The sequence below is a fragment of the Ovis aries genome, chromosome 2 (assembly GCF_016772045.2).
Source record: "Ovis aries strain OAR_USU_Benz2616 breed Rambouillet chromosome 2, ARS-UI_Ramb_v3.0, whole genome shotgun sequence".
In the NCBI taxonomy this organism is placed as follows: domain Eukaryota; kingdom Metazoa; phylum Chordata; class Mammalia; order Artiodactyla; family Bovidae; genus Ovis; species Ovis aries.
In genome coordinates this window covers 225,890,931-226,035,092 of record NC_056055.1, presented here as the reverse complement: position 1 = coordinate 226,035,092, position 144,162 = coordinate 225,890,931, and the positions used below count along the sequence as shown (strand labels likewise).

Sequence of the window (144,162 nt, the reverse complement as noted above, 5' to 3'; positions counted from 1 at the left end):
AGAGGGTAAATATTGATTCATGTGTTTATTTATTTATTCACTTATTCAAATATCTTCTTCACATATTTAGTTTCTGGCATCGTTTTAAGAAAACACTAGGAATATAGCAATGGATTTTATATCACACGATGACAGAATGAGAGAAATCATTAGCTGAAGTTTTGGTTGTCCAGGGACTATTGATAATCTATCTGGATCTTAATTAAAATTACAGGGTCTTTGAGTGATACACAGAGTTTAACAAGAAGGAAAAGTCCATCTTCCAGGGAAGCTTCCATTAATTGGAGATGACTCCTTAGTTAGTATTGATACAGGAACACTGAATAGGATATGAAGATGGTTAGCAAAGGACTCCTTAGATTGGTTAGTAAAAGAGCCCTACAGGATAAAACTATAGATCTATATCTAGATATACAACTTTAATAAAGTCATTCTCTAGAAAAAAAGAGAAAACTGAGTAGGAAGTTGTGCAGAAGCCACTGCATACTAAGGATTTTTAAAACATGCATCAGTTCAGTTCAGTCACTCAGTCGTGTCCAACAGTTTGGGACTCCATGGACTGCAGCATGTCGGGCTTCCCTGTCCATCACCAACTCCTGGAGCTTGCTCAAACTCACGTCCATCAAATAGGTGATGCCATCCAACCATCTCATCCTCTGCCATCCCCTTCTCCTGTCTTCAATCTTGCACAGCATCAGAGTCTTTTCCAATGAGTCAGCTCTTCGCATCAGGTGGCCAAAGTATTGGAGTTTCAGCTTAAGCATCAGTCCTTCCAGTAAATATTCAGGACTGATTTCCTTTAGGATGGACTGGTTGGATCTCCTTGCTGTCCAAGAGACTCTTAAGAGCCTTCTCCCACACCACAATTTAAAAGCATGCATTCTTCAGTGCTCAGTTTTCTTTATGGTCCAACTCTCAGATCCATACATGACTATTGGAAAAACCATAGCTCTGGCTAGACTACCTTTGTTGGCAAAATATTGTCTCTGCTTTTAAATATGCTGTCTAGGTTGGTCATAGGTTTTCTTCCAAGGAGCAAGCGTCTTTTAATTTCATGGCTGCAGTCACCATCTACAGTGATTTTGAAGCCCAAGAAAATAAAGTCTGTCACTGTTTCCATTGTTTCCCCATCAATTTGCCATGAAGTGATGGAACCGGCAGATGATGATTGCAGCCATGAAATCAAAAGATGCTTACTCCTTTGAAAGAAAGCTATGACCAATCTAGACAGCATATTAAAAAGCAGAGAGATTACTTTGTCAACAAAGATCCATCTAGTCAAGGCTATGGTTTTTCCAGTGGTCATGTATGGATGTGAAAGTTGGACTATAAAGAAAGCTGAGCGCCGAAGAATTGATGCTTTTGAACTGTGGTGTTGGAGAAGACTCTTGAGAGTCCCTTGGACTACAAGGAGATCCAACCAGTCTATCCTAAAGGAGTTCTGGGTGTTCATTGGAAGGACTGATGCTGAAGCTGACTTTGGCCACCTAATGCGAAAAGCTGACTCACTGGAAAAGACCCTGACACTGGGAAAGACTGAGGGCAAGAGGAGAAGGGGACAACAGAGGATGAGATGTTTGAATGGCATCACAGGCTCAATGGATACGAGTTTGAGCAAACTCCAGGAAATAGTGAAAACAGGGAAGCCTGTAGTACTGCAGTCCATGGGGTCTCAAAGAGTCCGTCACAACTTAATGACTGAGCAACCAGCTATGCTAAAATAATAAAAAAAAAAGGTAAAGTAGGCATAGGATTGAATTGCATTTTGTTTTTGAATCCAGTGCTTGTGTTTTAGCATGGATGTGTGTGGGTGTGTGTGCTCAGTCGTGTCCAACTCTTTGCAACCCAATGAACTGTAACCTGCTAGTTCCTCTGTCCATGGAATCTTCCAGGCAAGAATACTGTAGTGGGTTGCCATTCCAGGGGATCTTCCCAGCCCAGGGATCAAACCCACATCTCTTGTGACTCATGCATTGGCAAGGAGATTCTTTACCACTGCGCCACCTTGGAAGACCTTTCAGTATGAGAACATTAGTCACTCAGTGGTGTCTGATTCTTTGCAACCTCATGGACTGTAGCCCACCAGGCTGTGGGGCTGGCCCAACTCTGACAACATATAACATCTCAGAACTCTGTGTTTTGTTATTTGTTGCTTTATTTGTTATTTGTTGCTTTTTTGTTGTTATTATTGCATGTGTGATTTTCTCTGTTGAATTTCTGGCAGTTCTTTAAAAATTTGAGTTTTCCTGGTGGTACAGAGATGAGGACTCAGTATGTTCCTAGCAATGGCCCTGGGTTCGCTCCCTGGTCAAGGAACTAAGATCACAAAATCTGAGTGGTGTGGCCAAAACAAAAAAATTCGAATCAGAACTTAACTAATTTCTCTACTGAAAACATATTTACTAGCTTGCGATTATTTATTTTATTTCTTTAGTTGTGCTGAGTCTTCGTTGAGGTTCAGGGGCTTAGTTGTCCAGCAGCATGAGGGATCTTAGTTCCAAGAAAGAAAGTGAAAGAAAGTGAAGTCACTCAGTCATGTCCGACTCTTCGTGACCCGATGGACTGTAGCCTACCAGGCTCCTCAGTCCATGGAATTTTCCAGGCAAGAGTACTGGAGTGAGTCACCATTTCCTTCTCCAGGGGATCTTCCCAACCCAGGGATCGAACCCGGGTCTCCTGCACTACAGGCAGATACTTTACCGTCTGAGACCAGGGATCAAACCCATGTCCCCTGCATCAGAAGGCAGATTCTCAACCACTGTGCCACCAGGAAAGTCCCAGCACATGATTTTAAATTGTATTCATTTGAAACCCTGTCTGGATATAAAGTTACATGTTTACACCACCTACTTTTTTTTTTCTTTTCTTTTCTTTTCTTTTTTTTTTTTTTTAACCACCACACTGCTCCTTTATCTTCCAAATGGCCTGGCATTACTGCTTCTCTTGTGTGAGGTCCAGTTTTTGTTCACCTGTTGTCCAGAGGAGTTAGAGGAGGAAAATAATGGAAGAGGAAGGGTAGTGGAGCTTATTCTTTTTAAATCTTGGTGCTAAATTCTTCATTTGGGTTTTTTCATTTAACCCTTTAAAGAACCCTTTGTGGTAGGAACTATTTTTATTCCTATTTTGCAAATAAATAAATGGTCCTTAAATACTGTTTTGTTTTGTTTTCCTACCCAAACGTTGATTCTGGCATCCTAGAGGAAGCCCAGGGGAAGTGCTAATAAGCACCTTCAAAGATAGCATGGAGTAGAAAGAGCATGGACTTTGGTCCCAGACTTATCTGGGATTGAATTCCAGCACTGCTGTTCACTGGCTAGGTTAACCCTGGCAAGTTATGCAAACATCCTGGCCATTCATTGCTTTCATTACCTGTAGAATCAGTACAATAATATTGTATATGTAAAAGCATAAAGTTTTTAAAATAGCTAGCCTAGCATTCGTACTAGATATTAGTTTCTCTCTCCTCTTTCCCTTCACTAGAAGTGATGGAGTTAAAGTGGAGATTGAACCTGCTTTAGGGAGGCTGATGGGGGATAGAGGGGTATGTGAGACACGTTCCCTGAGGCCAGGCTCAGTTTAGGGTGGAGAGTTAAGGTGTGCGACCTGATGGCATCCTGAATTCCTGGTTCACAGCCTAAAAAGAACACCGGGTGCTTTAACAAAATGCCTATAATGGGCAGGGAACGCAGGTGTTCCTTAGCCCAGGCCCAGGGGTACTTGTTATCAGTTAAAGAAAAATAAACATAAATCTGAGTGAGCAAGACTGGGAATTATGGGTGAGGTCGCTTCTCCAAAGGTAGCCACGAGTTTTCTGTAGTCATGAAGGGAAAACACCTTCCATGGGCCGGAAATTGGCCTGCTGGCCAAGAAGCCCATAGAGGCCAGAAAGGAAAGGAAGGGGCTGGGAGAATCTGGAATCTAGGAACACTGCTCAGTGGGATCTTGAATCTTGAAGTGAGTTGCATTTTGATTCAAACATTCACTCAACATTGATTCACTCAACATGTATTCATTAATGCAGCTCTGCAGCCACTCTGCAGAGCTGTGGGGGTTCAGAGTACTGGGGGGTGACCAAGACCATGGGTTGTGGAGCTGACTGCCTGGACTTGAGGTTCGCTTAGGAGCTGTGTGGTCTCAAACTGGTTATTTAACCTCTGGCTTAAGAGTTCTTTACCCATGTGGTGGGGACAGTAATTGCCTGCAGAGGCTCTGGTAGTGAAGGTGAAATGAGTTAAAATATGCAAAATGTTCTGAACATTGCCTGCCACATCCAATGCCTAATAAACCTGAACTTTTCTGATGCACCAGCCTGGGCCAGAAGATTAGAAATTCGAAGAATAATAATGTATCTCAGAGGACTGCAAAACACTCAGAGGCCCCTCGTGCCCAGCAGATGGAGTCTGGGAGTCCTTATCCAGGGAGAGAGAGTGTCAAGCAGGTCCTCCACCCAGTTCCCAGCCCTGCTTGATGAGACGGTGTTTGAAGAGTCCAACGTGCTTCCCATGGTTTCATGTCTGAGTCTTTCTTCCCTGGCTCCCGACTGGCCTTCTGTACTCAGGTCTTCTTTTTGGGGAACAGGGACCACAGTGTTCCCAAACACGGACAGCCAGGCTCGGGGAGTGCCATATATTTGGACACGTTGCAGTGGGGACTCTTTCAGGCCTGGGAATTTGGGTGGAAGTCTTGAAAGTTACGAGTTGAACACAGCAAAGAAGAGCCTACAAGAGCACCGAATCCAATCGCCTAGCTCCTTCTTGACCCTGAGGCCGGGTGAAGCTCAGTGACTTAACAACCTAAGGCAAAGGCAAGACTAGAACCCAGATCTCCAGTCGTCATCACAGGCTCCTGAAAGTTTAGAGTTGAAATGGCCGCTGGATAGTACATGGACCAAATGTGCTATGTTTACCAACGGTAACACCACGTCTCATCAAGGCTGAAAGACAGCTCATTACTGACCCGACTTCTTGTTTTTCCCCTGCAGATCCATTTATTTTATTAATGTTTTTTATTGTAAAAGTCACATAATGTAATACATACTATTTTAACCATATTTACCATACATTTCAGTGGCACGAAGTACATTCACATTGTTGTGAAACTCTCACCATCATCTATCTCCTGAACTTTTCACTTTCTGAACTGAAATTCTGTCCTCATTAAACACTGACTCCTCGCTTCCCACCCCATCCCCAGCCCTTGGCATCTACTAATGTTCTTTCTGACTCTATGAATTTGACTATTCTAGGTACCGTCTATGGGCTTCCCAGGTGGCTCTGGTAGTAAAGAATCTGCCTGCCAATACAGGATGTAAGAGGTGCGGCTTCAATCCCTGGGTTGGGAAAATCCCTTGGAGGAGAACATGGCAATCCACTCCAGTATTCTTGCATGGAGAATCCCATAGATAGAGTAGCCTGACAGGCCACAGTCCAGAGGGTCACAAAGAGCTGGACATGACTGAAACAACTTAGAACGTAGGCCAATGCAGGAGATGTAAGAGACACAGGTTTGATCCCTGGGTTGGGAAGTTCCCCTGGAAGAAGGCATGTCAGTCCATCCAGTATTCTTGCCTAGAGAATCCCGTGGACAGAGGAGCCTGGTGGGCTATAGTCCATAGGGTTGCAAAGTGTCAGATACAACTGAAGCAACTTGGCAGGCATGCATGCAGGTAACTTATGTAAGTGGACTCAAACAGTACTTGTCTGCACCTAATTGGAATGCATTTTTAAGGCTAACTTCCTATTTCTTAGTGACACTGAATCTGAGCTGACTTTCTTGTTTATCAAGTTGTATTTGGAAATGTGGCAACTAATTACAGAAAAAAAAATAAACTTCTTAAGAATGGCTCTGGTGCATAAAGGACATTTTTACACTTAACTCCTATAATTTTCTTTTTTTAAATGTGAAATGTCACTTATTTTTATTAATAAATAAATGGACTCTTTTCTCATATAGGTTATCACAGAATATTAGGTAGAGTTGCCAGGACTAGACAGTAGGCCCCCATCAGTCATCTGTCATATATGGTAGTGAAATTGTGTTCATTCCAAGCTCCTGACTTATTCTTTCTGTTTCTAATCAGGGGAAAACCAGGTTCATGCCAGTAGCTATTACTCCAACTGAACACACGGGGTCTCTCCTGCCATATTTTGGCTGAAATCAGCTCACTCTTGCGGTCTTCTTTGAAAGCTATGCTAACACCTAACTCTCCTAAGACTGTTAGAATCTAGTCTTTAAATCCAGCAGAGACAGAAAAGATTATTTATTCCTCTGAGAGCTTCATTTTACCAAAAATCAGTTCAGTTCAGTTCAGTTAAATTGCTCAGTCGTGTCCGACTCTTTGTGACCCCATGAATAGCAGCACACCAGGCCTCCCTGTCCATCACCAACTCCCAGAGTTCACCCAAACTCACGTCCATTGAGTTGGTGATGCCATCCAGCCATCTCATCCTCTGTCGTCCCCTTCTTCTCCTGCCCCCAATCCCTCCCAGCATCAGAGTCTTTTCCAATGAGTCAACTCTTCACATGAGATGGCCAAAGTATTGGAGTTTCAGCTTCAGCAACAGTCCTTCCAATGAACACCCAGGACTGATCTCCTTTAGGTTGGACTGGTTGGATCTCCTTGCAGTCCAAGGGACTCTCAAGAGTCTTCTCCAACACCACAGTTCAAAAGCATCAATTCTTCAGTGCTCAGCTTTCTTCACAGTCCAACTCTCTCATCCATACATGACCACTGGAAAAACCATAGCCTTGACTAGACGGACCTTTGTTGGCAAAGTAATGTCTCTGCTTTTCAATATGCTATCTAGGTTGGTCATAACTTTCCTTCCAAGGAGTAAACAAGCTCTGAGCTAATATGCATACTCCTCTTTTTGCCCAGAAGTGTAGTTTAATGCAGGAGAACTATGTGGGCAAATGTTCAGTAATTACATATGGGAGTGATGGTAAATGTGGAAAACTCCCTATTCCAAGAAAAGTGATTTCCTGTGTTGCTTATGGGGGGCTCAGATAAGCAAATAACTCCACTACCAAGGGCTGAGACAGGTGACACAATCTATAAAAGGATTCAGAGAGGGGAGACAGGAGTAGGGGACAAACATTCTATTCATGAATTTGCTAGTCATTGGAACTAATGAGATTTGGGTGCCATTTTGTTTTAAATTTTTAAAAATTTTTGGTTGCCCTCTGCGGCAGGTAGGGTCTTAGTTCACCGACCAGAAATCGAACCCTTTCCCCTGCATTGGAAGCACGGAGTCTTAATCACTGGACTGCGGGGAGAAGTCTCTGCATTTGTCTCTTCTTGTTGTTCAGTTGCCAAGCCATGCCTGATTCTTTGCGACCCCATGGACTGCAGCATGCCTGGCCTCCCTGTGCCTCACCATCTCCCGGAGTTTGCCCAAGTTCATGTCCATTGCACTTATGATGCCATCCAGTCATCTCATCTTCGTTGCCCTCTTCTCCTTCTGCCTTCAATCTTTTCCAGCATCAGGGTCTTTTCCAATGAGCTGACTCTTTACATCAGGTGGCCAAAGTATTGGAGTTTCAGCTTCAGTATCAGTCCTTCCAATGAGTATTCAGGGTCGATTTCTGTTAAGATTGACTGTTTTCATCTCCTTGCTGTCTGGGGGACTCTCAAGAGTCTTCTCCAGCACCACAGCTCTAGAGTATCAATTCTTTGGCATTCTGCCTTCTTTATAGTCCAGCTGTCTCAACCACATGTGACTGGAAAGACCATAACCTAAACTACACGCGCTTGGTGAGCAAAGTGATCTCTTTGCTTTTTAACACATTGCCCAGGTTTGTCATAGCTTTCCTTCTGGCTGCAATCACCATCTGAAGTGATTTTAGAGCCCAAGAAGAGGGAAACTGTCACTGCTTCCACATTTTCCCTTTCAATAGAAAGCCATGAAGTGATGGGATTGAATGCCCATGATCTTAGCTTTTTTAACATTTAGTTTTAAGCTGGCATTTTTCACTCTCCTCCTTCACCTTTATCAATAGGTTCTTTAATTCCTGTTTGCTTTCTGCCATTAGAGTGGTATCATTTGCATATCTGAGGTTGTTGATATTTCTCCTGGTAATCTTGATTCCAGCTTGTAACTCATCCAGCCCAGCATTTCTCATGATGTGCTCTGCATATAAGTTAAATAAACAGGGTGTCAGTAAACAGCCTTGTTGTACTCCTTTCTCAGTTCTGAACCAGTCAGTTGTTCCATACAAGGTTCTGACTATTGTTTCTTGACCCGCATACAGGTTGCTCAGGAGACAGGTAACCTAGTCTGTTATCCCCATCTGTTTAAGAGTTTTCCACAGCTTGTTATGATCCACACAGTCCAGCTCTTGGCCCAGGCACCCCTGACTAGGTCCCAGACCAACTGTTGCTTGCCCAAGGCACCACGAACATGCTCATGAACGTCATGCTCAACTGCCAGCAAGCCAGATCGTGCCCCGTCAGGGGCAGTACCTGCCTCCCACTTCGTGGGGTACACCATACAGCCAGACTCTATGCCCATCACCCCGGTGCCCCGTTCCTGGATGGGGTGCAGATGGGCCACCAGCAGATCCGGGCTCCTTTCCCTCACAAACAGCAAACAGAAGATGCACCCAGTGGTGCCCGTTTAACACAGAGTGTGACCAGGGTCCTGGACCAGAAAGAGGCAATCGGGAACTACGGGGTTGGGAAGGATTCGAGCCTGGAAGTCTGTACTCGTCGGTGTTGTTTATGGCACGGCTCTGTCAGATGGCTTCATTTTCACCCAAACTGTATGAAAACATCTTTCTCCAAATGAGTGTTTCTAGATATGTTTAGGGCTTCTCTGGTAACTCAGCTGGTAAAGAATCTGCCTGCAATGCAGGAGATACCGGTTTATTCGTGGGTTGGGAAGCTCCCCTGGAGAAGGGATAGGCTGCCCTCTCCAGTATTCTTGGACTTTCCTGGTGGCTCAGATGATAAAGAATCTGCCTGCAATGTGGAAGACCTGGGTTCGATCCCTGGGTTGGAAAGATCCCCTGGAGGAAGGCAAGACAACCCACTCTAATATTCTTGCCTGGAGAATCACCATGGACAGAGGTTTCTGGTGGGCTACAGTCCATGGGGTCACAAAGAGTTGGACACGACTGAGTGACTAAGCACAGCACAACACACAGTCAAAGGCTTTAGCATAGTCAGTGAAATAGAGGTAGATGCTTTTCTGGAATTCCCTTGTTTTCTCTATGATCCAGCGTGTTGGCAATTTGATCTCTGGTTCCTCTGTGTTTTCCAAACCTAGATTGGATTTCTGGAAGTTCTTGGTTCACATAGTGCTGTAGCCTAGAATGCAGAGTTTTGAGCATGACCTTAGGAGCATGGAAGATGAATGCGATCGTCTGGTGGTTTGGATATTCTTTAAATACTGCCCTTCTTGCGAACTGAGGTGGGGACTGACTTTTTCCAGTCCTGTGGCCACTGCTGGGTTTTCCAAATTTGCTCACCTATTGAGTGTAGCACTTTGATAGGGTCATCTTTTAGGATTTTATATAGCTCTGCTGGAATTCCATTGTCTAAGGCCCATTTTGTTTAGAAAGGTAAAAGAAGTAAGGTTTTTTAAAAAATAAAATTCTAGCTCTACTAGAGTCCTTAATGCCTGCCTCACTTGGGACCAAGATATTCTCCAACTGATTTTGGACACACGCAGCAGCAAATGTCAGTGAGCAGTAGCAGGGAGCATGATCTTAGTTTCCAGACCAGGAATCCTAAACCATTAGACCTCAGAGGCCAGCAGCTAGGGCCTGGATCCCTAGTCCATGCCTACCTTGTCAAGAAAGAATTCAGGCGAGGAGGCAGAAGGTAAGGAGAAAAGGAAGAAGTATATTGGTAAAGTACATGCAGAAAGACCTACAGGCGAACTCAGAGAAAGAGTTACGCCTTTGGGAAGTTTAAATCTTTTATATTGTTCTGTCGCTAAATCATGTCCAACTCTGCAACCCCAAGGATTGAAACTCGCCAGGCTCCTCTGTCCTCCATTATCTCCCAGAGTTCGCTCAAATGCATGTGCATTGAGCTGGTGAGGCTATCTAACCATCTCATCCTTTGCAACCCCTTCTCTTTTTGCCTTCAGTCTTTCTCAGTATCAGGTTATTTCCCAATGAGTCAGCTCTTTGCATCAGGTGGTCAAAGTATTAGAGCTTCAATTTCAGCAACAGTCCCTCCAATGAATACTCAGAGTTGATTTCTTTTAGGATGGACTGGTTTGATCTCTTTGCAGTCCAAGGGACTCTCAAGAGTTTTCTCCAACACCACAGTTTAAAAGCATCAATCCTTTGGCACTCAGCCTTCTTTATTTCCCAACTCTCACACTCGTACATGATTACTGGAAAACCATAGCTACATGGACCTTTGTTGGCAAAGTTTCTGCTTTTTAATATGCTGCCTAGGTTTGTCATAACTTTCCTTCCAAGAAGTAAGCATCTTTTAATTTCATGGCTACAGTATATGGGGACAATTCCTTGGGTCTTTGTCTTCCTTTAGGCCAATCATCTTGTTTTGTCCCCCTCTGGCTAATTTGTCTCAAGATCTTCTCCTGAGCAGAGCACTCACTCCTCAGCCAAGACGGATCTTGACAGGAAGGCCTCTGGGAGGAGCAAGCCTGGCATTATTCTGAGTTTTGACCCCAAAGAGCCTTTCTAGCATGTGTAGTGTCTCCCTTGCCCCAAGAAGTGGGGGAAGGGAGAGTGGCAATCCCTTAATCCTTTACTCAAACAGGGTTTTACCCCTCTTTGTTCTTGCCTTGACTGTTATCTTAAGGTGTTTACAAGAGACAAAGACTGTCTACCCTGTTTCGGTTGTCATTTCCATTTTGAGATGCAAACAGGAGGCTGATGATAAATACCTTACCTGGAGCCCTCCTATCTCCCCTCTCAGGAAAAGCAAACAGGAGACTAGTTGTAAATATTCAGCCTGAAGCTCAGGTCTCAGTGCCCCATGAGATGCAAACAGGAGGCCAGTTGTAAAAGCAGAACCTGGTGGATCTCCTGCCCCACAAATGCTCTGCTCCCTGGTGTGCTCCAGCTCCACCTGCCTTCCTTCAGTCCCTCCAAGCATGCATCTGTTCTCTCCCTTCTCCTTTACCTGGCAGGTCCCCTTTCAGCCCTCAGGTTAAATGTCTCTTCATCAGAGAGTCTCTCCCTTTATTCCCCTTCTAAGTAGATTCCCCATTACACTGTTGTCTCTGATTTTATCCATCATAGAACTTATCACAATTTCCAGTGACAGTGTTTTTGCTGGTATACTGGTTACTTTCCATTCTCCACTAGATTATGATACACTGGGATGATGTATCATCCAATGGGGCTTATGCACCAAACTCAGTGCCTGGCACATAGTAGGGACAAAATACAGAATAGTGAAATTGGGCTTAGCAAAGAAAGGAATGGTGGCATGTTGATGTGGTGCTTGTGAATAAGGAAGTGACTCTGGGGTCTTCACAAGCTGTGAGGTCTCTATCATTTATGTTAGAAAGTGAGGGGTAGCTTCTGCCTTGCCTTTGGAGTGCTCTTGGGGAGAGCTTCCTACTGGGGACCGTTCCAGACAGAAGTGAACTGAAAAATAATTGCCTTTGTGTGTGGATGCCAGGACAGAGGGAAAACTCAGAACTCCAAATTCTCTACTGGTCTTGGGGGACAGAAAGTTTGAGTGAGATCTTTGTTTTTGCCTAAGAAAAAAATCATAAACTTTTGCTATCAACAAGAACTGCTATTATTATTATTTTTTTAATTTATTGGCTGCACTGCACAGCCTGTGGGATCTTAGCTTCTTGAACAAGGATCCAACCTGCTCTGCCTGCATTGGCAGCATGAAGTATTAGCCACTGGATGCTCAGTCATGTCTGACTCTTTGTGACTCCATGGACTTGTAGCCTGCTGGGCTCCTCTGTCCATGAGGATTCTCCAGGATTTCCATGCCCACCTCCAGGAGATTTTCCCAACCTAAGGATGGAACTCAGGTCTCATGCATTGCAGGAGGATTTTTTACCATCTGAGCCACCAGGTAAGCCCAGGGAAGTCCCCAAAACAGTTAATTTTTTTGAAGCACCCTGATGCTGGGAAAGATTGAGGGCAGGAGGAGAAGGGGACGACAGAGGATGAGATGGTTGGATGGCATCACTGATTCAATGAACATGGGTTTGGGTAGACTCCAGCAGTTGGTGAGGGACAGGGAGGCCTGGCATGCTGCGGTCCCTGGGGTTGCAAAGAGTCAGACACGACTGAGTGACTGAACTGAACTGAACTGAATTATGTACCAGGGGCTTCCCAGGTGGCTCAGTGGTAAAGAATTACCTGCCAGTGCAGAAGACACAGGAGACTTGGGTTCAGTCCCTGGGACAGGAAGATCCCCTGGAGGAGGAAATGGCAATCCCACTCCAGTATTCTCTACCGTCTGAACCACCAGGGAAGCAGTCAATCCTAAAGGAAATCAACCCTGAATATTCATTGGAAAGACTACTGCTAAAGCTGAAGCACCAATACTTTGGCCACCTGATGTGATGAGCCAGCTCTCTGGAAAAGACCCTGATTCTGGGAAAGAGGGCAGGAGGAGAAGAGGGCAACAGAGGATGAGATGGTTAGATAACATCACTGACTGAATGGACATGAATTTGAGCAATTTCCGGGAGAGAGTGAAGGACAGGGAAGCCTGGTGTGCTGTAGTTCGTGGGGTCGCAAAGAGTCACAATTTAGTGACTGAACAACAACTGGTATTCTTGCCTGGAAAATTCCATGGATAGGTGAACCTGGTGTGCCAAAGTTCATGGGGTCCCTGAGAGTCGGACATGACTTAGTGATTGAAACAGCACCAACTATGTACCAGGCACCACACTAGATATTTTTTCAGATATGATTATTGTGCTTCATGGTCAAAGCAAAACTGAACTGTATGTTGATGTTATATCTACATTTACAGATGAGGAAACCGAGGCACAGAGAAGCTAGGCAGTCAGTCCAAGGTGGCAGAGCTAGTGCGTGGTGAGACCAGGACTGAAATCAAAGCCTGTTCTAGAATCTGAGCCCTCACTCTAAGCCCTGGAACAGAGATCCTGAGTCTGCGTTTCTCTAGGCAGGGGGGAATTAGCATGGGCTCTCCTCACTTCTTCTGTGCCACCAAAATTTGGAGTTCAGTGGCTCTAGTGAGTGGGGCCAGAGTTCTCACAGCTTCCCACTGCAGGACCTTTCTCGTGGGTTTGAGTTCACCCTGCCCATCCTTGGGACTCTAACCCATGTCTAAGGTCGTGGCTGCATACCTCAGGCTGAAGAAGGGTATGAACAATGTGTGTAGGACTGGGAGGCCTCTTCAGAATTGTGGTTGACGGCTTCCCCAATGGTCCAGCGGTTAAGACTCTGAGTTTTCAACACAAGGGGTGCAGGTTCGACCCCTGGTTGGGGAACTAAGATCCCACGTGCCATGCGGCGTGGCAAAACAAAACACAGCAATTGTCCTCTAACACAGTGGAAGGTTTGGAGTTCGGAATGAAGGGGACAAGACTAAAGGAAGGCTCAAGTCTGGATAAAACACGTGCTGGGGGCTGAAAGATCACCTTAGTGGAAAGATGACGGACTTGGAAGCCACAGTTACCCAAATCTGAAGCGTGGATCTATCTGCACTTTACCACTGAGGTGATGTTGACAATTTTTCATCATTCTGAGCCTCAGTTTCCTCATGTACAAAGGAGAGATAACAACATACACAATATCTGGAGCAATCTCAGTACTTTTCAAATTGTGTGACCAGGGTGGAAACAAAATGAAACAAGTGTGACCAGAGGGGAAATGAGTAGCCAAAGCGGAAAAGCATGTGGTTTAAGAAAATAGATAAAGAAGGGACTGAGCCTGCGTAGAAAACCTCACACTGAATGAATTCTGGCTAGTTGTTTGCTTCACCCAAGTCTTAAAATCTTAGATCAAAAGGGCAGTATGTTTGTATTAAGGACAAAATTAACAGCCATTATCTAGCACCTACTAACATTATTTTTAGAGTACTGACCAGTAATAGAAAAAAGCCAAGGGACGGACAAGGGCCTAATTTCCAAAATGTACAAACAGTTCACACAAATCAACAAGAGCAGCAACAACAACAAAAACATCCCAATTAAGAAATGAGCAAAAGACTTGAATAGACATTTCTCCAAAGAAGACATACGTTGGCCAATAGGCAGGTGAAAAGACGCTCAACTTTGCTAACTATTAGAGAAATATAAATAAAAACTACAATGAGGTATCACCTCACATCATTCAGAATGGTTATCACTAAAAACCTACAAATAATAAATGTTAGAGAAGGTATGGAGAAAAAGGAACCTTCCTATATTGTTGGTGGGGGTGTAAATTGGTGCAGCCACTATGTAAAACAAAATCTAAATGTACAATCCTGAAATCCCATTTCTGGGCATATATCTAGAGGAAACTCTTATTCAAAAAGATACATGTACCCCAGTGTTTATTGAAGCACTATTTACAATAGCCAAGACATGGAAGCAACCTAAATGTTAATCAACAGATGAATGGATAAAGAAGATGTTGTATACATAAACAATGGAATACTACACAGCCATAAAAAAGAACAAAATAATGCCATTTGCAGCAACATGGATGGACTTAGAGATTATCATACTAAGTGAAGTAAGTCAGACAAAGACAAATATCACATGATATCACTTTTACGTGGAATCTAAAATGTGATACAAATGAACTTATTTGCAAAATGGAAATAGACTCACGAACATAGAAAACACACTATGAGAAAGCAGTGGAGGGATAAACTAGGAATTTGTAACGAACAGATACACACCAGTATATATAAAATAGTTAAACAACAAGGTCCTACTATATAGCACAGAGAACTACGTTCAATATCCTGTAACAAGCCATAATGGAAAAGAATATGAGAAACGTAAATTCCCTGGTGGTCCAGTGGTTAGGACTCTGTGCTTTTACTGCTGAAAGCCTGGGTTCAATCCCCGGTCAGGGAACACAAGCTGTGAGGCACTGCCAAAAATGAAAAAGAAAATATATATATATACACACACACACACACACACACAATGAATCACTTTGCTGTACACCAGAAACTAACACAACATTGTAAATCAATTATACTTCAATAAAAATACAGTTATAAACATATAACCCATATCAATGGAAACTGTATTAGATAAGGCAATACATTTAAAGCCTTCCACTGAAATCACAGTAAGCAGTTAGTAAATGTTAATTATTATTATTAAAAAAAGCCAGCATGTAATTAAGTATTTTGATGGCATAACATTATAAGGACAGAAATTAGAAGGCAGAGAACCTGATCTCTTTCAGCAAAGGAGTGAAAGCATTCTGTCACAAGTTCCTGAATACAAGACAGTGAGCTGACATTTCCTTAAGTGACCATCTCCCCTACACATTGACATCACTGATCCTGAGCACTCTGGAGACCATGTGATCACCCAAGTCCTGCTTGTGTGTACAGATTGTTACCCTTCTTATTACTTGAGTTTTGTGTGAAAGTCAAGTGTGGCTTGCAGTGCTGGGGACAAGCTGGCTGGAGACACGGAGCTACCATGCCACCCCACTCAGCTCTCTCCATAGCTTTGAAATATGCTTAAAAAAATTTTTTTTTTCCTGTGAAACATGCTTTTAAGAAGGCACATCAGACTTGGGAAAAGGTGTTTTGATCAATGAGGAAATAAGACAGCTTTTAAATAAAGTTAATGCTGGACTTCCCTGGTGGTACACTGGTTGAGGGGCTTCCCCATTGCTCAGCAATAAAGAATCGCCTGCAATGCAGGAGATGCAGGGAAGGAGACTTGGATTTGCTCCCTAGGTTGGGAAGATCCCCTGGAGGAGGGCGTGGCAACCTGCTCCAGTATTCTTGCCAGGAAAAGCTCATGGACAGAGGAGCCTGGTGGGCTATGGTCCATGGGGTCACAAAGAGTTGAACACAACTAAAGTGACTGAGCATGCACGCACAGTGGTTGAGAGTCTGCCTGCAAGTGCAGGGGACATGAGTTTGATTCCCTGGTCTAGGAGGATTCTACATGCCCTGGGGCAATTAAGCCCATGAGCAACAACTACTGCAGCCTGCATTCTAGAACCTGTGCTCCAGAACAAGAGAAGACACTGCAATGAGAAACCTAGGCAGCAACAAAGACTCAGCCCAGCCAGAAATGAAAAATAAATAAATACATTTTTAAAAAGATAAAGTTAACACTAATTAAATTTACTACTACTAGTAGCAGCAACTGTAATTATTGAGTGTGGACTTTTAATCCTATGCTCAGTCACTCAGTTGTGTCCAGCTCTTTGCCACCCCATGGTCTATAGCCAGTGTCTTTAGTGAAAGTGAAAATCACTCATTCGTGTCCGATTTTTTGTGACTCAATGGACCATAGCCTGTCAGGCTCCTCTGTTCATGGAATTCTCCAGGCAAGAATACTGGAGTGGGTATGCATTCCCTTTGCTCCAGGGGATATTCCCAACCCAGGGATTGAACCCAGGTCTCCTGCATTGCAGATGGATTCTTTACCATCTGAGCCACCAGGGAATCCTAATTCCCTATGAATCCCTTTAGGAGGCACGACAATGATTATCTCCATTTTGGAGATGAGGAAATAGAGTTGCAATGAGGTTTAGCATCTTGCCCAAATTCACCTGGTGGGTCAGAAGAGAGACCAGACCTGCACTCTCTTTCCTCGTCCCTACTCACTTGAGGACTACGTGATTCTGACTCTTCATCACTCTTCCCACTCCCTGCCTTGGATTTTGAAATCATTGGCTTTGAGGTTCAATCCCTTGCCCAACATACACATGGATCTAATGACTCTGTAGGCATACTCATCCTACACATGACCACAGGATTACCTGGGGAGTTGGACTAAATCTACAAAACCAAAGGTTGTTGCTTATCAGGAACATCAGGACTAAGGATTCTCCGGTTGATATGAAATTTAAATATCAACCATGGAGTCCAGTATGTTTCACAGGAGACTGGCGATGATGATGAGCTTCCCTGTTAGGTCAGATGGTAAAGAATCCACCTGCAATGCAGGAGACCTGGTTTCAATCCCTGGGTCTGGAAGATCCTCTGAAGGGAACGGCAACCAAATCCAATATTCTTGCCTGGAGAATTCCATGGACAGAGGAGCCTGGTGAACTACAATCCATGGGGTTGCAAAGATTCGGACATGACTGAGTGACTAACACTTTCACTTGGCAGTGATGACACCACTGTGGCAGTAAGCTTCAGGGAAGGCCCCTCCTCCCCAGTTATAAGTCTGGCCCCAAACATCATATCTATGCCTTAGGCAACTCATCAGCATCACCACTGGATATCGTGAGTGGCCACAAGAGCTTCCTGGAGCATGACAATTGTTTGAGTATTCAGAATTCCAAAGCAGGGTGGAAATAAGTAAGGAGAAAATGGTGGCATGACTCAGACAGAAGTGCAGTGCTGTTGTCAGGAATAATGCCAGCGCTTTGAAACCAAGGCAAGTCTCTGGACATGACTGGAGGATCAAAGGCCAGCTCTCAAGGAACTGTTTCAAAGGCTCTTGAGCTTAGTTGGCATCCATTACCCTGATACATTCTGCACTTTTAATGGTAATCGTAACTGCTAGCCAATGTCAAGTTGTATCCACATTCTGTTTTCTTTTCTCCTTCAGTGAAGCAGTGATAACCATCAGCCCACTTTAGTTGAAGTATCTTGTATTTGACCAGATTAACAAGATGAGAAACCCAGGAACTACTCCTCCCATTCCATTTATTTTTACTTTAGTTAGCCTTTAACCAAATTACCATTATGATCAGAAAAAAAGAATAACCTTATTCATTTCCTGACAAATCTTCTTTGATGACATTAGTAAGTCATTATTCACAGACTCCAAAGATTACTTTTAAGAATTCAATACCATCAGGAAGCATTTTGCTTAATCACACACACACACACACACACACACAAATGCATACTTTGTACCTTTTTTCTTTTCTAAAGACAATCTGGGAAGTTACAGTGTGATAAAGAAACATTTAAATCGTATTAATCAATACATATTAATATATCATTTGGTTAAGCACCATTAAACCTCTAAGGCAGACATGCAGGTAACCACAGGGATATTTGCCTCATTCTTTAATGATTTCACATTCTCAGGGATTTGCAATGTCTGCACGAATCCTTCAGTATGTCAAGATGGGATGTTAGAGCAGCCCACTCTTAGTGATATGCACGTAGCTATGCTTTCAAAGCCCATTTGTGGTCTCTAGAGAAAATAGATGTAATTAATTTATGGAGGGACCAATAGGGCTTGGCAGTCCAGGACATTCCTTGAAGAGGGAGCAGCCTACTCAAAGTATCCCCACCAAGAACTTGTAGTGAACCTACAGCGTCTGACTTGCTGGCTTTCCCATCTTCCTCAAGGATCTGTCCCAACCTCACCACAGCGCTGGCTCTGGAGTTTACACCCTCTTTCATAAATCCTTACTGCATGAAAAACATGTTGGAAACACACTTATACAGAGATGAAAACAACTTGAAAGTTTGTGTACTGCTTTCTAAGTAAACAATAAAAGACATTACCTGAAGGAACTGCTTGTGAAAATTTTGTTTTCATTGGAATATGTGTGTGTGTATGCACATGTGTGTTAATTCACATGCATGTCAGTAAATTAAATCACATTCATACACTGAATTTCTTGGCCAAGTTACTAGTTTCTCTTCAGATCTCAAAAAAGACACTTACGGTCCTACTTGATTGGGCATCCAGTTTGAACAACTCCTTCTGGCAGCATGTCCTTATGCCTTGCAGCCAAATACCTTTTTAAGTTTATGTCTTTCAAGGACAGCTTTGTTTCAGCCACATGCTGCTAGACTTTTCCACTGCACCCCCTCCTTGCCTCTGCTATAAAAACATCAATAGATTCTTGTTTAAAACTGAAACAGGAATTATTTGACTGACATTGTGCTGTGCTGTGCTTAGTCGTGTCTGACTCTTTGCAACCCCATGGACTGTAGCTTGCCAGGCTCCTCTGTCGTGGGTATTCTCCAGGCAAGAATGCTGGAGTGGGTTGCCATGCCCTCCTCCAGGAGATCTTGCCAACCAAGGGATCGAATCCAGGTCTCCTGCACTGCAGACAGATTCTTTACCAGCTGAGCTACCAGGGAAGCCCTTGACTGATGTTAGTGCCCTTCAAAAATTGGTGCAAAACCACACTAGTGGCTTTGAAACACTGTCTTAACTCACGCAACATCTCAGCTAAACTTGGAAGTGAGCGTGAAGATGAGAGAGGTCCAGACACTGACTTGGGTAAGTTAATGCTGTTTGCTCAGTAGTGTCTGACTGTTTGTGATCCCATGGACTGTAGCCTGCCAAGCTCCTCCGTCCATGGGATTCTCCAGGCAAGAATATTGGAGTGGGTTGCCATTCCCTTCAGGGGATCTTCCTGACTCAGGGATTGAAACTGTGTCTCTTAACTCTCCTGCATTGGCAGGTGAGTTCTTTACCACTAGCATCACCTGGGAAGCCCCAACCTTGTTTAAACTGAACTTTTATTTTATTTATCTATTTATTTATTTTAGACTGCTTGGGATCTTGGTTGCTGCAAGTAGGCTTTCTCTAGTTGCAGAGAATGGGGGCTACTCTGTAGTTGTGATGTGCGAGAGCTTTTCATTGCAGTGGCTTCTCTTATTGCAGAGCAGGGGCTCTAGAGTGAGAGCTTCAATGGTTGTGGCGCAACGGGTTAGTGGCCCTTCAGCACATGGGATCTTCTTGAACCAGGACTGTGTTCGCCACATTGACAGGTGGATTCTTAACCACTGGACCACCAGGAAAGTTCTGAAATTTATTCTTAATTCAAGAGTTACCTGGGTTGTTTTTTACTGGTGGGAATGTAGATCAGTATAAACTGGGACACTCTTTCTTGATGGATATATAGACAGAGGCTTCAAAAGGTTTATTCTTTCGAACAGTAGTTTGAATTTTATGAATTTATCCTGATGTAACCAGAAACTTGAAGAAAAAATTTATGTACAAGGTTTCCATTGTAATATTCACAACATAAGAAGTGGAAACAATCCCAGTATTTAGTTATAAGGACTTAGATTTCTAGAATTTCATGATGGGTTTCTTATAAAGGACTAGAACATGAATAGCTCAAGAATGGCCTATTAAGTATTATGTATTTTTCATTAATTTTTTTTTTTTTTTTTTTGGCCCTGTCTTGTGGCATGTAGGATCTAAGTTCCCAGACCAGGGATCCAACCCACGCTCCCTGCAGCAGAAAGGCAGAGTCCTAATCGCTGGACCAGCAGAGAATTCCCTGTGCATGTGTGTGTCTAACTAGAAATTGATATTGAGAGATTCTCACAAAATAATATTACATAAAAATGTATTACCAAGCTTCCTGGTTGAAGCGTGTATCATCTCTCACTTGAAACATTGCAAAAATCACTTAAGTCTCTGAATCCTCTTGTCTGCCGTGCATTCAGCTGTCCAAACCACAGCAAATCGGGTGTTAGTGAACATCTTTAAACCACAGTTTTGGCCCTTCTCTACTTGCAAGCCGTCAATGGCTTCTCACTTCTGGATCTCATATGTTGCATCTTTGAGCCCTCCTCCAAGGCCCTGCGTGTACTCAAGCTTCCTGTCCAGTGCTCTGAAGCTCCATCGGCCCCAGGCCCCTGTGCCCGCTGTTTCTCCCCTTCAGCACTTTCCTCACGCTGGCTCCTGCTCCAGGCCTCAGGCCTCATCTTATGCCTCCCTTCCTCAGAGAAACCTTACCTGACCCATTTATGCCCTGAACCATCTTACCCAGCCAAACTGTGACAACCAAACTGGTTCAGGTAACTGCAAAATGCAGGCTTGATCTAGGACTCAAAAAGTGTCATGAGGACCTGATTATCTTCTTGACTCTTGGCCCCCATTTCTTTGATGAGGGCTTCAAAGAGATGTGCACTCTTCATGGTGCTAAGATGGCTGCAACGGCTCCAGCTTCCTCCTTTAACTTCAAACCTGGTGGGAAGAGTGGATATACTTCTCCAAGAGGATTCCAATTAATACCCCAGAAATCAGTCTTGATGGCTTGGGTTACTTAACTCCAAGCATATACCTGTTTCAGGACCAACCACTGTCTCTGCTGGGAAGCAACACTTTGATCTGCCAGGACGCTGTCAGGCCATGTGCTACTCCTGAAGCGAAGAGTTATGTGTATGTTGGGTCTCCAAACCGAAACTGGGATTTCAGGCAGCAGATAGAATGGATCCTGGAGAAGAAAGTAAATGTCTGTCAGGATTTCTGACATGTTTGCATAGCACTCTTTCTTTTTGATAATTATGTACTAATGCATGTTATTTAAAAAAACTGTCTTCCCTGTAGCACTGCATACTCATCTTGAGAGGGACCATTCATATCCTTCCCCCTGCCTCACTGTTCTATGCCCAAGGGCCAACACAGTTCTTGGCACAAAGCAGATGCTCAATTAATATTTGTTCAGTAACTGTTACCCTCACTCCCCAAAAAAGCTCCAAACAAGAAAACAATCAGTAGAATATAAAACAGTACATATGGTAGGATTCCCGTTTTTGTTTTAAAAACTAAATTTTGCTCTTGTCCTCTATGCCTGTAAAATACAAATCTAAAAGAAAATACACCAACTATAACCGTGGTTATTTCTTTTTTTAAAAAAATTAATTAATTAATGCATTTTACATTTGGCTGTGCTGGGTCGTTGTTGCTCAAGGGCTTTCTCTAGTTGCAGTGAGCAGTGGCTATTCTCTAGTTGTGAATTTCTCATTGCAGTGGCTTTTCTCATTGGAGAGCACAAGCTCTAGGGTATGTAGACTTCAGTAGTTGTGGCATGCAGGCTTAGTTGCCCTGCTGCAGGTGGGATCTTCCTGGACCAGGGATCGAACCCATGTCTCCCGCGTTAGCAGGCGTATCCTTAATCACTGAATCACCAGGGAAGTTTCAACAGTGTTTATTTCTTGATGGTAAGATTAGGAATGAGGCTTTAAAATAACACTCTCCTATATTTTCCAAACCTACAGGGAACTTGTATTATTTTTTAACTGAAAACGTTTTGAAAATATTCTTTAGAGATACATTGGATAAGGTTCTTTTATTTGGAATAAAACTGTCCAGTTTTGAAAAGAAAAGAAGTTTTCTGAAAACATAAGGCCTCAGACCACCAGTTTCCCCATGACAAGGTGAATTCCTAGACAATTCAGAGGGGATTACTGGGGATGTTGATTGCTTAAGACACTAATAGGAACACACTGAAGAACAGCGGGGCTTTAGTCAAATGCATGCTGCCATGGAGGAATTGCATAGGCTGGCTTTGAAGCTGGCTTCTTCTTTGTTCCTTCTATATTGTGAAACTTGTAGCTTGACTTTTCTCAATTTCCAGACAGTCAGTATTCTGGTTTATGGACTATCAGTGTTTTACTTTATTATCATGTCCCTGATTTGTAACGCCACCCCCTTCCCCTTCTGTGGTGGCTTTTGTATTCTCTGTTCTTTCTGTTAATGTGCAGTTATAGAGTCATCTGAGAAGTGAAACTCACAAATCGAGTTGACCTAATACCAGGGCTTTGTGCACAGAATTACACGAATCAGCTCACAGACGACCTGATCTGAATCATGTGTCACGTACCATGCTTTCTGGCTTCTGCTTATGATAGCAGATTTAGAATCAAAGGCACTTTCAGGACCATCTCCCCAGTAGAGCATCTTGATTTACAGGGCCTCTGCGTACTCCCTGGGGTTGGCCTTCTTAATAGTAGACCTGCTGTGAAGGTCAAAAGGGAGCAAAGATGGGCTAGGGAAGTCAAGACTCAAAAATGCATGCTATTCCACTATGACCCATGGGTGTTCTGAATAAACTTTCTTTATTCCCCAGTGTGTGTTCTGTGTGGTTCTACCAGGTGTGAGGCTTCAGTGGGAATCAACTGGAACCTCAGTGTCTTGATTCCAGGCTCATTTCTGCCTCTGATTAGCTGTCTGTGCTTGCTTTGGTCTCAAAGCCTCTGAGATTCAGGCTCTCATCTGTACAGTGGGCAAAGAACTCCTTCTTTTGCAGGCTGTTTAAGGGCCAGATAAGACCACTTAAGTAAAGTATCCAGCACCAAGAGTGATTTAGGGTGTGATGTGGGAATCTGGAGGGAAGAACATTAGTGAGCAAAAGCCCAGGAGAGCATCCTCTGACCCTCTCAGCAAGGTCATGTGGGAAGACAAAGGATGCCCTTATTCTTAAACCAAACTTTTCTAGTCTGGGCCACATAGTGAGGGAATTTTCTTCTGCTTTTCTCTTTTACTTAACTGTCATGACAAGAGCATCAAGATTTCTTTAGGTCTCACCTTTAGCATTCCTATCTCTCTCCAATGGCAATAATATCCTTAAAACAGAAGCTTTGCAGAATGGGCAAGGTGAATGGAGCAGGGGTGAGCCCTGAAGTCAGATAGCAAGCAGGAGGCACAAAGTTTAGACTGAAGCCCAAAATGCCCAAGATAGGAAGAAAATGAACCTTTGGGGTAGAATTTGCTTAGAAAACAGCTCTTCTAAATTTACAGTAAATTGCAGATCCTCTGTCAGGAGGCAAACTCATCCCATAGCCTGGGGTTTAATTATTTCCTAAATAATCCTCTTCTAGAGTACTCTGGGCAGATGCCACCACACCAGGGGTGGAAGCCGTCAAGACAAGGAGGCAGTGAGCTTGTTGAGAATTTCTAGGTTTGAAACTGCAATTATCTTGGAAGTTTTCGTAAACGAGTTGCCTTAAGGTAGGAAAGAAAGACCCATTGCCTCTTGCTCACCTTTTGACCTCCTCTCACTTAACTCTGGCCACAGAGGTTTTCTTTGAAAACCTTTCTTTCTTTTCTTCAGTGCACTGACATCTCACCTCCACATCTCATGTCACCTCCCTGGGGGAAGCCTTCCCAGGTGCCCCAGCTAAATAACTGTAGCTTCCCCTGTTCCTGTCCAGCAACATTTACTCATCTTCTTGGTCATGTTCTCACCTACTTAGTGTTCATTACTTCGTAATGATTTATTTACTTGTTTATTATTTGTTGAGGCAAAAAGAGATTACAGGCTTCCGAAGAAGGTATCTTGCTGGTTCCCAGCTGGATCCCCCAGGCTCCTTGTGTAGGGCTCTGATTAACGTGGCTTGCTGTTTTTCAGTTGCTAAGCCACGTCCGACTCTTTGCAACCCCATGGACTGCAGCACACCCAGCTTCCCTGTCCTTACTACCTCCTGGAGTTTGCTCAAACTCATCACTAAGATGGTGACGCCATCCAACCATCTCATCCTCTGTTGCCCCTCCTCTTCCTGCCCTGAATCATTCCCAGCATCAGGGTCTTTTCCAGTGACTTGGCTCTTCACATCAGATGGCTAAAAGTATTGGAGCTTCAGCTTCCGCATGAGTTCTTCATGAATATTCAGAGTTGATTTCCTTTAGGGTAGACTGTTTGATCTCCTTGCTGTCCAAGAGATTCTCAAGAGTCTTCTCCAGCACCGCAGTTTGAAAGCATCAATTCTTCAGTGCTCAGCCTTCTTTAAGGTCCAACTCTCATATCCCTATTGGACTGCTGGAAAAATCATAGGTTTGATTGTGGGACTTTTGTTGGCAAAACAATGTCTCTGCTTTTTAATATGATGTCTAGGTTTGTCATAGCTTTTCTTCCAAGGAGCAAGCGCATGGGGTATATGGAGTTTATATCTTCAGGTCACCTGGGCTGGATCACACCGTACAAGGCAGATCTGAGGATATTCACCAGTTTTGATTTCCAGAAACCACTCAGGCAAAGGTTCTTAACCTTTTCAGGGTCACAGATCTCTTTAGGTATTTGCTAAAACCAATCGACTCAACCAAAAGAACATGAAAATGCACTCAAAAACACTACGTACAACTTAGGGTTTGGAGACTTCTAACGTCCCAGGTGGAAACTCAAGGCTTAAGAAAAACCAAGGGGAGAAGAAGAAAGATTAGGAAGTCCACGCCAGAGTCTTAGGAGAGAGTTCTTAAAATCGGGTCTGCTTAAAATGACCTATGTTCTTGGATTGTATACACACACACACACATATGAAGAAAAAAAAAAAAAACAACTCGGCGGCAAGAGATCGCTTCTGGTTCCGGCTCTACCAAATGCTCCCTCCCTTACTTGGTTCAGGAGAAGACAACCAGTGACACTTCCTGCCGCAAGTGTCTGAGGAAATCTCTCAGCCAGGTCTAATCAACGTTTGCGGAATGAATGAAATCACATTCACGGCGCGGGTGAATCAGGAAAGTAGCTCCTTTCGCGCTCCCTGCGCAGGGCTCCTCAGTGCGGAACCCGCGGAGCTCTTGGTGCTCCGCGCACCGCAGATCAGGCCGGAGGCCGAGGTCCGCGCGCAGGTGTATTCGCACCTAGGGCCGCCCGCGCGGCGCGGCGCGGCGCGGGGCGGGGCCAGCTGCGGCGGGGCGGGGCCATCGGGGGCGGGGCCATCGGGGGCGGGGCGGGGCAGGAGGAGGGAGCAGAAAGCAGGGCGTCGGGAAACGGAGGAGAGGGGAGGAGAAAGGAGGGTGAGAAGAGATGAGGGAAGGGAAAGAGCGGGAGGCGGGCGAGCAGGAGGGGGAAGGAGGGAGGTGCGGGGGCCGGGGGGAGGAAGTGCGGTAGGGAGGGAGCGGGAGGAGCGGGAGGGAGGCAGGGCAGCGGCGCGGGGCGGAGTCTGCAAACTTTCGCTTCGAGAGCATTGTGGGAAGCAGCCATGGTCTGATGCCGGCGCCTCACCTGTCAGCCGCGCCGGCTCCAGCGCTCGCGTCTCGCCCTCGCGTCCCCCGCGCTCGTCCCTCGCCGGCCGGGGACGGCGGCGGCCCGGCCACCATGGTGAGTGCGGGAGAGCTGGGCGGCGGCGCGGACCCCGGCGGCTGTGTGCGGGCGCCCTCCCCAAGCACCTGCCGCGCTGGGCCGGGCGCGCGGCCGGTAGGGGAGCAGCCCGGTCGCGCCCCGCGGTCCCCCACCCCGCCATCCCGACCCCGGCCCGGGACCCCAGGGACCCCAGCTCGGGTCCCTCGCGGCCACGGGGCGCCGCTGCTCCATTCATTCGACCGTTTTTGCTGAGCGCTTAGTCTGTGCCAGGCGCGGTGCCAGGCGGCGGAGACGTCGTGGGGACCCGGTGGAGCCCTGGCTGTTGGCGGCTTATCTTCTAGGAGGAGGATGTGGAAGGAGGGAGATGAGTAATAGACCAGTAAAATCGAAATAACTTCCGAGAGTAAGTGCTCTGAAGTCTCAAGTACAACCGGAGGCAGGGATGGAGAGGCAGCTATAAAAGAGGGGCAAGAAGCGAAGGCCTCCCAGAGGAGGTGACATCTGAGCTGTTGGAAGTCCTAGGGGGGCATTGCAGGTAGTGGGAGCAGAGAGAGCAAAGGCTGGAGAGGAGGAACCCTTGCTTCTAGTGGGACAGGTTGTCAGGTACCAGATAAGAAATCCTCATAAGCCCAGTTAAGGGGTTTGGATTTTATTCCAACCGAGTGGAGGGGGACCAGTCTGCACTGATCCAGTTGAGAGATCCTGGTTGCAGTTGATGGAAGCAGTAGCTTCAAGTGCCTCTCTCGTTCTTGCTTTCTGTTCAGGGCAGGTTTTTTTTTTTTTTTTTTTTGAGTATGCAGTGGCCTGAACAGCACCGAGTTCCACTTCCCCAGGTGAGCTCACGTCCCAAATCAAAGGAGGAACAAAAGTGACCCGCACTCTGTACTTGAGTACTCGCTGCAGGCGGAGCAAGAAGGCCCCGAGGGTTACAAAAGTTGATGGACAAGGAGGGCAGCGGAGTGCTGAGCTCCTGGTCCAGAAGATCACAGATGGTGGTTCCTAGGTTTGGCTGCATAGACTGGAGGCACCATTGTTGTTTGTTGAGGGTTCCTTGTAAATACAGCATGGTGCAAAAAGGAACCTGTAAATAATGGAGCAACTCTTCTGGCTTGCTCAGGTTTCTCAAGGAACACAGTGACATATGTGCAGCACACTGCACCGTTTGCCTCATGAAGAATGGAATGAGGCCCTGGAGTTTGTGAGTTGCAAAAATCTTCCATCCAGAAAGCTGGTACAAGTTCTGGACAACACTTGCAGTGGAGTTTTATTTTTTCTTGCTGGTGTCAATGATGAGTTGATCAAAAATGTGCAGTGTCTCTTGTTTCTCATCAGACCTTGCCCAGTGGGAGATATTGATGTTTTTGAGTGCTTGTGATAACCAACTCTATCTTCTACCTTCATGATCTCAGTTAGTTCGTGCAACATCCAACCAAATGAAAGTATTATGCTCTTTGCATTTTACCTGCTCTGGCCTGTCCCAGCAACATGTCCTTGGATCATGCCTTGACCTCTCTATGCCAGTTTGCTCATTTATAAAGTAGGGATAATAATTGATCCTAACTCATAAGGCAGTGGTTCTCAAACTTTGGTCTGGGTACGTTTAGGAGTCCCCAAGGTTTTTTAGAAGTCCAGAAGGCCAAAACTCTTTTCATAATAACACAAAGGTATTATTTACCCTTTACACGTTCATTCCTACATGAGTATACGTGATGTTTTCTCAAGGTTAACCTGACCTGGGAGAGTGCAGCAGAGTGAAGGCAAAGGCACAAGGCCAGTCCAGCTGTCTTCTATTGAGCCAGACTTTAAGGAAATTTGCCAAAATGTAAAACAATGCCATTCTAATTTTTTTCCTTTGGAAAATATTGTTACTGTTCATTAAAGAGCTTCTGTTAATGTGTAATAGGTTGATTATAGTTTTAAGTGAATTAATAAATTCATGGGGTTGCAAACAGTCGGACACGACTGAGCGACTGAAGTGAAGTGTAATAAGTATCTAAATTTTTTCTGTGCTTAAATTCGCAATACAGTAAACATCAATACAACTTACATAAACAAAAAGTCTTTGGGGCTGAAGTTTTAAAAATATATATACGTGTTTTGCTTTGTTGTTTCATTTAATTAATACCTTATTTTTATTATTTGGGGCTGAGTTTTTAAGAGTGAAAAGAATCCCAGGCAGGTTCTGTGCATGAATGCAAGTGAAAGCTGGTAGACCAGCTTTGCCCATTGTAAGTGCTCAGTGACTGTCACTTCCTATCTTTTATTACTGTCACGTGGCAGAGAAGCATAAGTGGCCCTCCCCATTGCCCAGCATCTCTAGGCTTTTTAGTGAGGATCACTTTGTGACTCCTTGTTTTTATTCTGCTTCGTTCCTGACTCTTGCTGCTAGGAAACTAGAAGATGCCCACAGCATCTTGCTGGTACCTACACACAGAAAATGGTCCTTGGTTCCACTGGGCTAGTGATCTAGATTTCAAGGGCAGAAATTTCATACACTTTGCATCTAGGAGCAGTGCTTATAGCTGGGTAGTTCTGTTTGCATCAACTTTGTACTTTTGCACCCTGCCTTTGTTTTAGAAATCTCTACCTTGGGAAATAAAGCTAGGGTTGTTGTGTTTTCAGAGATCCCCACTGGCTGTGAGACCACTGCACTTAAACACTTAACTGGGGAGAATTTACTATTGCATGGTTGCCAGTGTTGATGGAAGAAGGAGGATTTTAAAACTTTGCTCATTTATGTATTTGTTTTCCCTTGGACAGAGGAGCCTGGTGGGCTATAGTCCATGGGGTCAGAAAGAGTTGGACATAACTTAGACCACCACTGTCACCAAGCAGATATCAGTGATGATTTACAGGGTGAAGTTTGAAAGGCTTTCAGTTCAGTTCAGTTCAGTCGCTCAGTCGCTCAGTCATGTCTGACTCTTTGTGACCCCATAAATCGCAGCACAGCAGGCCTCCCTGTCCATCACCAACTCCCGGAGTTCACTCAGAGTTGCGTCCTTCGAGTCAGTGATGCCATCCAGCCATCTCATCCTTGGTTGTCCCCTTCTCCTCCTGCCCCCAATCCCTCCAGCATCAAAGTCTTCTCCAATGAGTCAACTCTTCCCATGAGGTGGCCAAAGTACTGGAGTTTCAGCTTTAGCATCATTCCTTCCAAAGAAATCCCAGGGCTGATCTCCTTCAGAATGGACTGGTTGGATCTTCTTGCAGTCCAAGGGACTCTCAAGAGTCTTCTCCAACACCACAGTTCAAAAGAATTAATTCTTCAGCGCTCAGCCTTCTTCACAGTCCAACTCTCACATCCATACATGACTACTGGAAAACCATAGCCTTAACTAGACGGACCTTAGTCGGCAAAGTAATGTCTCTGCTTTTGAATATACTGTCTAGGTTGGTCATAACTTTTCTTCCAAGGAGTAAGCGTCTTTTAATTTCATGGCTGCAGTCACCATCTGCAGTGATTTTGGCGCCCCAAAAAATAAAGTCTGACACTGTTTCCACTGTTTCCCATCTATTTCCCATGGAGTGATGGGACCGGATGCCATGATCTTAGTTTTCTGAATGTTGAGCTTTAAGCCAACTTTTTCACTCTCCTCTTTCACTTTCATCAGGAGGCTTTTAGTTCCTCTTCACTTTCTGCCATAAGGGTGGTGTCATCTGCATATCTGAGGTTATTGATATTTCTCCCGGCAATCTTGATTCCAGCTTGTGTTTCTTCCAGTCCAGCGTTTCTCATGATGTACTTTGCATAGAAGTTAAATAAGCAGGGTGACAATATACAGCCTTGACGTACTCCTTTTCCTATTTGGAACCAGTCTGTTGTTCCATGTCCAGTCCTAACTGTTGCTTCCTGGCCTGCATACAGATTTCTCGAGAGGCTTTGGGAACATCCTTAATAAAAATGCATGTGGACTTTGTTTCATGTAGTAATCATGCTTCTGAAAAGTTGAGGTGACTTTTAACATCACATTGTGAGCAAAATTGGGAAATTACCCATTGAAAGAATCTCAAGTGGTGACCCTTTTTGAAACATCAGTAAACACCTTCTGGTGTTGCAAGTCCAGTTCTCATAATATACGTTATTTATCTAAAGTAAAATAGACTTATGTTAAAAAAAAATCAAAGTTTTTTTTATGTGATTTTACATTTGACTTGAGAGAGAGACCTTCCCAAACTGAACTGTAAAGTTATTCCTTTATCAGAATTCATGCTTGAATCAGCATAAGTTCTTCCTTTTCTTAAATAGGGTAATTCCAAACTTCTATGTGCATCATAATCTCATTGTATTACAGAGAAATGGGAACAGTGAAAAGGAGCTGCCAAGAATAAGGGTGGAGATATCTAACTCTGAACCTGGAAACCCTGCTGTGAGTCCTCCTCCCTACCCGATGTGTCATTTTGATTGTCTCAGGATCAAATAAATTGTAACTAGCATGTATTGTTGTTTTGGTTGGTGGTACATATATACAATGGAATATTTCTCAGCCACTAAAAGGAATGAAATTACATCATTTGTATGTGAATGGACCCATGGCATATACATTCCATGGAATTCTCCAGGCCAGAATACTGGAGTGGCTAGCCTTTCCCTTCTTGAGATCTTCCCAACCCAAGGATTGATCCCAGGTCTCCTGCACTGCAGGCAGATTCTTTACCAGCTGAGCCATAAGGGAAGCCCAGAAATACTGGAGTGGGTAGCCTGTCCCTTCTCCAGGGGATCTTCCCAACCCAGGAATTGAACCAAGGTCTCCTGCATTGCAGGCGGATTCCCTCAACTGACCGATGAGGGAAGCCATAGCTTTACGACACTGTAAAGCAACTATCAGTTTGGTTCAGTTGCTCAGTCGTATCCTACTCTTTGTGACCCTGTGGACTGCAGCACGCCAGGCTTCAGCCTGTCCATCACCAACTCCCAGAGCTTGCTCAAACTCACTTCCATCGAGTTGGCGATGCCATCCAATCATCTCATCCTCTGGCATCCCCTTCTCCTCCTGCCTTTAGTCTTTCCCAGCATCAGGGTCTTTTCCAAGGAGTCAGTTCTTTGCATCAGGTGGCCAAAGTATCAGGCCATCAGTCCTTCCAGTGAATATTCAGGACTGATTTCCTTTAGGATGGACTGGTTGGATCTCCTTGCAGTCCAAGGCACTCTCAAGAGTCTTCTCCAACACCACAGTTCAAAAGCATCAATTCTTCAGTGCTCAGCTTTCTTTATGGTCCAACTCTCACATCCATACATGACTACTGGAAAAACTATAGCTTTGACTAGACAGACCTTTGTCAGCAAAGTAACGTCTGCTTTTTAATATACTCAGTAGATTTATCATAGCTTTTCTTCCAAGGAGCAAGCGTCTTTTAATTTCATGGCTGCAGTCACCATCTGCAGTGATTTTGGAGCCCAAGAAAACCGGCAATCTTGATTCCAGCTTGTGCTTCCTCCAGCCTGGCACTCTGCATAGAAGTTAAATAAGCAGGGTGACAATATACTGCCTTGATGTACTCCTTTCTTGATTTGGAACCAATCTGTTGTTCCATGTCTGGTTCTAACTGTTGCTTCTTGACCTGCATACAGATTTCTCAGGAGGCAGATCATGTGGTTTCGTTTTCCCATCTCTTGAAGAATTTTCCACAGTATGTTGTGATCCACACAGTCAAAGGTTTTGGCGTAGTCAATAAAGCAAAAGTAGATGTTTTTCTGATATTCTCTTGCTTTTTCTATGATCCAATGGCTGTTGGCAATTTGGTCTCTGGTTCCTCTGCCTTTTCTAAATCTAGCTTGAATACCTGGAAGTTCAGGGTTCATATACTTTTGAAGCCTGGCTTGGAGAATTTTGAGCATTGCTTTGCCAGCATGTTAGATGAGTGCAATTGTGTGGTAGTTTGAGCATTCTTTGGCATTGCCTTTCTTTGGGATTGGAGTGAAAACTGACCTTTTCCAGTCCTGTGGCCACTGCTGAGTTTTCCAAATTTGTTGGCATATTGAGTGCAGCACTTTCACAGCATCATCTTTTAGGATTTGTAATAGCTTAACTGGAATTCCATCACCTCCAGTAGCTTTGTAGTGATGCTTCCTAAGGCCCACTTGACTTCACATTCTAGGATGTCTGGCTCTAGGTGAGTGATCACACCGTTGTGGTTATCTGGGTATGAAAATCTTTTTTGTGTAGTTCTTCTGTGTATTCTTGCCACCTCTTCTTAATATCTTCTGCTTCTGCTAGGTCCATACCAAAAAAAAAAAAAAAGCTTTTTACATCTAAAGAAAATTCCAGTTTGAGGGTGAGAAAGCCTCTTAACAGTAATGACCCCTCTCCTCTGAGGTGTGATCTGACTGCTGGCAAGTACCTACTGTGGGTAGAGGGCTTGGGAATAGACACTCTGTGATGTTCTGTTCTCCCAAGAGGGTTCATCTACAATAGGCCCTTCTCGTGTGTCTCCCAGCAACACCAATGAGACTTGTATTTACCCCTCACTGGGATTGTTCCTTCTGAATTCCCATGACTGGTTTTGTGACAAATACTGTCAACAGCTTACAATTTTTGTGTGGTATTTTATTTAAAACAGCGGGAAGGAAATGGTCAGCTGATTGTGTATCTGCCGCAAATACACAGCTGTTTTTAACATCTGTCCTTTCAGGTTCCATGAATTATTTTATTACAGATGAAGACATAATGGATAAAAGAACCCCTAATACAAGTAAAGAAACCTCCTGTGGAAACTACCCTGGCGGTCCAGTGGTTATAACCCTGTGCTCCCAGTGCTGGGGAAATAGGTTCAATATCTGGTTGGGTAACTAAGATCCTACATGGAAATAAAAAAAAAGAAACCTCTTGAGTCCTCAAAGATTAGCATTCCTTGACATCTCTATAAATCATTCCTTCAATTTTATTTTCTTGTTACTATACAGAGATTTTCCCAGTGAGCTAAGGCTTCACTGAGGATCCTTCTTTCCTGGAGTCTATCTTTGCATCTCTTACAGTCTCCCTTTCTGGTGTATCTAGTTTTACTCTGATGGAATTCTTTGCCCAGGAGAAATTCCCTTTCTACGGTGTGAAGCCCCCAAATCCTGTGATGTTACAGAATGCACACAGAGATCAGAGGCAGACACCCCTAAAATCCTCTCTGAAGTGTACTGAGCTGTCTTGCCAGCATTCTGAGTAGCTAGAGAAAATGAACTTACTGCTAACATGGGATAACTTAAGAATTTTAACAGTGGAAAGGGGGTACTGAAAATTGTTTCGATTAGAAATGAAATGCGGCTGACCATTATGAGGAAGCTGGCCTTCAAAAAATCTCCCACAAAGTCCAAAGTCTGAAAACTTCCCAACAGGAAGAACTGGGTTCTGAAATAGTTTTCTCTAAATGGTTTCTGGAAACTGCCTGGGGAAAAGAATATGACCACTCGTTAGTCCTTCAGTGTGATGGAGCATAGACCTATATTATGTTCAGTCGAGAACACAGGCCTGTGGGATTCTGAGTTTTCTGTCCTTGTATCTTCTCTAGCAGGGCTTCTGGGCTGCTAAGAAATGTGGGTGTGTGACAAGTTTCAGTGGCCAGTGAGATGCTCCAGGAGTCTTCCTTCCATGTTGGGCCTATTAAGGAGGAGGAACTGAGGTCACATGTGGTCTGCAAACTGTGGTTCATCTGCCCTTTGTATAACCACCCTTGTCAAGGGGAGACTTCTGGAGATAAAAACAACCCATCCAGTTCATTGTAGATTAAAAGATTTTTTTTTTTTTGCATTAAAACATCAATGTATTTGGGTCCAAAATACAAAATTCACATAAACTTTAAAAATAAAACCCTAAGAAACAGCTTGTTTCTGACTAGTTTGTTGTGTTCAGTCACTAAGTCATGTCGGACTCCTTACAACTTCATGAACTGCAGCTTGCTAGGCTACCCTGTCCTTCACTATCTCCCGGAGTTTGCTCAGACTCATGTCTGCCGAGTAGATGGTGTTATCTAAGGATTTCATTCTCTGCTTCCCCCTTCTCCTCCTCCCCTCAGTCTTTCCCACAATCAGGATCTTTTCCAATGATGAGTCAGCTCTTTGCATCAGGTGGCCAGAGTATTGACGCTTCAGTTGCTTAAGGCTAACCCTCCAGGTCTCACACACCTACTTGCCTTTTTCTGCTATTACAGTTATTTGGGAAGAGAAATTTGAGACAGTGTTCTAAGGTAGATGTCCAAAACATCTTTTCTGTAAAGGGCCAGATTGTAAATATTTCAGGCTTTCTGGGCCCTACAGTCTCTGTCTCCATTACCCAGCCCTTCTGTTGCAGAGTGAAGGCAGCCACAGACAAGAGGCAAATGGCTGTGGTTGTGTTTTAATAAAGCTTTACTTACCAGAGCAGGTGGGAAAGCCAGAATTGGCCTGCAGGCTGTGGTTTGATCTGTAGACTCATGTCCTACTTCAGGTTCCATTAATTCACTCATGTGTGTAGTTTTTTCGCTTTCTGGGGCCGCACTGCAAGAGGTGAAGAACTTCCCCAACCAGGGATTGAACTCGTGTACTCTGCCTTGGAAGCACAGAGTCTTAACTACTGGACCACCAGGGAAGTTCATTCATGTGTATATTTGACAAATATATTGAACACCTGCCCTATGACAAGCAATGTTTCAGGCAGGACTAGCTATGTAATTTGTGGTGCGTGTGTGCGTGCCAAGTCACTCAGTCTTGTCCGACTCTTTGTGGCCCTTTGGACTGTAGCCCACCAGATTCCTCTGTCCTTGGGGATTCTCCATGCTAGAATACTGGAGTGGGTTGCCATGCTCTCCACCAAGGGATCTTCCTGACCCAGGGATCGAACCTGCATCTCATGTCTCCTGCATTGGCAGGCAGTTTCTTTACCATTGGTGCCACTTGGGAAGCCCATAATTTGTGGCACTCAGTGCAGATTGAAAATGGGGGAGCCTTTGTTCAGAATTTATTGGGAATTTCAAGATGATGTCTGCAGAGCGTTAAATCAAGGATTGTGCCTTTGTGAACCTATGGCCCCAGTGTCCACAGAAACCAGCCCTGGATCTGGGCCACAGAAATTGTATTAAATAACCTGGAAACTCTCCTGGAGGCCACTTTCTGGGTGGGGTGGTGGTGAGGGGAGTTCTGTAAGCTTTTTAAATATGTATTTTGTATCAAGCACACAGAAGAGAATTATACTCCCAAAGCATTTGTTAGTCATCATCTCACTTTTACTTTGTGAAAGTTGTAGGTGTTTCCCAGGCAGGTGGCGCAGGGCCCCTAGCAGTGTTGGTTTTGGTGGCTCCGTCACATCCTGCCACCCTGTGCCTTCTTGTCTTGAGGTGGTGGGGCCATTCGCCCAGCTGCCTCACACTGCGCTTGGTCACTTCCTGTACACATTCCGACTGGATGGAGAGTTCAGAGCTGTATCTGTGCCCCCACATCTGCCGTAGGTTGAATCCTTAGGTTGGTGCTTCTGCTGCTGACATCACGCTTGCATGTGCGTGGAGCCCTGGGCGCAGGAGGCCATGTCTTCTCTAGCCCTCCCAGTTCTGCCTGATTGTCACATGTAGTGTTGCCTGTCAGCTTAGATCCTATACATTATTTCCCCATTTGTGTAAAATCAGGACACACACATGCCTCCATAAAACAGAAAACTTACAGAAGAGTATGCTAGAGATACTGATTGTTTGGGGGAAGAACTTTGAGCATCTGGTGTTTAAAAAGATTCACTTTTTATTGTGTTCTTTAGATCCTTCAGATTTTTTATATTTGAATGCAATACCTTTTAAATGATATGAAATATGACTTGAAATATATTTCCATTTATATTACTTCTTCAGCAAAACTATTTTTCTCCGTGTTTTATAACTTCTTAAGCTTGAGTGTGTCTGGAATTGGGATGGAAGCAGAATAAATTTCCTTAAAATACACACACATGGACATGCATGCATATACACACACATACATGTACACACACATAGACACTTTGTTCTTTTCTCTTTCAGTTGGGCTCTTGGCCAGGCTTCGAGGACCATTCTTTTTACCTTGCTTTTGAAGGATAATTGAGGATAGCTGAGGGGAGAAAAATGTGATCCAGCTTTCTCACTGAAATGACTCTGAAAGCTTCTGGTAATAAGATAAAATAATATTTCCAGTCACTTCAGCAGACGGAAGCATTAAAGCACAGAGATGTTTGTCTGATGGTCTCGGCTTGGCCTTGGTGGAATGTTCTAGCAAGATTGAGAAGTCCTGTCTCCGAAAGAGTCAGGATGGATTAGTCAAGGCTGGAACCAGATTCAGATGATCACGGGATAGTTCAGCCCCCAGGTTTAGTGTCTGCTGCCCACTCACAGCTTCCCTTGGCTTCCTTAAAAAATATCAGGGCAGCAACTTTTCCTTATGCAGGTGATGCTACTAGAGGCCTGAAATAGATAAGTGTTTAAGTGTCAGAACTTCCTTGGGCTTATATAAATGTTGAGCTACACATTCCCGTGGGGGTGACCTGCATACAGCGTTTCAGGAAGGCTGTCTGCATTCAAGTCTGAAGGCAGGTATGGGACACAGTTGTGATGTGGTTGGAGGAGAATGTGCTGAGGCACCTGGCCCTGGGCCCCTGTGTGCAGGCTTCATAATCTGGATTGCTGTGCTCTTTACTGTCATAACTAGGCCCATTTCCTGAATTTTCCTGAAGATTGAATGAGCCAGTCCAATCCTGGCACACATTCCATCAGTGGTAAGCAGGATATTTTTAAGAGAAATAGGAAAAAGCTAAGGAAACACTTAAAACTAGGTTGCAGAGACTGGGGAGGTGAGAGAAGGTGAGGGCTATGCGTGTGTGCATGCTCAGTCGCTTCAGTCATGTCCGACTCTTTGCACCCCCGTGGACAGTAGGCTGCCCAGGCTCTTCTGTCCGTGGGATTCTCCAGGCAAGAATACTGGCTACTGGAGTGGGTTGCCATACCCTCCTCCAGGGGATCTTCCTGACCAGGGATTGGACTTGCGTCTGTTATGTCTCCTGCATTGTCAGGCAGGTTCTTTACCACTAGCGCCATCTGGGAGCCCTTGAAGGTAAGAGTTATTGTACGATGATATCATATTAAAAAATGTGATTCTAAACTCAGTGTATGTGTCTGAAATAAGTACTTGCCCTCAGTTTCTTTATAAGAAGACAAGTTCTCAATTCTAAGTGCCCTGAGTATGAGTCCTACCTTTATAAGTCTGTTTGGCCTCAAGATTTTGATACTTTAAGAATTCAGAAAATCTAGCCTGTGTTGACAATCTTTGCCAAAACTAAAGGGAAAGAGGGAGGCTTGACAGCATAACAAGGCAGGTCTGTTTCTCAGATTGAACCTGAACTTTCAAAAAATGTGATGGTTGTACCATCTCTTAAATTTCGTTCACAACTGTCCACATGGTTGTCAAGGTAGAAAGGCCCTGGCGACAGACTTTTAATGAGTGTTCAGTAGGCTGCAGTAGGGAGAAAAAAGAAGGTCCTTAATAAACGTTTAAGTGGTCATTACCACGCAGGGCGCTGAGTTCAGCATGATGATAGCCTTCCGAACAAACTTGTTGCTGACCACAAAAAAATTCACATTAAGAAAGATCAAATAAGCATCACTGTGAAATATGAATAGGGTCCCAAGTTGTTAATGTTTCATTCAACTTCAAAGTCATACTAAAAATTGCTTGGATGTTCTCCTCCCTGTTTCTAGGATCTTTTTTCTCCTTGAATGATCTGAAACAGAACCAAAGGCCAGTCTGCCTCTCTGAGAGACTCCAGGAGAGAACCTAATTAGGAACATACTGACTCTAAGACAAAATTTAACTACTGGCAGGTATTGTTGATAGACCCTAAGTTGATTACTCTGTCCAGAGGAAATGATAAATGGGCAAAGAATACATGAATCACTTTTCAGAGTTTTTTTTTTTTTTTTTTCTTCTTCTTCGTCTGTTAATCCTTGTGTTCTTAACTGGGGAGGTTATTAGAAAAGAAAACTCCTCTAGTATCTCTTTCTTGATTCCAAGGAACTTGTGGTGTTGGGAAGAAATTTCTCACATGCATAGCAAACCTAGATGAGTATGGAAGTATATAATTAAGCTCTGAAGTATGTCATTCAGATTACATAATTGCTGTAGGAATTCTGTGGAGGAGGACAAGGGAGGGGCTCTTGGGAGAGACAGATGTAGGGCTGAGGCTGGAAAAGCAGGTGACCCTGCCATTAGCTTTTCAGGAAGACTGTGCATATCTGGTACATATGTGAGTGGGAAAGGGTTAATAAGGAGACAACACAGAAAGGTAGTATTAGGAAATTGAAGTCCTGGACGAGGGCTTGCTGAAGGTCTGCCACAACAAACTGGTTTCTTACTGATTGTCCCATCTCTAACTCTGCCCTGTAGTCACCCCTGCTAAGAAATTCTTTATCCAGTATTATCAGAATGACATTTCTCACGTAGGGACTTTCCGGAAAACGAAAATGGATGAACTTTTTATTTTAGAGTTAAAAAATAGTAATATCTTCCTTAAATATTTAGGGAAATTGGTTAAAAGTAGCTTGAGGCTTGTCCAGAGTCAGGAGGAACCTCACCTCACTTAACTACATGGTTTTGTAGGTAGAAGTTATGACCAACCTAGATAGCATATTCAAAAGCAGAGACATTACTTTGCTGACTAAGGTCCATCTAGTCAAGGCTATGGTTTTTTCAGTAGTCATGTATGGATGTGAGAGTTGGACTGTGAAGAAGGCTGAACGCCGAAGAATAGATGCCTTTGAACTGTGGTGTTGGAGAAGACTCTTGAGAGTCCCTTGGACTGCAAGAAGATCCAACCAGTCCATTCTGAAGGAGATCAACCCTGGGATTTCTTTGGAGGGAATGATGCTAAAGCTGAAACTCCAGTATTTTGGCCACCTCATGTGAAGAGTTGACTCATTGGAAAGGACTCTGATGCTGGGAGGGATTGGGGGCAGGAGGAGAAGGGGACGACCGAGGATGAGATGGCTGGATGGCATCACGGACTCGATGGATGTGAGTCTGAGTGAACTCTCGGAGATGGTGATGGACAGGGAGGCCTGGCGTGCTGCAATTCATGGGGTCTCAAAGAGTCGGACAGGACTGAGCAACTGAACTGAACTGAACTGAACTGCCTTCTTAGCAGCCAAGAAAGAAACAATGTTACTGAAGTTGCAAATGTGTTGCAAGGGATGTGTGTGTGTGTGTGTGTGTATGTATTAATATTTTGTCTCTGAATGAGCTAGTTTCCTTGTGTATCTCTAAGAAACCATCTGCTGTTACCTTTCTCCATCACTTTAATGAATGTTTTGAAAATGAAAGCATATTTTTTTAAAACTTTTTATTTTGTATTGGAGTATAGCCTATGAACTAGGTTGTAATAGTTTCAGATGAACAGAGAAGGGACTCAGCCATACATATACATGTATCCATTCTCCCCCGAACTCCCCTTCCATCCAAGCTGCCCCATAACTTTGATTAGAGTTCCATGTACTATATGGTAGGTCCTTGTTAGTTATCCATTTTAAATATAGCAGCATGTATTTGTCAATCCTAAACTCCCTAACTATCCCTCCCCCCTCCACCCCACAACCATAAGTTTGTTCTCTAAGTCTGTGTGTCTCTTTCTGTTTTGTAAGTTCATTTGTATCATTTATTGTTAGAAAGGGTTATCATACACTATTTCTCCTTCTGACTTACTTCACTCAGTATGGCAATCTCTAGGGCCATCCATATTGCTGCAAATGGTATTATTTCATGCTTTTTTAATGGCTGAGTAGTATTCCATTGTATATATGTATCACATCTTCTTTTCATGGAAGCATTAGGCAAACATCACTAGAAAGACAGGAGAGCATGGTATTTCGAAGGACCATTGGACTGGAAGATAAGGGAATTTGGGTCCTGTACCCAGCCTTGCCGGTAACCATGACCTTTATTTACCAGATTACCTAACTCTCTGGAGCCAGTTCTCAGCTGTTACATGAGGTGAGCATGGGCCTGAGAAAGAATCTTAAAAATCCTTTCTGGCTCTCACAGTTTGTATCAGCTACAAGAAAATTGTTTGTCTCCCCAAACCCAGTGTACGTTATTTTCTGCATGTGTCAGATTCAGAAGCAAGGCTGGCCTTATTCTAAATCATCGATCCATATGTTCTTGTGTTGCTGATGATCAGGATCTGGGCTTGTCTTAAGTGCAGCCCCCAGGTGGGGTTGTCATGCACCATGAAGGTCCAGCAGCTGTACCAACCGAGTTCATGTCACTGTATATGGAGTCATTGCACTGCTGGCCCATCAGTTTATGTGTGTGTTTTAGGTACAGGAGTAAGTACAGTTTGGGCTTCAGTCAAGTCAAGTGTGAAAGAAACACAGCATTATTATTTTGCTATAGGTACATAATTTCCTGAATACCAACTGTGTGCTATACTCGGAACTGGATATGATTAAGAGAGAAGAGACAGAGATGATTATGCTTCTCATTCCACAGGGAGGGAAAATGTATAACTAAAGCAAGTTGCATGCTACCCTGAAGTATGGATTTCTTTTGAAAATAGAGATGTAGTCGGGAAAGGACAAAGTACATGGGGAAATGTAAATTTTATGGGAGATTCTGAAAAGGTGTTATAGGCTTGGTTTGGTGAAGAGTGTATTTCAGGCATGGGGGAGGAAGGAGGAGCTGGGGTGTGAGATGGATCCTAATAAGATGTGTTTCAGGTCCTGCAAGCAGATTGGTGTGGCTGCCTGTGGGACTGGGTTTGGAGCACACACATGCACACGCACTGAAACCTCCTAGAAACCTAGTCCCTTAGAAGAAGTGGAGGCATTTGGTGGAGGACGTTTTATGACGGAGAAGATTTGCTTCCTGTCATTTGTCAGGAGGACAGTCCAGAAAGGTCTGGATCTTTTGTTGTTGTTGTTCAGAAAGAGTTTAAAGTGAAGTTTAAAGTTTTATATTCATTTTCTTTCATCTGAGGTAAGTTGAACAACCACGCCCATATCTCAGAAAAACTTGAATCTATCTTTTGTAATTTTTTCACTTCCTCTTTATTGAGATGAACCTCCTGATCATGAGCTTGGTTGTTGGAGCAATGCCAAAACGCTGTAAAAAATGTTTTTGAAATATAACTGACATATAATATTACTTTTAGGTCTATAGCATAATGATTCAGTATATGTATAAATTGTGAAATGATCACTGCAATAAGTCTAGTTAACATCTGTGGTCATTGCTTAAGGAAAAACTATAATCATTATATTTTTAGCAAATATTTATAACAAATGCTTCCATAATATACTTCCAACTTAGAATTATATTCTGTGCTAGAGTCTTGGGTATGGAAGCTAAAAATTGGGCCTTGAAAGAGTGACCAAAAAAAAAAAAAAAAAAGACACAAATTCTTTTTAATTAACTGTGAAATAATATAATCACAAATGGAAAAGAACTTTTCTTTACAAAGCATCTTTTTTCTTTCCAACTTTTTTGAGATATAATAGACCAAAGCACCTTGGGGTGGTATTTTTTTTTTTTTTGTAGCATCCTTGAAAGATCTATAATTAAACATCAGTTTTATCACCAACTGCCATATTTATTTATGGGTGCCAGAGACTTTATAGTTTATTTTGTAGTTATAAATTGCTAAAATTAGGTTAGATTTCTGAATTTGAAATAACTACTTAAAATTTTGGGCAAGGGAAAGAAATGAGAAAATAGAGTCTAGTTTTCTTTCATTGCCTATTTCTCTACCAGGTGATGTAAAGAATGGTTATTTTTTGCAAAAGTGATCCCCAAATATCTTTTGCATCCTCCCCTAAAAAAATTTCATGCTGTTTGGTAGATCTAATGAAAAAAGAAACAAGTGTTCAAAATTGAAGATGTTAAGTCCATCTTCAGCCCTCTCTGCACGTGACTAATTGCTCTGACCCTAAGATGGACCAGGCCAGCCCTGGGTGTGGTGTGGTGTTCCCTGAGCTGTGTGGGGAGCTGGAAGCCACCAGGTAAAGAACAGGTGTACTCTAGCAGTGCATATTTATTTATTAATACTGCCCACCCTTACTCATATCACATTATAAGAATAGAAAAAGGCCTTAAATATAATGAGATTTGAGCAGAAGGCCAGATTCATTATCATTGTAATTAGCCCTGAAATTACTCTATTGGCAATTAAAATAGATGTAAACTATTTCCCTGTGACTGACTCTGTGACCATTAAATAATGTTTTCAAAGCAGCTGATGGTTTTTAGAGTTTCATGGGATAAGAATCCTTTCTGCTGCTGCCAAGTCGCTTCAGTCATGTCCGACTCTGTGCGACCCCATAGACGGCAGCCCACCAGGCTCCCCTGTCCCTGGGATTCTCCAAGCAAGAATACTGGAGTGGGTTGACATTTCCTTCTCCAGAAGAATCCTTTCAAAAATCTGCTAAAATTTCTGGACTCTTTCCTTAGAGCAATGCTCATAAATTCAAAATATATTTTTAGGAAGTCTACCAATACCCCTTTCTTTTCCAGATTATTCCTAGACATCGGGCATTTCTTGTCAAGCTATAGAGTTCTATGTGAATTCAATACCTCGCCCTGCCATCTATAGCTTGATCACTCCAGGAAAGTCTTCTAAGTGTCAGCAATGTAATTTATTATTATGATTATTATTATTGTCTTCAGTGTTGGTACATCACCTTGGTATGTGAATTAGTGCATATAAACATGCCCAGCATTTTGCCTGCCATGCAGTGCGCCATTTTTACTGATAAATAAAATTGTCGTGTAGAATACTGCATTCATATTAGTTGGTCAGCAAGTTCGCGTCTCCTTGGAGGAAAGACTCCCAGGTAGGTTAGAAGATGATCAGAAGATTCTGTGGGGATCTTAGGACCAGAGTAGCAGGAGTTGGAGCACCAGGGCCAGTGTCTCCAGTGTCATCTGACTCATAGCTCTTGCATCTGTCTCCCCTTTAGGTACAGAAGTCAGCAGCAGACACTCAAAGAGGCCAGATGGAAATGTGTTTACAAATTCTTCCAAGTTGTCTTCTTTTTTTGAGGCCTGTAAACAGGTGCGGTTGTGAAGACCTTCTTCAGGCAGGCTACTGTAGAGTAGATCCTGGAGCCACGTTCTAGTTGTCATTCCAACCATCTCGTCCTCTGACCGTGCCACAGTTGTGTTGACTGGAACGTGTCTTCTGCAGAGGAGTAATCACGCTGCCTATGGGCTATTTTAGTTGCCAAGTTGGGGGATTGCATGTAGGCATTTGTGAGCAGTCTGCAGTACTGTTGATTCTAGTGTCATGCATCTATTTAGCAGACTCCAAAGACTTGTGCAGTGTAACAGCGGTCCTATCTCCACTGTGCATATATGTAGGTTGCCTTCAATTGTGTGGATGATGGGAAGACCTGAGGCTCTACAGTCAGGTCTGTGTTGGAACCCCTGTTGTTTACTATCCTTACAGCTCAGTCGTTAACGTAGGTATTACGGCATGTCTATCCATGGCCTTAGATGAACACTCACTGTCTTTTCACTGCTGGTGATTATCTTGATTGTGATGGCTTGTGGCTGCTCACATTTCCTGCTTCCCTTAGCAACGCTACATGTTCATGCCTGGCTTTGCCCAAAAAAGGGCCATTGGATCTGTTGATTTGCTTCTGACAAATGACCAGCTGAAGTAGTTTTTTCAAATGTGTTAGAATGGAAAAAAAAAGCATCCACTCTCTGTCATGGAGATTTATCATAGAATATATTACTTACAGGGCTTCCCAGGTAGCACTAGTGTTAAAGAACTGCCTACCAACGCAGGGGCATGAAAGACGCAGGTTTGATCCCTGGGTTGGGAAGATCCCCTGGAGAAAGGCACGGCAACCTTCTCTGGTATTCTTACCTGCAGAATCCCATGGACAGAGGAGTCTGGCGAGCTGCAGTCCATAGGGTCGCAAAGAATCTGACACTACTGAGGCGACTTAGCACGCATGTATACATATTACTTATATTCCTACTTTAACCGATTAACCTAGCTCATGACAAAGTTCATTGTGGTGGTATTATGTTCTGTGGAACGTGGAGTAATGTATAGATAAGAATGGTTTATGTACTTGGGTTATTTGCTGTGGAATTTTGAGCATTTTAGAGTTTAGTTGACAGGGACCCATTGCCTTAGTTTTTCTTACAAGGTTCAAATGCTAGGTTAGTTCTACAATATAGGCGGCATTCATCTTAGGTTCATTTCTACCTCAGTCCTTAGGAATCTGAAGTTAGTTCATAAACCAGGAGGGAAAGTGATTGTTATCTGTGAGTCAGACCCTGAAGAATCATTACTTGAAGCTGTCTAAAATTTAACCCACTCTCTCTGTTTCCTTTGGATTATACCCAAAATCAACCTGGGATGGTTTCTCCAACAATTAGTTCCTTCAGACTCTTGCTGTCAAAGACAATGTGTCCTACCCTGGAGGCCATGGCTGGAATTTACCAACCAAGGAGAAGCAATGACTGTTGCAATGCAAGAGTCTCATAAGTTTTGCAGAACTCATGGTTCTAGAAAACCAGAGGTTCTAGTTTATAGAACATTGACACTGACTTTCAGAATCAATGGTATTGTTCTAACTCTGTCTATCCTATTGGTAGAATGAATTAAAAGTACAAAAATCCGAGTCAAAACCAAAATCTCATTCTTTCAAAATAAAGATCAGGTCTTTGTTATTATTGTCAGCCTGATATCTCCTCTACCGCCTTAGGACCCTTATAATTTTTCCGTTTAGTGTACGAGCCTCGTTTTGATTGAAGTATAACTACATTTGAAACACGAAACTATGTATTTTGCAAATGGTGGCTGTCTCCATGATCAGTGAGAACTTTGTTTGTAATATTTGGTAGGGTCATTGGAAAACCAGAGGGTTGCCACGCCCTCCTCCAGGGGATCTTCCTGACTCAGGGATTGAACCTGCATCTCCTGCATTGCAAGTGGATTCTTTACCACTAAGCCACCTGGGCTTCTCCCAGTATTTTGTAGTGTCATTGGAAAATCAGCCCTGGCCACATGCCCCCAATTATTGTGGCCTAGAGAGAGGCCAGGGATGGTTTAAATGTTACCTTACAAGTAGATTCAGTTTCAGAATTAGGTGATGTCTGAGAAGCAGAAAGCCCAGCCTTTTGTTATTTTTGCCTCTTTGTTAGCAGACTCAGTTCTGATGGGTGTGGTCTCTGCTCCTAGGCTGTGAACTAAACGGTGCAGAACAGAAAACGAGTCACAGGGAACAGCTGCTTCCCGTTGTTAATGAACGAAACAAGGAACAGAGTGTGAGACGCTGAGTGATGCCAACCGTATACACTGTGGTCTCGTTTCTGATTTTTCTCTGACTTGCTCAGCACAGTCTTGCTCGCGATGAGAGTCATAAAGGGTCAGAGCCTGGGGGGCAGAGAGGGCATGAAGCCCAGGCCACTTCCATATTCTAACGCCACTGGCATGTGACAGAATGAAGAAGTGTCCGAGCAAGGCTGTAAATATTGTGGCACTCTTTCAAGCCTTATGTTTAGCAAGATAATACATGCAGTTTTCATAAAATGCTGTGCACTTTCATTGTGCCATTTGCAAAGTATTTTAAGAATTTGTAAAAATATATTGATTCCCTATGTATGCCAGGATCTTGAACTGGTAGTGGGACACAGGCTTATAGCCATACAAAGAATGTCTCTGTCTTTCAGCCTCACTGGGGTTTTTCTGTGACAGCCTGCGTGATGCACGATTCTAAATTTGAGATGCTTTGTGGGTGTGAGGCCTGCCCCTTCCTTCTTACCCTTTCACTCACTGGAGCTTCCTCTGAATCTGAGGCTGATTTGTCTATCTTTGCATCCAACAAATCAGCACTCGAAGTATCCATATTTTGGAAAATGGCTTGTAGGAATGATGCAGGGGCTGTGTCAGAGTGGGCTTAGCCAGGCTGTGTCCTCCAAACAAGGCTATAGAAGGTAAAAATATTCAGAGTCAGGGATTTGCTGCCAGTCTGCTGGCTTCCAAGCCCAATACTATCACCTGTATCTATGTGACCTTGGACAAGTTTCTTAACCTCTCTGTCTCTCAGTTACCCCAACTTAAGAAGTAGAAAATACCTATCTCCTGTGTTCATTGTGGGAATTAAATGATGTAAAATACTTAGCACAGGGCATGACTGGCAGCAATGATATTCCAAATTATGCAAAATGGTAATAAATTCCTATTTGTTGTATTACCCATTTTTTTTCCCCAAGACTTTAGTTTATTTGTTCTCTTGCTCTTGGGCTCAGGCAGGTGATGAAGGCCCATGAATATACCGTGTGGAGATGCTGTGCTCCATCTCTAGGCATCAATTTTAAAAAACAGGTTTTGGAAGTCATAGAAAAGTCACTCAAGTAAAGCTTCATGGAGTTCTTTGAAGCCTTCAGACTCTCTTTGACCAGAGTTGTTCAGATTTTGCTTTTTACTCTGTAATTAACTTTTATTTAGATTCAGGGTTTCCATGTTTAAGAAAAATCTCTCAGGGCAAGGGAACCAAAATTTACTACACCTCCCTCATAGCAGATAAACAATGGCTCACACATTGACATGCATAAATGGGGAGGACTTTGGCCAATGAATGTGGTATCTGTGTTACTGTAATATTTGGTTTCTGAGAAATATGTAAAAAACGCTTTTGACTGCTGATTTGAGAATCATTCTCTGTATCCCATTATTTTAAAGAATGTGTGGTTATCTTTTTCTTGTGTGATAAATGTCTAGTATCAGATGTTTAGAGGTGAAAAATGCCTTAGAAGTTATTGCAGGTCCAGCACCCCAGAGATGCTGGTCAACCTGCAAGTCATATAGAACTGGTTTTTGGCCAAAATCTGGACTCGTAACCACATGGTAGGCCACAATGCCATATTTCTTTTCCTAAGGTTGTTATTTTACTGCTGCTGCTGCTGCTAACTCACTTATTTTACTAGGTCAGTAGCAAATAGGCAGCGAATAAAGAGGTCTTAGGCTACTTATACACAGGAGACATGGGTTTGATGCCTGGGTTGGGAAGATCTCTTGGAGGAGAAAATGGCAACCCACTCTAGTAGTCTTGTCTGAAAAATTCCATGGACAGAGGAGCCTGGTGGGCTACAGTCCATGGGGTGCTAAGAGTTGGACATGATTTAGTGTCTGAGCACACACACATACAGCTTTATGACACCTTAAAACTACTAGATCATATATTCTTAATTTCTACAGCTTATGTTCAAGGGACCCCAAGACATAAACATGATTCTCACGTTCCAAATAACCATTAAACTGAAAAGCCCCAGCATTTATAATTGTATATAGATGGAAGTGTTTTTGGATGAAGCCAAAAACAGCTCTAGAGGAAGGTGGACAAAGAGCTTGAATAGACATTTCCCCAAAGAAGATATACAAATGACCAATAAGCACACTATCACAGTGCTCACAATCACAGTTCATTCAGTTCAGTTCAGTTGCTCAGTCGTGTCCTACTCTCTGTGACCCCATGAATTGCAGCACACCAGGCCTCCCTGTCCATCACCAACTCCCAGAGTTCACTCAAACTCACGTCCATCGAGTCATTGATGCCATCCAGCCATCTCATCCTCTGTCGTCCTTTTCGCCTCCTGCCCCCAATCCCTCCCAGCATCAGAGTCTTTTCCAATGAGTCAACTCTTCACATGAGGTGGACAAAGTACTGGAGTTTCAGCTTTAGCATCATTCTTTTCAAAGAACACGCAGGTCTGATCTCCTTTAGAACGGACTGTTTGGATCTCCTTGCATTCCAAGGGACTCTCAAGAGTCTTCTCCAACACCACAGTTCAAAAGCATCAATTCTTCAGTGCTCAGCTTTCTTCACAGTCCAACTCTCACATCCATACATGACCACTGGAAAAACCATAGCCTTGACTAGATGGACCTTTGTTGGCAAAGTAATGTCTCTGCTTTTCAATATGCTATCTAGGTTGGTCATAACTTTCCTTCCAAACAATTCATTAGGGAAACGCAAATCCAAAGCCCAATGAGATAGTATTCAATACCCATTAAGATGGCTGTTTTTGTTTAATCCAATGACAGATTTTTTTCTTATTAAATAGATAGAATCAATGAACAAGTGAAATTGCATACAATGTAACCCCCAAGGATTTACCAATCAGGAGGCTACGAGAGCATTCATACACATCAGATGGGCAATGAAAATTTCTGAACTTGCTGCTCTGTTTTAAAGGAACTTTAAAGGCCAACAAAGTTACACAGAAGTTTCTAAAGTTTGCTAAAGGGAGAGTTAGCAGAAGAGGTGGAGTCTCGAAAAAGATAAAAGTTAGAATGGCTACTATTTTTTTAAATCAGAAAATAAGTATTGGTGAAGATGTGGATAAATTGGAACTCTTGTGTACTGCTTGGAGAAATGTAAAAGAGTGTGGCTGCTATGAAAATAGTATGACAATTCCTCAAAATATCAAACACAGAATTACCATATTATTAACCAATTCTGTTTCTGAGTGTGTACCCCAAAGAATCGAAAGCAGAAACTTGAAGAGATATTTGTATACTCTCTTCATAACAACATTATTCACAAATAGTCCAAAGGGAAAAGCAACCCAGGTGTCCATCTGTGGATGAATGGATAAGATGGACTATTTATATGCAGTGGAATATTATTCAGACTTAAAAAGGAAGGAAATTCTGACATGTTTCAACATGGGTGGACCTTGAAGTAAAATAAGCCAGTCACAAAAATTATAATACTGTGTAATTTCATTTTTAAGAAATATCTGGAGTAGTCAAATCCATAGAGACATAAAGTAGAATGGTGTTTGCCAGGGGTTAGGGAAAGAAAGAGTGAGGAGTTATTGTTTAAGGAGTACAGGTTTCCTTTGCGAAAGAAGAAAAAAATTCTAGAGCTGCATGGTGGTGATGGTCCCACAACATTATAGGCACCTTTAATAATAACAAATTGTTCACTGAAAAATGGTTACAATGACAATTTTACATGTAGTTTTTTTTTTACATAAAAGTTTAAAAAAACCCTAGCAATGGAGCCAAAATTTAAACCACAGTAAAAAGATAATGTACTTCTGGAAAGAATATTGCAGTTAATGGGTCTGTAAGGGAGGAATCTTAAAGGTTTTAGGATTTAATTATCAGGAGTTTTTACCCATCACTAAGGATTTGTTGAATGTTTCTGTAAAGTATGTATATATATATTTTTAATTCAGGACCACATCTTTGCATTTAGGCAAGTAGACATTACATTATATGATATGCTGTTTCAAGAAAGGAAAAAAAAAATACTGCTTCTTTGGGTCAGGTGCAAACTTAAGAGTAGAGCATTTAAAAAATTAAAAAAGAGAGAAGGGATTGGGGTGAGGTCAGGTATCATTTATTTTTCCCTCTGTAATAAATTAAGCTATTTAATCTAAATTTTCACTACCCCAGCTGCATTTTGCTTTGGTCAAAAGACAGCTGTGTTTGGGGTCAAGATCCCCAGGCTGTAAACCGCTTAACAGCTTTGTGACTTTGGGCTGAGGCATTTTCTGTAAAACTGACTATCTATTAGATTCTGTCCAAAATTCTATCCTGCTTTAGCCTTTTGTGAACTCTCCTGTCTATTGCTTTGGGATTTTTAATGCATACACAGATTTTAAAAATATTTCTCTCTGCTCATGATCCATATAGATCTTTTCTAATTTCTAAAAAATAAAATTCCTCCACAGTTCATTTTGAATGAACTATAGGAAATGCAGTATGTCAAGGCTGTATATTGTCACCCTGCTTATTTAACTTATATGCAGAGTACATCATGAGAAATGCTGGGCTAGAAGAAGCACAAGCTGGAATCAAGATGGCCAGGAGAAATATCAATAACCTCAGATATGCAGATGACACCCTTATGGCAGAAAGCGAAGAAGAACTAAAGAGCCTCTTGATGAAAGTGAAAGAGGAGTGAAAAAGTTGGCTTAAAGCTCAACATTCAGAAAACTAAGATCATGGCATCTGGTCCCATCACTTCATGGGAAATAGATGGGGAAACAGTGGAAACAGTGTCAGACTTTATTTTGGGGGGCTTCAAAATCACTGCAGATGGTGATTGCAGCCATGAAATTAAAAGGCCCTGTTCCTTAGAAGGAAAGTTATGACCAACCTAGACAGCATATTAAAAAGCAGAGACATTACTTTGTCAACAAAGGTCCATCTAGTCAAGGCGATGGTTTTTCCTGTGATCATGTATGGATGTGAGAATTGAACTGTGAAGAAAGCTGAGCCCCGAAGAATTGATGCTTTTGAACTGTGGTGTTGAAGAAGACTCTTGAGAGTCCCTTGGACTGCAAGGAGATCCAACCAGTCCATCCTAAAGGAAATCAGTCCTGGGTGTTCACTGGAAGGACTAATGCTAAAGCTGAAACTCCAATACTTTGGCCACCTCATGTGAAGAGTTGACTCATTGGAAAAGACTCTGATGCTGGGAGGGATTGGGGGCAGGAGGAGAAGGGGACGACAGAGGATGAGATGGCTGTATGGCATCACTGACTCGATGGACATGAGTCTGAGTGAACTCCAGGAGTTGGTGATGGACAGGCAGGCGTGGCGTGCTGTGATTCATGGGCTCGCAAAGAGTCGGACACGACTGAGTGACTGAACTGAAGTGAACTGATAGGAAACCCTGTGGACTCAGTTATTAGCCCTGACTTGAGAAAGGCCATAGTTGAAGAAGAAAAGGCCTCTTGATTTTAGAAGGTGTTCTGTCACATCGTTCTCAGTATTATTGATAGGAGCATTATTGGGAAAGCTGTTATGAAGCCCTTATTGCTATAGTTGATGAAGTCAGTTATTCACTCATTCTAGAGTTCTGTACCTAGTGGACATTGCTGCTATTCTGTGACTTGAAGGACACATGGAAGAAATCCTAAGGAGAGCAGAAAGGGACGGATGATGACAAAGGCTTGGACCCTCATACTGAATTTAGTGGCTTGTAAATTAAAACTTAAGTTCTTCCAGGGAAACAAAAAAGTAAGATGGCTACCTCTAGTAATGGCTTTAAGAAAACCCTTAAATTTCATCCTCACCTACAGCTTCAAGGGTCCTTAGGTAGAGGCTTGTTCTCTGCTTTTATACCTTGGTAATTCTCACAATCTTAAGTGCTCAGCCCAGTCTACTTTTGTGTTGTCAAGACATTTCTTTTGGCCATTATTTTGTTTTCTGATTGTTCATTATCTCTTTCTTATTTTCTGGGAGCAGGGGTAATGTTAAATGTGTTGGAAGAACAGATATTAGGTAGGCAATCAGAAAGTTAAATGTTCATTTCTTTATTTGAAATTCAACTAAATGTTAAGTCCCCATGGCAGTTACTTTATGATTGTTAGCCTTACCAATAAATGGGCCAAGGGAGATGTTTTCTTGACTTTGCTGTGATGGATCATTACATCTTTTTTTTCTTTTCTTTTTATAATGACATTTACAGGAAGGAAAATTCATAGTGTTTTCATGTTGCTTTTAGTGTATTGTCCTAGAATTATGTATCATAGATTGATACCAAATGTACTTGTGTGCTTTATTTCCAGAAAAAGTTAATCCCACAGGCAAAATCTGCTATTAAAATGTGGTGCAGAAATGGATTTAGACATAATTCAAAACCCATCAGTATTCTAAATGTTAATCTTCTAAATTCTTACAGTTTCATTGTAAGTTAATTAGGTAATTACGTTTTACGTGTTTTCTTTTTTTGTATTATGGAACTACTATTAAGTAAATATGTGCTTTGGCTTCACACAAGAATTGATTTGCCAAGAACTTCATCCATTGATTCAGATGGTATTTCTTGAGGACCTCAGTTCAGTTCAGTCACTCAGTCATGTCCGATTCTTTGCAACCCAATGGACTGCAGCATGCCAGGTTTCCCTGTCTATCACCAACTCCCGGAGTTTATTCAAACTCATGTCCATTGAGTTGGTGATGCCATCCAACCATTATATCCTCTGTCGTCCCCTTTTCCTCTTGCCTTCAATCTTTCCCAGCATCAGGGTCTTTTCCAATGAGTCAGTTCTTCCCATCAGGTGCACAAAGTATTGGAGTTTCAGCTTCAGCATCAGTCCTGCCAATGAATATTCAGGACTGATCTCCTTTAGGATGGACTGGTTGGATCTCCTTGCAGTCCAAGGGACTCTCATGAGTCTTCTCTAGCACCACAGTTCAAAAGCATCAGTTCTTTGGAGCTCATCTTCCTTTATAGCCCAACTCTCACATCCATACATGGCTACTGGAAAAACCATAGCCTTGACTAGATGGAACTTTGTTAGCAAAGTAATGTCTCTGCTTTTTAATATGATGTCTAGGTTAGTCATAGTTTTTCTTCTAAGGAGCAAGTGTCTTCTAATTTCATGACTGCAGTCACCATCTGCAGTGATTTTGGAGCCCCCCCCCCAAATAAAGTCTGCCACTGTTTCCATTGTTTCCCCATCTATTTGTCATGAAGTGATGGGACCAGATGCGATGATCTTAGTTTTCTGAATGTTGAGTTTTAAGGCAGCTTTTTCACTCTCCTCTTTTACTTTCATCAAGAGGCTCTTTAGTTGTTCTTCACTTTCTGCCTTAAGGGTCGTATGGCATATCTCAGATATGTGCATATCTGAGATTATTGATATTTCTCCCAGCAATCTTGAGGACCTACTGTGTGCTATTCCAGAACCTACTATGTACTATTCCAGAGCCTTCTGGTGTTGAGAGAGCTACTATATTCTATATTTTCCTAGGAATAACTTAAATTTTTAAAAATATTGACTAATACATAATTATTATAGAAAAATTATATATAAACTATTATAGAAAATGTAGAAATGTAAAGAAGGAAATAAAAACTACCTGAAATTATGCGTTTGGAGAATCATTGCAATGTTTTTATACTATTCCTTTTTTCTTCAAATATTATAAAAAGTAAATATGAGCAATATTTCAGCATATATATATATAAATATTTGCATTTATTTTGAGTAAAGTATAAAGTTAACTTTCAAAAGTAAGAAAAGTAAAAGGGAGAATCTAAATGATATAAAATGATATATAGTAACATGATATAAAAACAGCTGAGTGATATAAAATGGTATAAGAATAATCAGTTAATATGAAAATAAACATATGGAAAAAGAATTCTTCATTTATATGAAAAACTGAAATATGACTATGAATCTCACAAGATATGCATTTTGCCTTTACTGGTGTGGTTGCCAGGGGATTCTTTGGGTTATTTGGGTTTGGCACTGTCAGTAGTGAAAGCATTCACTCAGTTGGAACCTGTCTGGTTTCTTTTTAACTTGGCAGGCATACCTACTAGAGTGCTATGCAGTTTTTTTAGTGTTTATACTCAAGTCTGTCTTTATTTTTATTTCTTTAGAACTTAAAAGTTTGATATTCTTTCTCTGTCTGTCATTTGGTAAAATCTGTACTTAGTACAGAACCAACTCACCTGGAACACTGGATTTTATACTTGATCAGTCAGTGTTAGAAATGGAGATTTCTGGTCTATTCAGAGTAGTGAAGGCACAGAAAGTATTCAAATTTAATCTCAGATTCATCATAGTTTGTAAAAATATACTAAATAATGTGTACTACTTCGGGAAAACAAAGCAAAAAAGGACACAAAAATTCTGTGAGGTGTCAAAACTAAATAGGTTGAGGTATAGCCTGTGAGAAACCAAAATATATTTTTGTAGAAATATAAGAGGTTAGCTCTGGTTCTGAATGACAGTGAGGTATTAGCCTATAGCCTGTTAAAGTAATTTGGAATGGTATTGGATATACATCTAAAAGTATCTCATGAATCACTTACCAAGCAGAGTGAATTCTGAGACTAACTTTGTCTTGACACCAGAAATCTAGCACTATATATTGTTAATATAAAGGTACAATATTCAGAATTGTTTTGGAAGACTGTCCACCAACATAATGGTAAAACTGTAATGGTCACTATTTCCTGCTTCCTATGCCCCACTGATGAGTTTAAAGGCTTCTGTTCAACACTGGCTTTTTCTTTGCTGGCCATTTCTGCACTTGTTTCTCCAGGAATGTTTTCTCACAGGTTTGTTTTCCTTGGCTTATTGTTGTACATGTATGAGCTTAAATCCTGAATAATTTCAGCTCTCAATTTAAGGTGGTTTTCAACTAACTAGAAACGGAGTGCTCATTCCCTACAGCACTGCTGCAAAATTAAGTCTTCTGATTCAGTATTCAAGATGGACATACAAGCACAATTTTCAGATTTTACCATTAATATCCTTCGTTTTGAAACTCGCCTTCTTGTCATTTCCTTCAGAAGATTCTAGTCTTTTCCAGCTTCCCCTAGTTTGGAATTAGTGACCTGGAAAACTGGAGGAAAAATGATTATGGTACTGGCAAGCAGGCATGCTCACTTGAAAGTACATTGTGGAGATAATTAGTGGTTCCATCTCTGTGGTGACAGCATAGATCTGCAGCCACTAATTTGGATGTGTGCACCCACTAATTTGGATTTGGGATGTGTGCCTAGCCACTGGCTACTCTGTCATGCCAGAGTCATGGGTGGGACCTAAATTAGGAGCATGGTCTAGGCATCATTTGGGAGATTCTCTGCGTCTAGCTTTACCTGGCTTGCATCACACATTGTTCTTTTGTTAAAGGGCCATTATCCAGCCCATGGAAAAGGGAAGAAGCAGGGTAGGTTGGGAAAAAAATTCAACATTCTACTTGAGTTTGAATAGACATCCTTACACTACACATTTGTGCAGTCCATTCCACCTTTCAAAGGTCAGGAAAATTTTGCTCATTCTTAAGTTATATTTTGGATATTAATTTTCACACCAAAGATAATCAGTGACCTGCCGTCATGGGACTTTTAAGAACAATTTTCCTTGAGTCTATTCTGTTACCTTTACCCTCATGCTTAGGTGCCACGCTTTTAGGATAGAACTCATTAATTATTGTATGAAGTAAAAGCATTTACATATGGAATTCTGCGCAGTAACATTTAGTGACACTATAAACTTGCACCACAGTCTGTAATTTTTGCATGCCATTTTGCCTTCTCTTGATCTTCTTGGATATAAATTAAAAAGCATAACTGGTTGCATTTAGCTATGAATAAAGGTTTAACTCTCTGAAAGAGGAAGACTGATAAATGAATTTATGACCTGTTCAAAGATAGAAGATCTTGGAGTTTGGGTGGACGGTCTTCACTGAGAATTAGTGGTTTACAAAGAGAAAAAACTTGACTGCTGATGGATGTGTTTGCATTTGACTATCATTGCAGTTTAAAGTTACTCTAAATGGGATTCAAGCAGTCATAGAAAATGATTGGTCTGAACTATCAACTGATACAGAAATTTTAACTGATGGAAATGTTTAGACTTTAACAAAATTAAGTAGATTGCAATAATTGGAAAACTATGTCACTTTGATTCAAGCTTATACTGGTTTATATAGCCAAGGATATAGGTGCTTATTTATTGCAGTTTTATCTATAAAAGTGCTTAGTTGTTCGAATATATTTCTGGATTATGTAGTGTGCAGAAAGATTTTTTGTTTTGTTGTTTTTGAGAACTGTGATGGCGGAAAGGACTCAAAACTTCAGAAAAAATGCTTCTTACCTAAACTATTGATGGTACTCAACACTGAGTTTCAAATAATAAAATAGTTTGCCTTTGTTGCATTTGAGATTAGTGTGGTTTTGGGCTAAAATTGTGTAAGTGGTACTGTTTTTTAACTAGTTTGCATTTGCCTAAGAATGTAATTTGTAATTTTAGAAATTGCTTTTAAGAAAGATGTTATGGGGAGGGGAGGTGGGAGGGGGGTTCATGTTTGGGAATGCATGTAAGAATCAAAGATTTTAAAATTTAAAAAATAAAAAACTAAAAAAATAAAATAAAATAAAATAAAATAAAATAAAATAAGTTAATTAAAAAAAAAAAAGAAATTGCTTTTAAAAAATAGGATTCATTAATGGGAATCAAAAACACAAAAGACCATTAGTAATTTTTACATTGTGTTTTATGAGAAAATACTTTTATTTATGTTAAAAACTTTGAAATGGTTAAAACAATCTAGAAAATAAATCACTATTTTTTTTTACATGTTAATGTTAATTGGGTTACAGCCTGGATGGGAGAGGAGAGTGGATACATGTATATATATGGCTGAGTCCCTTCACTGTTCACCTGAAATTATCACAGCATTGTTAATCAGCTATACCCCCTACAAAATAAAAATTTCCAAAAAAAAAAATTAATTGGGACCCTCTGTATAAGCATCTGGGCTTCCCTGACAGCTCAGTTGGTAAAGAATCCTCTTTGAATGCAGGAGACCCCAGTTCAATTCCTGGGTCAGGAAGATCCTCTAGAGAGGGAGGGATAGGCTACTCACTCCAGTAATCTTGGGCTTCCCTTGTGACTCAGCTGGTAAACAATCTGCCTGCGATGCGGGAGACCTGGGTTTGATCCCTGGGCTGAGAAGATCCCCTGGAGAAGGGAAAGGCCAGTATTCTGGCCTGGGGAATTCCATGGACTATACAGTCCATGGGGTCACAAAGAGTCAGACACAACTGAGTTACTTTCACCCACTCATATATAAGCATCACTGATTACATGGTTTATTATTGGGACGTGGTTCATTATTGTAAAATTCTGAGATACTCCCAATCCACATAGTATTTTTTTTTCCTGAGTTATTTTGAAATGCTCTTCTAAAGTGAATCCAAAATTTTAAAAGAAATAGATAAGCAGCACAAGGGATGTAACTAATGCTATCTTGCTCCAACTTGGACAGCATGCTAGGCTTCCCTGTCCTTCACCTACTCCTGGAGTTTCCTCAAACTCATGTCCACTGGGTTGTTGATGCCATCCAACCATTTCATTCTCTGTCACCCTTTTATCCTCCTGCCCTGAATCTTTCCCAGCCTCAGGGTCTTTTCCAATGAGTCTGCCCTTCACATCAGGTGGCCAAAAGTATTAGAGCTTTAGCTTCAGCATCAGTCCTTCCAATGAATATTTGGGGTTGATTTCCTTTAGGATTGACTGGTTTGATCTCCTCATAGTCCAGGGGGCTCTCAAGAGTCTTCTCCAACATCACTGTTGAAAAGCATCACGTTTTTAGTGCTCAGCCTTTATGGTCCAGCTCTCACTACTGGAAAAACCATAGCTTTGACTAGACTGTTGGCAAAGTGATGTCTCTGCTTTTTAATATACTGTCTAGGTTTGTCATAGCTTTTCTAGATTTTCAGGAAATACTTGCTGAATGAATACATGACAAAAGGAGAGAAAGGAAGAAAAGTAAAATTCTACGTATTTTCAGTAAGAAAACAAGCCCAGCAGGCACAGCTGTACCTTCTTCCTCTCCTTTTTTGACATTCTTCTCTCTACCTCTTACCCTATTTCTGTTAGAAACAGGAACTTCCTTGCTAATACAGGCACTGTTTTAGTTATCACCTCAAAGGAAATAATGGCCTTTTCTCTCAATAATGTTGTAGACCCTTGATAGAGCTCTAAGGGAGTTTTTTCCAAGTTCAAGTTCCTCACTGCTCCCCATTTATATAAGAAGTGATAAGGGCCCATGTTTGATCTAACCTAACTGCTTAGATGGGTTCAGATGATCTTTTTCTGCAAGCGAGAAGCCTCCAGTGTAATAAACTTCTCTTAATGCTTTCTTCATCTATTCTGATGTCACTGCTGTGATATGTTTAGTAGTAGTGAGTGACTCAGAGTGATTCAGTGCTAAAGGCATTATTATCTCCAGTTGAATGTTTCTCTTATTTTAATTTCTATAAGCACAGGCCTTTTGACCTTACCTGCTGATTTAAAAAATTGTTCCAGAAAAAAAAAGTAGCTTTCCAGGTGGCTCTAGTGGTAAAGCATTTGCCTGCCAGTGCGAGATGAAAGAGGCAGGAGTTCGATCCCTGAGTTGGGAAGATCCCCTGGAGTAGGAAGTGCAACCACTCCAGTATTCTTGCCAGGAAAATTCCACAGACAGAGGAACCTGGTGAGCTGCAGTCCATAGGACTACAGAGAGTCAGACAGGACTGAGCACAAACACACAGACACAAAGGAAAAAAATTTGTTACAGAAGCTTTTGGTGTCAGATAGGGCGGGGAGAGCTTCAGGGTCTACCTTCTAGTTACAAAGATGGTCGGTATCATACTGACTTCAAAAGTGGGCAGAGCCAGCCTCACTGGTGCCAGTGTCTGTATCTTTGCTGTCTTCTCATGGGGTGATGTTGCAGAGAAATTTAAAAAGTGGGTATCAGAGATTATAATATATCTCCACATAATAGAGGCAAAGATGGATACAGAGAGAGAGACTCAAGAAAGAAATATGTCTATATTATATAGATACCATCTTAAAAAATAATAAAACTACTATAAAAATCTTTATACCAATGAATTTTTTTACTTAAAAAAAAGTGGGCTCTAGAATGAAAACCCACCTTTGGAACCTTCCTGCTGCTTAACCCAGAGCGAGGTACATAACTCTGTTGGACTTTAGTTTCCTTATCAATCGAGTGAGGGTATTAATAGTATCTACATCTTACAGTTTTAATGAAGGCTAAATGAGGGGATGTGATGTGCCTAGTGTGGTGTTGGCACGTTTTTCAACACGTTGGTCATTATAAGTGGGTCTCTGGCATTAGCATAAGATTTGACTGTCATTTTTACATAAGTGAAAAAAAAAGTAGTAGTTTTAGCTTTGCTGGATAAAAGTGATTTTAAGGTGCCAAGTGCAAAGAACCTTGGGCTGAGGAGGTGGTTTTTAACTCTGCTTCTTCTTACCTATGCAACTGAGGGTCCAGTCACTGGCAATCTGTGTTAAAATGAGATTTATACCAAATCACCTCTGTTATCCTTCCTAATATTACTACATTACTTCCTAATGCCATTTTGTGAGTCTAGGAATGAGTGGTGGTTTCATTTTAAATACCTCACTGGAATAGACACTGAATAAATATTTGCTAAGCTGATTGGAATCTGCTGACTTTATCTCTGGAATATAGACAACTTGGTTTTATGATTTTGAATTGTAACCGACATGGAAAACAATGATGGTGATTTTGAGATTTTTTTTTTTTAAAATACATAAAAATTAAAAGCCAGAGACAAGTTTTATACTACGGCTATTGGTAGAAAGTACCACACACTGAGTGTCTTAAATGATAGAAATGGATAGTTTCAGTTTTGGAGGCTGAAAGTACAAAGCCAAGGTTTCAGTAGGGCTGGTTGCTCCTGGGGATTCTGAGACACTGGGGCTTCTCTCCCAGCTCCCGCTGCTTTGCTGCCGAGCCTCTGTGTTCTTGGCCTCTGCTGCATCGCCTCACTCTCTGCCTTTGTCTTCACACAGTGTTCTTTCCACATGCACGTCTTGTCTGAATTTCCCTTTATTATTATTATATTTTGGCCGTGTGGTGTGGCATGTGGGATCTTAGCTTCCTGACCAGGGATCAAACCCATGCCCATTGCGGTGGAAGCGCAGAGCCTTAAGCACTTTACTGTCATGGAAGTCCCCAAATTTCCCTTTTTTTTGTAATGACACCTATCATATTGATAGGTTAGGGGCCCACCCTGCTCTCGTATGATCTTACCTTACTATTACATCTTCAGTGACCAAGGTCCCATTCTGTGGTACTGGAGTTAGGACTTCAGCGTATGAATCTTAGGGTGAGGCAAATCCAGCCCCTCACAGGCTGCTTGTCCTATCCTTTTCATATAACTATCCATCTCTCCATCCTCCTTTCCTTTTAAACAGTATTGTGCGATGCAGGTGGATGGATAACAATTTTATTTATTTATTTCTGACACCAAAACTATTTTGTTTTGGGGTATAGCCGATTAACAATGCTGTGATGGTTTCAGGTGAACAGCAAAGGGACTCGGCCACACATATACATGTATCCATTCTCCCCCAAACTCCCCTCCCATCCAGGCTGCCACAAAACATTGAGCAGAGTTCCATGTACTATACAACAGGTCCTTGTTGGTTATCTGTTTTAAATATAGCAGTGTGTACATGACCTTCCCAAAGTCCTTAACTATCCTTTCCCCCCGGCAACCGTAAGTTCCTTTTCTAAGTCATAACAGACAATTTTAGGAGCATCTTTAAAGCTACATAAATGACTGCTAGCTAATTCTTAGCAGTTGAACTTTTACTATGTCGATTACTCATGACTTTTTTTTTCATCTTATTTCCTTCTTTTTTTTTTTCTCTTACCATTCCTCTTACTCTCCTCTTCCTCTTTCCTCCTCACCCAATTCACCTAATTTTCCTCTTTCACTGAACATTTCACTTGTTATAAATAGATAGTTCCACCACCAGATGGTGTGCAAGAATTGAGAAAGGATTTGAAACACACTGGCCAGTGTTGCAGCTTTTCAACATTTTATCTCAGGAAGAAGGTTGACATAATAAGCCAAAAATGAGGTTGTGCAGACTTTGCTTCTCTATATACACTTTTTCTCTTCCTGTATTTGTAGAAACAGAAACCTGAGCTAGAAATCTTGAGGGCAAAAATGTTTAAAAATTTGGTGAGTAAGAATTCATAGGTCACTGATCTGAGAATAGTTTCAACAATAATATTAGGCTGAAAGGTGGAAGCCCGGCTCTGAGGTCCGAAGTCTACTTCCTCAAACAGATTCCAAAACCACAAAAAAGGGGGAAATCAGTTGAGTGCCATGGGCTTCCCAGGTGGCTCAGTGGTAACAAACCTGCCTGCCGATGCAGGAGCTGCAGGAGACTCAGGTTTGATCCCTGGATTGGGAAGATCCCCTGGAGAAGGAAATGGCAACCCATTCCAGTGTTCTTGCCTGGGAAATGCTATGGACAGAGGAGGCTACAGTCCATGGGGTTACAAAGACTAGGATATGACTGAGTGACTGAGCATGCACGTTGAGTGCAATAAAGCTATAAATGGCGTTCATGAAATGAGGGGTTTCAACTGTCACCTAATTCAGCAGTTTCAAATGAGGCCTGCAGCCCAAATGCAGCTCATGACCACAGCCACTCACAATGTGCTTTGTTTGACTTACACAGCGTTTTGTTGTCATTATCCCTATTAATTGCCAATATTAAAATAATCCCAGTATTTCACATAATCATCCAGGTTTCAGGCTTCTTTTGGGGGGGAAAAATTGAAGACCTGGCAATACTGGCTGAATGTTTTTCTTGGCAAAATCTTACTATGGCTGAGTTGAAGCTGTCCCTTCAGTTGGAACTTGTGATTTCCAGTTTGACTCTGTGTCTTCATTCTCCTGTTGAGTTACACTGAACCTTTACCCTTGTTGGAAATGTTGCCTGTCTCTGCCCAGCCCATGAAAGGTATTTGGATACCTGACCCAGCTCTCCTGTTTCTTAGATGAAGAGATGAGACCCAGAGAGGGGAGCTGGCAGCTGATTCAGTGCCATACCTGTCCTCGATTTCTCCCATGAAAGAGAAACAGGTGGTTAAAGAATGAGTGTGACCCACCAGAGACAAGTGATGTGGTTCAAGCAAAGAGTCAGGAGGGAAGGTGAAAGCGTGACTTGCTCTTACTCAACTATAGAAAAAGAAACTGTAGCCACAGGCACACACAAGTGAAAAAATGAGGAACCCCAAAGTAAACACCTTACAGGGAACTTGGAGAGAATTCACAAATACATGATCAGAACACCACTGGTCAGGTATCAAAAGGAAGAAAGGAGCTCTAAAGAACTTACTTACACATTTGGGCTGTCTACGGAAGAAATTCATTGTTTAAGCATTAAGAAGGCAATTGATGAGACTGGGTGATTGAGAAGGCAAGATAGCAAGTTGTCCATTAATTAATATTATCCAAAGAAACAGCAGATGCCTTTCTGGGTACCTATGGAATGACTGTCACAGACACTTTCCATCAGAACATGGGAGAAGTGATGGAGGAGATGTGGAATGATTCCAAAGGCAGAAGTGGGGAGTTTTTTGCTTGCCTCAGTGAAGATAAATGGCACAGTAAGTGGGTGAGGCTGACTCCCCATGATTCCTTAGCCATAGCAAGTATCTACTGAGAGCTTACTCTGTGCTAACCTCCTCACTAAAAGATAGTATCCTCTAACATTACTGACGTCATTTACTGTTGTCATCCCTGGTTCATAGATGAAGACACTGAGAAACAGAGATCAGGTAACTTTTACAAATGATGGAACCAGGATGCAAATACAAACTCTCAAGCTGCCTATCACCAGAATCTTCCCACTTAACAACCCACCTGCTCTACTGCCCCTGGCCCTGGCCAAGGTTGTGACCTGGCCTAGTGATAAATACCCCTCATGTCCTGAGTCTAACTTGAGTTGTGTTGTTGAGTTGCTAAGTCGTGTCTGACTCTTTGTGATCCCGTGGACTGAGGCACACCAAGCTTCCCTGTCCCTCTCTATCTCCCAGAGTTTGCTCAAACTCATGTCCACTGACTCAGTGATGCCATCCCACCATCCCATCCTCTGTCACCCCCTTTTCCCCTTGCCCTCAGTCTTTCCCAGCATCAGGGTCTTTTCCAGTGAGTCAGCTTCCACATCAGGTGGCCAAAGTAGTGGAGCTTCAGCTTCAGTATCAGTCCTTCCCATGAATATTCAGGGGTGATCTCCTTTAGGATTGACCGGTTTGATATCTTGCTGTTCAAGGGACTCTCAAGAGTCTCCTCTGGCACCACAGTTCAAAAGCACCAATGTTTTGGTGCTCAGCCTTCTTTGTGGTCCAGCTCGCACATCTGTACATTACTACTGGATGTGAGAGTCGGCCTAGAGGTAAATGTGGGCTTCTCTGGTGGCTCAGTGCCAAAGAATCCACCTGCGAATGCAATGCAGAAGACATGACTTTGACCCCTGGGTCAGGAAGATCCCCTAAAAGAAAATGAAAAACCCACTCCAGTGTTCTTGCCTGGAAAATCCCAGAGGACGGAGGAGCTGCAGCCTACCATGGGGTCACAAAGAGTCAGACGTGACTGAGTGACTAAGCACATGCACACCGTGGTAAACACACAGCACGTCCTGGATCAAGTCTGAAACAATGGTTGAGGTAACACAATTTTGACTAGATGGCATATAATGAGTTTCATAAAACTATAAAATTTAAATTTCCAGGGAATTCCCTGGTGGTCCAGTGGTTATGATTTGGTACTTTCATGGATAGGGGGGCTTTGATTCCTGGTCAGGTAACTAAGATCTTGCAAGTTCTGTGACATGGCCCAGACAAAGAAACAAACCACTTCCAGCATGCAACTAGTTAGTTTCAAAGTGTCACTAAGTTAGAAAACTGGCCAGTTGTCAATGAACCTTTGTCCTAAAAACATGGGTAACTGACTTCTGGGAAACTTTGGTCTGACACATCTTATTTCTACTTGGAGTGTGCTGGTAAAATAAAGGTAGATTAGTTCAGTTGCTCAGTCGTGTCCGACTCTGCGACCAGGCTTCCCAGTCCATCACCAACTCCCGGAGTTTACTCAAACTCATGTCCATTGAGTTGGTGATGCCATCCAGCCATCTCATCCTCTGTCATCCCCTCCTCCTCCCACCTTCAATCTTTCCCAGCATCAGGGTCTTTTCAAGTGAGTCAGCTCTTCCCATCAGATGGCCAAAGTATTGGAGTTTCAGCTTCAATATCAATCCTTCCAATGAATATTCAGGACTGATTTCCTTTAGGATGGACTGGTGGGATATCCTTGCAGTCAAAGAACTCTCAAGAGTCTTCTCCAACACCACAGTTCAAAGGCATCAGTTCTTCAACGTTCAGCTTTCTTTATAGTCCAGCTCTCACATCCATACATGACTACTGGAAAAACCATAGCCTTGACTAGATGGACCTTTGTTGACAAAGTAATACCTCTGCTTTTTAATATGCTGTCTAGGTTGGTCATAACTTTCCTTTCAAGGAGTAAGCGTCTTTTAATTTCATGGCTGCAGTCACCATCTGCAGTGATTTTGGAGCCCCCCCAAAATAAAGTCTGCCACTGTTTCCCCATCTATTTGCCATGAAGTGATGGGACCAGATGCCATGATCTTCGTTTTCTGAATGTTGAGTTTTAAGCCAACTTTTTCACTCTCTTCTTTCACTTTCATCAAGAGGCTGTTTAGTTCTTCATTTTCTGCCTAAGAGTGTGTCATCTGCATATCTGAGGTTATTGATATTTCTCCCAGCAATCTTGATTCCAGCTTGTGCTTCATCCAACGAAGGTAGATCACTGGTAATTTGCTTTACCTTTTTACCAAGAAGTCAGCTTGGTTTGTGGAAGAGAGAACTGGAGCTCAATGAGAAAGTGAGTAAATGAGGCTGATGAAGAAGCAGTGGATAGTCTGTCTTTCTGTTTTCTGGAAACTCCTTTGATAGACCAAAGGGAGATACCTGAGAGGCAGCAGTCCTAGGGGGTTGGTCTTGTCGTATTTAGAGAAGGCTTAGAGGAAGGAAATTGGGCTAGTTGTTTTGTTTTAATTTACTTGGCCTCGTCAGGTCTTAGTTGCAGCATGCAGAATCTTCTTTGTCTCACGTGGGATCTTACGTTGTGGCTCATGGACTCTCTAGTTGTGGCGTGCAGGCTCCAGAGCATGGCTCAGTAGTTGCACTTGGGTTTAGTTACTCCATGGCAGGTGGGATCTTAGTTCCCTGACTAGAGATTGAACCCATGTCTATTGCGGCAGAAGGCAGATTCTCAACCACTGGCCACCAGGAAATTCCCCAGGCATATCGTTAAAGGGCTCATTCTTACTTGCAGATATAAAGTGGGGCCCTGAAGAAAAGAGTGCCCAGACCAGTCATGTGTAACATTTGTGTAACTGACCTAGCAGAGAGAACAGAGCAAGTGGAGCTCTTGGTGTATCAGTTCAGTCGCTCAGTCGTGTCCGACTCTTTGCGACCCCGTGAATCGCAGCACGCCAGGCCTTCCTGTCCATCACCAACTCCTGCAGTTCACTCAGATTCACGTCCATCAAGTCAGTGATACCATCCAGCCATCTCATCCTCTGTCGTCCCCTTCTCCTCCTGCCCCCAATCCTTCCCAGCATCAAAGTCTTTTCCAATGAGTCAACTCTTTGCATGAGGTGGCCAGAGTACTGGAGTTTCAGCTTTAGCATCATTCCTTCCAAAAGAAATCCCAGGGCTGATCTCCTTCAGAATGGACTGGTTGGATCTCCTTGCAGTGTATAAATGCTATTAAACTCTTCTGGCCAGAGAACTATTAAATCGGTCAGGATAAGCAGCCAGAAGATTGGGCAAAAAACAAGCAATAGTTGACTTTACTGGATCTGGAGAAATATAATCCTAGTTTCAAGCTCATGATGCTCAACGAAACCCCAAACCACAGTTTTCTCCAACCCTCATAGAAAACTCAGTTCCCTACTCAGAATATTAAGACAGAGCTAGTTGCCATTTCGCAAAATTCAACAGTTCCACCTGTATTTATTGAGTCCTGGTTATGAGCAAAATGTGGAGTTAAACATCATTCAGGAAGCAAAATGAAAAATGGTAAGAGAACTGAGAAGCCAGTAGTATGAAAAGAAGCTTCAGAGGAGAACATCTTTGCTCCGCAGGGAAAAGCTTGGGGTCGGGTATGTGTGCGTATAGGGAATTGTTAGTACATGAAGAATAGCACAGAATCTCCAAAAAATTTCATCTGTCCTCTCTTTTTAAAAATTATATTAGAAGGACTTCCTTGGTGGTTCAGTGGTTAAGAATCTACCTTCAAATGCAGGGGATGTGGGTTCGATGCCTGGTCCTGGAAGACTGCGCGTGCTGTGGAGCAACTAAGTCCATGTACCACAGCTAGAGAGCCTGTGAGCCACTGCAGCTAAGACCCAAGGCAAGCCCCAAATAAATAAATATAGAAATATATTGAAGAGTTGTATTAGGAGGAGTAGAATTCTGGTCAAATGTTATGTGCTTGAAGTAAAATCAGGACATAAAATATATTATTCCACCTGGAAGCTAGTAAACTAATGGCACTCTTACTCATGAGGTTGAAAAATAAAACTGCATCAGATAAAATCAAGTGAGAGCTCATAAATGATAGTTTAGAACAGTTAATGTATTTATGGATTTTTCCCTTCAAGCTTAGAGTTTAATATTGAGAGAGGGGAAGATATCTCAGAATATGTTTTTAATGTCACTGTTAAATATAGGTAATCTACCATCCCTTATTTATTGGTTTTTAATTCCATTAAAAATTTAAATATAAATAATACATGTTCATATTTTAAAACATCTGCTTAGGTGCATCTACTTTATAATGAAACACAGCAACTCTTCTTCCTTACTGTGTTCTTCTAGAGGCAATTAGTTTCAATAATTGCAGCCTTTCCTTTGGTGACAGTCCACTCCAGTATTCTTGCCTGGAAAACTCCATGGACAGAGGAGCCTGGTATAGTCCATGGGGTCACAAAGAGACACGACTGAGCAACCAAGCACTTCGGGTATTTCCATCTATATTTCTACATAATATGCTTATGCTGGCAGTTTCCTACTCATAATTCTTTACGTTATCTCCTGACTAATGGTAACTGAGCATGTACTTCTCTTCTACTCACACACATACTTCCTCATTTCTCTTTTTCCCAAAGTAGTTTTAAGAACTAAGATTATGATTTCTTGCTTGTATCATTTCTTTTTCTGAAGTTGGTAAGTATTTTTTCCACTGTTGGGTTTTCTATATAGCTATCATTATTTTTCCCCCCAGTCATCTGACAGATCTTTCAGATGACTATCAATATTTTTGTCCAACTATAAAAAGGAATGAAATGATCTATAAATTCTATCACTCCCTTCCCCACCTCTTCCTCCAGCCTCCACCACTTCCGTCTGAAATGGTTGCTTTCTTGATCTGGTATGTGGCTGTTGGTTTGGTCTTTCCTTTCACCACCATTTTGGTTTGGGTTCCCTGTACTCTAGGTTCTTGTTGTTCAGTTGCCCAGTCATGTCCGACTCTTTCTGACCTCATAGACTGCAGCACTCCAGGCTTCCCTGTCCCTCACCATCTCCTGGAGTTTGCCCAAGTTCATGTCCATTGCATCAGTGATGCCATTCAGCCGTCTCATCCTCTGATGCCTGCAAGAATACTGGAGTGGGTTGCCGTGCCCTATTCCAGGGGATCTTCCCGACTCAGGGATCAAACCTGTGTCTCTTCTGGGTCCTGCATTGGCAGGCAGGCTCTTTACCACTGTGCCACCTGGGAAGCCCATATTCTAGGTAACCATATCTAACTCTCTCCTACACTTTGCTGAGAGACATCTTCCAGTGGCTTCCTAAGGAAGATATTTGTTGTTGTTGAGTTGCTCAGTTGTGTTTGACTCTTTTGCAACTCCATGGACTGTAGCCTGCCAGGTTCCTCTGTCCATGGGGTTTCCCAGGAAAAGATACTGTTAGTGAGTCGCCATTTCCTTCTCCGGGGATTATCCCTACCCAAGGATGGAAACTGTGTCTCCTGCATTGGTAGGCAGATTTCTTTACCACTGAGCCACCAGGGAAGCTGGATGCAAATTTCTTCTTTATTTTTCTCTTCATTTTTAGTCTATGCAAGGGTGAAAATTGAAAGGTCTCTTCCTGTATTTCACTGAGTTGATAATTTGCTTGGGTGTACACATCTAGTCTTCCAAAAGTTGCAGGTGAGGAGTCCTATGCTCTTTTGATTGCTGATCTGTTGAGTGTGAACTTTTTGTCCTCCTGGAATCTCTTAAGCTATTCTCCTTATCATAAGAGTTCTTTCATGCAATGTCCTCTTAAAATTCTTTGTGCTGGGCACATGATGAGCCTATCTAATATGACATCTCATCTTGTTAAACCTAGGACATTTTTTGAATTCTTTATTTGAGATTTTCTCCCATTATCTCTGTCTTAGCTCTCCGAATTCTGCACCTTCTGGGTTGACGCCTCGATAGTTTTATCTTTTCCTCTAATTTTCCTTTTGTTTTTCTGTTTGTTCTCATTTCTCGGAGAGTCCTTTGGCTTTATTTTGGTTATTGTACTTTTTCATTCACGAGAGTTTTTTTCTTGTCTCTTTTTTCCTCCATAGAACCCTGCTTTTGTTTCATTGATGTAGGAACTCCATCTTCTTTGAACTCTCTGAGCATACTCATGTTTGTGTGTGTGTGTGTGTGTGTGTGTGTGTGTGTGTAACAGTTTGTCCTGCTCCATGCTTTCTTACTGTAGCCACTACTTACTTTTTTTTTTTTCCTATTTGTTCTTTTCAGTCTCTTTCTTTGACATTAGAGACTATTCTCAGATGTCAGGTAATCCTTGGCCTCTACTCATATTTAAAAGTGGGTGCTGAGATGCTAATAGACAGTTCTGGCAGCATAGTCAGGTGGCCCGGGAGGCTCTGTTGTTAGTACCTAGAGATCTTTTCTCTGCCATTTAGTGTCTTCAGGGAGGAATCATTCAATTTCCTAATTAATAGATGAGCTTTTTTATATCACAGAGTTTGGTGGTAGAGGTGAGGAACATGTTTCTCACTTGGTGAAGATGTATATGTAGCTTTGCAGCTCTGAATTATGTTTAAGATCCAGGAGGGTTGCAGATGTCTGTAAATATTTCTCTTTGAGGATGTAGATTACTTGTGTAATCCCCTGAGAGGTAACGTAAGCCTTAAGTAAAGAAGAAGTATGTGTGTGTGTATGCATGCACGTGCGTGCTCAGTTGTATCCAACTCTTCGTGACCCCATGGAGCCTGCCAGACTCTTCTGTCCGTGGAGTTTTCCAGGCAAGAATTCTGGAGCGGAGGATCTTCCTGACCCAGGAATTGAACCTGCATTTTCTCCACTGGCAGACAGATTCTTGACCACTCGGCCACCTGGGAAGAAATACGGCTTTGCACACATTTGAGCTTCTCAGGTTGGGTAAGCCAAGCTGTGTTGGCCTTGCCAGCTGCCTGCTTCCCGTTACTGACTGGGGCCAGAGGAAGCTGAGCCAAGAGATGCCCCAGCTGCCTGGACTCCACTTAATTTCTGCACCCTTGAGTAAAGCAGCTGGCAGCTTACTGTGGAGTGTGTGTGTGTGCACTGTGTGTGTGCACTGTGTGTGTACACATGCGTGAGTGTTCTCACTTGACTGTAATCCCCCAGGAGAGCCATAGGTGGTCCATGCCAGCCACTCTGTATGTAGGTAGACCTTTAGCCAGTGTCCCTGTTTTTAGAACTTTGGGGGGCCGTGGTACCCCCAAGAGCTGCTCTCAGGCTTTCTCTGGTTTCCTCTTTGGAATCTACCTCTTAAGCTACAATTTTCCTTATTTTGCCAAGTTAGTTATCAGTCTTCTGTTTCCTTCCATCTTCCAAAGAATCGTTGAAATCTCTTGGCTGCTATCACATCCCCTGCCATTCTCCTGGCCCTTGAGGGTTAATGCATTAAAGAAATGTTACTGTTGTCATTTTAGTGGTGTTTCGGGAGAGAAGAGGTAAGGCCTCCCTGGTAGCTCAGTCTGTAAAAAATCCACCTGCAGTGCAAGAGACCCAGGTTTGATCCCTTTGTTGGGAAGATCCTCTGGAGAAGGAAATGGCTACCCACTCCAGTATTCTTGCCTGGAGAATCCCATGGATAGAGGAGGCTGCTGAGATATGGTCCATGGGGTCACAAGAGTTAGACATGACTTAGTGAGTAAACCACCAACCACCACCAGAGAACGTAAAGGCCTGTGGTTTAATTAAATATGTTTACCTTTTTTTTTTTTTTTGACTCTTTGTCTTGATTAAAAGCTGTTCAAGGTAAAGAAGATAAAGAAGTTTTATGTTGTAGGTTCATGGTGCACATAGTAGGTACTCAGTAAATATGCATTGAGTGAATAAATAATCTGTACTTTAAGGTCTCTGAAATACAGTTAATTTTGCTGCCAATGTGATTATTTCCTCTCGGATCATCTCAGATTAACCTTGAATGAGGGAGGGAGATCTTGATGAAGCCAGATGCCTACCAGAGGCCAGAGCAGTTAAGAAGGCAGCCTTGCTCATCACACTGCATTGGATTTAGGGTTATTTCTGGAGTTGGCATTTAAGTTGACTCTGTGTATATTAGGAAGAAAACACTTTCCAATTGCCTTTTTTTCTTTCATACTCTTTAAGCTAATGCTAATCAAAAATGGTATTTGATTAATCTCTTGAAACATATTATCCAAATATGCTTTGAATGACTAAGCAGATAAATTGGATAACATTAATTGCTAGAGGCAGTGAACTCCTGAGAGTCACTGCAATTCATGCCACCAGTTTTCTCATGCTACGTTGTTCAGTTTGAGATGTAACAGACACCAGACACCACAACACAAGCTATTTCTTCCTCAGAGCAGAACCTGAGAGAATGAAATCTTTCAACACTGTCTCAATCAATGCAATGATTGGCTAAACTTGAATCTATTTGTTGCTTCTTTTGAATCTGAAACACATTTTTATATTTAAAATGACTTCATGACCGTGGGTATTATGTTCTTGATCATCATTTCTCTTTGAATTCATTGTTAGAATGAAAAAGAGTTCTTTGTTTATTTTCTACCTTGTTGATCCATTTAAGAAGGCAAGCACTTGATCTTGAGAGAAGGTTGTAAGAGAACTGGAAAGTAATCCACAATTAAACTCAGCAAAAATTCCAGCTTCTCACTGGAACTTTGGGCATTGATCTGAGCTCTTTAAATTAAAAGTGACATTTATCTGTGAAGTAGTCTTGGAGGAATTGTAACTGACAGTTTTGAAATCTGGTAATAGAACCAATAAGAAGACATGAAACCAGGTAATTTCTTCTGGAAGGAAAAGACTCCAGATACACTTTAAAGCCTGTCTTCAAATATGTGGAGAATTACTTATTATTTCAAGGATAGTGATATATTGTCTTTTAATATGCTCTGTGGATAAAATCAGGGAAAATCGGTTTAAATTGTAACAGAAGAGATTTAGGTTGCATGGGAAGAAGAAAATGTTCTGACAGAAAATGCAAAGTCAACACCCAGAAAATATGTGAATTTCATTTCTCTAGCAAAGATCTGACCATTCACTGAAATAGGACTGAATAGTCTTATCTACTGGTGATAATCCAAAGCCGAACCTTGTTCTCAAGATCCTGAGGTTTTATTATTCTATTCCCGTCCAATTTTGTACTTTTAGAATGTCACTTTTATGATGATCTCTTCTTAGAAGTTAAAAATATCTTTCTTTCAATATGATTCTTAGAAAGTGGTAGTAGTTTCATTATTGAATTATCTGTACCTGCACTGATAGTGAAATGGGTGTTTAAGAAAATGCTATGTTCTAACTAGATGCTTAAAATTCCAGACTGAGAGTGATTTTTCTTAAAATGGCTAGATGAGCAGGACTTTATAACTTGCTTTCTATTCATTTTCTATGTCTTGGTTTTTCAAGACCTTGTTATAAGGTCTTTTTTTTTTTCCTAAGAAATAATATAACTAATTAAGAAGACCTCAAATTCTATAAGTTGAGGGTAGGGGATACCCTGAGGAAAGAGCCTGGTTTCTTTTGATCTTCAGAATCTCCACCTGCTGAGTTTGTACGATATACGACATATGCTGTGCCATTCAGAGCTAAGTCTCTAATAAAAAGGGTTGAATACTTTTAAAGTTTAAGAATTTTAATTATTTTTGTTCCTAGTATATATCATTCCCTCCATGAGGCAATTAGCCTCAATAATGAATTTTATTTTGTAAAAAACAAAAACTACAAAATAAATTATGATTCTGGAATTGATCTTTTCCTACTGTAGACTGAGAAAACTTAATCTCTTATAAAACAAAGATCAGATCATCTGAAAATTTCTGAAAAACTAATCTTTGATACCCCCCCCCAGCTTCCACAGTAAGTTTCTACATATCACAGTGTCTTCTATTCATTTAAAACTTTTAAAATTCACTGAAATGGGAACATGCATTTCAAATACACATTTTGAAACTTAATTGAAAATAAAATCAGGCTTCTCCCTAGTGTGGTTAACACTATCTAAATCGTTAAATATTTGTTGTGATGCCAAAGGTAATTTGATTCTACATGTCTCAGCCAAGTAATCCTCAAAGAACTTACATTTGAGACTTAGTTTGATCTTTGAGAAAGGTGCCAAGACCACCCAATGGAGAAAGGACAATTTCTTTAATAAATGGTTAGTAAAACTAACATCCACATACAGAAGAATGAAATTGGACCCTTATCTCACTTCACATACAACAACCAACTTAGAATGGATTAAAGTCTTAAATGTAAGGCCTGAAACTGTTAAACTGTAAAACTGTTAGAAGAAAACATACAGAAAATAGTTCTTGACATTGACATTGGTTTGGCCGATTATATTTTGGATATGACTCTAAAGGCATAGGCAATAGAAGCAAAAATAGACAAATGGGATTGCATCAAACTCTGTGCAAAGCCTCTGCACAGCAAGTGAGACAACAGAGTAGAAAGACAACTTATGGAATGGGAGAAAATCTTTACAAATCATACATCTGTTAAGAGGTTAATACCCCAAATCTGTAACGAATTCAAACAAGTCAATAGCAAGGAACAAATAACCCGATTAAAAAATGGGCAAAGAACCTGAAGAGACATAGTTCCAAAGAAGACATATAGATGTCCAACAGGTATATGAAAAGATGCTCAATATCACTAATCATTAGGGAAATGTCAGTCAAAAGAACAATGAGATATCACCTTATACCTGTTAGAATGGCTTTTATCAAAGTGACAAGAGATGAGAAGTGTTGGTGAGGGTGTGAAGAAAAGGGAGCCCTTGCACACAACTGGTGGAAATGTCTATTGGTACAGCCATCATGAAAAATAGTATGGAGGTCCCTCAAAAATCTAAAAGTAACACTACCATATGATAATACTTCCAGATATAGTTCCAAGGGAAATGCCACATCTGGGTATGTTTGCAATGGAAGGGCGATCAGTGTCTCAAAGTAACTGCACCCCTATGTTCATTGCAGCATTATTGACAGTAGCCCAAATAATGGAATCAACCTGTGTCCATTGTCAGATGAATGGGTAAAGAAAGTATGGTGTGTCTGTATGCATACATACATACATAGACATACAGTGGAATATTATTCTGCCTTGCAAAAGAAGAAAATCCTGTAATTTGTAACAACATGGATGAACCTAGAAGACATCATGTTAAGTGAAATAAGCCAGGCACAGAAAGACAGATACTGCATGGGATTACTTATATGTGGAATCTAGAAACATCAAACTCATAGAAGCAGAGAGTAGAACAGTAGTTGCCAGGACTGGGGAGGTGGGAGAAATGGAGAGATGATATATCCCTATAATGAGTTTGTGACTCATAAAATGAATTAAGAGAAACTCTCTCTCTCCTGTAGTATAAATAAGCTGTTTGCACTGTATACATTTATTTGTTCTTTTTGAGTTAAATGTCATTTCCAGATGGGATAGTTTTCATGCTGGTAAGTATTTTTCCTCTTTTTCAACTTATAATCCTTTGAAAACCCTGCTGCTTAATTTTAATACCTATGGTAGAATGCTTTATCTAACCAAATTCCGTTTATTTTCTGTCCTTTATTTGTTCTAGATACATTTCATATTGCTCTTCAGTCGACAAGGGAAATTACGGCTGCAGAAATGGTACACTACTCTCCCTGACAAGGAACGGAAAAAGATCACGCGCGAAATTGTTCAGATTATTCTCTCCCGAGGTCAGAGAACAAGCAGTTTTGTTGACTGGAAGGAGCTAAAACTTGTTTATAAAAGGTGTGAGTAACTTTTTGAGAACTGAATTTCTCACTACTGTTTGGTTTGTTTAATCCTAAGCATTTTAGATTGCAGCACCAATTCCATCATTTACTGTAACCTTTGAAGGCTTAAGCCCAAATGTTTGTACCAGTAGACTAAACAGAAGAGAACTCTCATTTGTTGAACGGTTTTCCATGTACCAGGATGGATTCTAGATACTTATTTAAGATAATTTACATGTTGATAATGTATGCATACATTCAAGAAATATCTTATGGGCATCTATTATATTTCCAACCCTGTTCCAATGACTGTAGATGCAGTCGTGAACAAGACAGCATTCCTGGTCTCTTGGAACTTATTCACCTATTAAGTAAACAAAACAGTTTCAGTTAGTAACATGCTATAGAAAAAAAGGTTAATGTGGTAGAAAGATGAGAAGCTCTTTGTTATTCACATTTGCAGATGAGGAAACTGAAGTTACAGAGAATTTAAGTAATTAATCTAGTTAATCCCTAGTTGCAATAATTGACTGGTAACTGGTGGAAAAATCCAGATTTTTTTTCCGACTTTAAAGCCTTTATATCTTCTCATTGCTGCACCTGGTTGCCATGGCATGACCATACTAGAAAGGGACCTCAATTTCTAGATGAGGAAACTGAGGCCCCGAGAGGTAAAGTTATTTGCCTATAAAGACCCAGATAACTGATGCCTAAGCCAGGATCAGAACATAACTGATCTGACCCTGCATCTAACATCATACTGCAACTTTCAGAAGCAAAATGCACATTAGAAGAGCTCTCACAAGGGATGTTTACAAAATCAGAAGGGGAAAGACAAGGGTAACATTGAAGGCTATATTTAATGGAATAAATTACCAGGAAGTGCCTGGGCAAAGCTTCTTCTGCTGGGCCGTGTCAAAGCTTTTCATATGAGCATCATGAGAGATGTAAGCGAAGGCATCTTACAGTAATAAGCATCCCAGGGATGGAAAGGCAAAAGGGAAAATACTTGCTTCTCTCTGCCTGCTGGTTTCTACAACTTTGGGTTCAGTTGTGATTTAAACTATTACATGAAGAATAGACTTCAGCAGTTCTCTCAACAGCTACTGTTTACAGCTCCTGGATTAACAACAGTGAACACGGCAGACTCAGTACTTGCCTTTGGGAAGCCACTGATCTAGTGGGGGAGAGACAGGCCATGAAATACAGAGTGAATGGTGCTAGACACTCTTTGGGAGAAGGGGAGGCACAGCAATGCATGGCAGGGGCATCCAGGGCAGTCAAAGAGGACAGAGATTTCCTGAAGGCAAGGACATCCGTGCTCAGAGCTCCAGGAGAAGTAGAAGAGAGCCCCATGAATGGGGAGGGGAGGAGTATTCTAGGCAGAAGAAACACGCATGGAGGACCTGACAAGCTGAGGACGGGATATACTGTGGTACAGTGTGAAGTGAGAGGATGGGCACTATGGGCCCCTGGGCCCCGTGGTCAGGGGTTTGGACTTTAGACAGGACAAATCACCATCCAAAGAAGCATGAACAGCCCCCTATTAAAGGACTCTGTCCCCTGATCACAGCACCTCAAGGTACAGTTTTGTTGAGGATCTTTCACATAATGAATAGAAATGATCCAGTCACCATTATGTTTTTTTCTGTATGCTGCTTTACATTTTGGGAGGATATTGAATGTGGTGAATGATGTTTCCCTCTTGAATGTGAACAGGGAGACTGCCTGGAGAGGAGGAGGTAACTGCATATTCATAGAAAAAAACCATCGTCAGGTTGTGTAATGTGTCATCCTATTTTACGTTATCTTTTTTTTTTTTTCCTTTTTAAGGTATGCTAGTTTATATTTTTGCTGTGCGGTAGAAAATCAGGACAATGAGCTCTTGACCCTAGAGATTGTGCATCGGTATGTGGAGTTGCTGGACAAATACTTTGGAAATGTAAGTGGTGTCCTGGTGTTTAGAATGAGTTGGTCTCCACCCCAACTTTGACTTCAGTTCTAAGTCTGTCATCACATTTCTTCTCTCTCTCTGTCAAGTCTAAGGTATGAACTGTGCTTGTGCTGCGGACCAGAACAGAAAGCTTTCCCTACTTCCAGTGACTCTTAGTAGATGGAAGATCCAAAGCTTATCAGAAGCAGGTGGCTTGTGTATCTCTAGGCCCGAGCCACAACTAGACACCTTGCTTCCATGAACTAGAATTTACTTGTGAAGGATTCCTTAATATTTTGTCCCTTCGTCTCCATGGACTGTCTTCTCTTTTCTATTATGACTTTTTAATCCCCTCGCTGGTTTCTTTTTTGAGGGTGCTTCCCTGGTGGCTCAGACGGTAAAGAATCTGCCTGCGTTGTGGGAGACCTGGATTCAATCCCTGAGTCGGGAAGATCCTCTGGAGAAGGGAGTGGCAACCCACTCCAGTATTCTTGCTTAGAGAATGCCATGGACAGAGGAGCCTGGGGCCTGGTGTGCTACAGTTCATGGGGTCACAAAGAGTTGGACATGATACACACTCTGGTTTCTTTTACTAAACACCCAAGTGTTTTTTATTTTATTTGTATGTAAGACAAATAAAGAAAGAAGACCAAAATCCTTTCCCTTCACGTTGCTATCCAGCCTCCATGCATTTACCTCCTAGTAACATACTCTGAGCCACTTCCCTGGTGGCTCAGACGGTTAAGTGTCTGTCTACAATGAGGGAGACCAGGATTCAGTCCCTGGTTTGGGAAGATCCCCTGGAGAAGGAAATGGCAATCCACTCCAGTACTATTGCCTGGAAAATCCCATGGACAAAGGAGCTTGGTAGGCTACATTCCATGGGGTCGCAAAAAGTCGGACACAACTGAGCGACTTCACTTTAACATACTCTCAGAGCTGCCCTTATGCCAGAACTTGTTTGCTTTGTGGCAGCTTATGGCTTGACTTCACTTTTACTCCTCCAAGGAAATCTTAATGGTCAACACCAGTGATGATTCCTTACTCTTCACCTGCCTTCACGTCTCTGCAGCCCTGGACTCTTGCTCATCATAACCCTGTCTTTAAATCAGCTCCTCTCTATCTCACCCTGACCCTGAGTTCTGCTGACTCATGACCCCAACTTGATATCTTCCCTAGCTCCCTCCCTCCTCCTGCCTTTGAAATGCCCTCTTGGCTGTTTTTCTTCTCCTGTGTGTTTACTAGACTTTCTCTTCTGGAAACCTATCACCATATGACTCTTCCTCACTTTGCTGCTGACGGTCTTCACTGGGCTTCTTCATGGTCATCTCAGCCTTAATGTGACAAGGACTAAAATCATCTTCTGAAAACCTCTTCAGTCTTGTGATTAGAATTATTATGTCCCAGGATCTTTCAGTGCAAAAGGACAGTGTTTCTTACATCTTTCTCCACGCTTTGCTTAAGTCTCCCTCTGTCTATTCAAATTGGACTGAAACTCATCTCCTTGTTTCACTCTCACTGGTATTACAGTTTTGCTTTTCTTTTTTTTTTTTAAACCTCCTCTCTGCCCCTTTCTGTTTCTGGGCTCGTCTCTGCTTCCCTTTTCTGGCCTGTCCATTATCACCATCCTTCCAAGGCGCAGATCTCCGATGACATGCCTGCTCAGTCACTCTCCTCCAGCTTTAATGGATAAAATTCAAATTTCTTAGCCCTGCATTTTCTTGTTCTACACATCGGTCCCAGACCCCACTTCTCTAACCTTCTTACTTTTCTGTCTTTTTATCCGTGCATATCCAGTGCTCCAGCAACATGGAACAGCCTTATATTATCCTCAACTTGTACAGCATTTGCCTGACACCAGATTGCAAGTGTCTAGAGATCATGACCAGGGACTTACGTGTTTCTTTTTTCTGACACTTGGAACCAGCTCTGGGCCAAGTTACAGCAAATGTTCCGGAAACCTTTTATTTAGTTCACAGTCCAAAGAAATGAATTAGTAGACTAGGAAAATGTGTCCTTCTCAGTAATACTCTCTTCCCTACTCCCTTGTTCACTGAAGATTTTTAAGTACTCTTGGGAGAATTTGCTTCCATAAGAGTTTTCTGTAGTGTATTCTGTATAACAGAATGAGCAGCATTAGAGGTACTGGTTAAGGTTTTATAAGATTTGTTGCAACAGTTTTCACAAAGATGAGTACTTGGAAGGTTTCCGGATTAATTTGCCCTCCCTCCCTTCCTTTCTGTCTTTGATTCTTCCTTTTTTTATTTTTTCCTTTGTAAATGATGTTATAAGACCTAAATATTGCTTCTGAAATTTCAGTTTGTTGGTCAGTGTTTAGAAGTGATAAGACAGACCATTTTTCTTTTGCTCTCTCCTGGTTCGCCAAGTTTATTTTCATTTTTTAAAGAGATATTTCCAAGTATGTAATGGCATGTTTTCAAACTTGAGTTTATTAAATTTTATGCTTTCAGTTATTCAAATGAATTCTGACATTGCAGTACTTTCTTTTGAAATAAACTGCTGATTTGGCCTTTTGCAGAAGAATTCTCCTGAGGCTCAGACTTTCCCATAACCTGCCTTCTCCCCCTAATTTCTGCACTGTGGTATGACCTGTTGTGTTTTCTTAGATGTATCCAACAGTGATAATGTGAATTGGGATTGAATTTTGATCTCAATCTTATTTGACCAAATATCAGATGTTTCAGAACACGTTGCTTTCTCAAGGGAATTTGAATAACCTTCACTTATTCTAAACCCAGTTAAAGGATAAGCAGACTCAGAATGCATTCCAATTTCTCCAACATTAATTTTTCATCCTATTTTGGCATACCTTTAGAAGCCCTGTCTCTGTCATGGACCAAAATTTAATGCACTAAAAAAATTCAATGAATCTTTCATTAAGCTAAGAGCAGCTAAGAGCAGCTTAAGGCTCTATGCCCAGTAGGTGTTTGGTTTTTATTAATTAACTGTGATGAGTAAACCCAGCAATACTGAGTCTCATGACATCATCTCAGGTATAATATATTTCTCTTTGGTCTTCTTTCCTCTGTGTTAATACTGAAGGTTTCCTTGAGTTTTACCCTTACACTCTCTCAGAAAAATACCTGTACTGAGCTTCTCATAACCCTAGAAAATATTACCTTCCTGTGACAGATGAATCAAAATCTCAGGCTACTTATTTAAGTTATGTATTTTTTTTTCTTTTAGCACTTTTCAATTCCCAAGAGATTTATAGGGATTAACTAGTTAATCTTTTGGTCTTCCTTAAGTATCGTGAAGCCCAATTTATAGAAGCTAAGAGGCAATGCCTCTTAGGGTCAGGAGATAAGGGTCAGATTGAGGATTTAGACACCTGCCAATTTCCCATCACAGGCTGCCACATGAAATTTTATTGATGGTGTGGATGTTGCTGTCCCAGAGAGGTTTGATCTTGATTTAGGGAGTTTTCCTGTTGTCAGCAGAGGGATGCTGTGTGTCCTCCTAGACCCTGGTGTCAGCTGGCTCTCTCACCAGACCCATGATTTGGCTCATCATTGATTCAAAGATAAGAAAAATGACATGCACAAAGTTTAATAGAAATATTTACTTTGCTAAAGCTCACGGGGGCTATTGTGAGGATCAGAGATGTAGTGTAATTAACAATACTTTATAAACTGTCGGTTGCTATGTACTCTATACTTTGGATTATTGTTTTATATGTACTTGCTGTTTGTAGCTTGAACTTTTTGTATTTTCTTTAGAACAGAATTCAGTAAGGGAAGGTCCTAAGAGGATTTAATTATTGAAATGCTGGAGATACTCTCCCTACATTGTGTGTTCTGCTATAATAGACGTCCCTCAAGCCAAATTACAGGAAAATCGTAGTCAAGCACAAGGCTAAGGGATCAAAGATAACATTAAATGACCACTGCTGCTTCTTTTTATAAGCTTTCTTCCAGAATACAGAGACATGAAAAAAAATGAGAAAAGATAAGGAAAGAGGCTCATGTGTTTATTAACACGGAACACATGTGCTTTTGCATAAAATGGAGGGCACTCATTTGAGCATCAAAGGTGTATATCTGATACAGTGGGGCAGCACCCTGAAGGTAGAATTAGAAGTAATGTTTGAGTAATTAGATAGTAGCTGAAAAAATATGCATTAGATCTTAAGTTCTCGTCTTACTCTCAGGTACAATAACCCTTTGGGGTTAGATTCAAAGAATTTCAAATAGTATTTTGGAATTGCTGTATACGAGTCTTGCTCATTTGCAGCATTCTCTCTAAGGCCAATAGAACTTGTGCAGCACACCGCAAGTTCCCTTATGATCTGGAACTAGTAACTGTATAATCAAAATGTGCACGTGTGTGTGTATGTGGGTGTTGTGAGTATCTGGCTTTGCCTGTCACCTGACCTTATCCCATCCTTTGCAACTTGATGCGCTAAATTAATTGCCTTGTGGCTGCTGGTGAGGCCAATGGCCTTGGGGATAGTTGCTGCTCGGAGAGTGGAGAGTGGGGTATGAGATGGTCCCAGAGGACTTGCATTAGTGTCTGTCAAGTTCACTTCACAGGATTCTGGTTGCTGGTTTCTCCTAATGAGGTTCCTGTCTGTCCTCGACTCCTGGTCTACACCTGCCTTGAACTCTGGGGTTCCCCAGCTCTTGCTACTGTAACTTCTGACCTCCCGCCTCTTCTGACCTCTGGTAACTGCTTACTTCTTGTACCTTCTTTGATGTGCATGAATGTCTAATCTATGACGCTTTCTTCCTGTTTATCTACATTGTTTAAAATTGCAATTTTTATGTATCCTTCTAGATGTATACAGTTTTTTAAGTAAAAAAAATGGGATTGCATTATGCATATTATTCTGCAACTTTCTGTTGTTCTTCTTACTAGCCTGTCTTAGAAACTATTTCCATGCCTATCCATGGAAATCTACTTTACTCTTTCCAACTTAAACATATAATTTCCTTGGTATATAATACAATACCAAGTAGGGGTAGACCATACTTTATTTAAGCAATTCCATTATGGCTGTACTTTGAATTGTTTTCAATTGTTATTACAAATGATGCTACCGTTATCCTTGTTGTTAATACATATTATTGTGCGTTAGTTTAGGTATAGCCTAGGAATAAATTCTTTTATTGGGTCAAAGGATTTGTACATTTTAAATTAATGGATACTACAGTTTGAGCCTTCAAAATGGCTTGTAAAGTTTACAAATTCCACCAACAGTGAGTCTGAGTTTATTTATCCATATACTTAACAGCAATGGGTATTCTCTCTTCATAATAGTCAGATGGTCATTAATTCAGTTTGCATTTTTCTGGTAACTAGTGAGGCTATATATGTCATTGGATGTGTATTGGCCTTTTCCATTTCTTGCCTTGTCTATTGATTGCTTCTTGACTGCCTTTTTTTTTGATTTTGTTATGCTGTGGTATTTATTTTAGGGATCTTCAAGAATTCTTTCTCTATCTTGGGCTTTCCTTGTGGCTCAGCTGGTAAAGAATCTGCCTACAAGGTGGGAAACCTGGGTTTGATCCCTGGGTTGGGAAGATCCCCTGGAGAAGGGAAAGGCTACCCACTCCAGTATTCTGGTCTGGAGAATTCCGTGGACTGTATAGTCCATGGGGTCGCAAAGAGTCGGACACGACTGAGCAACTTTCACTTCACTTTCGGTATCTTGGATAGTATACTTCCCTTTCTATTACATATGTTGCAGATATTATCCCCAGTCCAGTGCTCTACTTTTAACCTATACTCTGATCTTTCCACATTTTTGCCTGAGAAACTTGGTTCCATTGTCATTCAGATTCCTGGAGTGAAAGTGTCTAGAAATAAAAGAATGGGTTTATAAGCTGAAAACATGTACTTTTGTAATGCCATCTTTTTTCTGATGGTTGTTCTCAAGAGGAAACCATAATGGTCTGGGGAAATCCTAGGTTATAGTATTATGTCTCAGTGAACAGATTCTCATTTTAAACTATACGTATATGCATATATGTATGTTTGTGTATATGTGTTGAAAGACGGAGAGAGGGAAAGAGACAAAGAGTCAGACCCTGTAGGGAGAGGGAACTTAGATTTGTGTGTTACACACATGCAGCTGTTGGTTTCTTTTTCCTTTTTCTTCTGTTGGGCCACACCATGTGGCATGTGGGATTGTCCCCGACCAAAGATGGAACCTGGCCCCTGCACTGGGAACATGGAGTCTTAACCACTGGACCAGAAAAGTGCCACACTTTGTGAATTGATGATGTTTTCTAATGAATGAAGAGACCGTAATGCTTGCAGATTAGTTAGGTTAGTTTATCTGAGTTGGCCATATATTATAGTGATTTTGTACTCATCTGTGCTAATGCTTCTAGGTTCAGTTGGAGAGTCTGCAAGTTTATTGACCTAAAGCATAAATATATAGAGCAATTTGTTAAAATATTGACATCCATTTTATGTAAAGTCATGAAAATCAGAGGACTGTAGATCTGGTAAGCCATTAGTCCCCAGCAGCATAAAAGCAAGGCCTGTATGGTGGCTGATTCATTCATGCATGCTGCAGACATTTATTGCATCCTACTATGCGCCAGGTTCCAGAGACACAAGGATGACTAAGGCAAGATCTATGCCTGAGCTCACAGGACAAGGCGAAGTGACTGATAAGTAAGCGTATACTCAGTCACACAAGATGTAAGAGAGAACATATAGGAAGTGATGCAAAATCTCAAAGGGAGAAATGAGGATTTGGGGGAATCATTTTGCTCATAACTTTTGAATTTGTCCTTGGAAAATGAGCCTGATTTTGTCAGCAGAATAAAGGAAAAGACATTTAGAGAATGTTCCAGGAATTCCTGGAATGTGCGAAGAGCAAAGGCAGGAAAGGACGGGGTGAGTTTGTAGAATGCGTAGCTGTAGCATGGGGCGGGTGCCAGCACAGGAAGCCAGCGAGCAAGCCCCAGGCTGGGCTGGAGAGATTCCTATACACCATGCTGAGCAATTCAGACTGTCCTGGACAGAAGCCCTCACACAGGAAAGGAGCCAGATGAGCATGTCAGCGAGACACTAGTGGTCGTTGGCCTCTTGTGGGCACAGACACTACCGAGAAGGTCACTCCTTCTAGGATGTGCTCTATTGTGTCCTAAGCATGAGATGTTGCAGGTGTGAGCAACAGCAGTGAAAATAGGCAAGAATGGAAGGGTAATGGGCTTATGTACGAGATGGAATCCATAGGAGCTGGTGATCAAATTGAGAGGGATGAGATCAAGGGAGGGAGAAAAGGGAGAGAGAGGAGGAATGGAATAAACGTAGAATAAATGAGACTGAGCTTCTAGATAGAGGTTGCAGCTACTAAGCAAAGTAGGGACTAAAGGGAAAGGAATATGCTTGACTTCAGTTTGGGATTCAAAGACTTGGATGGAGGAATATGGAGGGAGAGATGTCTGGTTAGTGGGTGAAGGTACTGGATGAGCACTGCTGAGAGAGATCAGGCCCAGGCATCTCAGTTTGCTAAGTCACCTGCATGCAAGACCCAGCTGCAGAGAGTCAGTGAGATCGTCCAGGAGAATGTATGTGTTGCAAAGAGGCTCTCTTGAGAAGCATCAGTCTTTAAGAGGAAAGCGGGTCCCTAGGATGTGAGCATCCTGCTGCAGAGATTTTTTTTGCTTTGTCTGTTGGTGTGTCTCAAGCATTTTATAAATACTTTTTAAATGAATGCAAGGTTCAGGGAGAGATAAACCATCCAAGGAGCCTGGAAAGAATCCTCAGAGATGGAGGAGGAAAGCAGGCATTGAGTCATATTGCCAGCATCAGGCAGCCATCAAGAGGAGATTTTCAAGCAGGGGATTGGCGAAGTGTATCAAGTGCTGTTGAGCAGTGAAGGTGAGAGAGGCCTGAAAGCTTTCAGTGAGCAGACATTCTGGAGGGTACGGAAAGGGAGAGTTGAGGACTATGTGGGAAGGGAAACGGTAGGGATGGGGCCTTGCTGGCTGGCTGGTGGAAGCATTAGAAGTGAGCCTTATTTGGATTATGGGTCTTGCTACTTGCTGCTGCTGCTGCTAAGTCGCTTCAGTCGTATCTGACTCTGTGCGACCCCATAGACAGCAACCCACCAGGCTCCCCCGTCCCTGGGATTCTCCAGGCAAGAACACTGGAGTGGATTGCCATGTCCTTCTCCAATACATGAAAGTGAAAAGTGAAAGTGAAGTTGCTCAGTCATGTCCAACTCTTTATGACCCCATGGACTGCAGCCCACCAGGCTCCTCTGTCCATGGGATTTTCCACGCAAGAGTACTGGAGTGGGGTGCCATTGCCTTCTCCTGCTACTTGCTACAAGTAACCAAATCTATCAGCCTCTGCACTGGTCTGTGACAGTGGCAGTGGTTCTCCACGTGTGGTCCCCACACCAGGGTCATTAGCCTCACTTGGGAACCCATTAGACGTTCAGCCTCTCAGGCTTTAACCTACTGAATAGGAAACTCCAGAGGTGGGGCCCAGTAGTGTGTGTTGCAGTGAGTGTTCTGGGTGATTGGGTCATACTCTGAAGTTTGAGAACCACCTTTTTGAGACATAGTTTTGAGAAAAATTAGCACAATTGAGCTAATTTGCCTCTGAAGAATGAGCTTCTGAGAGTTCTAAAGCCAGGAGCCAAATTTATAGACCAGTGATCAGGAGCAACGAAGCTGCCTTGTGCCTGAAGTCAGCGAGGACTCAGCTTTTATCTGTGCTGATGGAAGGATGAACTGGGCAGCTCCCCACCTCTACTGAGCCTCAAATTTCTTGTTGTGACATTAAACAGTATTATCTGTGGACATACTCTGCTTTAATAGAATGTGGTTTTACTTTTTTTTCAGGGCTCAGATTCCCCTAGTTCTGCTTTTCTGGCCTTAAAAATACCATCTGATGTTTTTATCTTTGGTGTGCCACAGGGGTGTCACTGTTGCAAAGCTTGAATCCCTGGCACGTGTTTCCCCTGATACTGCGGCAAGTTTATCAACACATTTGCTTTTGTCTTACCAGGTCTGTGAGCTAGATATTATCTTTAATTTTGAAAAGGCTTATTTTATCCTGGATGAGTTTATCATCGGTGGAGAAATTCAGGAAACATCCAAGAAATCTGCTGTCAAAGCCATTGAGGATTCTGATATGTTACAGGAGGTCAGTACACATTTTCTCATGCCCTGGGAAAAGATGGTGGTGGTGGTGATGTATTAGCTGACACTTACTGTTTACTTTGTGCTGGGTATAGTTTCTAAGTAAGTTACATGTATTAACTTATTTAATTATCACTGCAACTCTAAGAGGTAGATTGTTACCCACTTTTTTTTTTTTTTTTTTTGCTCTACCACAGCTTGTGGGATCTTAGTTCCCTGACCAGGCATCAAAATGTATGTACTCAGCAGTGAGAGCACAGAGTTCTAACTGCTGGACCACCAGGAAATTCTTTAGCCTCATTTTAAAGATGAATAAACTGAGACACAGAGAAGTTTAATGACTGTTCAGTTTCACAGAGCTAGTAATCATGGAATAGAGATTTGAACCCAGGCACTTGGGCTCCAGAGTCTTTGCTTTTCATGTTTGACCTCATCAGTGACGATCCCTCCCTCTCATAAAGGTATAAAATACTTGGTGCTGTTCTTTTCAAGAATAATTTTATGGGGGTATAAAAAGATTTGCATTAAAATATCCGCCTTATGAATAGAATAACATCATTATTCTATTTGCCAAGGTTACTAGAGCTTTATTACTGAAAGTGGCATTTATCATTTTAATTAAAATTTCCTACCTTCCTGGAGAGGCTGTGTGTGTGTTCCTATTTGCATAAATAAATTGGGAATTCTGTAGCTTGCTGTCAAGGAATAAATGGGCCCTGAAGCATCCATTTGGTCATGCTCCTGACTCTGTGATAGTTATATAAAATACTATGGGGCTTTTCTTATAGATCCAGTCTGGATTTACATCATCCCTAATAAGGGAACTTACCTACATTAGCCCACAGTCACTATGAGAAAGAGCGCTTCATCCACTGACCTTTGCCCTCCCAAATGAGATGATCTGCCTAACCCCTGACCCAGCACATCTTTGAGGGCCTGGGTTCCATGCCTGCTCTGCCACCTCTAGGTTCTTCTTTTCACAGCATCTTTGAGTCTTTCTGTCTTTCTGTTTCCATGACAGCAGGTCACAACATCTCAGAGCATTACGAAGTATCTTTTAAAAATTGGCAGTAAAGCCATTCTTGCTGCTGTTTGGAAATAAGAGCTTGCTTGAGTTAGTGAAACAACATTAGGAATGACTTCCAAGTAACGGTTTTGGCACATCTTTGAGCTGATGACTTGCTCCTGCCCATCCAGGGAACCAGTCCTCAGGTGAATGGGTACTGAGAAAGGTACAGGGTACCCCTGAGCCTCTGTGCTTGCCTATTAGGAAGCTGCTGCATTTATCTCTAGATGTGTTATCACCTCAAAAAATGCATTTAAACTTTCTGATGTTCATTTGGCTTTCCCCAAATGCCACAGGAAGGGAATTTTACAAGGTACTTGAGAAATCACTGGTTTGGAAATTCCACAGAACAACCTTTCTTAAAATATGCCAGGGAGTTATTTATAATTCTATCCTCAAGGCTCTTACTGTGGAATCACCTTATAGGAGAAACAGGCATTTAACAGGGTCTTTGGAACTTCAGTAATTAAAGCCGCTTGAATTAGGGCCAAGACACCCCTAGGTTATTTTGTTTTCCCTCCTTAGGAAATAGAGTTTTAAAGGGCTTGCAGGTTGTATGGTGCTTCTTGTTCCAGTTAAATCTGGGAAGCAGGGAATGTCTGCTATTTCAAGAGAGAAACCCTTCACAATGAAACATTGATTGGTCTTTCATATCCCTGGTTATTGAGTGGAAGGTCTTGATAGGTAGGTCTCAGGGGGCCCCCCATTTAGCCAGCTTGTCCCCATAGTGAGCAGGCAGTATCACAACTGTCCTCTTAAATGTCCCCATAGTGAGCAGGCAGTATCACGACTGTCCTCTAAAACTCTCAATGAATTAGCAACACCTGCCAAATAGAAACAGAGTCACCAGTGTTCTCTTGGGATCTGGTACTTCAGCTAAGTCCATGAACATTTGAGGAGCTGCTTGAAAAATTGACTTTGTATGTATGGTTTGCTTTGTGTATCTGGTCAGAGCTGCTGAGCATGAATAGACACATGTAATATAATTGGGTAAAGAGAAAAAATTATTGCTTTATTTTTTCCCTGTCTTTTGGACCTAAGCATGATTTGTACTTGCTGATGTTTAACAGAGGCCTTTATAATATTCCTTTTACTTTTAGTACAACTGAACATCTCAAAGTAGGCCCTGGACTTTTCCCTGACCCCTACCCAATAAAAGTTTTTTTAGAATAAAAAGACTGTCTCTATGTTTTTAGTGAGAAAATGCGTAGTCTTAAAGCTCTAAATTCTCGAAGCTTATTCTGAGTGTACTGGGGCTAAGTGAAGTCGCTCAGTCGTGTCAGACTCTCTGCGACCCCATGGACTGTAGCCTGCCAGGCTCCTCTGTCCATGGGATTTTCCAGGCAATGGTACTGGAGTGGATTGCCATTTCCTTCTCCTAGACATTGAAAATATGGAATGAAAGAAGAGTTTAACTGGTTGGGATGACTTTAGGAGGTACCTTATTTTGAAGGTACCTGTGGACACTGGTACAAAATGATTAGAAGAAAAAGGACACTCTGAAAGGACGAAGATGATATTGTTGTTCAGTCACTAAGTTGTATCTGACTTTGCAACCTTATGGACTATAGCATGCCAGGCACCTCTGTCTTCCACTCTCTGCCAGAGTTTGTTCAAATTCATATTGATTGAGTCAGTGATGCTATCAGACCATTTCATCCTCTGCCACTCGCTTCTTCTTTTGCCTTCAGTCTCTCCCAGCATCAGGGTCTTTTCCAATGAGTTGGCTGTTTGCATCGGGTGGCCAAACTGTTGGAGCTTCAGTTTCAGCATCAGTCCTTCAGTGAGTATTCAGGGTTCATTTCCTTTAGGATTGACTGGTGTGATCTCCTTGCTATTCAAGGTACTCTCAAAAGTCTTCTCCAGCACCACAATTTGAAAGTGTCGATTATTTGGTGCTCAGCCTTCTTTATGGTTCATCTCTCACCTCCGTACATGACTAATGGAAAAACCACAGATTTGACTATACGGACCTTTGTCAGCAAAGTGATGCCTCTGCTTTTTAATACACTGATCCTCAAATACAGAGGTTGGTGCTCTTGGGATTACCAGTGGGAGTGACAAACATGTTCTGAGCACAGAATTAGAAAACAAATAAAGAAGGGAGTGTCAAATGGTACCTCATTAGGTCAAGCAATGAGATACCATGTATGTGTAGGTTGGGATTCATGAGAACTGACTAGGTATAACCCAACACTGTCTCTCTGAAAAGCACAAACATATTAGGCAGCTAAACCAAACCATAATACAATAAAATGTAGCATTCCTGGTGCTGAATGCCCAAGATGCACTGCTGTGCTGGGTAGATAGCTGGAGTCCCATGATGCCCTAGTCCTTGTGAAAGGTCAGGGCAGAGCTCTTTAAGCTTGTGGGGCCTAAAAGTCTATTCCAACTTTTAAAGGGACAAGCTCCAGAAAATACCAACCACATATGTCATTGGCTCGTGTAACTTGAGTAGCAGCCAAGCTCGAGTTCTGAAAGGGCAGCCAGTCTTTAGCAGATTGATTCCCTCAGTGGTGTGAATCAGTGCCAGTAACAAGAGACCAATGAATTGTGAGGCCAGTGAAGTGACAACTCCAAGGCCTTTCCTGGGCCAGGCCCTTTCCAAGGCTGCAAGCTCCTGTGGTCAAATTTGCAAAGGTAAGGTATCTCAGCTGCAGTGACTTTGTGGCCATCTAATGAATATATAAGCTATTATAGAAGTGTGTCAGGCATTTAATTGATGAAACCCATATGCTATTCTGGATTTTGTGACTTTTAAAAATTTTTTAGAAAATTTATAATCTACTCTCACTTTTCCTCATTCTAATTAAACTTTATACCCAACTCTGTATTCATAATTTTGTATACTTTTTAATTTTTATTTATTTTTAATATTTAGTATTTAATGAATTAATTTATTTTAATTGGAGGACAATTACTTTGCATATTGTGGTGGTTTTCGCAATACATCGACGTAAATCAGCCACAGGCGCGCATGTGTGCCCCATCCTGAACCCCCCTTCCATGTCCCTCCCCACCCCATCCCTCTGGGTTGTCCCAGGGGCTTTGAGTGCCCTGCTTCATGCATCAAACTTGCACTGGTTATCTGTTTTACATATGGTAATATACATGTTTTAATGCTAATCTCTCAAATCATCTCACCCTCACCTTCTCCCACAGAGCCCAAAAGTCTGTTCTTTACATCTGTGTCTCTCCTAATATTTATTTTTATTTGTTTGTTTATCTTCCTGTGTTAGTTGCGGCATGTGGGATTTAGTTACTTGACCAGGGATTGAGTCCAGGCCCCCTACCTTGGGAGCACAGACTCTTAGCCACTGGACCACCAAAGTGCCTGTATACCTAGTTAAATGGTATAAACTCTAGGTACTGAGAGACAGTCATGGGCTCCTGGCCAATGTGATAGTCCGTTTAAAGACGTGGACAATATCTTGGACTTCCTTTTGGTCTAGTGGTTAAGACTACATGCTCCCAATGCATGGGGCATGAGTTCGATCCCTGGTTGGGGATCTAAGACCCCCCAAGTCACACAAGGCGTAGGCCTCCTCACCCCCCAAAAAAGATATGGGCAATAGCTATAAGAGGAGATACAGGGCAGAGGTCTTAAGGTGTGGGTTTGCTCATCCAGGAGGTGTAAGAGCTTGTAAGAAAGTGTCGATGATGATGCATGAGTATTTTCAGCAGAGGAGGACTGGAATTCTAAATAGAGCTGGTGGAAACAAGAAACCTGATTTCTAACCCTAGTATCCTCTGCACAATCTTGCTTAGCCGTGGTCTGGTCTGTTCGGCCCTTGCTGGTGGATGTCTTCACTGGCAGGTGCATGTGAATCACGTCCCCTGGAGTTCAAGCTGAAGAACAGGTTGAACATTACTGATTGTACATTATTTACACAGAAGCAGAAGGGGTATTACCTAAAGCTGGCCCCTTGAGTTCTCTGACTGATTCAACTCAAAGGCCACTGTGTTGTATAAGTATATATTTATAACAGGAACAGAGTGGAAGAGGAAGCCCATCCATCATGCATAATAAAGGGTTTGCAACATCAATGTAATTTTTAACTCTGCCTGTAACTGTCAATCCATTTAAACATTTTTTTTTTTTTAAGTACTGGGAAAGAATTATGGTCTTGTGGCATGTTAGCAAACTTGGTAAGTGATGAGGAGGATGAAGAAACATAATTTGTATACTTTGGAGGAAAGCCTTTTCAAAATACATGGAAGAAATTTAAAGTATTATGGTCTGTTTATCCTTATGTCTTGGCAATAAAATATTCTGTATCTGTAATGATACATATGGCTTCCCTAGTGGCTCAGCAGTAAAGAATCTTCCTGCAATGCAGGAGATGCAGCAGGAGCCGTGGGTTCAATCCCTTGGTCAGAAAGATCCCCTGGAGAAAGAAATGGCAACCCACTCCAGTATTCTTGCCTGGGAAATCTCATGGACAGAGGAGCCTGGCTGGCTACAGTCCATGGGCTCACAAAGCCTCAGATATGACTTAGCAACTAAACAACAATGATATGTATGTCATACAAATACCTTTCAGATTTCTCTAATACCTGTTCCTGGAAGTGGTCCTCATGGTCATTTTAGCAGGTACATTTTTCTGAAGTCAATAGTGATAGCTTGGCAGCTGTTGCTTAAGCATTTCTCTTATCAGGCATTGATTTTACAGTCAAACTTAGCTTTTCATCTGTTGAAAGTTATTTAATTCCAGCCATAAGGATGTGTATATAAATTACACTCAAACTTTGAACCACCTTTCTTGATTAGAATGCAAATATTTATGACCATATACACTTTCCAAAACTTTTTGGAAATTACCTGGCCATCCAGTGGTAAGACTCTGCGCTTTCACTGCTGTGGACTTGGGTTCAGTTCCTGGTAATGGAAGTAAGATCCTACAAAATGTGAGGCATGGCCAAAAAACAAAAAACAACAAAAAAAAAAAAAACACCACCAAAAAACCCCCACAGACAAACAAACAAAAGCTTCTTTTCACCAGTGGCATAATAAATGAGTAGAAGAATGAAGAAATTTTCAAAATTTTCAGTCTCTTGAAGGATGTGGTTTAAGGGGAAATCATTTTAATCTATTGTTCTCTTTCAGACAATGGAAGAATACATGAACAAGCCTACCTTTTAACCATACATCTACTTGAAAACTACAAGTGCTACGTGTTATGAACCTGTAAATAAGCAGTGCCTTGAATTTAGTTAGATGACAGGGCTTCTGGCACCATGCCAAAAATAGCTTAAAAGGGATTTTTTTTTCACTAGCAAAAATTAAAGTTGTTTGATATATTTATCATTATTCATATCTGTATTATACTGTATATGACTGCTTGGATGTTAAAAAAACTGCTTCATAGTTCAATAGACCGAATGTTTGCAGTGTTTTAACTCCATGTCATATTTTTGAGCGAATTTAAATAAATTTATTGCGGTGTGTTTTGTTGCATTTGATCCCCTTCTGACAGGATGGAAACTGTATTATAATCCATGATTTTGAGTGTAAAGTATATCTTGTAATACTTTTTCTAAATGTTTAGCTTTTTAAATTGTGTAGTGATTCACATGTTAATAGTTCAGAGTTCATACATGATGTTAGACACTTTTAATACACGTAATGCTGTCATTTCAATCCAGATACAGAGTATCTCATTTTGATGTCCTGAAGTCATTAATTTTTCAGGGCTGGAATTAAGGAAAACAACCAAAGATAGTATAGGACTTAAGTGCTTTTATTATTGTTATTTTAAATTTTATTTTATTTTTAGTTGGGAGATAATGACTGGACTTATATGTTTTGATGCCTTAGAAGCTGCTATCTAGGCAAGGTTTTAATTTTACCTTTTAATTGAATATGAGGGGCATTCCAATAAGGTTGTGTTTTCTACAAGCTCTGTGTATTTATTAAGATTTTGATACATCTGAAAATAGTGTCTATAACGTCCCTTATCATAAATAGTGTAATAAAGATTAATAACAGCAGCAATAATAGTTATTAATACTGCTATTTTAATTATCTTTTATGTTACAAGTACCCTTAGTTGCTTGAGATATTTTTGTTTCCAATATGTTTTCATGTATATCTAATATATTTGAAGACTTACTGTTTATTAGGGTTGCTTGGAACATTGAATATTATTGTTGCCTGAATAGTATGTGCCTTTCTCCTTTTTCTTTCCTCATCTCCCGAAGGAAATATTTGCTGCTGCCTATTATTATTGTGACTATGTCGCACTCATGCTTCCTGAAATGAAAGTTCTATATAACCAGGTAGTAAAAGTGATCAGACCCTCCAGGGAGAACTAACTTCTACTGTTCTGTCTTGGTGCCCTGTTTTGATGTCTTACCTGTGCATTTTCAGCGTGTATTTGAGGTCAAATATCATGTTGCAGTGGTTAGGGATCCTTTATTGTTCTTCCTAAGAGAACAGTGTGCTTGCTGTTGGAGAATCCAACATGAGAGAAAAATGTCCTCTTTAACTGATCTTGCCAGACATACTTAGGGAAAAATGGCTGGAGAAGTGTAGAAGAACATGAGTAAAAATTGAGCAACTTCAAAATAGAACCATCATAAAAAAGAAATAACTCAGATTAGTCTATGAAGTAATTATGAGACTTTTAATATCTAATATTTCCTCAGCTTAATCGTGTATTTACAAGTAGGGCATCAGATTGAAGGTTGTCATTTTTATCACTTTGTTTACTGTAGATCTTTAATTTTTTGCTTTAGCTTTTTTTTTTTTTTAATACGGCAGAGCTCTTTAAGAATTATTTTATTAAGGTAAACTTTATGTAATTATCTAAGTGTTTCTGGTTCTTTTGAAGTTCATGACTTTTGGATGAAGGTATTGATTGAACCTCACTCAAATGTAACACATATACTGGAGAATTCTATATTAGACACTGTCTGACTGTAGATGGGACTCCTCAAACTTCATGTCTGCAGCACACACAGAAAATGAACATAACGATATGGCACTCTGGGATAAATCCGAGGGATCCTGGGTACGTCTTACATGGACCTTGGTGAAAATAATCATGTTTTCTTTGTATCATTTAATGTAATAAAACTGCTAAGGGAAAGGAAAGATAATAAATATTAAACTTGTATAAAACTGGCAAATAAAATTTTTTTAAGTTTTTTAATGAGGAATTTGAGTGTGTTTTTATGAATATATATATATTTTTAATCAGATTTTATGTCTGAAATTGCTATTCATAATTTCTAGTGAAGTCCTTATAACCTCTTCATTTTCTATGTAATTACCACCAAGGAGAAACTTCATAAGCAGGTGACAGCGAATGAGAGAAGAGAATTCATTGTTTTGCACCCATTGGCTTTTTTGTCACGATTCACCTACATTTTGATAATTTGATCTTTTCATGTGTGGTAAATCATTCTTTAAACTACTAGCTCCTTTTCTTTTATTAACAAATGTAAAGTTGACATTTCTTATGACCAGTCAAGTGAATTTTTAATTCAAACTTTTCCCATATCAAGTCTCCTAAAATAATAAAAAGCTTTTCCCTCAAACATACATACATGTTGTTCTTCTACATCTAATAATTCATCTTTAGGATTTGTATTACAATATCCATGAAACATCACTCATGAACTCTGTTTAGCTTTACTTTTTTGTTTTAATTAATCAATAAACTTTATTGGTAAAAGTTTTAATTTCTTTTCCACATGGTCCCTGCAATTTTACATTAAGTTCATTAGATCCTCTGGAATGTAAGTAAGCAAGCCAATTATTTGCAACGGGAGGGTCAATAAATTTTTTTCAATCCTTATTTTAACTCTTGAGAAATCCTGACCTTCAACAATGTTCTGTGGTATTCAACGGTGATAATCTATTTTGTCACATACAGCTAAAACTGGAAAGAACTGTAATAACCAGGGCCGAATTAGATTCACTTTTTGATAGTACTACTTGATAATGGAATTCAAGCCAGCTATTTAATATGGAATTCAGATGTACTTTTACTTTTGATCAGTCCTTTGTGAATAAACTCACATATTGACTGAATCCAACTGAGTAAATCTTGCATCTGTGTAGTCAGTGCATAACTTACATTGTGTTTCCATCATAACTTACTTGTTTCAAAGTGTTAATTTACTATTACTTTTTCACTTCCACTTTGATTTGCTACTTTACAGAATAAATAATGTAAGATTATCTCTTAGAGCTTAATAGCACAGTTCCTAATAACAGTAGATTAATATGAGGTGATATGTTTATGATGTAACTATCTTCTAGATTAGACAAAGTTGTTTTCATGTCTTTGGCATGTCCTCTGTAACCAACAGTATTATTCAAAAGTGGTCATTTTTCCTCATTGCTTTGGAGAATATTGAGTGTTTTCATGGAGGTTGTCTGCAATTCTGTGAGTTAGTGTGGGCTTTTGCAGTTGTTAGCATGACCTTAAACCTAGCTTTATGAGCTACACCTGAGATCGTTAATTTTGGAAAGAACTGTGCTTCTTATTTTATTCTTGAGCATATTTAAACTGTGAATCTTGTATATAGTGGATGTTTAGTAGAAAGATGCCAGCATGTTTACTTGATAATAATTTGCAGTAAAGAAGACATTTAAGCTGAAGAAGAAGAACTATGGGAGCTCTCAGTTGCAAGTGTAAGATAATTCTCATATTGCTTTATTAGTGATTTAAACTCTTTTATGAAGTTTTCTGGAGGGAGAGAAATCTGTTGAATTTATGGAGCCTCCAGTTTTAAAAAGCATTTTTACTCTCTTGTGGAAAAATATCTGTGAAATTTGAGACTATATAAATGTGAAGGAAAATAATGGACTTATAAGAGGTTTCAGTTCAGTTCAGTTCAGTTCAGTCACTCAGTCATGTCCGACTCTTTGCCACCCCATGAATCGCAGCACACCAGGCCTCCCTGTCCATCACCAACTCCCGGAGTTTACCCAGACTCGCGTCCATCGAGTCCGTGATGCCATCCAGCCATCTCATCCTCAGTCGTCCCCTTCTCCTCCTGCCCCAAATCCCTCCCAGCATCAAAGTCTTTTCCAGTGAGTCAACTCTTTGCATGAGGTGGCCAAAGTACTGGAGTTTCAGCTTTAGTATCATTCCTTCCAAAGAAATCCCAGGGTTGATCTCCTTCAGAATGGACTGGTTGGATCTCCTTGCATTCCAAGGGACTCTCAAGAGTCTTCTCCAACACCACAGTTCAAAAGCATCAATTCTTCAGCGCTCAGCCTTCTTCACAGTCCAACTCTCACATCCATACATGACCACTGGAAAAACCATAGCCTTGACTAGACGGACCTTAGTTGGCAAAGTAATGTCTCTGCTTTTGAATATGCTGTCTAGGTTGGTCATAACTTTTCTTCCAAGGAGTAAGCGTCTTTTAATTTCATGGCTGCAGTCACCATCTGCAGTGATTTTGGAGCCCAAAAAAAGAAAGTCTGACACTGTTTCCACTGTTTCCCCATCTATTTCCCATGAGGTGATGGGACCAGATGCCATGATCTTTGTTTTCTGAATGTTGAGCTTTAAACCATCTTTTTCACTCTCCTCTTTCACTTTCATCAAGAGGCTTTTTAGCTCCTCTTCACTTTCTGTCATAAGGGTGGTGTCATCTGCATATCTGAGGTTATTGATATTTCTCCCGGCAATCTTGATTCCAGCTTGTGTTTCTTCCAGTCCAGCGTTTCTCATGATGTACTCTGCATAGAAGTTAAATAAGCAGGGTGACAATATACAGCCTTGACGTACTCCTTTTCCTATTTGGAACCAGTCTGTTGTTCCATGTCCAGTTCTAACTGTTGCTTCCTGGCCTGCATACAGATTTCTCAAGAGGCAGGTTAGGTGGTCTGGTATTCCCATCTCTTTCAGAATTTTCCACAGTTTCTTGTGATGCACACAGTCAAAGGCTTTGGCATAGTCAATAAAGCAGAAATAGACGTTTTTCTGGAACTCTCGTGCTTTTTCCATGATCCAGCAAGAGGTTTATGATCAAAAATTAAGTTTAAAAAATAATTTTGGCTATTATGCTTTTAAGAATGACACAAGAATAAATTTTGGGGAGGGAGGTGGGAGGGGTTCAGGATGGGGAACATGTGTACACCTGTGGCAGATTCATGTTGATGTATGGCAAAACCAATACAATATTGTAAAGTAATTAGCCTCCAATTAAAATAAATAAATTTAAATTAAAAAATTATAAAAATGTAATTTTGAAAATGAGTGCAGTCAATATTGGAAGCAGTAAAATGTTAATTTCCATTTAATAAACTAAAAATGTCTTGAAGTATAAATATTACTTTCACTTATGTGTGTATGTGTATTAGTTGCTCAGTTGTGTCCAACTCTTTGTGACCCTACGGATTGTAGCTCTCCAGGCTTCTCTGTCCATGGAATTCTCCAGGCAAAAATACTGGAGTGGGTTGCCATTCCCTTCTCCAGGGGGTCTTCGTGACCCAGGGATTGAACCCAGGTCTCCCACATTGTGGGCAAATTCTTTATCATCTGAACCACCAAGGAAGCCTTATGTAGGATAAAATAATTTTGGAGAATCTATACATGATGATTATATTTTCATGGTTTTAAAAATAAGCAGTTTTATTTATTGAATTGTATTTTTAATGATCTTTTACTGAGTCAGTTTAGCTAATTATAATATTAAAAGCTAAAAGTGAAACAATGGATATGCAAGTGAATAAACAAAGGCACATAAGAAAAATAAAATCGGTTATGTTCTACTTAAAATATCTTATATGATGATAATGGTAAAGACAATGCGTACATACTTCCTCTATTAGTTGAATACTTCATTAAAAATGTAAGAGCAGACAGCAAATTAAGTTGCAAGAAAATTTAAATTTTTACCTACACGCAAAGAAGCTCAAGAATGACAAATCATAAACTAAAGATCAGACTCATTTAGGGAGAGTTACCTGTGCTTATATTTTATTTATACCCTCTCTGCTCTCTGTGCTTTCTGTATTCAAAATCTTACAAGCATAATTACTGAATTTTTGAGGCAACCATCCAAATGCTATTCAAATATAAGTTAAACTCTTGTGAACTTTTGAACTGATGGAAATAATTGCTTATTCTTTCTAAAACTTCTGTACATGATTTTCATCTATCAGTCTCTCCGGGCACACAGGTGGGCCATCGCTCACTGCTTAAGGATGTTCTGAGCCATAAGACTAAGTGTCTTGATTATGTTTAGAGCATCAAAATGGACTAGGAACTAGGAGCTTTCATACCCATTCTGAATGTACCACTGACAAGGTTCATGAACTTGCTCTTTGAAATGGATGGAATGTCAGAATTAGATGGGATCGTTTAACTGAGCTAGTAGTCTAAACCATTCACTATGCAGAAGAGGAAAGAATTATCATTACATTGACATTTATGCTTTGATCAGGTCCCAGTGCTAGTCATTTGCTTAATTAAACCTTGTCTTGATCAAAGATCTTAAATTTCATGAAAGTATTTGATGAGTTTGTTTCCTGATATGAAATAAAAGCCTAATGACATTCAAGCATGTTTTTCACCCTTTTAAATGATACAAGTGAAGTATATTGAGTGCACTTTAGATAAAGGGTGCCATTATGGGAGCAGGAAGAAGGGCAACTCTTGGAATACAGATAAAGAGTGAATCACCAAGGTTGTGTTGTTGAATTTTGGAGTTGGAATATCTTATGTGTTTTAGGGGAAAGAGGAGAACAGAAGTGCAATACATTTTGTGGCTAATGTGAATAAAAGAGATTAATAATCTAGAAAAATCACTGAATTATGTGACATTTCCTGCTTTCAGTTAAAGTTTGTCATTTCAATCTTTTTTTATAGCTAACTATGAAATAAAAGGAGAAAGCAATGGCCCCCCACTCCAGTACTCTTGCCTGGAAAATCCCATGGGCAGAGGAGCCTGGTAGGCTGCAGTCCATGGGCTCGCTAAGAGTCAGACATGACTGAGCGACTTCACCTTCACTTTTCACTTCCATGCACTGGAGAAGGAAATGGCAACCCACTCCAGTGTTCTTGCCTGGAGAATCCCAGGGACGGGGGAGCCTGGTGGGCTGCCATCTATGGGGTTGCACAGAGTCGGACACGACTGAAGCAACTTAGCAGCAGCAGCATGAAATAAAACCTTCCATTTGGTTCTGAGTCAAGGACCAGTGCTGGATGAAATCAAAACACTGCTTGGAAAATATGGTAGAGACGAGATGTTCATTTACCAAGTCATTTTGTGTTTCCTCCTGGGCTTACTGCTAGACTTCACTTCCCACCCTTCCTGAAGTTTGATTTATCCATAATGGAATCATGACCAGTGGCATGTGGGTCCAAGTAACATATGCCCACGTGCAGGTCTGGCTATTGAAACACTCCCACGTGTAACTCCATTCTCTCATCCTTCCCGGTTTATAGCCGAAGCAAAATACGCCAGAATCCAGAGAAGGCAAAGCCATGAGGTGGAAGGAACCTAAGAAAGTTTTGTTGGGAAAGCCAACCACGCAGGAACAGTCACACTGGACTGTTACGTGTGATGGAAATAAACGTCTCTGATGTTAAGTCCCTGAACTCTTAGGCTTGTTTATTATAGCAGTGAGCCTACCCTGATACATGAAACAATTGTGGGCTACCATCAGCAGGGTCAGGATTTGTATAATCAAGGTTACCTTCAGAGAGTGGAAAAGTATAGCACCTTTTAGAGTTACACACACAATTAATTATGTAGAAGAAGTAATGAGATAATAAATCTGATCGGGAGAGTAGTCTGCTAAGAAGTAGAAACATAGCATTACCATCCACTCAACATGTCAGCTTTGCAAGTTGGGGGCCACAGGCTACCCTGAGCCTGCATACAAATTTTGTTTGGCCCTCACTGTATAGTGGAATCAATTGTGTGATTTCGTACAAAAATTAGATTTCCCTTTTGTTTGCTTTGCTTTGCTTGGAAAGTTGTAAGAACTGGCCACGCAGGGAGGGCCTGCATGTCTGCATTCAGGAATCAGCAGAAGGCGGGGGCAGTGCCCTGCAGACTTCGGCAGCTCCCACTGTTATAACCGCCTACCCTCACTGATGGCACATGGGCTTGCCGCCCTGTACTAAACGTTTACCCTGCTTCAGTGGTTACTGATGCAACTTCTCACTCTGACTTTTAAGACCTTCCATGATCTGACTTCCAAGCCACGCATCCCACCCTTCCACAGGTTGATGTGTTACTCTTCTTGGCTGTTGCTTGTTCTGCTTTTTCCTTTTACTGGAAATGTTATTTACTCCATCTCCCTATGTTGGAGCTCTATTCTTTAGTACCCAGCTCGAGTGTCACTTTCATGACTCCTCTCTTATTCCAGCCTACCTTCCTCCTCTGAAAATTAAAAGATGAAATTAAAAGATGCTTGCTCCTCAGAAGAAAAGCCATGACAAACCTAGACAGCATATTAAAAAGCAGAGACATCAGTTTACTGACAAAGGTGCATGTAGTCAAAGCTATGGTCTTTCCTATGGTCATGTATGGATGTGAGAGTTGAACCATAAAGAAAGCTGAGTGCCGAAGAATTGATTCTTTTGAACTGTGGTGTTGGAGAAGACTCTTGAAAGTCCCTTGGACAGCAAGGAGATCCAACCAGTCAATCCTAAAGGAAATTAGTCCTGAATATTCATTGGAAGGACTGATGCTGAAGCTGAAGCTTCAGTACTTTGGCCACCTGATGCGAAAAACTGAGTCATTGGAAAAGACCCTGATGTTGGAAAGATTGAAGGCAGGAGGAGAAGGGGATGACAGAGGATGAGATAGTTGGATGGCATCACCAACTTGATGGACATGAGTTTAAGTAAACTCTGGGAGTTGGTGATGGACAGGAAGGCCTGGTGTGCTGCAGTCCATGGGGTCTCAAATAACCAGACACGACTGAGCAACTGAACTTCCTCCTCTAAAACCCCTTTGTTTTATAATTGTGCCTCCCAGGGTACTTGTCATTTTTAGTATAATAGTATAAATATTTGTAGACCAGACCTATCACTTGCAGCTATGAACAGTCCTTGAGATCTGGGTGTGTGTGTGTGTGTGTGTGTGTGTGTGTGTGTTTATGTGTGTGTGAAAGAGAGACAGAGAAGATTGCTTTTCTGAATCTCCTAAAGGTACTATTAAAGACTTACAGTCACTGACACAATTTCTCATACAGGTATCCCTCACTTTTCAAAAGTTTGCTTTACACCACTTAGCTTTTACAAAAGACCTTTATTAGTTCCTGTTGTTGATATCCAAAATGAATCTGAAGAGGATTTTCAATTTTACAAAAAAAAGGCAAAAAACAAAAATAGGATACTGTGTGTGTTTCGTGGAGAGCTGCTTCCCAGGTGGCACTAGTGGTAAAAAAAAACCTGCCTGCCAATGCAGGAGACTTAAAAAAGACTCTGATTCGATCCCTGGTTTGGGAAGCTCCCTGGAGGAGGGCACAGCAACCCACTCCAGTATGCTTGTCTGGAGAATCCCTTGGACGGAAGAGCCTGGCAAGCTACAGTCCATAGGGTTGCAGAGTCAGACACGACTGAAGCGACTTAGCACACAGGCATGCATGTGTGTTTCCTGGGAAGCTGCTACAGAGGCAGCAGGCATGCTGAGCAGGAGAGTGGTGCCACAGAGCTCCTTCTGCGGAGCTACACCCAGCATCTCAGCATCAAGCTGCCATAGCTTTGAACTGTGTGTATAAGTACCTGTGCTTTATCTCCGTTTATTTGTGCATCTGTGAGCAACATGTGTCCCAAGGTAACTGCTTCTCTGCATTTATGCCATTATGGCTTACAAAAACTTTCACAAGACACCCTGCTTTTGCATAATGGAGGAAACCTATAGTTATCAAACTAGAACCTGAAACCTCCCCCTTTAAGAAAGTATATTTTTCAGCAGTTCCCTGGTGGTCCAGTGGTTAGGACTCAGCGTTTTCACTATCATGAGCCCCAGTTTGATCCTGGTTGGGGAAACAAGGTTCCACAAGCTACACAGTATGGCCAAAAAAATAAAAAGAGTTTTCTTAACACTTCCAGATGGGAATGTTTTTGAAGAATCTTAAGAGAATCATTAGGCCAGCAAGCAGTCTGCTCATTTCTAGAGTATGTCACCAGAATAGCTCATTTTTCATCAAGAGAGTTTATACTATTTCTTGTGTTGTCTTGGTACAGTTCATTACAATTCTTGATACTATTCAGAAATAGCATTAAATTACTCTATTTCTGAAGCACAGTAGGGTCCCAACACTTCAGGTGACACTTCTGTGTCTACTTTGTCTGCAGATAGGTACCCAGAATGCTTATCAGTGCCTGTTGTTACTGTTGTTCAGCTGCTAAGTTGTGTCTGACTCTTTGCAATCCCATGGACTACAGCATGCCAGACTTCCTTATCCTTCACTATCTCTAGGAGTCTGGTCAAATTCATGTCCATTGAGTTGGTGATGCTGTCTAACCATCTCATCCTCTGCTACCCCCTTCTTTTGACTCCAGTCTTTCCCAGCATCAGGGTCTTTTCCAATGAGTCATCTCTTTTCATCAGGTGACCAAATTATTGAAACTTCAGCTTCAGCATCAGTCCTTCCAATGACTATTCAGGGTTGGTTTCCTTTAGGATTGACTGGTTTGACCTCCTTGCTGTCCAGGGGAATCTCAAGAGTCTTCTCAAGTGTTTGAGAGTATCAATTCTTTGGTGTTCAGCCTTCTTTATGGCCCTGACACACAGTAAAATATCAATAAATGTTTGCTAAATGAGATTGGACGACAATAAGCGAAATTCAATATGGCAACTAATTGGCTGCCGTTGTCCCTGTGATAATAGTAAAGTGACCAGGGTTAAAACTGAGTACTTGGTGGTGGTACCATAATGGTATGTTTAATTTCTTGGGAAAGAGGAAACAAGGAAAGAAAACAAGTGATTTGGGACCAGAAGTTAACCTATTACACTTCCAAGTCAGTCTTAATTCAATACTTTTTGTGTGAGTGACTGAACTTTATATTGACGTCATTCATCTGAGTTGTAAACCCATTGTCAGCTCTTACCAGCAACGTGAGAGAATCTAATGGTTTATAGATGTGGTTGTACAAAGAACAGCCTCCTAAAATATATATATTTAACTTCTGTCTAAAGATATGCACTTTTTGTGTTTTTAATTGTGTCACATAGACTATGTATGACTCTGCTATGTAATTATTACAGAGGTTGGCTTTTTTGTTAGAATAGAACTTCCCTTTCTGATATTTTTTTCTAACTCCTGGAATAGAAAATAGTGATATGCTGGTGCCCCTCAATCCTTTAGCTTTCCTTTGCCCTCTGCTACAAAAAATGAGTTGACTAGAGTTTTAGATACCATGTGAGATCTGTACTGATGTGAAAACAAAGTTATGAGGACATAACGGAAATGGAAAAACACCTTCCAAAGAAGCTTGCTGAGGCAGAAGGTGGTATTTGCTTTGGGAATGATAGCTACCAATAAATTATATTTCACAGTAGACTTAGCTAAGACATAACTCATAAGGGACAAGAAAGGCAATTTATTTTAAAAATTTAGGACAGATGTGTAGGGAAGGAAGTAAAGACAGCATAAAAGAGAATAGGGTATTTCATGATGGTAACTGTAAAGGTTGTCCATTTATTGATTTTTTTCATCTCATGCTCCTGTTAATAAATTGAAAAGTAGTAAAATAAGAATTAGAATGAGCATAAATTGTAAAGGAAGTCTGAGAACCAAACAGGATCATCTTTTATGAGTGCCATGACGTAAAAAGGTTGGGAAACTGCCATAAACTACCCAGTAAAAATAAGCCTTACAAACTTGACCTTACAGAGAGGACTTAGAAGAGTAACCTTATTGGTATGACAGTCTGGAAACCCCCAATGCTTGAAGCTCTTCAGTCTCTAATATATGTGCCTGACCCTTAACCCGAATACCCTAGGAAGCTCTTTCCTGCCTTGAGAGCATCCTGCTCACTGTTGACCTGGCAATTCTCGGTCACCATCTGGGCCCCAGTTCAGATGTCAGCTCCTGTGAAACTGCCTGCATTGTCCCTCCGCAGCATTAACGGATGACATCAGATGATACAGGGACAGAGAACACTGTGGCTCAGAGATACGTGACCACACATCGACAAAAGGGTACATCTACTTCAGGACTGTGAGTGTCTTCAGAGCAGATAGAGCTACTAATTCTTTATTCCATAAGTAAACACATTTGAACTTCCTCCAGTGTGGGAGACCCGGGTTTGATCCCTGGGTCGGGAAGATCCCCTGGAGAAGGAAATGGCAATCCACTCCAGTATTCTTGCCTGGAGAATCCCATGGACGGAGAAGCCTAGTAGGTTACAGTCCACGGGGTCGCAAAGAGTCGGACACAACTGAGTGACTTCACCTTACCTTACCTTACCTTCAGGTGGAAGTTAAGGTTAAGGTTAAAATTCTGTTCAGGGGGTTCCCACTAAATCCATGAGGATTTAGGCTCCTACTGTTCCCCTTTTTTAAAAATAATTTTTTTATTAAAAGATTTCTAAAAATGTATTTATTTGACTGCAACAGTGTTAACTGTGGCATGCAGAATCTTCACTGTGGTGTGTGGAATCTAGCTCCCTGACCAGGGAACCTAGGCCCCCTGCACTGCGAGCACAGTCTTAACTGCTGGACCACCAGCAAAGTCCCCCTATTTTCCCATTTTATCCCTTAATGTTGGAGATAAATTCTTTTGAGAAGATCTTTCTCTTTTTTTCTCACGACTTGTACAGAAAGGGTTAACTCAGCAGGTCTGCATTGCTCAAACCCTGCACCTTCTTAAAAAAAGCTCACCTCCAGAGCTGGCTGGCTCTAGGGAGAAAACCTCTGAGCCTTTGGAATGTTCTGCCTGATAAGAGTGTTTTTCATGCCTAAGGGCTGGGCTACGCAACTACAGCATGACAGTTTATCCAGACAATGGGAGTGATGGTAAACACCTGTCTTTTTTGAACACTGGGGCTCACGTACCCTTTCTATTTATTTTTTAATTTTTATTTATTTAGTTTTGGTCGCACTGAGTCTTCATTGCTGTGTATGGGCTTTCTCCAGTTGCAGGGAGCAGGGGCTACTCTTCGTTTCAGTGGCCTCGCTTGTTGCAGAGCGCTGGCTCTAGGAGTACAGGTTTCAGTAGCTTCAGCACACAGGCTCAGTAGCTGCAGTGCATGGGCTTAGTTGTTCCGTGGCACATGGAATCTTCCTGGACCAGGCATCGAACCCGTGTCCCCTCCATTGGTAGGTGGATTCTTATCCAGTGTGCCACCAGGAAGTCCTACAAGCCTGTCTTTTTACTTTAGGTTGGGGAACATCCCTGACTGACAGCACTTAGCGTGTGTTGTGCCCATCTTTGCTGGGAGAATTAAGGGTGTTCCCATGTGACATCATCAAGTGGGACACATAGGCTGCACCTGGTTTCTCCCGGACTTTGCCCCACATGCCTCTTCCCTTTGCTGATTTTGTTTTCTGTCCTTTTAGAGCCATAAACTCTAACTGTCACTCTCACAGCTTCTGATCCTTGGGAGTCCTAGTGAAGCATCCACCCTGAGGGTGGTCTTGGGGACCTCAGAGAACAAGCCTATTCAGATGCTATGACTTAGGAGTATAGTCAAAGCTATAGTTTTTCCAGTAATCACGTATGGATGTGAGAATTGAACCATAATGAAAGCTGAGTGCCAAAGAATTGATGCTTTTGAACTGGTGTTGGAGAAGACTCTTGAGAGTCCCTTGGACTGCAAGGAGATCCAACCATTTAATCCTAAAGGAAATCAGTCCTGAATATTCATTGGAAGGACTGATGCTGAAGCTGCTGCTGCTGCTGCTAAGTCGCTTCAGTCGTGTCCGACTCTGTGCGACCCCAGAGACAGCAGCCCACCAGGCTCCTCCGTCCCTGGGATTCTCCAGGCAAGAACGCCGGAGTGGGTCGCCATTGCTAAAGCTCCAATACTTTGGCCACCTGATGCGAAGAACTGACTCACTGGAAAAGACCCTGAGGAGAAGGGGCAACAGAGGATGAGGTGGTTGGATGGCATCACTGACTCAATGGATATGAGTCTGAGCAAACTCCGGGAGGTAGTGAAGGACAGGGAAGCCTGGCCTGCAGCAGTCCCTGCGATCACAAAGAGTTGTACTAGATTGAGTGACTGAACTGAACTTATTGAAAACAAATCATTATGGAAATCAGGAAGGGGAGAGTCTAGGAAGGTGTTTTGGGGATGGTGAGGAGGTGGGGTCGTTCCTCTTTGCTGAGATTACATGATCAGAGCCAGAGTTGACATGGCTGGGGAAAAACTCTCAGCTCTGTTTTTCCTTCTTTTTAAAATTGTTATTTCTTTGTTTGTTATATTTGGCTGCACTGGGTCTTTGTTGTGTGAGGACTTTCTCCGTTTATAGCAAGCGGGGGCTACCCTCTAGTTGTGGTGCATGGACTTCTTGTTGCGGTGGCTTCATAGTGGAGCACAGGCTCTAGATAGCGTGGGCTTCAATAGCTGGGGCTCACAGGCTTAGCTGCCCTGAGGTGTGTGGAATCTTCCTGGAGCAGGGCTCGAACCTGTGACCCCTGCATTGGCAGGCAGATTCTTAACCACTGTACCTCCAGGGAAGTCCAGTTCTGTTTCTTCTGACATTAAAAGTATCTCCATGTTCCCAAGGGATAAGATAAGCAAAAGGTAAGTATATATAAAACAGACAATTTGGCTGACTTGGAGTTCTAACTCTGCCTGCGGAAGCTTGTCTATCAGCCTTGCTGGGACTGGTGCCTCAGGGGAATCAGGAAAGGCAGACCTGCATGGGAGCAAGGGGAGGGTCCCTTTCTCAGCTTTAAGGCCAGATTAATCTCTTTACATAGTCCACTTTCTAAACTCTTGACATTAGCACCTAGAATCTCTGAGTTGATCAATAAGGTACCCAAGGTCTTATTTGGATGTGGAACTTTGGGATTCAGATCCTGATGCTGTTACCTGCCAGCTGTGTGACTTTGATAGGTATGTTACACCAGCCTCAGCATCCCATCTATGCTCAGGACAGGGTGTGGAACCCCAAAAGTGCTCCATCAATGCTGGTCTTGCTTTTTCTTCTGGATTATCTTTAGGGAGGAAATAGATGGGCCCCAGGCTGAGCAGCTGAAATATGTCCCCTGTGGACAGACTCTAAGATGAAGATAATGGCAAGAACAAAGAGGAACTGAGTCCTGCCCAGGTAAGAGATAAAGAGATCACATATTTCTCATTTTCAAGGTCAAGGAGACCTTCCTATGTACATGTGTTCAGCAAATGTCCCTGCAGGCCAAGAAGGGAAGGAGTGTCACCCCATAATATGTGGTATCAACCTATCCATAGTCCTCTATGCTGGAATCCAATCCATCTTGCACACATACGCAGGGAAGGACCCTGAATTATACCAAGTATGGATTCAGAACCAGGCAAAGCAAGATGGTTGGCCAGAGGGAAACCAGAAGACATGTCCCGTATAAGTGATTTAAATTACCACAAGGGTATGAATCTATCCACCTGAGCTGTTTTTCCTCCTGATAAACACCTTACTTGTTTCACTACCCTCTGTCTCTATTGAAATTCATTTATACATAGCAGACAAGCCAGGGCCTTGTCACCAGCCATTGGCTTGAGCTTGTCGTCTAGTGGTTAAGTCCAGTGCCACAGCCTGGCTTCAATCTCTGGTCAGGGAGCTGAGATCCTGCTTCAAGCTTCTGACAGTTGAGGGCCCCAAGATCAGTGGAAACAGTGGCAGACTTTATTTTGGGGGGCTCCAAAATCACTGCAGATGGTGACTGCAGCCATGAAATTAAAAGACGCTTGCTCCTTGGAAGAAAAGCTATCAATCTAGACAGCATATTAAAAAGCAGAGACATTACTTTGCCAACAAAGGTCCATCAAAGCTATGGTTTTTCCATTAGTCATGTATGTGAGAGCTGGACTATAAAGAAAGCTGAATGCCGAAGAATGGATGCTTTTGAATTGTGGTGTTGGAGAAGACTCTTGAGAGTTCCTTAGACTGGAAGGAGATCCAACCAGTCAATTTTAAAGGAAATTAGTCCTGAATATTCACTGGAAGGACTGATGCTGAAGCTGAAGCTCCAGTGCTGATGCAAACTAACTCATTGGAATAGAACCTGATGTTGGGAAAGATTGAAGGCAGGAAGAGAAGGGGATGACAGAGGATGAGATGGTTGGATGGCATTACCGACTCGATGGACATGAGTTTGAGTAAGCTCCAGGAGTTGGAGATGGACAGGGAAGCCTGGTGTGCTGCAGTCCATGGGGTCGCAAAGAGTTGGACACGACTGAGAGATGGAACTGAACTGAGATTAATCTGATAAACAGCAGACAGGCTGCCCCAACTGTGATGTTGGGGGAGAAGGTTTATTTTGCCTAAATAGCTGCAAGAAGAAAACTAGAGCATCCTGTAAGTTGATTGCAGAAATTACACTTGAATACAGGGCTTCCTGGCTCAGTGGCAATGAACCCACCTGCCAATGCAGGAGATGCAAGATACACAGGTGAGTCAGGAAGACCCCTTGGAGGAGGGCATGCAACCCACTCCAGTAATCTTGCCTGGAGAATCCCATGGGCAGAGGAGCCTGGTGGGCTGCAGTCCTTGGGGTTGCAAAGAGTCAGGTACAGTTGAGTGACTGAGCACACACAAACACACACAGCAGTTCTTACACATTGAATTCAAGGAAGAGGGTTCCTTTAAGGCAGACGTGGTGGTCTTTCTCCTCCCCTTTTCCCCACAGGGTCCTTTCTGAACTCCTGACTGCTGTTGCGATGGAGGCTGCAGGCCTGCCGCTGGCCAGGATGAATTTCTTGCTTCACTGGATAAAGCAAGCGTGAGATTAATATCACCCCTGAGGCCAAGAGGATAAATTTGACTCAAGATGAACTTTAATCCTAGGCAAACTCTAGGTTTCAAATGGTCTCTTCCTTTGACATATTCTGGATAATTCTCAAATGAAAAGCTAATTTTTACACAGCTTCAAAAGGCCACAGGCTAGTCATGGAATGTAACATCCTCAGGGCACTGAGGGTCTGATATGACATGGCACCTTCTGTGATTTGGCTAGGTTGCCTCTCCACAATACAGTTAAAAGGATGGCAGAAGGAGGCATTTTATTTCTCTGGGGCCATGGGCTCCACTTCCAAACTCTTAAAAGCTGTAGCAAAATGGAAATGATAAGAATTTCTGGCAAATTTTCTTTAATGAAAATATAAGTGATATTTAGCAAAAAACCCCAAACTGAGAATAATGCCCATTGTTGGACAGCATGGGCAAACAGTACATGCTGCTGGAGAAGCATTTGTTAGTGCATGTAAATGACATTATAATGACCCTATCCTTTGGCCGAGGAATTCTGAGAATGTAATGCAGGGTTGACCAGGGACTAAATTCAATCTGAGGACCGTTTTTGTATAACCACCCAGTTAAGGATGGATGTACACGTTTAAAAAATTATTAAAAGAGGAAAGAGGAGAAAAAGGAGGAGGAAGACTGCATGCCCCACCAAGCCTAAAATTTTTGCTATCTGAACCTTCCACAGCAAATGCGGCTACTCCTAAAACTATGAAATACCAAAATGAGCAAAGATAATCATGGCAGTAGTTTTGCAGTAGTTCAAAAGATTAGGACCAATCTAAATGCTCAGGATAGGGGAATGGTTATGCTTTAACAGCAATTAAGTATTTGTTGTAGTTGTCGTTCAGTTGATGAGTCATGTTGACTTTTTTCGACCCCATGGACTGCAGCACACCAGGTGTCCCTGTCCATCACCATCTCCTGGAGCTTGCTCAAACTCATGTCCATGAAGTCAGTGATGCCATCTAACCATCTCACCCTCTGTCACCCCCTTCTCCTCATGCCCTCAAATCTTTCCCAGCATCAGGGTCTTTTCCAATGAGTTGGCTGTTTGCATCAGGTGGGCAAAGTATTGAATTATTAAATATTAATATTAAAGATTAAACATTGGGCTGTCAAGTATTGGGGTTGGCCAAAAAATTCATTTGGGGTTTCTATCCCATCTTATGGAAAAATCCAAATGAACTTTTTGACTAACACAATAATTCACGTGGGTATATTTTATGGCCACTAAAGTGATGGCTAGTGAGGGTTACTGGTCTGTGATTGTGAATTTTGTCCATCTTTTCAACAAAATTGCGTGGCTCACAGACCTCTTTCCACTCTTCAGTGCTCAGAGCAGATGTTGGATAAATTGCATATTTAAAAAACTGATGATGAAATTAAGGAAGGGACCCTGGCAGTTCAGGACACTCTGTGCTTCTTTGTCTTTTAAGGAAGCTTCTCCTTTGCCTGGCTGCCTGCAGGACCCCTTTCTCCACACTCTGCAGAGTATGCTGTGGGTGGGTGGGATTCTTATGCTCCTTAATTGATTTATGTCATTTTGAAAACTGATGCTGTAAGGCATGTCACACGTATCTCATTTCTTGTGACTTTTGTGGTTATTTCTGTAAAGGTCTAGCTTCAGAGCCTCGCCCGGGAATATAATCATGGTTATATTTCTGTTTTGTTGAAAAATATCAGATATAGTTTACATTGTTTGCCCTTTTTCAGGGAAGGAGACAATGTTGACTGTTTCAGTTTCTCCAAGGAAGAATTGGAAAGTGAATTTTTAACCCAGCTTCTGTGCCAGTGATATCTTTGGGACTGAGCAAAGCACAGATAAATTACCACCCCTATGTTACCCTAAACCCTGCCATGTTCCCTGGTGCCTGTAAAATAATGTCCAAATCCTCTGTCATGCCTGAGGTCTTGTCCCAGTCTCTCCACTTCAGTGATTGCAGTAACCACTTTCATGTAACCTAACACGTGATGCTGTTGCTAAGTCATGTCTGACTCTTTGCCACCCCCTGGACTGTAGCCTGCCAGGCTCCTCTGTCCATGGGATTTCCTAGGCAAGAATCCTGGAGTGGGTTGCCATTTCCTTCTCCAGAGGATCTTCCCAACCCAGGGGCTGAAACTGCATCTCCTTCACTGACAGGTACAGGCAGGAGGATTTTTTTTTTTTTTACTGCTGAGCCACCAGAGAAACCCAACATGTGTGACAGCCTCTGATTTTCTTCTGCAATTTTGCAAGTATGGTATATGTAAATACCTATATGTCATCTCCTTTGTTGACCCCCTCCAGTTAAGCCCCAATCTCTCTCTCTCCCTCTTAACACTTTCTTTCCTATATCCCTGTCTTTATTATAACTGAAAGCTTTTAAATAAGTTTAAGATAGACTTATTTTCAGCAAGTGACTTTCCCAGTAGATAGTGAATTTCAGAGTTGAAGATGGAACCTACATCTTGGAACAGATTCCTAGTTCAGTGCTGAAGTTAGACCAGAATTCCTTATTCAATGTCATGTTTAGACTAGAGTTCCTTATTCAAGGTCATAATTAAATATTTAATATGAATTTGGATCTCAGCTCTGCCGCTTATTCTCAGTGGGACCTTGGTTCTCAATTTTTTTCATCAGTAGAACTGAGGAGGAGAAAAATCCCTCTTTTCATTTAAGATTGTTGTGGGAATTGAATGAAGTAAAGCTTCTAGGAGATTTAGAAAGACCTCAATAACTGTCAGCTAACCCTGATAGCTCAGTTGGTAAAGAATCCGCCTGCAATGCAGGAGACCCTGGTTCGATTCCTGGATCAGGAAGATCCACTGGAGAAGGGATAGGCTACCCACTCCAGTATTCTTGGTCTTGGGCTTCCCTTGTGGCTCAGCTGGTAAAGAATCTGCCTGCAGTGCAGGAGACCTGGGTTTGATCCCTGGGTGGGGAAGATCCCCTGGAGAAGGGAAAGGCTACCCACTCCAGTATTCTGGCCTGGAGAATTCCATGGACTCTATAGTCCATGGGGTTGCAAACAGTCAGACACGACTGAGTGACTTTCACTTCACTTAAACCCAGTTACTTCCCCGGTGGCACTAGTGGTAAAGAACCCACCTGCTAATGCAGGAGGTGCAAGAGATGCAGGTTTGATTCCTGGGTCCAGAAGATCCCCTGGAGGAGGGCATGACAACCCACTTCAGTGCTCTTGCCTGGAGAATTCCATGGAGAGAGGAGTCTGGCAGGGTACAGTCCGTAGGGTCACAAAGAGTGGGACACGACGGAAGTGACTTAGCGTAAACTCAGTTACAGGTACTTGAATGAGTGGAATTGAGCTATTGTGACAGACCCTCTTCTGAGACATCCACACCACAGTCAGAAAGTAAATTGATCCAGGATGCTAGTGAGTGGGTAGATGCTAAATGCATCGAAGAACTCTGCCAAAGAAACAGCTGAGTGAAAGGCCAAATTCCTGGCTCGGTATATTTAAAAATGGATTCCTGCCTATTCCTGGTTTGGACAAGAATGCACTCAGAATGGAAAGGAAGTTTGACCATGAAGAGGAGCCAAGGGAAGGCTGTGCTTTTGTCTCTCACGTGCTTCCAAGCCTGCACAGGGCCCTCTGTGGACTTGTGACCGAGGGGAGAGAATCATGGTGGGTTCAAGCGGAACCTGGCAGCCCTGAGAAACATACCATTCACCGAGGGGCTCATCTCCAGCTCCTCTCTGCACAGTCCTGCTTGGAGCTCCTTGGCCCCTGCTTTCTCCAAGGGGCCTCTCCACGTTCCCTGCTCTAGCAGAGGTACCCCGCCACAGTGTTGAGTGACCCATTTCTGTTCCGTTGGCAAATCCATGCAAACATCCCAGTCATCTAAGCAGTTCTTGGCCATAAGAGGCCCTGCCTCAGCCCAGATAGGATGTGCCCAGCTGAAGATCTGGCGAGAGACACAGAGCCACAACCCCGCAGTCAAGAAGTTTGCCTTGAGCCAAGCCTGAGCTTTTCTCCCTCTGTCGACCTGTGCTCAACCTTTACTCTGTATTCTCTCTTCTCTGTTGTGCCCTAGCTTTAAATATATATATATTTATTCTTGACTGCCCTGGGTCTTCGTTGCTGTGCACAGGTTTTCTCTAGTTGCAATGATCAAGGGCTTCTGTTTAGTTGCAGTGTGCAGGCTTCTCATTGTGGTGGCTTGTCTTGTTGCAGAGCACAGGCTCTAGATGTATGGGCTTCAGTAGCTGCAGCACGCAGGCTCAGGAGTTTGGTACATGGGTTTAGTTGCCCCACGATATGTGGAATCTTCCCAGAGCAGGGATTAAATCTGTCCCTTGCACTGGCAGGCAGATTCTTAACCTATGAACCACCAGGGAAGTCCTTGCTGTCCCCTAGCTTTGGGGCTCTTGGAGGTGGGATGTCCACCTCTGATCTCGGGCTTTGTGTTTGCATTCTCCTCTCAGTCATGTGTGGCTCCAGAGCCATCCTGGTAGTTGACCTCCTGGGCTTGACCTCAGAGTCCTCTGAATAATTCCTCTGACAGCCTGAGGCTGAGATTGGACTTCGCCACAGCCACTTCCTGGGCTTAGTTCTTCTGCCACATGTGGGATTTTCCTGGACCAGGGATGCACTGGCCTGCAAGGCAGGGGGATTCGTTGTTGTTTTTTTTTTTTTTTTCATTTTCACTGAGAACTTCATTGAAGTTTTGTTCCACTACCTTCTGCCATTTTTCCAGGCAACTTCATAATTCTGTCTTCCCAAAACTTTCTATCTTTTCGAACAAAGAACTCTTCTAGGTGATTTTTACAGTTTTCCAGGGAAGGCAGGCAGATTGTTAACCACTGGACCACCAGCGAAGTTCAAGAGTATGCTCTACTGGAGTGGATAGCTGTTCCCTTCTCTGGGGGAATCTTCCCAACCCAGGGATCGAACCCAGATCTCCCGCATTGCAGGTGGATTCTTTACCGTCGGAGCCACCAGGCAAGCCCCAGAGGGAAGGCAGGCAGATTCTTAACCACTGGACCACAAGGGAAGTCCAAGAGCATGCTTAGCTTCTAAAGAAACTGCAAGATTGTCTTCCAGACTTCACTGCATTCCCACCAGCAGTGAATGAGAATTTCTGTTGCTCCACACCTTTGCCAGCAGTTTGGACTCTCAGTGATTGACTCCATTGTAAAGAGGAAGTTGAGACTCAGGCGAAGTAGTTCCACAGAGACTATAGAGACAGGGTTTAATCCCTGACCCAGAGTCTGCTGGGTGTGGACTCAGTGTTCCTACTGGCAGTCTGGGGTGAGGAACACCCCCCTTGTGAGGAGCAATGTCACCTCTCAGGACAACTGTCCAGAAGGGCTAAGAAAGAAACCCCCTCTCTGTTGCTATGGGGCTGACCGGGGAGTCTAGCCTTCATAATCTACCCCTATACTTTGCTCATCCCTCTCCCTCAATTCCAGCCCACCTCTAAGATCTGTCAGGTGTCTCTTCCAAAGATTTAAAAAAATTCAGGCTATTTTTGTCACCTCTGCCTTTACTACCATAGTTCAAGCCACCAGAGATTTAAAAAACAAATTATATAATTTTTAAAGGTTACTTTCCATGTACAGTTAATACAAAATGTTGACTGTAGTCCCCATGTTGTACAACACATCCTTGGGCCTATCTTACACCCAACAGTCTGTACCCACCCCCTCCCCAACGCCTTCCTTCCCTGCCCCCCTGATAACCACTAGTTTATTCTCTGTATTTGTGAGTCTGTCCAGCCACCAAAATTTATTGCCAGGTTATCATAAAGATCCTTTAGCTGGTCACTTTCATTCTTCCTTTACTACAGTTCATCCTGTAACAATAAGAGTGATGTTTCAGAAATAATAGACACATCATGGCATTTCTGTTCTCAAAAGCCCCCAAGAGCTTCCCGTCACATGTTAAGTCAAGTTCAGATACTTTTCTTCGTCTGCAGGAACCTGGCTCCTGCCCGCACCTCTACTTTTAGGCCACGCTCCCCTTCGGTTTCTGGGGGCCACGCAGGTTCCACTCCCAATTTGTGATGGAGCCCAGCCAAGATCAGCAGAGTCATCCAGCTAAGCCCCTGGACATGTGGGAAGCACAAGTTGAGTGCTGCACTCCACAGAGGTTTCATACTTGCTTTTTATAGGCACCATTTGGCTATAAAGAGCCAATTATCTGTTACTGTATTACAACACAGGGATTAGAGCCAATATTTTATAATAACTATAAATAGAGTATAACCTTTAAATAGTGTGAATCACTATACTATGTACCTGTAACTTACATAATATTGTAATCAATTATACTTCAATTTAAAAAAGAGAATGTAAAAAAATGAGTCCATTGTCTGGCTTCCTCACTTTACTGATTTGTACTTGAATGTCTCCTAAAGTGGCTGTTCCTGACTTTCCATTTCTTTCTTTTTTATTGCAGTTTTTAAACAAAATAGATTTTGTTTTATTTGTCTCATTATTTTCTATTTCTTCAGAAATTCTATTTCCTTACTTTGCTTTGGTTTCTTCTAGTAGTTATCTGTATCTAAAGTGATAGTATATATTCATTATCTACTTATTTACTATCAGTCTCTCTCAATAAACTACCTGAGAACAGGGCTTTTGTCTTATTCATTACTGTATCCCCAAGGTCTATAATAGTGCTTGTGTAGATAAGAGGCTCAATAAACTTAGCTTTTAATTTTTAAAGGTTTATTTATTTCACTTTTGACAATCTTTGTTATGGTGTGCAGGCTCTTGTGGCAAGCAGGGGCTACTTTTCTAGTTGAGGTGCATTGGCTTCTCATTGCAGCGGCTTCTTCTGTTGCAGAGCAGCTCTAGAGTGTGGGCTCAATAGTTATGGTTCACGGGCTTAGTTGTTCTATGGAATATGGGATCTTTGTGGACTAGGGATCAAACAGGTGTCCCCTGCATTGCAAGGTGGATTCTTAACCACTGGATCACCAGGGAAGCGCTTGATAAATATTTGTTGAATAAAGGACTGATATTAAATTCTTTCCCTCTCAACCAATGTGTTACCTTCAGGGGGCCTTCTCTGATTCCGCCCACTCAATGGTGATATGTACTCAGACCTGGTACTTCTGTCTTCAGAATTTCCCTGGCTTAGCACTTCCATGCTGTTTGTCTCTTTATCCGTATTCATCTCTAGACAATAAGTTTCTGGAGACCAGGGGCTCAGTGCTGCTTGTCCTTTCATCCCTAGGCTTTATCACAAAGTCTTTGAATATTGTACTGGGTGCTAAATATTTTCTGAAGTTATGAGTCTCAGCACACAGCCTGTGCTGGGATGAATAAATTTATCTATTGTGCTAAGGGAAGAAGCAAAGAGAAAGAAAAATACCCCAAAGAGGAGAATAACATTTTCTTATGCTCACTGTTTTCTTTGTATAGGATTTATTTTATGAAAATTGAAAAATTTACTTTTAGTTGACTGAACTGTCTACCCACAGATGATTTAAAATTGTCCCTGAAGAGGGAATGACGCAGAAAAACAAGAATAACTGGTGTTGATGTGTGAATTATACCCTTCAAAGACACTTAGCAGCCTGCGTTGTCAGTTACACCAGGCTCCTCTTCCTTATTGTATTTATGACGTGAACTTGGATTCAGAAGACTAAATATAGCTTCAGGAGCCCCGGGCACTTCATAGGAGACATTGCCAAGAGTTTATCTCATGGTTTCTTTCCATCTAGCTCCCATTTGAGCCTGTCCCTTTTAATCTGGTTTAACTGGATAAACCAGGAACAAGAAATGTTTTGTTACAGATAAACTTATTTAAGGTTAAAAAGTACCTCCACCTGTGACTCACAGTGCAGAACATATTCAAAGCTGGTTTTGTTTGTTTCTGTCTCCCTTCTCCTGCCCTTTCTTCCTTTTCCTGTTCCTTCTCTCCCTCTCTTTCTCTCTCTTCTTTCATTCTTCCTCTTCCCCTCTCCTTTCTTCCTCCCTCCCTCTGTCCTTTCCCTCCATCCCTCCCTCCCTCCGTCTCTTCTTCCCACCTTCTTTTTCTTCCCTCCCTTCCTCTCTCTTTTTCTCTCTCTCTTCCTTTTCCTCCTTCCCTTTTTCTTACCCCCCTTCCTCCTCCTCCTTCATGGAATGCTGAAGCCTCACTAAAAGAGTAGAGATATATCCACAATGGTAATTAGATCACTTGAAGGGAGACTGCTAACTCATTGAGGTCCATGCTGAAGTCAGTCCCAATTCCAAAGGACAACTTGTAAAAAAAAAGCAAGTCCGTGCTGCCTTGGAAGAGTCCAAAGCTTTTATTTAGTTTGGGGAAAAGGTCCAAGGTCATGGTGTGAAAATGTGATCTATCCTATTGTTTTCTAAGGAGAAAGACTACAATGAATTATAGACGTGAGTAGCTAATAGAATCATGAATTATTCATACTTGTGCACAATTACCACTTTTTTAATGCAAGACTGAGAATGTGTGTGCTTAGTTGCTCAGTTGTGTCCGACTGTTTGGAATACTTCAGACTGTGGCCCCCACCAGGATCCTCTGTCCACAGGATTTTTTTAGGCCAGACTGAGAATATGGGTAACTAAAGGAGTTGAAATGAAACTCTCATCCTTCTTAGTTACATTTGGCTGGGAGAGCAGATGACAGAATCCAGTGAGATGGTTAGCATAGTGCCTACTACCCAGGGAGTGCTCAGTGGATGCTAGCTGCAATTATTTTGTTGTTGTTGTTATTGCTACTATTTACTGAGTTCTTGGTATATGCTAGATACTATTCTAGAAGCTCTGTGTTCATGCACTTAATTCTTTTTTTTTTTTTTTCGTTTTATATAATTTTTATTTGCCTTTTACTTTAGGGTTTTATTTCCTTACAAAAAGGTTTTCTGTTTTAGATAAAACCTATTAAATTTTTTATGTAACTTCTTTTTTTTAATTTTTTTTATTTTTTTATTTTTTAAATTTTAAAATCTTTAATTCTTACATGCATTCCCAAACATGAACCCCCCTCCCATCTCCCTCCCCATAACATCTTTCTGGGTCATCCCCATGCACCAGCCCCAAGCATGCTGCATCCTGCGTCAGACATAGACTGGCGATTCAATTCACATGATAGTATACATGTTAGAATGTCATTCTCCCAAATCATCCCACCCTCTCCCTCTCCCTCTGAGTCCAAAAGTCCGTTATACACATCTGTGTCTCTTTCCCTGTCTTGCATACAGGGTCGTCATTGCCATCTTCCTGAATTCCATATATATGTGTTAGTATACTGTATTGGTGTTTTTCTTTCTGGCTTACTTCACTCTGTATAATCGGCTCCAGTTTCATCCATCTCATCAGAACTGATTCAGATGAATTCTTTTTAACGGCTGAGTAATACTCCATTGTGTATATGTACCACAGCTTTCTTATCCATTCATCTGCTGATGGACATCTAGGTTGTTTCCATGTCCTGGCTATTATAAACAGTGCTGCGATGAACATTGGGGTACATGTGTCTCTTTCAATTCTGGTTTCCTCGGTGTGTATGCCCAGAAGTGGGATTGCTGGGTCATAAGGTAGTTCTATTTGCAATTTTTTAAGGAATCTCCACACTGTTCTCCATAGTGGCTGTACTAGTTTGCATTCCCACCAACAGTGTAGGAGGGTTCCCTTTTCTCCACACCCTCTCCAGCATTTATTGCTTGCAGATTTTTGGATCGCAGCCATTCTGACTGGTGTGAAGTGGTACCTCATTGTGGTTTTGATTTGCATTTCTCTAATAATGAGTGATGTTGAGCATCTTTTCATGTGTTTGTTAGCCATCCATATGTCTTCTTTGGAGAAATGTCTATTTAGTTCTTTGGCCCATTTTTGGATTGGGTCGTTAATTTTTCTGGAGTTGAGCTGCATAAGTTGCTTGTATATTTTTGAGATTAGTTGTTTGTCAGTTGCTTCATTTGCTATTATTTTCTCCCATTCAGAAGGCTGTCTTTTCACCTTGCTTATATTTTCCTTTGTTGTGCAGAAGCTTTTAATTTTAATTAGATCCCATTTGTTTATTTTTGCTTTTATTTCCAGCATTCTGGGAGGTGGATCATAGAGGATCCTGCTGTGATTTATGTCTGAGAGTGTTTTGCCTATGTTCTCCTCTAGGAGTTTTATAGTTTCTGATCTTACATTTAGATCTTTAATCCATTTTGAGTTTATTTTTGTGTGCGGTGTTAGAAAGTGATCTAGTTTCATTCTTTTACAAGTGGTTGACCAGTTTTCCCAGCACCACTTGTTAAAGAGATTGTCTTTACTCCATTGTATATTCTTGCCTCCTTTGTCAAAGATAAGGTGTCCATATGTGTGTGGATTTATCTCTGGGCTTTCTATTTTGTTCCATTGATCTATATGTCTGTCTTTGTGCCAGTACCATACTGTCTTGATGACTGTGGCTTTGTAGTAGAGCCTGAAGTCAGGCAAGTTGATTCCTCCAGTTCCATTCTTCTTTCTCAAGATTGCTTTGGCTATTCGAGGTTTTTTGTATTTCCATACAAATCTTGAAATTATTTGTTCTAGTTCTGTGAAAAATGTGCCTGGTAGCTTGATAGGGATTGCATTGAATTTGTAAATTGCTTTGGGTAGTATACTCATTTTCACTATATTGATTCTTCCAATCCATGAACATGGTATATTTCTCCATCTATTAGTGTCCTCTTTGATTTCTTTCATCAGTGTTTTATAGTTTTCTATATATAGGTCTTATATCTACCTAAAGAAACTAAAGACCTATATATAGAAAACTATAAAACATGCACTTAATTCTTACAACAATCTTACTAAGTATATATTCTTATCATTTCCATTTTCCATTTAAGGAAATGGAGAGAGCGCAAAAGATCACACTGGTAGGTAAGTGGTGAAGCCAGATTATCATCATCACAAATATCATCACAACCTTTGTTACTTACACCTGGCTTTGGGTACTATGTATGAAGGAGGATTCTTGCATAGCTATTACACAAGATAGGGCTTTTATTTGAGAGGATTTTAACACAAGATTTATTCAAACTATAAAGCAAGTATAAATTTATTACAGAGACCTTGGAAAAGAAAAAATTAATTTTTAAAAAAGAAAATGAATCCTGCTTGTTATCCTATTCTAACAAGAAGACCTGGATTATACTCCTATTTCTGGCTTCAAGCCAATTCCAAAATAACTTATTTACACCCTTCTCAAGGATCTTTTCTATAAATGGTAGCTTTCTTCTTATATAAAGTACTCGCATGTCACTGATTATTTTACAACATCATACCACTTAATGATTGCATTACAGTTTATCTGTGTACATTTATTTCTGCCTCTTCCAGAAACAAAACAAAACATCATTCCTTGAGGGCAGCCCTCTTGTCACATCATCTTTTCATCCTTTGTTCAGAGTCTGATACATAGTAGGTACTCAGCAAATATTATTACTGAGTGATTTAGACACACACACACACACAGAATCACAAGGATATACTCTAATTTGTCCTTTAAGCCTTTCACAAAAAGACCTCAAAGACTTATAAAATGCAGAGATGTTGATCATCCTGCTATTCCAAAGAGGAACACACTAGTCTACAACATTGATGACGCTGTGCCCACTGGACTTAGATAAGCTGGAATTACCAACTAGCTTAGCCACCTTCAGTTCAGTTCAGTTGCTCAGTTGTGTCTAACTTTTTGTGATCTCCTGGACTCCAGCACACCAGGCTTCCCTGTCCATTACCAACTCCTGGAGCTTTCCTAAACTCATGTCCACCCAGTTGGTGATGTCTCCCAACCATCTCATCCTCTGTCGTCCCCTTCTCCTCCTGCCTTCAATCTTTCCCAGCAACAGGGTCTTTTCCAGTGAGTCAGTTCTTCGCATCAAGTGGCCAAAGTATTGGAGCTTTAGCTTCAGCATCAGTCCTTCCAAAGAACACCCAGGACTGACCTCCTTTAGGATGGACTGGTTGGATCTCCTTGCAGTCCAAGGGACTCTCAAGAGTCTTCTCCAACACCACAGTTGAAAAGCATCGATTCTTTGGCACTCAGCTTTCTTTATAGTCCAACTCTCACATCCACATATGACTACTGGAAAAACCATAGCTTTGACTAGACAGAACTTTGTTGGCAAAGTAATGTCTCTGCTTTTTATATGCTGTCTAGGTTGGTCATAGCTTTTCTTCCAAGGAACAAACATCTTTTAATTTCATGGCTGCAGTCACCACTTGCAGTGGCTTTGGAACCCAAGAAAATAAAGTCAGTCACTGTTTCCATTGTTTCCCCATCTATTTGCCATGAAATGATGGGACCAGATGCCATAATCTTAGTTTTCTGAATGTTGAGTTTTAAGCCAGGTTTTTTGTGCTCCTCTTTCACTTTCATCAAGAGGCTCTTTAGCTCTTCTTCACTTTCTGCCATAAGGGTGGTGTCATCTGCATATCTGAGGTCACTGATATTTCTCCCAGAAATCTTGATTCCAGCTTGTGCTTCCTCCAGCCCAGCGTTTCTCATGATATTCTCTGCATATAAGTTAAATAAGCAAGGTGACGATATACAGCCTTGACGTACTCCTTTTCCAATTTAGAAACAGTCCCTTGTTCCATGTCTGGATCTAACTGTTGCTTCTTGACCTGCATACAGATTTCTCAGAAGGCAGGTCAGGTGGTCTGTTATCAGCCACCTTACTAAGACACATGTGAGCCAGTGAGTGGGAAAGAACTCTAATTTCTGGTATCAATCATAATAATAACAGTTGGGATTCCGCCATTAAAACAGACATCAGTCTTTTTAGCAGAGAAAATGTAATATGAAGAATTATTCAAACAGGACGGAATGTTGAAAAGGCTAAAACTGAATCCTGAAGTGTCCGAGAGGAAGTTGGCACTCTTAGCAAACAGAGGAAAGATGCTGGAGTTATTGGAACCTAAAACCTTGAAGGAGAAATGAATAATCCAGAGCCTGGCCTGAGTCTCTGACAAGTTTTAAGACTTGGACGGGGGCCCTGCAGAGTTACTGACATTCAGACCTTCCTCTGAAAGAAAGAATGAGAGAAATAACAATAGGAAGCATTGCTGTACAGAAAATGAGGTTTCATACAAGGGTGTTGGAACACCAGTTCATACTTACCATGTGGAGAAATTTATTCAGCTTAATATATTTTAGGAATGGGAAGAAGAAGCAAATGCATGAGATGAGATAACATTCAAGAAGATATAGGATATATTTCAAGCAGATATAGCTCACTTTTATTTCATGTTAGAATCAATGTCGGCAGAGATGCAATGCCTACAGAAAACAAGCAGAAAGTAAATAGAAATACAGTCACTGGTTCTTGGAGCTGAGAGGCAGCAGTTCTCAAGAAGTAAAGAGAAATGTGACATTCAGTTCAGTTCAGTTCAGTTCAGTTGCTCAGTCGTGTCTGACTCTTTGAGACCCCATGAATCGCAGCACACCAGGCCTCCCTGTCCATCACCAACTCCCAGAGTTCACTCAGACTCACATCCATTGAGTCAGTGATGCCATCCAGGCATCTCATCCTCTGTCGTCCCCTTCTCCTCCTGCCCCCACTTCCAGCATCAAAGTCTTTTCCAATGAGTCAATTCTTCGCATGAGGTGGCCAAAGTACTGGAGTTTCAGCGTAAATCTTGAGATTTTATATATATATATATTTGACTGTATCAGGTCTTAGTTGCAGATGTGGGATCTTTGTTGTGGCGCTCAGGTTTCTCGCAAGTTGTGGTGTGAGTGTGGGTTCAGTAGATGTGGCATGAGGGCTTAGTTGCCCTGAGGCGTGTAGGATCTTAGTTCCCTGACCAGGGATTAAAATCAAGTCCCCTGAATTGCAAGGCAAATTCTTAACCACTGGACTACAAGGCAAGTCCTAAACCTTGAGGTTTTTTTACACTATCACATACTGAGTTCTACAGAGTTAAAACCAAAGTGCCATATGACGCCTACACTTACCCATACTTCATTTTGAGCCTGCTTCTCCCCTAAAGATCCCCTGGAGGAGGATATGGCAACCCACTCTAGTATTGTTGCCTGGAGAATTGCATGGACAGAGGAGCCTGGTTTTGCAGAGTCAGACAAGGACTGAGCAACTAACACTTCTCCCCTAAAACTCTCCAGTATAATAACCATGAACCACCTGCCTTTATCTGATCTCTAATAATCATGTATGATGCTTCTTTTTTTCTCTCAGTTCAGTTCAGTTCAGTTTCTCAGTCATGTCCAACTCTCTGTGACCCCATGAATCGCAGCACGTCAGGCCTCCCTGTCTATCACCAACTCTCTGAGTTCACTCAAACCCACGTCCATTGAGTCAGTGATGCCATCCAGCCATCTCATCCTCTGTCATCCCCTTCTCCTCCTGCCCCCAATCCCTCCCAGCATCAGGGTCTTTTCCAATGAGTCAACTCTTCACATGAGATGGCCAAAGTACTGGAGTTTCAGCTTTAGCATCATTCTTTCCAAAGAACACCCAGGACTGATCTCCTTTAGAATGGACTGGTTGGATCTCCTTGCAGTCCAAGGGACTCTCAAGAGTCTTCTTCAACACCACAGTTCAAAAGCACCAATTCTTTTCTGCTGCTGCTGCTGCTGCTAAGTCACTTCAGTGGTGTCCGACTCTGTGCGACCCCATAGATGGCAGCCCAATAGGCTCCCCTGTCCCTGGGATCCTCCAGGTAAGAATACTGGAGTGGGTCAATTCTTCTCTAGTAGATGCCAAATGTTTGGATCTCTTTAGGGTGAGCTTCTGGAGCTGCTTCAGTTTCTTGATACAAACCCAAACTTGGTGCATTACAGACTGAATATGGAATACAAAGGGTTAGAGGCTAACACATGGATGTTCCCCAGGAGTCCAGAAGGCAGAATATCAATGAAAGTGATAATAACAATACCCAGCACAGAAATGACCCCTCTCAGTGCAAAGAAATAGAGGGAAACAACAGAATGGGAAAGACTAGAGATCTCTTCAAGAAAATTAGAGATACCAAGGGAATATTTCATGCAAAGATGGGCTCGATAAAGGACAGAAATGGTATGGACCCAACAGAAGCAGAAGATATTAAGAAGAGGTGGCAAGAATACATGGAAGAACTATACAAAAAAGATCTTCATGACCCAGATAATCATGATGATGTGATCACTAATCTAGAGCCAGACATCTTGGAATGTGAAGTCAAGTGGGCCTATAGAAAGCATCACTATGAACAAAGCTAGTGGAGGTGATGGAATTCCAGTTGAGCTATTTCAAATCCTGAAAGATGATGCTGTGAAAGTGCTGCACTCAATATGCCAGCAAATTTGGAAAACTCAGCAGTAGCCACAGGACTGGAAAAGGTCAGTTTTCATTCCAATTCCAAAGAAAGGCAATGCCAAAGAATGCTCAAACTACTGCACAATTGCACTCATCTCACATGCTAGTAAAGTAATGCTCAAAATTCTCCAAGCCAGGCTTCAGCAATATGTGAACCGTGAACTTCCTGATGTTCAAGCTGGTTTTAGAAAAGGCAGAGGAGCCAGAGATCAAATTGCCAACATCTGCTGGATCATGGAAAAAGCAAGAGAGTTCCAGAAAAACATCTATTTCTGCTTTATTGACTATGCTAAAGCCTTTAACTGTGTGAATCACAAGAAACTGTAGAAAATTCTGAAAGAGATGGGAATACCAGACCACCTAACCTGCCTCTTGAGAAATCTGTATGCAGGCCAGGAAGCAACAGTTAGAACTGGACATAGAACAACACACTGGTTCCAAATAGGCAAAGGAGTACATCAAGGTTGTATATTGTCACCCTGCTTATTTAACTTATATGTGTAGTACATCATGAGAAATGCTGGACTGGAAGAAACACAAGCTGGAATCAAGATTGCCAGGAGAAATATCAATCACCTCAGATATGCAGATGACACCACCCTTATGGCAGAAAGTGAAGAGGAGCTAAAACGCCTCTTGATGAAAGTGAAAGAGGAGAGCAAAAAAGTTGGCTGAAAACTCAACATTCAGAAAACTAAGATCATGGCATCTGGTCCCATCACTTCATGGGAAATAGATGGGAAACAGTAGAAACATTGTCAGACTTTATTTTTTGGGGCTCCAAAATCACTGCAGATGGTGACTGCAGCCATGAAATTACAAGACGCTTACTCCCTGGAAGAAAAGTTATGACCAACCTAGACAGTATATTCAAAAGCAGAGGCATTACTTTGCTGACTAAGGTCTGTCTAGTCAAGGCTATGGTTTTTCCTATGGTCATATATGGATGTGAGAGTTGGACTGTGAAGAAGGCTGAGTGCCAAAGAATTGATGCCTTTGAAGTGTGGTGTTGGAGAAGACTCTTGAGAGTCCCTTGGACTGCAAGGAAATCCAACCAGTCCATTCTGAAGGAGATCAACCCTGGGATTTCTTTGGAAGGAATGATGCTAAAGCTGAAGCTCCAGTACCTTTGCTACCTCATGTGAAGAGTTGACTCATTGGAAAAGACTCTGATGCTGGGAGGGATTGGGGGCAGGAGGTGAAGGGGACGACCGAGGATGGGATGGCTGGATGACATCACGGACTCGATGGACGTGAGTCTGAGTGAACCCCGGGAGATGGTGATTGACAGGGAGGCCTGACGTGCTGTGATTCATGGGGTTGTAAAGAGTCGGACACGACTGAGCGACTGAATTGAACTGAACTGAAAGAGAGGCAAGGGAAAGGCAGAGAGTTTTGAGATAACATGAAGTTGTAGAATTCAGAAGATACAGACTTATGTAAAGTTTAGACAAAGGAGTCAGAGGATAAGACTTGGTCATGGAATATATTATTGGAAAGACTGATGCTTAAGCTAAAGCTCCAATAGTTTGGCCACCTAATGGGAACAGCTGACTCATTGGAAAAGATCCTTATGCTGGGAAAGGTTAAAGGCAAAAGGAGAAGGGGATGGCAGAGGAATAGATTTTTGGATAGCATTACCAACTCAATGGACATGAATCTGACCAAACTCTGGGAGACAGTGAAGGACAAAGGAGCCTGGCATGATGCAGTCCATGGGATCGCCAAGAGTTGGGCATGACTTAGTGACTGAACAACAACAATGGTGGCTCTAGGCATTTCCCAAAGATCAGGGTTCCAATTTCAAGAGACAAAATGTTATCCTTCTAGAAGGAAAGGGCAATTTGTCAGCTTTCTGAAGCCTGTTGAGAATATATCTGTTTAACTCTTATCCAACATTCATCAGGCATCTTTTTGTTCTAATTGGCTTTCCTTAGCAGACTTATACTCTAGGAAGTGCCCGCTACTAGTGTCATGGTTCATAGGCTAGGTCCTTCTCTCGTGATGTCAACAATTGGTTTTCTGTTACTAATCGGTCCTGTGGACATTTGGATGATGATGAGACACTGAGGCCTAAGCTGGGGCAGGATTTAGCATCAAATTAATTAGGACTAGTCTCTCATATCAATAGCATATATGCGGATATGTTAAGGGGTCCCCAGAATCCTTCTTACCCTGAATTATCTTTATTACCCACCTACTGTAATACCTGAAATGCTATTAGGTTTGTGCCATTTCACTTTAGTTTCAGAGGTTACCATCAGGTAAATATTACACAATCTCAGGAGTTCTTATTGGGTGAATCTTTAGTGTAAAGCATTGTGGTGATGGATGCTCTGAGTAAAAGAACAAAAGAAAAACTAAGATGATGATAAAGTAAACTTAACTCTCTCAAGATCCACAAAGAAAACTGTAAGATACAATGAAAAGTTAATATTATATAAAAAATGCTTAAAGGTGTGATAAGGACCTTTATGAAATAAAAATTCATAGAATTAAGTGATCAGGGGGTGCTGGAACAAACAGACATATGACTTGAATTGAGACTTCAGAGGAAGTCCAAGTAACCCACTAGATTAATCAACAATTTAGGTTTAACTGATACCCAGTTTAATTAGACATCCAGTTTCCCTGGAAAGAAGAAAAAGATTTAGAATAGATTAGATGAAATAGATCAGATGACCCAGGAGATTAAACAGTAAAGCAAGCCTGGGCCGAAGGCCCCAGGACTGATGCCAAAGGGGGCTGAACTGTGACATGGCCCAAAATTTCCAAGGTCACATTTGTTTAACTTTTCTGACTCTTGTCAGAGCTTTGTTGAACTGTGACCCAGGGGTTACTCAGTGCACTTGAACCTCTGAATGAGTAAGTAGTGGAATGGCCCTATGCATAACCTGGTAAAGTCCTTGGCAATCATAAAGAAAAAGGTACCCTGGAACTGATCACTTTTAACATGTAAGAGAAAGTTGCTCAGTTGTGTCCGACTCTTTTGCTAACCTCCAGGCCAGAATACTGGAGTGAGTAGCCTTTCCCTTCTTCAGGGGATCTTCCCAACCCAGGGAATGAACCCAGGTCTCTCACATTGCAGGCAGATTCTTTACTAACTGAGCCACAAGGGAAGCCCAAGAATACTGGAGTGAGAAGCCTACCCCTTCTCCAGCGGATCTTCCCGACGCAGAAATCGAACCAGTGTCTCCTGCATTGCAGGCAGATTCTTTACCAACGAGCTATCAGGGAAGCCCTTTAACATGTAAGTAAATGATTATTTACTGCATGTGTGTGTCCCTCCCACATTTATATGTTGATGCCCTAACCCTTAATGTAATGGTGTTTGGAGAGGGGCCTTTAAAAGGTCCATTAGGCTTAGATGAGGTCATGATGGTGAACCCCCTGTGATGGGATTGGTGTCCTTATAAAAAGAGGAAGAGACCAGAGCTCCCTCTTTCTCTCTCTCTTTCTATCATGGGAGGGTATAGCAAGAGGCAGCCATCTGCAAACCAGGAAGAGGGTCATGGTCAGATCCCAAATCTGCCAGCACTTTGATCTTGGATTTTCCAGCTTCCAGAACTGTGAGAAATAAATGCCTGTTGTTTAAGCCACCAGGTTGGTAGTATTTGATATAGCAGCCTGAGCTAAGACTCAAATCAATACAAAACATGGTACAAAAGGGATTGCATTCTTTTAGCATTTCCCAAAGAGGAAAACAAAACAAAACAAAACAAAACTCACAACAAAGCTTGGCTATCACTTGACAGGAGGAAAAACTCCTGCTTTTGGTTTTCCGGTCACCTTGACAATGCAATTGGAGTTTTCACAGCTTCCACTTTGGGTTGAAATTATCACCGTCAGGCAGGGAAGGAGGAAGCCGTCATGACCCGCACAGGCTCAGGGGGGCATCTGGGTCATTCAGCTCAAGCCATTACCACTTTCTTCCGACTCCTCTGAAAGGAACAGAGGCTTTGACGTCAGGGGCGCATGAGTCATCCTTCCTCTTAGGGACTCTGGCTGAGATTCACAGGCCGCCTTTGCAGGAGCTGTTCTCTTAGTCATTCACAAAAAAGCATGCTGGAAAAGCTGAAGGGAAATGCTTGGACGAACAAGTGATTAAATTTCTATTTTCAAAGCAAAGAGCACACTTGCTTGCTCACAAAAGCAGCCTCATCCACTACCACGTGCCCTAAGGGCACAGTAAATACTTGTCGATTGACTGACAAAAGCATCTGCTGGGTTCTTGTAAATCCTGGTGTTGAAACTGAATTTTCAGATATGATTATGTGGTTGGAATACAGAGGTTTGTGCTTATTTACTCCTTAGAGCCATGGAATGTCACTCAGATTCAGAGGGTTTACATCAAGAAGTTAGTAACATCCCTGGCTCTTCTATCGTGAGCATTCTGAAAGGAAAAGGAATAAGGACTTTTCAGGAGCTTTATCTTCAGGCCACATTCAATGAGAGGAAAAATGAACTGTGTTCTAAGAATTATTCTTTGTTTTGCTCCAAAGCCGTCATCAGTCTTTCAACCTATTTGAGAACATGTTAGGGCATAGAATAAAAATATCTTCTTACTTGCCAGCACTGTAGAGGGCGATGTTCGATACAGGATACAGGAGGCTTGGGGCTGGCGCACAGGGATGATCCAGAGAGATGATATAGGGTGGGAGGTGGGAGGGGGGTTCAGGATTGGGAACTCATGTACACCCATGGCTGATTCATGTCATGTAGAGAAAAACCAATACAGTATTGTAAAGCAAAATTAAGTAAAAATAAAAATTTAAAAAAAAAAAAAGAATGAACAAAAGGAAAGAGTGTTATTCCTAGATTCCTCCAGCCTGAGATAGGATGTATCATTATTACTTTGCTCCCATTTAACTGGTAGGTAATCTGAGACCCAGAAAGGGATGATGAATTAGCCAATGATGCCTAGGAACTGTGGTCTAAGACTTCTTCTCTTCTTTACTCTCTTGGGAGATCTCCATGCTTTTAATTTTTTAAAGAAATATGTATTTATTTATTTGGATGCATGGGTCTTAGTCACAGCATGGGGGACCTTTGGTTGTGGCTTGGGCTCAGTAGTTGTGGCACAAGGGGATCTTAGAACCCTGACCAGGGATTGAGCACACATTCCCTGCATTGCAAGGTGAATTCTTAATCACCAGACCACAAGGGAAGTCCCTCCATGGCTTTAAATACCTTACATATCAATGATGATTACATTTCTTTCTCTAGCCCTAGGGTCAAACTGCATATACAACTTTGTGCTTTACATCTTTCCACAAAGACCTCATAGGTATTTCAGACTTCATATTCAAAATTAAACTCATGGCTTTCCCCTGAGACTTGATCTTTTCTTGTCTCCGTTTAAGGAACCACCATTTGTAGTTATTTAAGCCAAAAAGTCTAGGAGTCACCTTTGATTTCCCAGTCCTCATTCTCTACATCCAATTTATAGGTTCAGTTCGGTTCAGTCTCTCAGTCGTGTCTGACTCTTTGTGACTCCATGGACTGCAGCACGCCAGGCCTCCCTGTCCATCACCAATTCCAGGAGTTTACTCAAACTCACGTCCATCGAGTCAGTGATGCCATCCAACCACCTCATCATAAGTAAGACTTTAAATTTCTACCTCTGTCCCTATCCCTACATGTCCAGTGTCAGCATTCTAGTTTAAACTATGATCTCTCCTTACTGGGTTGACGGCATTAGCTCTGAACTGGTTTCTCTTCTTTATCTCTTGACTGCTATAATCTATTCTCTAATATGAAAGCTATTGTGAAACTCTGAAAGTATTAATGAGATCTTATTCTGATTCTCGTTTTGAAATGTCTACTGGTTCTGCATTAATTTTCAGGTGACATATTTCAGGTGACACCCTCCCATCATGGCAGGAGGGTCTTACATAATCTGGTTTGTCTCACTTCTCTTTCTCCTCTTGCTCTGGCCTCCTTTGTTGTGGCATTGAGTCGCTAAGTCATGTCCAACTCTGTGAATTAATCGACTGCAGCATGCCAGGCTTCTTTGTCCCCCACTATCTTCTGAAGTTTGTTCAAATTTATGTCCATTAAGTCAGTGATGCAATCTAACCATCTCATCCTGTGCCTTTTTCCTTTTGCTTTCAATTTTTCCTAGTATCAGGGTCTTTTCCAATGAGTCAGTTCTTTGCATCAGGTGGCCAAAGTATTGGAGTTTCAGCTTCAGCATCAGTCCTTCCAATGAATATTTAGGGTTGATTTCCTTCAGGACTGACTGGTTTAATCTCCTTGTTGTCCAAGGGATTCTCAAGAGTCTTATCCAGAACCGCAATTTGAAAGCATCAGAAGCATTGAAATCACTCAGACTTCTTTATGATCCAACTCTCACATCTGTACATGACTACTGGAAAACACATTTGTTGTTCAGTCACTCAGTTGTGTCCTACTCTTTTCAACCCCATAGACTGCAGCATGCCAGACTTCCTTGTCCTTCACTATCTCCTGGTTAGTTCAGTTCAGTTCAGTTCAGTTGCTCAGTCATGTCCGACTCTTTGTGACCCCATGAATCACAGCACACCAGGCCTCCCTGTCCATCACCAACTCCTGGAGTCCACTCAGACTCGCGTCCATTGAGTCAGTGATGCCATCCAGCCATCTCATCCTCTGTTGTCCCCTTCTCCTCCTGCCCCCAATCCCTCCCAGCATCAAAGTCTTTTCCAATGAGTCAACTCTTTGCATGAGGTGGCCAAAGAACTGGAGTTTCAGCTTTAGCATCATTCCTTCCAAAGAACACCCAGGACTGATCTCCTTCAGAATGGACTGGTTGGATCTCCTTGCAGTCCAAGGGACTCTCAAGAGTCTTCTCCAACACCGCAGTTCAAAAGCATCAATTCTTCGGCGCTCAGCCTTCCTCACAGTCCAACTCTCACATCCATACATGACCACAGGAAAAACCATAGCCTTGACTAGACAGACCTTTGTTGGCAAAGTAATGTCTCTGCTTTTGAATATGCTATCTAGATTGGTCATAATTTCCTTCCAAGGAGTAAGCGTCTTTTAATTTCATGGCTGCAGTCACCATCTGCAGTGATTTTGGAGCCCCCAAAATAAAAGTCTGACATTGTTTCCACAGTGTCAGACTATCTCCTGGAGTTTGCTCAAATTCATGTCCATTGAGTCCATGATACCTGATACCATCCAACCATCTCATCCTCTATCGCCCCTTTCTCCTCCTTCTTTCAATCTTTCCTAATATCAGGGTTTTTTTCCCAGTGAGTCACTTCTTTACATCAGGTGGCCAAGAACTGGAGCTTTGGCTTCAGTATCAGTCCTTTCAAAGAATATTTAGGGTGGATTTCCTTTAAGATTGATTGGCTCGATCTCCTTGCTGTCCAGGGGATTCTCTAGCACCACAGTTTGAAAGCATCAATTCTTAGGTGTTCAGCCTTCTTTACTGTCCAACTCTTACATCCATACCTGACCACTGGAAAAACCATAGCCTTGACTAGACAGAACTTTGTTGGCAAAGTAATGTCTCTGCTTTTAAATATGTTACCTAGGTTGGTCATAACTTTTCTTCCAGGGAGTAAACATCTTTTAATTTCATGGCTGCAGTCACCATCTGCAGTGATTTGGGAGCCCAAGAAAATAAAATCTGTCACTGTTTCCACTTTTGCCCCATGTTTGCTATGAAGTGATGGGACCAGATGCATAATCTGAGTTTTTTGAATGTTGAGCTTTAAACCAGCTTTTTCACTCTCGTCTTTCACCTTCATTAAGAGTCTTTTTAGTTACTCTTCACTTTCTGCCATTAGAGTGGTGTCATCTGCATATCTGTGGTTATTGGTAATTCTCCTGGCAATCTTGATTCCACCTTGTGAGTCATCCAGGCTGGCATTTCATATGAGGTTCTCTGCATGTAAGTTAAATAAGCAGGGTGACAATATACAGCCTTGGCATACTCCTTTCCCAATTTGGAATCAGTCCACTGTTCCATGTCCAGTTCTAACTGTTGCTTCTTGACCTGCCTACAGATTTCTCAGGAAGCAGGTAGGGTGGTCTGGTATTCCCACCTCTTTAAGAATTTTCCACAGTTTGCTGTGGACCGCACAGTTAAAGGGTTTATTTAGCTTAGTCAGTGAAGCAGAAGTAGATTCTGGCCTCCTTTAGCTCCTCCCATATACCAGTCTTGCCCTACCTCAAGACAGTTGTGTTTGCTATTTTCTCCACTGGAATTCTTTTCTCTACTTTTTCACAGAGCTATCTCTTTTCCATCTTTTAAGTATCAGTTCTAAGGCCCCTCCCTCGGGAAGTCATCTCTGAATACTCTTTCTAAAGCAGGGTCCCCTGTCCACCCTTAATCCTTATTCACCACATTATTTGGTTTAATCCCTTTGCCAGACTAACCACAAATGGCAATTATCAAGCTTATCTATTTACTTGTTTATTGAATTTCCATGGTCTCCCTGCCTCTTTCTAAGTCAGTTGTAAACTCTAGGTAAGCAAGTGCCTTGTCTGTCTTCAAGGAGACAAATGGAGCCCTCACATCCTAGAGATAGATTTCTTGCATTCCTAAGTCTAGCTTTGCCACTTGCTAGGAGAAAATGTTTAAACTCTTCGTCCTCTGTTACTAAAATTATGGCTGCAAAAGTACTAATACTTGCCTCAAAAATTTTTCTGAAGAACTCACTATTCTTAAGACAGCCTTTCCCAAGGGTATGTCCTCAGCAAATTTTAGCTGTCATTATTATCAATCACATACTTACTTAACATGTGTTTGCTAAATGACCAATACATTAATTTTATGCATTCAGGGAAGACTTCTGCTATGTTACAGAACATAATTTATTTAAAAGATTATTTATTTGGCTGTGCCATGTCTTAGTTGCAGCATGTGGGATCTAGCTGCCTAACCAGGGATAGAACCCAGGCCCCTTGCATTGGGAGTGTGGAGTCTTAGCCACTGGACCACCAGGGAAGTTACTAGAACAGAATTTAGAATACATATCAAAAGGGGTTCCTGTCTGGGGACTGAGAGTACAGTATGTCATCCTCGGAAGATGTTGAGAAGCTGGCTGGGAGAGCTGTAGCTGTAGAGAGAGGTGGGAGGTGGTGTGTTGAAATGGAATACGATAATAATAGAAGCTCGAGTTTATTTAGCACTTACTCTGTGCTAAGTACTGTCACTCATATTTCTATTTTTTTTCTCCTAAAAATGACTGATGAATTACTGTAAAGTTACATTATGAAGCACTTCTTTTTAATTTCTATTTCTTGGCTATGCCACAGACAATGTGAGACCTTAGTTACCCAATCAGGAATTGAACCCACACGCCCTGCATTGGAAGCATGGATTCTTAATCATTGGACCACCAGGGAAGTCATGTGAGGCACTTTTTGTGGCTCAAACCAAACTTCCTCAGATGACAGAAGCTGTGGACCGTCCATTTTTCTGCCTGAATACTCCTCTTATCCTCTACCCCATGCCTTGGTTTTATCCATCTTGAACTCTCAACCCCAGGGCCTTATCGGACCCAGATGGAATGCCCCAGATCTCCCTGTAATATGTACCCATCATGCCATCTACCTTTCCTTTCTTATATTCTTCCTTGCTGTTGTTCAGTCATTCATTTGTGTCCTACTGTTTGTGACCCCACGGACTGCAGCACGCCAGGCTTCCCTGTCCTTCGCTGTCTCCCAGAGCTTGCTCAAACTCATGTCCATTGAATGATGCCATCCAACCATCTTGTATAGCTAACGTTAATTTACATGATTGTTAACTTAATCTTCCTGACTCTATTCTCTGCTTTGTGGGGTGAGGTCTCTGTCTTGTTTTTCTCACCACTTTATCTCCAGAGCCCGATACGCAGAGGTGTATCCTCACCTCCTCCCCATGCTTGGCGTGCAGGAAATACTGAATAAGTAAGAGGGTATCCATACCACAGCAGAATGAACCTCATCCTTAAAACTGACTGTGATTCTTCTTTGAAGACTGAAAAATGCAAAAGCCAGTTTTATTTAAATTGCATTTTTGTGCTTATCAGCTCCCACGCTTCTCATTTCCTTCCCAACTGAATTTAAGCTGAGATAATGATGAAAAACAAAATTTGTCTTCAGCTCTAAGGGAAAAGAGAAGTCACAGAAAGAAAGAAATTTAAGAGAGATAGCAGTGGGAAGTGAAAGATCAAACCAGGGCACTTTGTAGCATCTTTAAGCTTTTATTCTATTGAGAATATTTAAGAAAAAAAAAGAGAAATAATTATATCTTCCTCTTTGCAACTAAAAAGTCACAATCTGACTCATACAGTTATCTGTACATTCATTATATTTTCTCTAGAAGAAATACTTGATTTTCTTTAAAATTTTAAATGGCAGTAAGAGAGGTCAAAGAGTCAGACATGGCTGAGTGACAGAGCACACACGTACAATGAGAGGTCGTGGGGACAGCATGACATGTATGAATGAAAAAAAGATCACCAGTCCCATTAACAGTATTTCTGAAGAGTTTGGCTCAACAGCAACAACCACAACAAAAGGAAATTCAAAAGAAAAGAATCATCATAGCAATGTTTTTTTATTATCACTTGATAACAAAGGTCACTTAGTATTCTCTTATTTCCATTAAAATAAGGATAACTCTAATTCATTAAGAATCATAAAAATGATTTTGATCATTCATGCCAGTGATTTTCACTAGGGCTGATGAAATTCAGAGAAAAAACCCAGTATCACCGGATGATAGTATTGTCAAATATGGCAAAAATAGGGAAATGAGCAAAAGAAGCTTGTTTACTCACCTAAGTAAGTGATGGTTTATAAGGAGAAATATTTCTGATTGAAGAGATCATGTGGTACCTCTAGCAGAAGTTCAAAAGAAAACATGACATGTTTGGATTCAAATACAGTTTGTAGTAAGACATGGATCAAGTCTGATCATGAACAGATATATTTCAAATATAAAGCCAAATCTGTTTGGAATTTGAATTTTTACTAACCTTTAACAAATTAATATTTTAAGCGGCAGTAAGATTTTCAGAAGGGCATATGAAAATTATATTTGTCATTGGGATTATATGTAAGAACAATAAACTGAAATTACATTATTGATGTGAGGGTTGGGCCATGAAAAAGGTTGAGTTCCAAAAAATTGATGTTTTTAAATTATGCTGCTGGAGAAGAATCTTGTGAACCCCTTGTACTGCAAGGAGATCAAACTAAAGGAAATCAACCCTGAATATTCATTGGAAGGACTGATAATGAAGCTGAAGCTCCAATACTTTGGCTACCTGACAAAGAGCTAAGTCATTGGAAAAGACCCCAATGCTGGGAAAGATTGAAGGCAAAAGGAGAAGAGGGTGGCAGAGGATGAGATGGTTAGATAGCATCACCAACTCAATGAACATCATGAATTTGAGCAAACTCCAGGAGCTAGTGGAGGACAGAGGAGCCTGGAGTGCTGCAGTCTATGGGGTTGCCCACAGTCAGACACAACTTAGCTACTGAACAGCAAATAACAATTAGAATTCACCCTTTAGTTATTCAAAAGTTTTTTTGTTCTTTTTATTTATTTTAATTTATGCAAGCAATTTAGAAATGTATCCTTCTGAACTCTATATTAATGAGTCAGTTTTGGAAAGCTATTTTCCTGCATAATTATCCATTTCACCTAGTTTTCCAAATGTATTTGTATAGAGGTCTGCAAATTAATCTTATTTTAAAAGTTCTTAAATTTCAATGATTATTTCCCCCAATGCATTAATTTTGTATATTTGTATTTTCCTCCCAATTAAGTTAGTTAGTGCTTTACTTAATTTGTTAATGTTTAAAGAAACTGATATCTTGTTTTACTAATTACATATGCTGTTTTTCTGTTACCTCCTTCATTAATTTCTGTTTTTATATTTATTATTTCTTTCTTTGTGTTATATTTTGGTTTATTTTGTTGCTGTGATGGTGGTTGATTTTTTTTTTTTTTTACTTTTATGAGTTGGGAATTTAGCTCAAATTTTTTTTTGTATTGATAAAATATTTAAGGTTTCAAATTTTCCTCAATTAACAGCTTTAAATATATACCAGAGATTCTGAATTGTATTGTTTCAACCAATTATAAAGATTGATTTAGACAATGAGTCTTCTTTTGGCTTTGCTTGCCTATATTTTTGGCTCTATATCAAAATCTCTTAAGCACTCAATTTTACTATTGTAATTCTTTAATTATATGGGTTATAGTATTGATTTCATTATACAGATATAAAGAGCTTAATAGATTCTTAGAGATTTCATGAATGATAAGTAGGCCTATTTGATTATCTCTTAGAGAGTAATAAATACCTGAGTCAAAAATAATGCAATAACTTTTAGAAGTTCTGTTATTTTGATTGTGTGGCTCCTTGTATTTAATAGCTATTTGATAGAACAGTATTTTTCAGTTGAAAGCTTTTAAAACTACATTTTTATTTTGAAATGATTTTACATTTATAGAATCATTGCAAATATAATACAGAGTTCCCATATAGTCTTCAACCGGTTTGCCTGTTGTTAATATCTTATATTATTGTGGTACATCTGTCAAAACTAAGAACCAACATTGGTACACTATGCTGTGAACTCTGAGGGGCTTCCTTATGACTCAGACAGTAAAGAATCTGCCTGCAATTCAGGAGACCTGGGTTTAATCCCTGGGTTGGGAAGATCCTTGGAGAAGTGAATGGCTACCCACTCTAGCATTCTTGCCTACAGAATTCCATGGACAGAGGAACCTGTTGGGCTACAGTCTTTGGCGTCATGAAAATTTGGACTTGACTGAAAACTGAGAAACAATATTGGTATATTATGCTGTGAACTATACTCCAGACTTTATCTGGATTTTTCAGTTTTCCCTTTAATGTTCTCTTTCTGTTCCAAGATCCAATCCAGGGTATCACACTGCATTTAGAGGTCATATCTGCTTAGTCTCCTCAGATCTGCAACAGTTAAATTGTAGCTTTCAAATTTCCAGGAGGAAGGGCCTTTTAGCTTTTTAAGAAATACATTATTAATATTTTTTGTTTTATTGCATTGTCATCTGAGTTATTTTTTTGTCTTAAGCAATTTATTATTATTTTCCTTGTGACCTAATACTTGATCACTTTTGTAAATACACTATGTGTCCCTGGGAAGAAAACGTGTTTTCTATTGTCAGGGTTAATGTTCAGTATGGGTCCATAAAAGCTATCTTATTAAATATGTTATTTAGGTCTTCTATATATTTATTGTCATCATGATTTATCTTCTACTGAGAGTGGAGGTCTCCTATTATTAGTATGTTTCTATTTCTCTTTGCATTCCCTATGGTTCTGCTTAATAAAGATTAATAAATGTAGTTCGTACCTTAATGTATTGATACTCAGCAGTCTAATATTTTTTTGTGGATTTTAAAACTTGGTATTCATACGGACCTTTTGTCTTTAATGAATTTTGGCTTGAATTCTGTTTGAGACATCAAAATCTGAAGACTTGCTTTCTTACTATTTCCATATTCCTAGGATGTTTTTGCCCATTTCATTTTAAACCTCTGAGTTACTTTATTTTAGGTGTGTCTCTTGAATGCATCATGAAGTTAGGTCTTGCTCTGTGAGTATAATAGAGATTTATTTCTTTTAATAGGTGTTAAGATCATTCACATTTATTGATAGAGTTTTTGTGTTTTGTTTTAACTTTTCCAATTATTTTATATTGTTTTCTGTGTTTATTTATGTGATGTGTTTTTTAAAATTTATCATTTGATTTTTCTAGTAATACTTTTGTAGTTATCTTTTGGAAAGACCTAGATTTTTATGTTTTATTATTTAATCTTCACTCTCTGGTTTGGGAGGTTTTATTTTTTTAAGATTTTATTTTGATATGTGCCAATTTTAAAAAAGCCTTTATTGAATTTGTTACAATATTGTTTCTGTTTTATGTTATTCTTTGGGGAGGGGCATTTGAGGCCTCTGGATCTTAGTTCTCCAACCAGGGACTAAACCCACAACCCCTGCAATGGAAGGAGAGGTCTTAACTACTCAACCACTATGGAAGTCCCCTGGTTTGGGAGTTTTTAATGGTATCCTTTGACATCCGGGCTTCCCTTGTGGCTCAGCTGGTAAAGAATCTCCTTGTAATGCTGGAGACCTGGGTTTGACCTCTGAGTTGACAAGATCCCCTGGAGAAGGGAAAGGCTACCCACTCCAGTATTCTAGCCTGGAGAATTCCCTGTACTGTATAATTAGTTCAAGGGGTTGCAAAAAGTTGGGCATGACTGATTGACTTTCACTTTGACATCCAGGAGTTTCCCTGGTGGTTTAGATGATAAAGAATCTGCCTGCAGTGCAGGAGACTCAGGTTTGATCCCTGGGTCAGGAAGATCCCCTGGAAAAGGGAATGGCAACCCACTCCAGTATCCTTGCATGGAGAATTCCATGGATGGAGGAGGCTTGCGGGCTACAGTCCATGGGCTGCAAAGAGTTGGACATGGCTGAGTGAGTAACACTTTTCTTTTCACTTTGACATGCATTGATGTGATGCCCATTTTCACCAGTGAACTCACTCTGCCTTCCTCACCGATTAGTGGTCGTGTGAGTTATTTCAGTTTTTTGGCAGTTATGAATAAAGCTACTATAAGCAACAAAAAAGTGCTGTCCAAGTAAAGATGGCAGAGCAGTTATCACTTTTCACTGACCGCATCCAGCCTTTCTGCTAGACTTGTCCAGACTGAATACGCTTTGGCTGCTGTAGCTGGAGAAATCCCTTCAGTGAAAACTATAGCTGCAAATGGTGTGGTATCGGCAACTGAGAAGAAACAGAAATCCATTCTGTAGGATGAGTGATGAGAGCACAGTGTGGAAACAATGACCAAACACTGAGGTTTGACGTGCGGTGGCATGAGCTCACATCTCAGAGTGCTGGTGCAGAGCTGGGAAACCAGCTCAGCAGCACTATCTTGTTTCCCGAGAACCCACTGTCACAACTCTGCTGGTACAGAGCATAACTTCTGTGATTCAAGGATACACTTAGTCAGGTGGCGTTCCTTCACTTAGAGGGTTTTCTTTTTTTTTTTTTTGGTTGGAATGATGAGGGACAATCATTCATTTCAGTCATATCCATCTAGGCCTTACTTTGCATGGGAAGTCACATCAGTGGGAAAGAACTATGTGACTGGGAAAACTTCTCCTTAAGAAAAGATGTAACCAGGATCTGGAACTTGAAGAAGCCACCCATACAGCCAAATTAATCCTAAAGAAAAGCTTGGAAGGGCAGAGGAGAGAAGATTATGCAGCAGCAGGAATCTGCAGTGAAGCCAGGCTTCCAAGTCTTACACCCTCTAAAGTTAAGAATTAGTTGGCTGCCATAGCATCAGAATAAAGTGACTGAAAAATCCAGAATTTCAGATGAGCTATCTACTGAAACATATTTAAAGTATACTTTGTTTTTCCAACTTGTTGCATATTTATTTCTACGTAATTCAGTGGACTGATTTTTTTAAGATCACACAAATCATAATTGTTAAATTAGAAAAGTGCCCCACGCCCTTTTATACCTCTGTTTTTCCTTCTATGATCTTCCCACTGGTTGGAGAATACGTCGGCCATAGTATGTGAATCAAAATTCAGCTCTGAAGGCAACTCATTTATGAATTTTTCCTGGAGCTCCCCAGACTGGGTTGCATGCCCCTCTTATACTCAGTCCTGTAGCACATTTGAAGCCTTCCAGGTGGCTCAATGGGTAAAGAATATGCCTGCCAATGCAGGAGACACAGGAGACTCGAGTTCAATCCCTGGGTTGGGAAGATCCCCTGGAGGAGGGTATGACAACCCACTCCAGGATTGTTGCCTGGAGAATCCCATGGATAGAGGAGCCTGGCAGGCTACAGTCCATGGGGACACAAGAGCCGAACATGACTGAAGCAACAGAGCACATGCATAATTAATCTAAATCACAAATTACTTTCCAGCTTTGTCTCTCACTATGGTCCGTCCTACATTTATAGGTAGGTTTGCACAGTGAATAAGAGAGAGGGCTCTGATATAAATTGTTAGCATTAAAATTCTGGTTCTACTATTTGTAATTATGCAACCTTGGGCAATTTCCTAACTCTGAGTCTCTTCCTTTGTAAGCAACATGGAGATTTTAATATCACACAACTCTAGATAAAGTCAGGTATCATGATAATGAAGTAATTTGCTTAGTAAGTTGTCCCACACCAATTAGGCATGCTGTACGTATTAGGTGTAATGTTATTACCATGCTAGAGGCTTCCCTGGTGGCTCAGTAGGAAAGAATCTACCTGCCAACCCAAGATAGGCAAGAGACTCTGGTTCGATCATGGGTTGGGAAGATCCCTTGGAGGAAGAAATGGCAACTCACTCTGGTCTTCTTGCCTGGAACATCCCATGGATAGAGGATCCCGGCAGGCTACAACCCATGGATTGCAAGAGCTGGACATGACTGAATGACTGTGCACGCACATATCTCATGCTGGACTTTGCTTGTTTTTCCTAAAGTTTGATTGAAGCCTGAAAGCTGCCGTAGAAGAACGTTCTACCACGTTAAAAGTTCAACCTAGAATAAAGTCAACAGGAAGAAAGAAGTCAAGATATGTATAGTGGCATAGAAAAGAAGGCAGTAGACTCAAGCAGTGAAAAAATACCTAGAATGGATTAGTGCTCACAGAGATAAGGCTTATTCTAATGGCAGGGAAAAGATCAATCCGGTCAGAGAAGACATTTGCATCAACATAGGAGTGGTATCTGGAGAATCCCAGGGACAGAAGAGACTAGTGGGCTGCCGTCTATGGGGTCGCACAGAGTTGGACACGACTGAAGCGACTTAGCAGCAGCAGCAGCAAGAGTGATATAGATGAGCCTATTGCCTAAAGATCTATTTCAAGTTTATCCTTAAAGAGGCTTTAGATTAGACTATATTGAGATTTATTTTAAGGAACTAAAAATGCTCAGAATTTATTTTATTTCATAAACCCAATTATAGATATTATATATTATGTGCATTTTATGTTTCAATTAAGGGAAAAAAGGTGATTCATGTATTTTGATGAATTTTCTTTCTCCTTGTGCCAAGCATTTGTGAAATAAAATGGTAGGATGGGATAATTACTAAGGCAGTCTATAGTCTTTTAATATGACCTCTACCTCTGACATTCTATGACATTTTTGAAAATTCTGTTTTCCTGAGAAGATGTCTATGATAGAGAAGGGATTGTAATATGGCAACAAGCTTCTTAATGTGCATCCCTCAGTGGAGGGTCATTTAGAGTTTAATAGGATTAAATTGGCTGACATGTTCAATTTTAGAAGGGATCTCTGTTCTTGTGCCAGCCAATATGGATCTTGACAGGCTAAAAGCTCAGATCCTGCCAGCTTCACTCAGGAGTGTGGCCCCTTAAGCTGTGACTCTGGCTGAAAGATGCCGGTGGCTGAGATGATGAGTAGAAGATTGGGTGAAATGTTCTATCCCAGGACTCTCGTAGGGAGCAATCTTCCTTGTTCTCCAGGCTATTCCAGCCCAGTCTCTGGGCCCCTCTTCCCAATCTGTGAATAAGATAATCAGATTTAAAGGGGAACAGAGTTCCTCCACCACAGACCTCATGCACACTTGAAAAGGAATTTCAGATAAAAGAAAGTTTCATCTCAAAATGCAATGTAAAGTTTTCTATTGTGGAGGCAGCCTTGACAGCCCCATAAATGCCTTTCCCTCTCCAACTCTTTCTGTATCTTCAGGATCACACAGGAATAGTCTTTTGGGACTTCCCCCGTAGTCCAGTGGTTAGGAATCTGCCTGCCAGTGCAAGGGACATAGGTTTGATCCCTGATCTTGCAAAATCCCACAGGTTGCAGAGTAACTAAGACTGTGTGCCACAACTGCTGAAGCCCACATGTTCTAGAGCCCGAGAGCCAAAACTAGAGAAAGCCCACACTCAGCAATGAAGACCTAGAGCAGCAAAAAAAAAAAAAAAAAGCAGTAGTTTCTACTGGTGGCACTGGTGTTTTCAATAGCAGCCAGGTCTTATTTATTTGCACCAGGTCTTAGGCATGTGGGATCTTTGCATGGCATGTGAACTCTCAGTTGTAGTATGTAGGATCTTGTTTTCAAACCAGGGATGGAATCCATGCCCCCTGTATTGGGAGCACAGAGTCTTAGCTACTGGACCATCAGGGAAGTCCTCATAAGATAACTTTAATGCTGAAATACAGATGCTGAGGTGTTGGTAGAGCATCCAGAACAAATATCTAGCTGGCAAATGCAAAAAATATGGAAAATATTTTTTGTTGTTGTTTGCTTGCCTTTAGAAACTATGAAAAGATTCTGAATATGATTTTGATGACTCTATTTTACATATTTTTGCTCAAGATTTTAAATAGCATTGACATATAATCTCATTCTTTTATCCAACAGTATTTGAATGCACTTTAAGCTTCAGTTCAGTCACACAGTCGTGTCCAAATTTTGCGACCCCATGGACTGCAGAATTCCAGGCTTCCCTGTCCATCACCAACTCCCGGAGCTTGCTCAAACTCATGTCCACTGAGTCTGTGATGCCGTCCAACCATCTCATCCACTGTCATCCCCTTTTCCTCCTGCCTTCAATCTTTCCCAGCATCAGGGTCTTTTCCAATGAGTCAGTTTTTCACATCAGGTGGCCAAAGTATTGGAGTTTCAGCTTCAGTATCAATCCTTCCAATGAACACCTAGGACTGATCTCCTTTAGGATTGACTGGTCTGATACTGCAGTCCAAGGGACTGTCAAGAGTCTTCTCCAAACCACAGTTCAAAAGTATCAGTTCTTCATTGCTCAGCTTTCATTATAGTTCAATTCTCCCCTTTCATACATGACTACTGGAAAAGCCATAGCTTTGACTAGATGGACCTTTGCTGGTAAAGTAATGTCTGTTTTTTAACAAGCTGTCTAGGTTGGTCATAGCTTTTTTCCAAGGAGCACACCTCTTTTAATTTCATGGCTGCAGTCACCATCTGCAGTGATTTTGGAGCCCAAGAAAATAAAGTCTGTCACTGTTTCCATTGTTTCCCCATCTATTTGCCATGAAGTGATGGGATCAGAGGCCATGATCTTAATTTTTTGAATGTTGAGTTTCAAGCCAGCTTTTTCACTCTCCTCTTTCAGTTTCATCAAGAGGCTCTTTAGCTCCTCTTTGCTTTCTGCCATAAAGGTGGTGTCATTTGCATATCTGATATTACTGATATTTCTCCCTGCAATCTTGATTCCAGCTTTTGCTTCATCCAGCCCAGGGTTTCTCATGATGTACTCTGCATATAAGATAAATAAGCAAGGTGACAATATACAGCCTTGATGTACTCCTTTCCCAATTTGGAACCAGTCCATTGTTCCATGTCTGGTTCTAACTGTTGCTTCTTGACCTGAATATGATTTCTCAGGATACAGGTATTCCCATCTCTTTAAGAATTTTCCAGTTTGTTGTGATACACACACTTTAAGCTTAGCTTTTAAATTATGCTTTTTTTTTTTTGGAAGTGTTTAACATTATAATTTTTTTTCAGGAAACTTTATTGGGGTTTCCCAGGTGGCTCATTGGTAAAGAATCTATCTGCCAACAGAGGAGACATGAGTTCAGTCTATGGGTGGGGAAGACCCCCTGGAGGAGGAAAGGGCAACCGATTCCAGTACTCTTGCCTGGGGAATCCCTTGGACAGAGGAGCCTGGTGGGCTGCAGTCCATGGGGTGGCAAAAGAGTCAGATAGGACTTAGCGACTAAACAACAACTACATAAACTTTGTTTTTCTCCAAGAATTTTACCCATATATGAACATGTTTTGATCTTACTTAATGAAGAAAAACCTGCCCTGAAACCTAGGAGTTCTAACTACACAGGAGTGTGTTCGTTATTTATTGCCTCATTGATTCACAACTCAAAAATCTCTCTAAATGATAGTCCATTAGGAAAATGTCTCCCTTTCAAAAGAGATGTTCTGAGAATAATCCTATTAGGCTAGAAGCTTGCTAAGCTTATTAACTCTAGATACATTTCTCTACAAAGGGGAGGAAAAAATGCAAATAAAATGAATGTGACAAGTAAATGTTGATAGAAAACATGTATTTAATTTCAGAAAATAATAACTATGTTATATCCAAATGTCAGTTTCATGCCAGGAAAAACTTGATGATCTTTCAAAATCTAAGCTTGATAACATTTAGATTTAGAATGAAAAATTCAGTCTGTCTTCAAATATTTGGAGGAATGTGATTCTTTAAAGAGCCATCTGTGTGTGCTTGCTAAGTTGTTTCAGTTGTGTCTGACTCTTTGTGACCTCTGTCCATGGATTCTCTAGGCATGAATACCTGGAAAGTGGGTTGCCATGCCCTCCTCCATTAAAAAGCCGCATGTATCTTTAAATTTAAGAGAAAAATAATCATTTATATATTTACACGTATTTCTCAATTTTAATGCACTTTATTACTTCCTGAAGATTTAGGTTTTCGTTCCGTTCAACCTGAAGACCTTTCTTTAGCATTTTTGGCAGTGCATGTCAGCAGGTCAAGAAATCTTAGTTTTTTCCTGTCTGAAAATGTCTTTGATCTTTATTTTTGAGGAATGATTTTGCTGGAGATGAAATTTTGCATTCACTATTTAAAAAAATATTTCAGCACTGTAAAGAGCATTGTTTCTGATGAGAAGTCAGTGATTCTTGTTCCTTCGTGTGCCATGTGTTACTATTCTTTGTCTACTGTTAAGATTTTCTCTTTGGTTTTCACCAGCTTGACCAGATGGGTCTAGGAATAGTTCTTTTTGAATTAATTCTGCTTAGTGTTTACTGTAAATTTATTACTTTTACCAAATTTGAAAAGAAAAAGCATTATTTTTTCAGAAATTTTTTCTACATCATATTTACCCTCCACTCATTCTGAGACTCCCAATTATATGTATAGTAGACCATTTGATATTGTTCCACAAGTCGCTGATGCTCTGCTTCTTTTGTTATTTTCTTATTTTTCTTTTAAAAGTAATTAATTAATTTTAATTGGAGGATAACTACTTTAGAATATTGTGATTTTCTTTTTTTTGCCATACATCGACCTGAATCAGCCAGCATGGGTTGTCCCAGAGTACCAGCTTTGAGTTCCCTGCTTCATCATCGAACTTGCACTGGTCATCTATTTTGCATATGGCACTATACCTGTTTCAATGCTATTCTCTCACATCTTCTTTTCTATTCATCTCTTCTTAAAATTTTTTTTAAAGATTTTTTTTTTGGTGTGGACCATTTTTAAAGTGATCATTTTTGCTGAATTTTTTACAGTATTGCTTCTGTTTTACGGTGTGCTTTTTGGCCATGAGATATGTGGGATCTTAGCTCCCCAACCAGGGATCGAACCTGTACCCCCTGCATTAGAAGGCAGATTCTTAACCACTAGACCTCCATGGAAATCCCTCTGCTTTAGGGTA

General features: G+C 41.5%; 1 protein-coding gene, 1 non-coding gene and 1 pseudogene across 5 annotated transcripts; all 3 read left to right on the top strand.

Moving 5' to 3' along the window:
• Nucleotides 1-14,923: 14,923 nt before the first annotated feature.
• On the top strand, nt 14,924-14,996 carry TRNAK-UUU (transfer RNA lysine (anticodon UUU)). The gene has a single exon. It is a non-coding gene; the product is annotated as a tRNA-Lys (tRNA).
• A 10,741-nt stretch (nt 14,997-25,737) lies between these two features.
• On the top strand, nt 25,738-92,754 carry AP1S3 (adaptor related protein complex 1 subunit sigma 3). Of its 4 annotated transcripts, none has more exons than XM_042244310.2 (6): nt 25,738-25,875; nt 30,150-30,224; nt 73,308-73,486; nt 75,304-75,412; nt 84,401-84,538; nt 90,708-92,754. In XM_042244310.2, the coding sequence occupies exons 1-6, from the start codon at nt 25,765-25,767 to the stop codon at nt 90,741-90,743; spliced, it is 648 nt and encodes a 215-aa protein (XP_042100244.1). In that variant the 5' UTR covers nt 25,738-25,764; the 3' UTR covers nt 90,744-92,754. The 4 variants fall into 4 exon arrangements, with proteins under 4 accessions (XP_042100244.1, XP_060266386.1, XP_060266385.1 ...); XM_060410403.1 differs by lacking the exon at nt 30,150-30,224 and adding an exon at nt 26,658-26,690; XM_060410402.1 differs by lacking the exon at nt 90,708-92,754 and adding an exon at nt 84,732-86,776.
• A 9,909-nt stretch (nt 92,755-102,663) lies between these two features.
• On the top strand, nt 102,664-138,088 carry LOC114113159 (proteasome subunit alpha type-2-like; annotated as a pseudogene).
• The last annotated feature ends 6,074 nt before the right edge of the window (nt 138,089-144,162 follow it).

Coding starts and splice junctions, on each gene's coding strand:
- AP1S3 (XM_042244310.2), top strand. CDS start 25,765: ATGCCGGCGCCTCACCTGTCAGCCGCGCCGGCTCCAGCGCTCGCGTCT. Junction 75,413..84,400: donor TGGACAAATACTTTGGAAAT/GTAAGTGGTGTC, acceptor TTGTCTTACCAG/GTCTGTGAGCTAGATATTAT. Junction 84,539..90,707: donor ATTCTGATATGTTACAGGAG/GTCAGTACACAT, acceptor GTTCTCTTTCAG/ACAATGGAAGAATACATGAA.